At 45.6% G+C, this 133,071-nt stretch overlaps 2 protein-coding genes across 2 annotated transcripts; one reads left to right on the top strand and one right to left on the bottom strand.

Annotated features, from left to right (window-relative positions):
- Window positions 1–14,488: 14,488 nt before the first annotated feature.
- Window positions 14,489–67,486, top strand: ZBTB47 (zinc finger and BTB domain containing 47). Its single transcript, XM_073582184.1, has 6 exons — window positions 14,489–14,744; window positions 25,365–26,765; window positions 53,897–54,044; window positions 57,069–57,184; window positions 58,676–58,820; window positions 65,870–67,486. Exons 1-6 carry the CDS (start codon window positions 14,742–14,744, stop codon window positions 66,274–66,276), a joined length of 2,220 nt encoding a protein of 739 aa, XP_073438285.1. The 5' UTR covers window positions 14,489–14,741; the 3' UTR covers window positions 66,277–67,486.
- Window positions 67,487–82,103: 14,617 nt separating this feature from the next.
- KLHL40 (kelch like family member 40) lies at window positions 82,104–121,658 on the bottom strand. The gene is made up of 6 exons (XM_073582185.1): window positions 120,367–121,658; window positions 101,595–101,755; window positions 91,251–91,358; window positions 90,371–90,556; window positions 88,852–88,998; window positions 82,104–82,676 (listed from the first exon to the last, which is right to left on the bottom strand). The coding sequence occupies exons 1-6, from the start codon at window positions 121,501–121,503 to the stop codon at window positions 82,565–82,567; spliced, it is 1,851 nt and encodes a 616-aa protein (XP_073438286.1). The 5' UTR covers window positions 121,504–121,658; the 3' UTR covers window positions 82,104–82,564.
- Window positions 121,659–133,071: the final 11,413 nt, after the last annotated feature.

The raw sequence follows: 133,071 nt of genomic DNA on the forward strand, positions 1-133,071 counted from the left end.
TGTACTGTCTGTGTGTGGTGTCTGCGTACTGTCTGTGTGCTGTCTGCGTGTGCTGTCCGCGTACTGTGTGTGTGTGCTGCCTGTGTGTGCTGTCTGCGTAGTCTGTGTGTACTGTCTGTGTGTACTGTCTGCGTGCTGTGTGTGCTGTCTGTGTGTACTGTCTGCTTGCTGTGTGTGCTGTCTGCGTATTGTCTGTGTGTACTGTCTGCGTACTGTCTGTGTGCTGTCTGTGTGTGCTGCCTGCGTACTGTCTGTGTGTGCTGTCTGCGTACTGTGTGTGCTGTCTGTGTGTACTGTCTGTGTGCTGTCTGCGTACTGTCTGTGTGTGCTGTCTGTGCATGCTGTCTGTGTGTGCTGTCTGCGTAGTCTGTGTGTACTGTCTGTGTGTGCTGTCTGTGTACTGTCTGTGTGTACTGTCTGTGTGTACTGTCTGCGTACTGTGTGTGCTGTCTGCGTACTGTCTGTGTCTGCTGTCTGTGCATGCTGTCTGCGTAGTCTGTGTGTACTGTCTGTGTGTACTGTCTGTGTGTGCTGTCTGTGTTTACTGTCTGTGTGTACTGTCTGCGTACTGTGTGTGCTATCTGCGTACTGTCTGTGTGCTGTCTGTGTGTACTGTCTGCGTACCTTGTGTGTGTGCTGTCTGCGTACTGTGTGTGCTGTCTGTGCGTGCTGTCTGCGTACTGTGTGTGCTGTCTGCGTACAGTCTGTGTGTGCTGTCTGCGTACTGTGTGTGTGATGTCTGCGTACTGTCTGTGTGCTGTGTGTGCATGCTATCTGCGTACTGTGTGTGTGTGCTGTCTGTGTGTACTGTCTGCGTGCTGTGTGTGCTGTCTGTGTGTGCTGTCTGTGTGTACTGTCTGCGTGCTGTGTGTGCTGTCTGCGTACTGTCTGTGTGTACTGTCTGCGTACTGTCTGTGTGTACTGTCTGCGTACTGTCTGTGTGCTGTCTGTGTGTGCTGCCTGCGTACTGTCTGTGTGTGCTCTCTGCGTACTGTGTGTGCTGTCTGCGTACTGTCTGTGTATGCTGCCTGCGTGCTGTCTGTGTGTGCTGCCTGCGTACTGTCTGTGTGTGCTGTCTGCGTACTGTCTGTGTGTGCTATCTGCGTACTGTGTGTGCTGCCTGCGTGCTGTCTGTGTGTGCTGTCTGTGTGTACTGTCTGCGTACTGTGTGTGTGTGCTGTCTGTGTGTACTGTCTGCGTACTCTGTGTGTGTGTGCTGTCTGCGTACTGTCTGTGTGTGCTGTCTGCGTACTGTCTTTGTGTGCTGTCTGTGCATGCTGTCTGTGTGTGCTGTCTGCGTAGTCTGTGTGTACTGTCTGTGTGTGCTATCTGCTTACTGTCTGTGTGCTGTCTGTGTGTACTGTCTGTGTACTGTGTGTCTGCGTACTGTCTGTGTGTGCTGTCTGCGTACTGTCTGCATACTGTCTGTGTACTGTCTGTGTGTACTGTCTGCGTACCGTGTGTGCTGTCTGTGCTTGCTGTCTGCGTGTGCTGTCTGCGTACTGTGTGTGTGTGCTGTCTGCGTACTGTCTATGTGTGCTGTCTGCGTAATGTGTGTGTGCTGTCTGCGTAGTCTGTGCGTGCTGTCTGTGTGTGCTGTCTGTGTGTACTGTCTGCGTGCTGTGTGTACTGTCTGTGTGTGGTGTCTGCGTACTGTCTGTGTGCTGTCTGTGCATGCTGTCTGCGTGTGCTGTCTGCGTACTGTGTGTGTGCGCTGCCTGTGTGTGCTGTCTGCGTAGTCTGTGTGTACTATCTGTGTGTGCTGTCTGTGTGTACTGTCTGCGTGCTGTATGTGCTGTCTGTGTGTACTGTCTGCTTGCTGTGTGTGCTGTCTGCGTACTGTCTGTGTGTACTGTCTGCGTACTGTCTGTGTGCTGTCTGCGTATTGTCTGTGTGTACTGTCTGCGTACTGTCTGTGTGTGCTGCCTGCGTACTGTCTGTGTGTGCTGTCTGCGTACTGTCTGTGTGTGCTGTCTGTGTGTACTGTCTGTGTACTGTCTGTGTGTACTGTCTGCGTACTGTGTGTGTGGTGTCTGCGTACTGTCTGTGTGTGCTGTCTGCGTACTGTCTGTGTGTGCTGTCTGCATAGTCTGTGTGTACTGTCTGTGTGTGCTGTCTGTGTACTGTCTGTGCTGTCTGTGTGTACTGTCTGCGTACTGCGTGTGTGCTATCTGCGTACTGTCTGTGTGCTGTCTGTGTGTACTGTCTGCGTACCTTGTGTGTGTGCTGTCTGCGTACTGTGTGTGTGTGCTGTCTGTGTGTACTGTCTGCGTACTCTGTGTGTGTGTGCTGTCTGCGTACTGTCTGTGTGTGCTGTCTGCGTACTGTCTTTGTGTGCTGTCTGTGCATGCTGTCTGTGTGTGCTGTCTGCGTAGTCTGTGTGTACTGTCTGTGTGTGCTATCTGCGTACTGTCTGTGTGCTGTCTGTGTGTACTGTCTGTGTACTGTGTGTGTGCTGTCTGCGTACTGTCTGTGTGCTGTCTGTGTGTACTGTCTGCGTACCGTGTGTGCTGTCTGTGCTTGCTGTCTGCGTGTGCTGTCTGCGTACTGTGTGTGTGTGCTGTCTGCGTACTGTCTATGTGTGCTGTCTGCGTAATGTGCGTGTGCTGTCTGCGTAGTCTGTGCTGTGTGTACTGTCTGTGTGTGGTGTCTGCGTACTGTCTGTGTGCTGTCTGTGCATGCTGTCTGCGTGTGCTGTCTGTGTACTGTGTGTGTGTGCTGCCTGTGTGTGCTGTCTGCGTGCTGTCTGTGTGTACTGTCTGCTTGCTGTGTGTGCTGTCTGCGTACTGTGTGTACTGTCTGCGTACTGTCTGTGTGCTGTCTGCGCATTGTCTGTGTGTACTGTCTGCGTACTGTCTGTGTGCTGTCTGTGTGTGCTGCCTGCGTACTGTCTGTGTGTGCTGTCTGCGTACTGTGTGTGTGTGTGCTGTCTGTGTGTACTGTCTGTGTGTACTGTCTGCGTACTGTGTGTGTGGTGTCTGCGTACTGTCTGTGTGTGCTGTCTGCGTACTGTCTGTGTGTGCTGTCTGCGTAGTCTGTGTGTACTGTCTGTGTGTGCTGTCTGTGTACTGTCTGTGTACTGTCTGTGTGTACTGTCTGCGTACTGCGTGTGTGCTATCTGCGTACTGTCTGTGTGCTGTCTGTGTGTACTGTCTGCGTACCTTGTGTGTGTGCTGTCTGCGTACTGTCTGTGTACCTTGTGTGTGTGCTGTCTGCATACTGTCTGTGTGTACTGTCTGCGTACTGTGTGTGTGCTGTCTGCGTACTGTGTGTGCTGTCTGCGTACTGTGTGTGTGCTGTCTGCGTACTGTCTGCGTGCTGTCTGTGTGTACTGTGTGCGTACCGTGTGTGCTGTCTGTGCTTGCTGTCTGCGTGTGCTGTCTGCGTACTCTGTGTGTGTGCTGTCTGCATACTGTCTATGTGTGCTGTCTGCGTAATGTGTGTGTGCTGTCTGCGTAGTCTGTGCGTGCTGTCTGTGTGTACTGTCTGCGTGCTGTGTGTACTGTCTGTGTGTGCTGTCTGCGTAGTCTGTGTGTACTGTCTGTGTGTGCTGTCTGTGTACTGTCTGTGTGTACTGTCTGTGTGTACTGTCTGCGTACTGTGTGTGCTGTCTGCGTGTGCTGTCTGTGCATGCTGTCTGTGTGTGCTGTCTGCGTAGTCTGTGTGTACTGTCTGTGTGCTGTCTGTGTTTACTGTCTGTGTGTACTGTCTGCGTACTGTGTGTGCTATCTGCGTACTGTCTGTGTGTACTGTCTGCGTACCTTGTGTGTGTGCTGTCTGCGTACTGTGTGTACTGTCTGTGCGTGCTGTCTGCGTACTGTGTGTGCAGTCTGCGTACAGTCTGTGTGTGCTGTCTGCGTACTGTGTGTGTGATGTCTGCGTACTGTCTGTGTGCTGTGTGTGCATGCTATCTGCGTACTGTGTGTGTGCTCTCTGCATGTGCTGTCTGTGTGTACTGTCTGCGTGCTGTGTGTGCTGCCTGCGTACTGTCTGTGTGTGCTGTCTGCGTACTGTGAGTGCTGTCTGTGTACTGTCTGTGTATGCTGCCTGCGTGCTGTCTGTGTGTGCTGCCTGCGTACTGTCTGTGTGTGCTGTCTGCGTACTGTCTGTGTGTGCTATCTGCGTGCTGTGTGTGCTGCCTGCGTGCTGTCTGTGTGTGCTGTCTGTGTGTACTGTCTGCGTACTGTGTGTGTGTGCTGTCTGTGTGTACTGTCTGTGTGTACTGTCTGCGTACTCTGTGTGTGTGTGCTGTCTGCGTACTGTCTGTGTGTGCTGTCTGCGTACTGTCTTTGTGTGCTGTCTGTGCATGCTGTCTGTGTGTGCTGTCTGCGTAGTCTGTGTGTACTGTCTGTGTGTGCTATCTGCGTACTGTCTGTGTGCTGTCTGTGTGTACTGTCTGTGTACTGTGTGTGTGCTGTCTGCGTACTGTCTGTGTGCTGTCTGCGTACTGTCTGTGTGCTGTCTGTGTGTACTGTCTGCGTACTGTGTGTGCTGTCTGCGTACTGTGTGTGCTGTCTGTGCATGCTGTCTGCGTGTGCTGTCTGCGTACTGTGTGTGAGCTGTCTGCGTACTGTCTGTGTGTGCTGTCTGCGTACTGTCTGTGTGTGCTGTCTGAGTACTGTCTGTGTGTGCTGTCTGCGTACTGTCTGTGTGTACTGTCTGCGTACCGTGTGTGTGCTGTCTGCGTACTGTCTGTGTGTGCTGTCAGCATGTGCTGTCTGAGTACTGTGTGTGTGCTGTCTGTGTGTGCTGTCTGCGTACTGTGTGTGTGTGCTGTCTGTGCATGCTGTCTGCGTGTGCTGTCTGCGTACTGTGTGTGTGTGCTGTCTGCGTACTGTGCGTGTGCTGTCTGCGTAATGTGTGTGTGCTGTCTGCGTAGTCTGTGTGTGCTGTCTGTGTGTACTGTCTGCGTGCTGTGTGTACTGTCTGTGTGTGCTGTCTGCGTACTGTCTGTGTGCTGTCTGTGCATGCTGTCTGCATGCTGTTTGTGCTGTGTGCCGTCTGCGTACTGTCTGCGTACTGTCTGTGTGTGCTGTCTGCGTACTGTCTGTGTGCTGTCTGTGTGTACTGTCTGCGTACCGTGTTTGCATGCTGTCTGCGTGTGCTGTCTGCGTACTGTGTGTGTGCTGTCTGCCTACTGTCTGTGTGTGCTGTCTGCGTGCTGTGTGTACTGTCTGTGTGTGCTGTCTGCGTACTGTCTGTGTGCTGTCTGTGCATGCTGTCTGCATGCTGTTTGTGCTGTCTGTGTGTGCCGCCTGCGTACTGTCTGTGTGTACTGTCTGCGTACTGTCTGTGTGTACTGTCTGCGTACTGTCTGTGTGCACTGTCTGCGTACCGTGTGTGCATGCTGTCTGCGTGTGCTGTCTGCGTACTGTGTGTGTGCTGTCTGCGTACTGTCTGTGTGTGCTGTCTGAGTAATGTGTGTGTGCTGTCTGCGTAGTCTGTGTGTGCTGTCTGTGTGTGTTGTCTGCGTGCTGTATGTACTGTCTGTGTGTGCTGTCTGCGTACTGTCTGTGTGCTGTCTGTGCATGCTGTCTGCGTACTGTGTGTGTGTGCGTGCTGCCTGTGTGTGCTGTCTGCGTAGTCTGTGTGTACTGTCTGCATGCTGTGTGTGCTGTCTGGGTGTACGGTCTGCTTGCTGTGTGTGCTGTCTGCGTACTGTCTGTGTGTACTATCTGCGTACTTTCTGTGTGCAGTCTGCGTACTGTCTGTGTGTACTTTCTGCGTATGCTGCCTGCGTACTGTCTGTGTGTGCTGTCTGCGTACTGTGTGTGTGTACTGTCTGCATACTGTGTGTGTGCTGTCTGCGTACTGTCTGTGTGTGCTGTCTGCGTACTTTCTGTGTGTGTGCTGTCTGCGTACTGTCTGTGTGTGCTGTCTGCGTACTGTGTGTGTGCTGTCTGCGTAGTCTGTGCGTGCTGTCTGTGTGTACTGTCTGCGTGCTGTCTGCATACTGTCTGTGTGTGCTGTCTGCGTACTGTCTGTGTGTGCTGTCTGTGTACTGTCTGCATGCTGTCTGTGTGTGCTGTCTGCGTACTGTGTGTGTGTTGTCTGCATACTGTCTGTGTGTGCTGTCTGCGTACTGTCTGTGTGTGCTGTCTGAGTACTGTCTGTGTGTGCTCTCTGCTTACTGTCTGTGTGTACTGTCTGCGTACCGTGTGTGTGCTGTCTGCGTACTGTCTGTGTGTGCTGTCAGCATGTGCTGTCTGCGTACTGTGTGTGTGCTGTCTGTGTGTGCTGTCTGTGCATGCTGTCTGCGTGTGCTGTCTGCGTACTGTGTGTGTGCTGTGTGCATACTGTCTGTGTTTGCTGTCTGCGTAATGTGTGTGTGCTGTCTGCGTAGTCTGTGTGTGCTGTCTGTGTGTACTGTCAGCGTGTGCTGTCAGCGTACTGTCTGTGTGCTGTTTGTGCTGTCTGTGTGTGCCGTCTGCGTACTGTCTGTGTGTACTGTCTGCGTACTGTCTGTGTGTGCTGTCTGTGTGTACTGTCTGCGTACTGTCTGTGTGTACTGTCTGCGTACTGTCTGTGTGCTGTCTATGTGTACTGTCTGCGTACCGTGTGTGCATGCTGTCTGCGTGTGCTGTCTGCGTACTGTGTGTGTGTGTGCTGTCTGCGTAGTCTGTGTGTGCTGTCTGCGTGCTGTATGTACTGTCTGTGTGTGCTGTCTGCGTACTGTCTGTGTGCTGTCTGTGCATGCTGTCTGCGTGTGCTGTCTGCATACTGTGTGTGTGTGCTGTCTGCGTAGTCTGTGTGTACTGTCTGCGTGCTGTGTGTGCTGTCTGTGTGTACTGTCTGCTTGCTGTGTGTGCTGTCTGCGTGTACTGTCTGCATACTGTCTGTGTGTACTGTCTGCGTACTGTCTGTGTGTGCTGCCTGCGTACTGTCTGTGTGTGCTGTCTGCGTACTGTGTGTGTGTACTGTCTGCATACTGTGTGTGTGCTGTCTGCGTACTGTCTGTGTGTGCTGTCTGCGTACTGTCTGTGTGTGTGTGCTGTCTTTGCATGCTGTCTGTGTGTGCTGTCTGCGTGTGCTGTCTGCGTAGTCTGTGTGTACTGTCTGTGTGTACTGTCTGTGTACTGTCTGTGTGTACTGTGTGTACTGTGTGTGTGCTGTCTGCGTACTGTCTGTGTGTGCTGTCTGTGCATGCTGTCTGCGTGTGCTGTCTGCGTACTGTGTGTGCTGTCTGCGTACAGTCTGTGTGTGCTGTCTGCGTACTGTGTGTGTGATGTCTGCGTACTGTCTGTGTGCTGTGTGTGCATGCTGTCTGCGTACTGTGTGTGTGTGCTGCATGTGTGTGCTGTCTGCGTACTGTGTGTGTGCTGTCTGCGTGTGCTGTGTGTACTGTCTGCGTGCTGTGTGTGCTGTCTGTGTGTGTTGTCTGTGTGTACTGTCTGCGCTGTCTGCGTACTGTCTGTGTGTACTGTCTGCGTACTGTCTGTGTGTGCTGCCTGCGTATTGTCTGCGTACTGTCTGCGTACTGTCTGTGTGTGCTGTCTGTGTGTGCTGTCTGTGTGTGCTGTCTGCGTACTGTCTGTGTGTACTGTCTGCGTACTGTGTGTGCTGTCTGTGTGTGCTGTCTGTGTGTGCTGTCTGTGTGTGCTGTCTGCGTACTGTGTGTGCTGCCTGCGTATTGTCTGCGTACTGTCTGTGTGTGCTGTCTGCGTACTGTCTGTGTGTGCTGCCTGCGTATTGTCTGCGTACTGTCTGTGTGTGCTGTCTGTGTGTACTGTCTGCGTACTGTGTGTGCTGTCTGCGTACTGTCTGTGTGTGCTGTCTGCGTACTGTCTGTGTGTGCTGCCTGCGTGCTGTCTGTGTGTGCTGTCTGCGTACTGTGTGTGCTGTCTGTGTGTGCTGCCTACGTACTGTCTGTGCGTACTGTCTGCGTGTACTGTGTGTGCTGTCTTTGTGTGCTGCCTGCGTGCTGTCTGCGCGTACTGTCTGTGTGCTGTCCGTGTTGTCTCCATATTCTGTCCAGACAGCACATGGACCAAAAATACGCTCGTGTAAACATGGCGCAAGACTGAACGGGCCAGGATCCATAAGATGCTTCTTTGTCTTGCAGAAGTGAGCAGGAAACAGAACTGACCGCCTCCACCTATAGTGATAGGAGGAGAGTGACAGGTGGAGGCGGTCAGTTCTTTCTTCTTTCTGTCCTCCTGTCAGTCTCCTCAGTCTTCCCCTTCTCTCCTTGTGTCAGTCTCCAGTCCTCCCTTCTCTCCACCTGTCACTCTCCTGTCAGTCTCCTCAGTCCTCCGCTCCTCCTGTCAGTCTCCTCAGTCCTCCTCTCCTCCTGTCAGTCTCCTCAGTCCTCCCCTCCTCCTGTCAGTCTCCTTAGTCCTCTCCTCCTCCTATCAGTAGCCTCAGTCCTCCCCTCCTTCTCTCCTCCTGTCAGTCTCCTCCGTCTTTCCCTCCTCTCCTCCTGTCAGTCTCCTCCGTCCTCCTCTCCTCCTGTCAGTCTCCTCAGTCCTCTCCTCCTCCTGTCAGTCTCCTCAGTCCTCTCCTCCTCCTGTCAGTCTCCTCAGTCCTCTCCTCCTCCTATCAGTCGCCTCAGTCCTCCCCTCCTTCTGTCAGTCTCCTCCGTCCTTCCCTCCTCTCCTCCTGTCAGTCTCCTCCGTCCTCCTCTCCTCCTGTCAGTCTCCTCAGTCCTCCGCTCCTCCTGTCAGTCTCCTCAGTCCTCCTCTCCTCCTGTCAGTCTCCTCAGTCCTCCCCTCCTCCTGTCAGTCTCCTTAGTCCTCTCCTCCTCCTATCAGTAGCCTCAGTCCTCCCCTCCTTCTCTCCTCCTGTCAGTCTCCTCCGTCCTTCCCTCCTCTCCTCCTGTCAGTCTCCTCCGTCCTCCTCTCCTCCTGTCAGTCTCCTCAGTCCTCTCCTCCTCCTGTCAGTCTCCTCAGTCCTCTCCTCCTCCTATCAGTCGCCTCAGTCCTCCCCTCCTTCTCTCCTCCTGTCAGTCTCCTCCGTCCTTCCCTCCTCTCCTCCTGTCAGTCTCCTCCGTCCTCCTCTCCTCCTGTCAGTCTCCTCAGTCCTCCGCTCCTCCTGTCAGTCTCCTCAGTCCTCCTCTCCTCCTGTCAGTCTCCTCAGTCCTCTCCTCCTCCTGTCAGTCTCCTCAGTGCTCTCCTCCTCCTGTCAGTCTCCTCAGTCCTCTCCTCCTCCTATCAGTCGCCTCAGTCCTCCCCTCCTTCTCTCCTCCTGTCAGTCTCCTCCGTCCTTCCCTCCTCTCCTCCTGTCAGTATCCTCCGTCCTCCTCTCCTCCTGTCAGTCTCCTCAGTCCTCGCCTCCTCTCTTCCTGTCAGTCTTCTCAGTCCTCCCCTCCTCCTGTCAGTCTCCTCAGTCCTCCCCTCCTCCTGTCAGTCTCCTCAGTCCTCGCCTCCTCTCTTCCTGTCAGTCTTCTCAGTCCTCCCCTCCTCCTGTCAGTCTCCTCAGTCCTCGCCTCCTCTCTTCCTGTCAGTCTTCTCAGTCCTCCCCTCCTCCTGTCAGTCTCCTCAGTCCTCCCCTCCTCCTGTCAGTCTCCTCAGTCCTCACCTCCTCTCTTCCTGTCAGTCTTCTCAGTCCTCCGCTCCTCCTGTCAGTCTCCTCAGTCCTCCCCTCCTCCTGTCAGTCTCCTCTGTCCTCCCTTCCTCCTGTCAGTCTCCTCAGTCCTCCCCTCCTCCTGTCAGTCTCCTCAGTCCTCCCCTCCTCCTGTCAGTCTCCTCAGTCCTCGCCTCCTCTCTTCCTGTCAGTCTTCTCAGTCCTCCCCTCCTCCTGTCAGTCTCCTCAGTCCTCCTCTCCTCCTGTCAGTCTCCTCAGTCCTCGCCTCCTCTCTTCCTGTCAGTCTTCTCAGTCCTCCCCTCCTCCTGTCAGTCTCCTCAGTCCTCGCCTCCTCTCTTCCTGTCAGTCTTCTCAGTCCTCCGCTCCTCCTGTCAGTCTCCTCAGTCCTCCCCTCCTCCTGTCAGTCTCCTCAGTCCTCCCCTCCTCCTGTCAGTCTCCTCAGTCCTCGCCTCCTCTCTTCCTGTCAGTCTTCTCAGTCCTCCCCTCCTCCTGTCAGTCTCCTCAGTCCTCGCCTCCTCTCTTCCTGTCAGTCTTCTCAGTCCTCCGCTCCTCCTGTCAGTCTCCTCAGTCCTCCCCTCCTCCTGTCAGTCTCCTCAGTCCTCCCCTCCTCCTGTCAGTCTCCTCAGTCCTCGCCTCCTCTCTTCCTGTCAGTCTTCTCAGTCCTCCCCTCCTCCTGTCAGTCTCCTCAGTCCTCCTCGCCTCCTGTCAGTCTCCTCAGTCCTCCTCGCCTCCTGTCAGGCTCCTCAGTCCTCCCCTCCTCCTGTCAGTCTCCTCTCCTCCTGTCACTCTCCTGTCAGTCTCTTCTGTCCTCCCCTCCTCCTGTCAGTCTCCTCAGTCCTCCCCTCCTCCTGTCAGTCTCCTCTCCTCCTGTCACTCTCCTGTCAGTCTCTTCTGTCCTCCTCTCCTCCTGTCAGTCTCCTCAGTCCTCCTCTCCTCCTGTCAGTCTCCTCAGTCCTCCCCTCCTCCTGTCAGTCTCCTCAGTCCTCCTCTCCTCCTGTCAGTCTCCTCAGTCCTCCCCTCCTCCTGTCAGTCTCCTCAGTCCTCCTCACCTCCTGTCAGGCTCCTCAGTCCTCCCCTCCTCCTGTCAGTCTCCTCTCCTCCTGTCACTCTCCTGTCAGTCTCTTCTGTCCTCCTCTCCTCCTGTCAGTCTCCTCAGTCCTCCTCTCCTCCTGTCAGTCTCCTCAGTCCTCCTCGCCTCCTGTCAGTCTCCTCAGTCCTCCTCGCCTCCTGTCAGTCTCCTCAGTCCTCCCCTCCTCCTGTCAGTCTCCTCAGTCCTCCTCGCCTCCTGTCAGTCTCCTCAGTCCTCCTCTCCTCCTGTCAGTCTCCTCAGTCCTCCTCTCCTCCTGTCAGTCTCCTCAGTCCTCCTCGCCTCCTGTCAGTCTCCTCTGTCCTCCCCTCCTCCTGTCAGTCTCCTCAGTCCTCCTCTCCTCCTGTCAGGCTCCTCAGTCCTCCTCGCCTCCTGTCAGTCTCCTCAGTCCTCCCCTCCTCCTGTCAGTCTCCTCTCCTCCTGTCACTCTCCTGTCAGTCTCTTCTGTCCTCCCCTCCTCCTGTCAGTCTCTTCTGTCCTCCCCTCCTCCTGTCAGTCTCTTCTGTCCTCCCCTCCTCCTGTCAGTCTCCTCAGTCCTCCCCTCCTCCTGTCAGTCTCCTCTCCTCCTGTCACTCTCCTGTCAGTCTCTTCTGTCCTCCCCTCCTCCTGTCAGTCTCCTCAGTCCTCCCCTCCTCCTGTCAGTCTCCTCTCCTCCTGTCACTCTCCTGTCAGTCTCCTCAGTCCTCCCCTCCTCCTGTCAGTCTCCTCAGTCCTCCCCTCCTCCTGTCAGTCTCCTCAGTCCTCCCCTCCTCCTGTCAGTCTCCTCAGTCCTCCTCGCCTCCTGTCAGTCTCCTCAGTCCTCCTCGCCTCCTGTCAGTCTCCTCAGTCCTCCCCTCCTCCTGTCAGTCTCCTCAGTCCTCCTCGCCTCCTGTCAGTCTCCTCAGTCCTCCTCGCCTCCTGTCAGTCTCCTCAGTCCTCCCCTCCTCCTGTCAGTCTCCTCAGTCCTCCTCGCCTCCTGTCAGTCTCCTCAGTCCTCCTCGCCTCCTGTCAGTCTCCTCAGTCCTCCTCTCCTCCTGTCAGTCTCCTCAGTCCTCCTCGTCTCCTGTCAGTCTCCTCAGTCCTCCCCTCCTCCTGTCAGTCTCCTCAGTCCTCCTCTCCTCCTGTCAGTCTCCTCAGTCCTCCTCGCCTCCTGTCAGTCTCCTCAGTCCTCCTCGCCTCCTGTCAGTCTCCTCAGTCCTCCCCTCCTCCTGTCAGTCTCCTCAGTCCTCCTCGCCTCCTGTCAGTCTCCTCAGTCCTCCTCGCCTCCTGTCAGTCTCCTCAGTCCTCCTCGCCTCCTGTCAGTCTCCTCAGACCTCCCCTCCTCCTGTCAGTCTCCTCAGTCCTCCTCTCCTCCTGTCAGTCTCCTCAGTCTTCCTCGCCTCCTGTCAGTCTCCTCTGTCCTCCCCTCCTCCTGTCAGTCTCCTCAGTCCTCCTCTCCTCCTGTCAGGCTCCTCAGTCCTCCTCGCCTCCTGTCAGTCTCCTCAGTCCTCCCCTCCTCCTGTCAGTCTCCTCTCCTCCTGTCACTCTCCTGTCAGTCTCTTCTGTCCTCCCCTCCTCCTGTCAGTCTCTTCTGTCCTCCCCTCCTCCTGTCAGTCTCTTCTGTCCTCCCCTCCTCCTGTCAGTCTCCTCTCCTCCTGTCACTCTCCTGTCAGTCTCTTCTGTCCTCCCCTCCTCCTGTCAGTCTCCTCAGTCCTCCCCTCCTCCTGTCAGTCTCCTCAGTCCTCCCCTCCTCCTGTCAGTCTCCTCAGTCCTCCTCGCCTCCTGTCAGTCTCCTCAGTCCTCCTCGCCTCCTGTCAGTCTCCTCAGTCCTCCCCTCCTCCTGTCAGTCTCCTCAGTCCTCCTCACCTCCTGTCAGTCTCCTCAGTCCTCCTTGCCTCCTGTCAGTCTCCTCAGTCCTCCCCTCCTCCTGTCAGTCTCCTCAGTCCTCCTCGCCTCCTGTCAGTCTCCTCAGTCCTCCTCGCCTCCTGTCAGTCTCCTCAGTCCTCCTCTCCTCCTGTCAGTCTCCTCAGTCCTCCTCGTCTCCTGTCAGTCTCCTCAGTCCTCCCCTCCTCCTGTCAGTCTCCTCAGTCCTCCTCTCCTCCTGTCAGTCTCCTCAGTCCTCCTCGCCTCCTGTCAGTCTCCTCAGTCCTCCTCGCCTCCTGTCAGTCTCCTCAGTCCTCCCCTCCTCCTGTCAGTCTCCTCAGTCCTCCTCGCCTCCTGTCAGTCTCCTCAGTCCTCCTCGCCTCCTGTCAGTCTCCTCAGTCCTCCTCGCCTCCTGTCAGTCTCCTCAGTCCTCCCCTCCTCCTGTCAGTCTCCTCAGTCCTCCTCTCCTCTTGTCATTCTCCTCAGTCCTCCTCGCCTCCTGTCAGTCTCCTCTGTCCTCCCCTCCTCCTGTCAGTCTCCTCAGTCCTCCTCTCCTCCTGTCAGGCTCCTCAGTCCTCCTCGCCTCCTGTCAGTCTCCTCAGTCCTCCCCTCCTCCTGTCAGTCTCCTCTCCTCCTGTCACTCTCCTGTCAGTCTCTTCTGTCCTCCCCTCCTCCGGTCAGTCTCTTCTGTCCTCCCCTCCTCCTGTCAGTCTCTTCTGTCCTCCCCTCCTCCTGTCAGTCTCCTCTCCTCCTGTCACTCTCCTGTCAGTCTCTTCTGTCCTCCCCTCCTCCTGTCAGTCTCCTCAGTCCTCCCCTCCTCCTGTCAGTCTCCTCTCCTCCTGTCACTCTCCTGTCAGTCTCCTCAGTCCTCCCCTCCTCCTGTCAGTCTCCTCAGTCCTCCCCTCCTCCTGTCAGTCTCCTCAGTCCTCCCCTCCTCCTGTCAGTCTCCTCAGTCCTCCCCTCCTCCTGTCAGTCTCCTCAGTCCTCCTCGCCTCCTGTCAGTCTCCTCAGTCCTCCCCTCCTCCTGTCAGTCTCCTCAGTCCTCCTCGCCTCCTGTCAGTCTCCTCAGTCCTCCTCGCCTCCTGTCAGTCTCCTCAGTCCTCCTCGCCTCCTGTCAGTCTCCTCAGTCCTCCCCTCCTCCTGTCAGTCTCCTCAGTCCTCCTCTCCTCTTGTCATTCTCCTCAGTCCTCCTCGCCTCCTGTCAGTCTCCTCTGTCCTCCCCTCCTCCTGTCAGTCTCCTCTGTCCTCCCCTCCTCCTGTCAGTCTCCTCAGTCCTCCTCTCCTCCTGTCAGGCTCCTCAGTCCTCCTCGCCTCCTGTCAGTCTCCTCAGTCCTCCCCTCCTCCTGTCAGTCTCCTCTCCTCCTGTCACTCTCCTGTCAGTCTCTTCTGTCCTCCCCTCCTCCGGTCAGTCTCTTCTGTCCTCCCCTCCTCCTGTCAGTCTCCTCAGTCCTCCCCTCCTCCTGTCAGTCTCCTCAGTCCTCCCCTCCTCCTGTCAGTCTCTTCTGTCCTCCCCTCCTCCTGTCAGTCTCCTCTCCTCCTGTCACTCTCCTGTCAGTCTCCTCAGTCCTCCCCTCCTCCTGTCAGTCTCCTCAGTCCTCCCCTCCTCCTGTCAGTCTCCTCAGTCCTCCCCTCCTCCTGTCAGTCTCCTCAGTCCTCCCCTCCTCCTGTCAGTCTCCTCAGTCCTCCTCGCCTCCTGTCAGTCTCCTCAGTCCTCCCCTCCTCCTGTCAGTCTCCTCAGTCCTCCTCGCCTCCTGTCAGTCTCCTCAGTCCTCCTCGCCTCCTGTCAGTCTCCTCAGTCCTCCTCGCCTCCTGTCAGTCTCCTCAGTCCTCCCCTCCTCCTGTCAGTCTCCTCAGTCCTCCTCGCCTCCTGTCAGTCTCCTCAGTCCTGAGTCCTCCTCGCCTCCTGTCAGTCTCCTCAGTCCTTAGTCCTCCTCGCCTCCTGTCAGTCTCCTCAGTCCTCCCCTCCTTCTCTCCTCCTGTCACTCCTCAGTCTCCGCTCTTCGCCCCTCCCCCTTACATTGTCTCTTTAATGCACAGGGGAGGGGGCTGGCCAGTGCTCCTTGTCACGTGATGCACATTGGCCAATGGCGTGTGAACTCCGAGCAGCCCCCACCTCCACAGCAGAGCCGGAATGTAACATGGCGCAGGCGGAGGATGCGAAGCGGCGGCAGCAGCAGCAGCAGCAGCAGAAGCAGCAGAAGCAGAGCATGTAGGACAATAAGAGGCCGGAGCAGCAGAGCAGGGGGGCGGCAGACGGAGCCCCCCGAGCAGCGGCGACATTCCCAAACTCCGTGCGCTACTACACTGCAAAATGGTAGGTGAGCCCTGCAGCCTGCCCTGTGTGCGGCCTGCGCCGGAGAGAGCACCTCCTCCTGTGTCGGCGGCAGCGGCGGCAGGACTGACCCTGAGCACCGCACAACCGGGAGGAGGAGGAGAGGGGTGCAGGGTGAGGATGACTATGATGAAGGGTGCAGGGTGATGATGATGATAATGATAATGAAGGGTGCAGGTGATAAGGAGGATGAAGGGCGATGGGGAGAATGATGAAGGGTGCAGGGTGAGGATGATGAAGGGTGATGATGGTGAGGATGATGAAGGGTGAGGATGATGAAGGGTGATGATGGTGAGGATGATGATGGTGAGAATGATGATGGTGAGGATGATAATGAAGGGTGCAGGTGGTGAGGGTGATGAAGGGTGCAGGGTGATGATGGTGAGGATGATAATGAAGGGTGCAGGTGATAAGGAGGATGAAGGGCGATGGGGAGAATGATGAAGGGTGCAGGGTGATGATGGTGAGGATGATGGTGAGGATGATGATGGTGAGGATGGTGAGGATGATGATGGTGAGGATGATAATGAAGGGTGCAGGGTGATGATGGTGAGGATGATAATGAAGGGTGCAGGTGATAAGGAGGATGAAGGGTGCAGGGTGATGATAGTGAGGATGATGATGGGTGCAGGGTGATGATGGTGAGGGTGATGAAGGGTGCAGGGTGATGAAGGGTGCAGGGTGATGATGGTGAGGGTGATGATGGGTGCAGGGTGATGATGGTGAGGATGATAATGAAGGGTGCAGGTGATAAGGAGGATGAAGGGTGCAGGGTGATAGTGAGGATGATGAAGGGTGATGATGGTGAGGATGCTGATGGGTGCAGGGTGATGATGGTGAGGATGATGATGGGTGCAGGGTGATGATGGTGAGGATGATGATGGGTGCAGGGTGATGATGGTGAGGATGATGATGGGTGCAGGGTGATGATGGTGAGGATGATAATGAAGGGTGCAGGTGATAAGGAGGATGAAGGGTGCAGGGTGATGATGGTGAGGGTGATGATGGGTGCAGGGTGATGATGGTGAGGGTGATGAAGGGTGCAGGGTGATGATGGTGAGGGTGATGATGGGTGCAGGGTGATGATGGTGAGGATGATAATGAAGGGTGCAGGTGATAAGGAGGATGAAGGGTGCAGGGTGATAGTGAGGATGATGAAGGGTGATGATGGTGAGGATGCTGATGGGTGCAGGGTGATGATGGTGAGGATGATGATGGGTGCAGGGTGATGATGGTGAGGATGATGATGGGTGCAGGGTGATGATGGTGAGGATGATGATGGGTGCAGGGTGATGATGGTGAGGATGATGATGGGTGCAGGGTGATGATGGTGAGGATGATGATGGGTGCAGGGTGATGATGGTGAGGATGATGATGGGTGCAGGGTGATGATGGTGAGGATGATGATGGGTGCAGGGTGATGATGGTGAGGATGATGATGGGTGCAGGGTGATGATGGTGAGGATGATGATGGGTGCAGGGTGAGGATGATGATGGGTGCAGGGTGATGATGGTGAGGATGATGATGGGTGCAGGGTGATGATGGTGAGGATGATGATGGGTGCAGGGTGATGATGGTGAGGATGATAATGGGTGCAGGGTGATGATGGTGAGGATGATGATGGGTGCAGGGTGATGATGGTGAGGATGATGATGGGTGCAGGGTGATGATGGTGAGGATGATGATGGGTGCAGGGTGATGATGGTGAGGATGATGATGGGTGCAGGGTGATGATGGTGAGGATGATGATGGGTGCAGGGTGATGATGGTGAGGATGATGAAGGGTGAGGGTGATGATGGTGAGGATGATGAAGGGTGAGGGTGATGATGGTGAGGATGATGATGGGTGCAGGTTAATGATGGTGAGGATGATGATGGGTGCAGGGTAATGATGGTGAGGATGATGATGGGTGCAGGGTGATGATGGTGAGGGTGATGATGGGTGCAGGGTGATGATGGTGAGGATGATGAAGGGTGCAGGGTGATGATGGTGAGGATGATGATGAAGGGTGCAGGTGATAAGGAGGATGAAGGGTGCAGGGTGAGGGTGATGATGGTGAGGGTGATGATGGTGAGGGTGATGATGGTGAGGGTGATGATGGTGAGGGTGATGATGGTGAGGGTGATGATGGTGAGGGTGATGATGGTGAGGGTGATGATGGTGAGGGTGATGATGGGTGCAGGGTGATGATGGGTGCAGGATGATGATGGTGAGGATGATGGGTGCAGGGTGATGATGGTGAGGGTGATGATGGGTGCAGGTTGATGATGGGTGCAGGTTGATGATGGGTGCAGGGTGATGATGGTGAGGATGATGATGGGTGCAGGGTGATGATGGTGAGGGTGATGATGGTGAGGGTGATGATGGTGAGGGTGATGATGGTGAGGGTGATGATGGTGAGGGTGATGATGGTGAGGGTGATGATGGTGAGGGTGATGATGGTGAGGGTGATGATGGGTGCAGGGTGATGATGGGGAGGGTGATGATGGGTGCAGGATGATGGTGAGGATGATGGGTGCAGGGTGATGATGGTGAGGGTGATGATGGTGAGGGTGATGATGGGTGCAGGTTGATGATGGGTGCAGGTTGATGATGGGTGCAGGTTGATGATGGGTGCAGGATGATGATGGTGAGGATGATGGGTGCAGGGTGATGATGGTGAGGGTGATGATGGGTGCAGGTTGATGATGGGTGCAGGTTGATGATGGGTGCAGGTTGATGATGGGTGCAGGTTGATGATGGGTGCAGGTTGATGATGGGTGCAGGGTGATGATGGTGAGGATGATGATGGGTGCAGGGTGATGATGGTGAGGATGATGATGGGTGCAGGGTGATGATGGGTGCAAGGTGATAAGGAGGATGAAAGGTGCAGGGTGATGATGAGGAAGAAGACAAGTGCAGGGAGGATGATGAGGGTCTCCTAGTGTGTAGGGTACTACTGGGAATATCAGCATTGCACTAAACATTGGGGGCTTTGGATCAGGGGAGCAGCGCTGTGAAGCCGCACGGCCGGTGGGATATGAGGGGCTGCTGGATAATATGCAGGATCCTGGGGGCTCAGTGTAATTGAGCAGGATATGGGGGAGCAAGAATAATCTCCACAATACAAGGGGATTATGTGGAGTCTAGAACAATGCGGGGGAGCAGCGGATGAACGTGCTCAGTGTGGGGGTCCACGTGGCAGTTTGCAGGGGTCATGAGCACGGTATTGGGGGTCTCCGGGTGACGGTGGGGGTTTCGCTGTGTTACACGCTGGACGTGTTGGAGCGACAGAGCCGTGCACGATGTGGGGGACACAAGTCTCCTGTTGGTGGGCCGCCGCTGTGGGGGGCTTGTTGTCCTGCTTGTAACGGTTCTACGGATAAAGGATGAGACAGTGGATGTTCGTGGGGGTCGGGGGGCTTCACTTAAAAATGTCATTTTGCCGGCCGGGAAGCGGCTGTTCTAGTAACGTTTCTTGTGTCTAGTTTTTGGCAACTGTTCACCAATATGGCAGCATTCAGCCCTCCCTCATATTTTAGGTCGCCCTCGTTCATTAATACAGAAGCCGGCAGGAAATGGAGCTGTTACCCCTAGCAACTGCTCTGAGAAGACCCTCCGCTAAAGCCCGCCAAACTGAAAGCAGCAAGCTGATTGGTTGCTATGGGCAACACTACCTGAGGCCCGGTGACCACGACTTATGCGGGGATCGCCTTCTCAGGGGCTGCGGGCTGGGGCCCGGGCCCCTCTCATGGCACACCATTATTTATATAAAGAAAAGTTCCAGTGCGGTAAATGGACCCAAAATTTGACACGTATTTTTGACACCAGAAAACTGGTGGAGAGGGAACAGGAATCCCGCAGTAAGGCCTCGATTATTTATAGTCCCCAAGTCAAAAATGTCTTTGTTGCCTTTAGTAACCAATCAGAGCACGGCTTTCATCTGTAAAACTGCCCTGGGATGATAAAAGCTGCGCTGTGATTGGTTGCTATGGGCAACAACTCTTTTTTTTTTTTTTTTTTTTGTATTGGAAGGTGTAGATAAATCAGGTTTTTTTTTATTTCACTGTAGACTTCAAGGTAAATAAATATAAAAGTTTTTGGTTTTTTTGCAGCTTTTTCTCTCCTTGTTTTTCCGCTTGGCAGTAGAGGTATGACGTCTTTCCTGTAGAGATCCGATGTGAGGGATCTAGCATTAAAGCCGTATGCAAATCAGGCTGGAGGTGCATTGGGGGCATGGCTGTCATTTGTGTTTTTTTAATTGAAAGTGTTGCCTGGTCTAGAAAACCAGTATATAAAATAGCCTAGCGGCGTCCTGCAGGTGTAAAGAGGGGGTCTCCTGTACATGGCGGTGAGGGAGGGTGTGGTACGGTCGGATGTTGGGCTCAGTGGGATTTGTGTAATGCTTGGTTTCTCCTGCGGGGGCGCTGCAGAGGAGCTGAGCACTTACAGTTGTTGTCCCATGCAGTCACATCCAGAGCTGTAGTAAATCCTGTTGGCCTCCTCTTTGTGAGTGAGCGGTGCCTTGATGCAGCTCTATGTGTGAGTGGAGAGTAAAATACCATTACGTTTACATCATAATCTTTAGATTTTTGAAGACGCCCTGTTATAGGAGGAAGGGATTTGTTCTGACCCGGTCGTGCTGTCTATGAAGTGCAGAAGCCATGATACTAGTGTGAACTGATCACCGTCCCTTCTTTTTACGGAGTCTCCCCAAATCCACCCCATAGAGGGTCCATTGTTTATTAACCCCCTGAGGATGGCGTCTGGGTCTGGCAACGCTACTTCTGCCAATGTTTCTTGATTTTGGGGTATTTTATTTGATTCTGCATGATACATCCGCTGTTATATTATATTGTGAGTTTTATTTATTTATTTGCTCTAAAGTTTTTCTCTTTTTTTTTTTTTTTTTTTTCCCATTTTGTTGCTGCGTTTAATTCCTTTTACTTTTTTTATTGTTTTGGTCCGTTAAGCCATAGGGCGGCTTATTAATTTGCAGCAGGAGCTGTCGTTTTAATTGGTTTATTTTAGGTGCACATCCACTTTTTTATCTCCTCGTTAAGGGATGTTGTTGTTGTTGTTGTTTTTTTTTTTTTTGGCATGCAGGAAGAGCAGAGGAATTTTAGGATTATTTCTTTATTATTTGTAGGACATACTATTGTGGGCTCTCTTTCTGGTCATTGCTGCAACCCATCAGCACCAGATGATCGTCTCATGGATGCACCGATGGGACTGAACAGGAGTTTATTATAATAACCCCGTAGGTGCTGCAGGCAGCATTCACTGTGACATCTAAGGAGGTTAAATGGCCAAGATCAGAGTGAGCGGGGTTATTACTAATGCCCAGGATAGGTGATCACTCTTAGATTTGTGAGGGGCTGAAAGTGATCGGGTGCACTAGTAAGGAGCAGTAGTATGCCTGCGCTCCATTCATTCCCCATGGCGCTGCCAAGCATTGTGCATGGCTTTTCCGGCAGCCCCATGGATGATGAATGGAGCAGCCGTCGAGCCCGTGCACTTGGCTCTATTCTTACAAGAATAAAAGTTCCCCGTTATGATGATCGGTACCGGCCCCTGAGGTCGGACCCCCACTGATCTATGAGTTATCTTCTCTCCTGCATACAGTCCAAAATAAGAAAACAGGGGCAGCCCCGCACTAGCCTCAATATCATGGACTTTTCACTTTTTTATCAGATTCTTGGAGCTCTACTTCACTACTAAGCCCCAGTCACACGCTTGGTTTTCACAGAATGAAAACGTAACATGTCCCATTTTTTTTTTTTTTTTTTTCTTCAAGCAGAATGGGTCCGTCAAAAAAGGATAACGCTCAGGAGTCCCCTGTGAGCCGTCTGAGCGCCTGTTGGAATATTTTATTTTTTGCTTATGAGAAAAACTGATCCAAACGGAAAAAAGATGGGTGAAAATCTGACCAAACACAGATGTAAAATGACCCATTTTTCTTTTCTCATGTGAATGAGATGCAAGGTTGGTGCCCAGCCAAGGCCTCATTAAAACGACTTTTTATTTTTTATGTACTTGAAAAGGAACGATATTTGTCAGATTTTCGTCGCTGCTTTTGGATCAGATTTTCGTCGCTGCTTTTGGATCAGATTTTCGTCGTTGCTTTTGGATCAGATTTTCGGCGCTGCTTTTGGATCAGATTTTCCTCGGTGCTTTTGGATCAGATTTTCCTCGGTGCTTTTGGAGCAGATTTTCCTCGGTGCTTTTGGAGCAGATTTTCGTCATTACTTTTGCATCAGATTTTCGTCGCCGCTTTTGCATCAGATTTTCGTCGCCGCTTTTGCATCAGATTTTCGTCGCCGCTTTTGCATCAGATTTTCGTCGCCGCTTTTGCATCAGATTTTCGTCGCCGCTTTTGCATCAGATTTCGTTTGCGCTTTTGGATCAGATTTTCGTCGCCGCTTTTGCATCAGATTTTCGTCTGCGCTTTTGAATCAGATTTTCGTCATTACTTTTGGAGCAGATTTTCCTCGGTGCTTTTGGAGCAGATTTTCCTCGGTGCTTTTGGAGCAGATTTTCGTCATTACTTTTGGAGCAGATTTTGCTCGGTGTTTTTGGAGCAGATTTTTGTCAGTGTTTGCTCTGTTTTTATCGTCAATGATTTTCTTGTATGGAAAAATAAAGCAGAAAACTTGCAACACCCATTAGCATTAAAAAAGTGGACAGTACAAGGATGCTCTCTGTGATTTTCACGGACTCATAGACTTGTACTGGTGATTTAAAAAAAAAAAAAGTACATACAGGTGCACCGCACTGTATACTGTAAAGGGTAGGTGTTTTATCCCTGAAAAATAGATGTGTGAATGAGGCCTAATGAGGAGTCACTAATCAAAGCCATACCCTACTGGAGCCGAGCTGCAGTGTAAAGCATGGCAGCGAGATAATGAAGCCAGACCTGAGGTTGGTGATACAATCCCCGGCTCATTCTTGTACAATACAGAAGATGGTTATTTTCCGGCACCTTGTCCCGTTTTCTCTTTAGCCCTCCGGTCCTGCATGTTATATAACGCCGGAGCAGTAATGCGAAATGACCCTGTGGTTAGCAAGGAATGTTTCTGATTGATTAAACACCCCTACAAATTAAAAAAGGGGGCATATAACTGGACTGCTGTCCTCTCTGCTGATATCGCAATGCAGAGCTGCACATTTGGGTTTAGGGCAACCTTTGGGGTCTTCATTCAGTCATTGTCGGGGGTTCAGTACAGTCTCGGACCCTAAAATTTCTTCTCTTTCTTTACTTTCCCAGGCACCCATATCTGCCTCCTGGTGCCGACATTTACTTGATTCTGTGATTTTTGGGTTGTTTTCTGTGTGGCAGAATTATTGTGCTGTTCCTGCGGAGCTGTCGCTCCCTCCCTGCTCTTCTCCATGAACCGCCGCCTTCCTCCAGTGTAACTTCTGATGAATGCTCTCCTCTACACTGGTGACCTGATGACCGAGGCGTCTAATTAGAGCAGTGCAGGGAGATGAAGTGTTGGAGGACAGAGGGGAGAAGCTTTGTTCTCTGCAGCAATAAAAGCAAATGGCTTGTTTAATAGCAAAATGAAATCCATGAACTGTGATGAGCGCAACTTACATCAGACGCTGAATAAACCTCCAGAGCGGAATGTAAAGTGGAGACAAAACAAATACAAGATGTAACCCGGGATCAGTACAAATAATGCATGTACACAGTGAGTGCAGCTTTGGAGTATAATACAGGATCAGTAATGTATGTACACAGTGTCTGCACCAGCAGAATAGTGAGTGCAGCTCTGGAGTATAATACAGGAGGTAACTCAGGATCAGTAATGTAATGTATGTACACAGTGAGTGCACCAGCTGAATAGTGAGTGCAGGTCTGGGGTATAATACAGGATGTAACTCAGTATCAGTAATGTAATGTATGTACACAGTGAGTGCAGCTCTGGAGTATAATACAGGATGTATCTCAGGATCAGTAATGTAATGTATGTACACAGTGACTGCACCAGCAGAATAGTGAGTGCAGCTCTGGAGTATAATACAGGATGTAACTCAGGATCAGTAATGTAATGTATGTACACAGTGACTGCATCAGCAGAATAGTGAGTGCAGCTCTGGAGTATAATACAGGATGTAACTCAGGATCAGTAATGTAATGTATGTACACAGTGACTGCATCAGCAGAATAGTGAGTGCAGCTCTGGGGTATAATACAGGATGTAACTCAGGATCAGTAATGTAATGTATGTACACAGTGACTGCATCAGCAGAATAGTGAGTGCGGCTCTGCACTATACTTCTGGCTCAGTACAGGATTTGTCGGGTATGATATCCACACATGCAGAATATTTTGACTTCTGCTATAATCCTGTAATAACATCCCTGTGTTATAAACATATAAGTCTTCAAACAGAGGCTGGACAGACATCTGACTGGGATAATTTAGCGAATCCTGCTTTGAGCAGGGGGTTGGACCAGATGGCCCAGGAGGTCCCTTCCAACTCTACGATTCTATGATTCTATGATATGCATTTTGTGCTACTGATTACACAATGTACATTGGATGGGTGAAATCTGCTGTGAACGTGTGCAGCACAGACTCGTTTTTGCACATGTTGGCAGTGAATCGGTCACATTTTTCATCCTCCGGTCGCTGTGTACACCGCTATAATGTGATGTTCGCAGTGCTGGGGTTTAGCTCAGAGCCTATTGGAAACCATAGAAGGGCAGCAGTTTTAGATATCACGTCATCTGCAGAAAGTAACGACAACCGGCCAAACCTCCCTACGAGTGTCGGCTTTTATCTTATGTGTATGATGCCCCCATATACAGTCATCTCCTCTGCCCTGGCTCAGCAGGACCTCTACCTTCTAGCCAGTGGCTGGGCTGGATGATGGGGGTACGGTTCTACACGGAGGTCATTCTCTGGTTATGACAACACTTCTCTGTGGGTGTCGGGGTCGGATTCGCTTATGTTTGTTTTCGTACCTCAGGGACCAAGCATCTGCAGATGTGTGCCGAAACCCAATGAGCTGCTGGATTCCTTCTCGGTTTCCAGAGGGTAAAATCTTAGGGTGTTTCATTTAATTATTTTTTTGCAATAGGCGGGCAGACGAGGCACTCAATCTTTTTTGCTATTTTTATTTTCAGTGATATTTTAAAAAAATGAAAATTTCCACCAGAATTTGGTGATTGATGAGTACACTGAGGTTCTGTTTATTGTGTGGATTGCGTGGTATGGCGTCTCCTCTCTGCCCGCCACCATCACTGAACATGAGAAGTGTTATAGGAGGATGAGAAATATTAGTAAATCCCTTACCTAAACTTTTAGGTTTTAGAGGATCTGCTTTTTAACCAGAGATGTGTCCACCCTTGTCTCCATGTTGTCCTGGATAGAGATGACCATGCCGGTCGTTGTCTTGGTGGTTTATGTGTAGATCTCGTACAGTCTTGGTATCACCAAAGAGTCCGACTTGCTCTGGGTTATTTCTTCCGACAAATGAGGGTCATAAATAATACATGACATAATGGTCCAGCATTGACTCCCATATTCCACTTGCTGGTGGGTACGTACTTGAACACTATCAGTAAAGCACCTCTGGAGGCCTAGTTGTTAGGCTTGGTTGCTTTTGCCACCCCTTAGTATGTACATCGTGATGTGGTGACTTAGAGACTTGCCCTTGATCATCACTGGATGACCACTTGTCTTCAGGTGTCAAAAACCCATACCTCCTTCCACTATAACGGGGTAAACTGTTAGAATTTTTGACCTCAAGGTGCCGTCACTACTTCCGTCTTCAAAGTGTTCTTCAGTAACCGCCCTTTGATTTGTTTAAGGTATATTTTTTTTAGGCTCATTAGGTCTGAGTCCTGAAGGTGGAGACCCTGCCAAGTTAGGTTACACTGTCTATGCATTATTTCCACCCTGGGTACAGGGAACGTTCTCACAAGTTCTGTCCTTTGAAGTGTCCATCAAAACTTTTTTGGCGGAAATAACATAAGGACTGCTTAAGGTGACTGCAGCATTTCCACCACCTTGACTAGCATATGTCTCAAGCTCCATCTTTAGCTAAATGACACATTAGTTGGGGCCACTTAGGAGATGATACAAGAAATGGTGACACCTCGGGGGCAGTGAAATTCTGACTAGTTATCCGGTGGGACGCGGTTAACACTCTACTAAGGCAATGAGTCGGAAGTAGTGATGAGCTCAAGTGCTCGTTACTCGAGTTTGCTTGGATATGCACCGAGTGTCTTCAGCGTGCTCAAATGAGATGTTCGAGTCCTCGCGGCCTCAAGTTTCGCATCTGTTAAACAGCCACAAAACATGCAGGGATTGCCTGACAAACACAAGCGATCCCTTCATGTTTTGTAGCTGTATCCGCGAAACATGCCGACACAGGGACTTGAACATGTCACTCGAGCACCCGCGATACTTGGTGCATACCCTAGCACCCTTGACGACCTTGAGTAACGAGCACTTGCGCTCATCACTACTTCTGACTGACTGCCTTAGTAGAGAATTAACCACGTCCAGTAAGGTCCCACCGGATAAGATGAGTCCATCAGGGACCGATTATTGCATAATTGTCTTTCCTTTTCCTTCATTCATTGCCCTTCTCTTGTGTTTCCGCAGTTGATAGTGGAGAAGACAACGGACTACCCCTCCACGGAGTATTCTCTAGTGGAAGATGTGGCTCTTCACTTCACCTGTTTAATGGACAGACTCAACGAACAACGTCTGTTCCAGCCCGACCTGTGCGATGTGGACATCGTACTGGTCCAACAGAAGAGCACCTTCCCCGCTCACAAAGGCGTTCTTGCTGCATACAGCCAATTCTTCCATTCGCTCTTCACCCAGAACAAGCAACTCCAGCGGGTGGAACTTTCCCTGGAAGCCTTGACGTCCCGAGGTTTTCAGCAGATCCTCAACTTCATATACACATCTAAGCTATTAGTCAACGGCTGCAACGTACAGGACGTATTGAACGCAGCCGCCGTCTTGCAGATGAATGAGATTGTCACATCGTGCCAGGAGCTCATTCACAGCAGGTCGTTGAACCTGTCCTTGGCTAATGATGTTTTGGACACGGAAGACAATAGGAGTGAACCCAGCGCCGTCATGCAGCCCCAGTTCTATAGGGAGATCAAACAGGAGGTGGACGCACCTCCAACAAAAATTTACGCCCGGGAAGGAAACGATCCCTACTCTGTTCGAGTAGAGGACAGTGTAAGTAAAGGACATTTACCCAATGACGCCACATCACCAAAACAGTATTTCAAGGATGAGGAAAGGAGTGGGACTCGGATCTGTAAAATCGAAGGGGCCGACTCAGAAGAGGACATGGAAAGACAAGAGTCCTACAACCGAGAGCAGATCATCGTAGAGGTCAACCTAAATAACCAGACACTAAATGTTTCTAAAGGGACAGAGGGGAAGGGTGGTCCGACCGACACGGTAACTGTGCTAGACCGATCTGACGGGGACGATCGGGGATCAGAAGAAGACGGAGATGATGAGAATGACGAAGAAGAAGGTGTCCTAGATGAGGAGGAGGACTTCCTTGACATGCTGGAGGACGAGGATGACGACATCTTGCCGAGTGAAGAAGACGACCTGGAAGAGCCCCATGAGGAGGAGGAAGAGGAAGAAGAGGAAGAGGAGGAGGAAAAGGACAATGATGACTCAGTAGAGACAGCCAAAGATGAAAACTCCCCAGAAGACGGGAGCAAATCGCCAAGCGAAAACGAGTCCACCATGTTGAGGAAAGATGGAAAAGGGTCACGTAACCGAGGAAGCGGTGAGAGGCGGAAGAAGAAAGGGCAAGATGCTTTGGGACAAAAGGCCAAATTTGATGAGAAGCAGCACTTTCCCTGTAAGAAGTGCCCTAGGGTTTTTAATAATAGGTGGTATCTGGAAAAGCACATGAACGTCACCCACAGCCGCATGAGGATTTGCGATAAATGTGGCAAGAGGTTCCTTCTGGAGAGCGAGTTGATGCTGCACCACCAGACAGACTGTGAAAAGAACATACAAGTAAGTCTGCCGCTTCGCGGGTGGCCATGTGTCATGGTCTAATGCGAGCGCGCATTTACCCATTGCTGATCTATCGGAAGGTAAGACGGCAGTGTTCTGCCTGGAATCGCACAAGAAGTGTCCAACCTGTGCATAAGACCGAGCATAGATTATGTTCTGCACTCTAGTCACATCCAAAGCTGCATTCATAGTATTTTATTACTCTCTGGTTGATTAAAAAAAGGCTGTTTCTCGGCCGAGATGTCGGTGGATACTGTCAGTATCCGAGGTGCTGTTAGTTTTTATCAGCACCAGTGTTTTCCACGCAGCTTTGGATATAACTGGAGTATAAGCCGTGACCTAACGTCATACTAAGTCCCACTCGCTGCTGTATTTAGATGGATGGTTTTTATGCTTCCATCGTGTTAATAATTACAGGGAAAAGCTAATTTGTAGGTTTTGCATTTTTTTATGTACAGTCATGTCTGAAAGTGTTGGCACCCTTGAAATTGTTCCAGAAAATGTATTTCTCCCTGAAAAAAATTGCAATTACCGTATATACTCGAATATAAGCCGAGATTTTCAGCCCGTTTTTTTTGGGCTGAAAGTCCCCCTCTCGGCTTATATTCGAGTCATATACACCGGGGGTCAGAGGGGGAGGGGGGCGGGGGTGTCAGGTCATACTTACCCGTCCTGACGCTGTGTCTTGAGCCCCCAGCTTCTCCCCGTGCTCTCTCTTCCTGCCTTCAGCGGTCACGTGGTGCCGCTCATTAAAACTCATGAATATGCGCATATTCATGAGTTTTAATGAGCGGCACCACGTGACCGCTGAAGGCAGGAAGAGAGAGCGCGGAGAAGCTGGGGGCTCAAGACACAGCGTCAGGACGGGTAAGTATAGCGATACTCACCTGTCCTGCGTCCATGGCTGCTTGCTGCTGTCTGTGTCTGTCATCGGTCAGTGACTTCAGACAGCAGAGGGCGCGGTGACGTGATTAGTGCGTGCCGCGCCCCCTGCAGTCTGAACGTCACTGACTGATGACGTGCCAGATAGCGGTGAGCAGCCATGGACGCAGGACAGGTGAGTATCTGACACCCAGCGACGGAGAGGTGAGTATGTCATTTTTTTTATTTTTACATGCAGCAGCAGCACATGGGGGCATAATCTAAGGAGCTTCTTATGGGGGCAGCATATGGGGGAATAATATGGAGCTTCTAATGGGGGCAGTATATGGGGGAACAATATGGAGCTTCTAATGGGGGCAGTATATGGAGCTTCTAATGGGGGCAGTATATGGGGGAACAATATGGAGCTTCTAATGGGGGCAGTATATGGGGGCACAATATGGAGCTTCTAATGGGGGCAGCATATGGGGGAACAATATGGAGCTTCTAATGGGGGCAGTATATGGAGCTTCTAATGGGGGCAGTATCTGGGGGAACAATATGGAGCTTCTAATGGGGGCAGCATATGGGGGAACAATCTATGAAGCTTCTTATGGGGGCAGTATATGGGGGAATAATCTATGGAGCTTCTTATGAGGGCAGCATATGGGGGAATAATCTATGGAGCATTTCCCACCCTAGGCTTATACTCGAGTCAATAAGTTTTCCCAGTTTTTTGTGGCAAAATTAGGGGGGTCGGCTTATACTCGGGTCGGCTTATACTCGAGTATATACGGTACGCTAAATTTGTTATGTACATGTTTAATTCCTTTTGTGTGTATTGGAACAACACAAACAAAACGGAGGAAAAAAAGACAAATTGGACATTATTACACACACAACCCTCAAAATGGGCAGTACAAAATTGTTGACACCTTTCCAAAATTTTTGGCACCCTCAACTTAATATTTGGTTGCACACCCTTTAGAATAAATAACGGCAATTAATCATTTCCTATAACCATCCACAAGCTTCTTACTCCTCTCAGCTGGAACTTTGGACTCTTCTTTTGTAAACTGCTCCAGGTCTCTCATAGGTGAAGTCGTCTTCTCCCAACAGCGATTGTAAGATCTCTCCACAGGTGATCAATGGGATTTAGATCCGGACTCATTGCTGCCACTTCAGAACTCTCCAGCGCTTTGTTTCCATCCATTTCTGGAGGCTTCTTGAAGTATGTTTGGGGTCTTCGTCCTGCTGGAAGACCCATGACCTAGACCACAAACCCAGCTTTCTGACACTGGGCACTGCATTGCCATACACAATCCTTTGGTAATCTTTAGTGATAAGCGAAAGTGCTCGGATATGGCGTTATCCGAGCATGCCCGGGTACTAGCGAAGTGACTTTTGTGTGCTAGAAAAAAATGTTAGTCCCCGTAGCTTCATGTCTCGCAGCTGTTCAACAGCAGCAACACATGCAGGGACTGTCTGTTTGTTAGGCAATCCCTGCATGTGTTGCAGCTGTTGAACAAGTGCAAGACAAGCATGCACGGGGACCATAGGCAGGAAAACAGCCCCAAAACACCTTTGAACCTCCACCATATTTGATTGTAGGTACTGTGTTCTTTTCTTTGTAGGCCTCATTCTGTTTTCGGTAAAAACCAGAATGATGTGCTTCACCACAAAGCTCTATCTTGGTCTCTTCTGTCCACAAGACACTTTCCTAGAAGGATTTTGGCTTGTGTACATTTTGGCAAACTGCGGTCAAGGCTTTTTTTTTTATGTCTCTGTGTCAGCAGTGGGGTACTATTGGGTCTCCTGTCATAGCGTTTCATTTCATTCACATGTGGATGGATAGTTTGCGCTGACACTGATGCACCCTCAGCCTGCAGGATAGCTTGTGTTTCTTTGTGCCTTGATTGGGACTTATCCACCATTAAGACTATCCTACATTGCAACCTTTCATCAATTTTTCACTGCCATCCAGGGAGATTAGCTAAATTGCCATGGGTTGTAAACTTCATTATTTATGTTGCGCACCGTGGACAAAGGAGCATCAAGATCTCTGGAGATGGACTTGTGACCTTGATATTGTTCAACAATTTTGGTTCTCAAGTCCTCACACAGTTCTCTTCTTCTCTCTCTGTTCTCCATGCTTAGGGTGTCACACACAGACACACAATGCAAAAACTGAGTCAACTTCTCCCTTTACTATCAGGTTTCAGGTGTGATTTTCATATTGCCCACACCTGTTACTTGCCACAGGGGAATGTGAACGAGCATCACATGCTTGAAACAAAGTTGTTTACCCACATGTTTGGAAAGGTGCCAACAAATGTCCTGCCCATTTGTTTTTTTTTTTTTATGAAACTCTGTCCAATTTGCCTTTTTTTTTTTTTTTTGTCTTTGTTTTTTTTTTTTTTTTTTTTTTTTGTTGCGTTGTTCCAATACACAGAGAAGAAAGAAACATGTTAGAAATGGAGTAGAAAGTGGAAATAAATCAGACTCTTTCTGGACCTGACACTTTTCCTTCAGAAATATTTACTCGTTCGGTTTTGACTCTTCTCTCCTCTATCCGTGGCTAATTCATAAGGGGCAATAATTTTACACAGGAGCTCACACTCCACGATCTGTATGTAAGGACGGGCAACGGGGGCAGTACGAGCTCTTCCTGGCCAAAAAGAGTTAGATTTAGGCTACGACATAGAGGGGAAATGAAAAATAGATTGACTGTTACTCTTAGGGTGCGTGTATATGTGCATATAGAAGATTTTTTTTTGTCGTTTTTTTTTTTCTTAAGTGATCAAAAAATTTTGTCAACATTTTGCAAAAAAACATTTTATTTTCTTTTCAGTGGCGTTTGCAGTCTCCTGATTGGTCAGTGCCTGGTTTGTGGAGTTTTCCATCAGGCTCTGTTTCATAGAATACTTTTTTTTTTTTTTTTTTTACATTTTTTCTGTGTGTTTTATCAAAACCTGAAGCAGTAGAAATGCTCAAAACACCGAGCATCAATGATAGAAATTAATTAGAAGAGTTTTGCAAGTGATTTTTTTTTTTTTTTCTTCATATGATCATAGTTTTTTGGGGGATTTTTTTTTTTCCCTTAAATGAGGGGTCTTTTTAAGTTTTGTTTGTTTTAGCTGCTAGCCTCTTTGTGACATATGTCGTAATAGTCCGTCCCTGTGCCCTGGGACTATTTGACCAGGGACGTGTTATTACATCATCGTGATCACCCGTGCACATGGGGGGGGGGTGCACGGGTGATCACAGTTGACACCCAGCACTAAGATCCAGGAGTGGTCACGCACCGCTCCCGGCAACCCCCGAAATGCTGCGATCGCTTTCGGGAGCCTGCAGAGGGATGAAAGCCCCTCCGCCTTTGGATCGGCATGATGCGGGGTCCTGATCGTTGCCATGGTGACCCAATGTCGTCATAATGACATCCGGGTCACCAGAGCTAGGAAAGTTGCTTGATCATGCGCAGTGCATAATCAGCAACTTTCTTTGTCAGTGCAGAGCTGAATCCCCATGCTGTAGAAGCGATCAGCCTGCAAAAAATGATAGTCCCATAGTGGGAAAAAGAAAAAAAAAAAAAAAAAGTGAAGAAAATTATTTTTTTAAATAATTGTAATATATATATATATATATATATATATATATATATATATATATATATATATATATATATATATATAAAAAATCAAAAGATATTGTATCTATAAATAAATTTGTTTAAAAAATCTAAACCATAAAAGTACACATATTTGGTATGGCCGTGTCCACAGCGACCCAACCTATAGAACTGACCCACTAGTTAACACCATAAAAAAGGGCAAAAAGCAATGCTTTATCATCATACCAATGAACAAAAAGTGGAATAAAACTTGATCAAAAAGATGAATATAAGTAAACATGGTACCGCTGAAAATGTGATCGTGTCCTGCAAAAAAACAAGCTGCCATACAGCGCCATCTGCAAAAAAAGTTATAGCTCTCAGAATAAAGCGATGCAAAAATAATTATTTTTTCTATAAAATGGTATTTATTGTGTAAAAGCACCAAAACATAAACGATATAAATGAGGTATCGCTGTAGTTGTACTGACCCAAAGAATAAAGCTGTCTTATCAGTTTTACTACACACGGAACAGCATTAACCCCTCCCACCCAAAAAAAAATTCCCGAGTTGCTGGTTTTTGTTTATTCTGCCTCACAAAAATCGGAATAGATAGCAATCAAAAAATGTCATGTGCCCGAAAATGGTACCAATAAAAACGTCAGCTCGTCTTGCAAAAAATGAGACATCACATGACATTGTGGGCCGAAATATGGAAAAATTCTTTACCTGCTGTTGTAAGGCTTGGAGCACATTTATCCTGCGCTCTGCGCTGAGCGCTTGCGTCGGGGTTTCCTTGTAAGTCTCTAAAATTTGTGATTCAGACAGAAGATTCCCTATAATGAGGCAGATGGAGGCACTGTGGACGCCATATGACCTGTGATCCTCCGGTGTCCGTCTTTTTAGGATTGCATAAAATGCCGTCAGCCACAGTTTTGTGCACTTCTAAAAAGGACACCACTAAACAGAGGACAGACAGAGTCCAGAGTAGCTCTGCTGCCTCATTATAGTGAATGGTCACGTAACTTGGAGATTTAGATGGAAATCCCAAAGTAAATGCTCAACGTAGAGCGCCGGAAAAATGTGATCCAAACCGTTATGTAAAATGTTCCCAATCAAAGCTTCAACTCAATCCACTAAAAAAGCAAGTCCCCACTCAGATCTGTCATCTGTTAACGGAAATAGAGGGGGCTTCCATATTACTGATAGCACAAAGGGTCTGGAAAAGCTAAATGGCAAAGCAAATTCTCCGCTCACAAATCCAAATGCCCCCCTCCCTTCTGAGCCCCAGTGTGCCTAAACCACATATAGCATCCATGTTTGGCATTTCTGTAGTGATGAGAGCCCGCCTAACTTACGGGATCATGTCTCCGGAAGCACAGGCTGGGGATAATGTGCTGGTCACTACAACGTACTGGTCACTACAACGGCAGTTTGCAATTTTCACTTGGCAACATTCATTACTGCTTGTTTATAGAAAATGCCCATGGAGTCAAAATCATCCCTACACCTTGAGATAAATTTCTCAAGGGGTATAGTTTCCAAAATGCGGTCACTTGAGGGGGATTCTGCTCTTCTAGCAATTAGGGGCTCTGTATATGGAGTCTGCGAACTGTTGTAGGCGGTAAATAGCGCTCTGTCCCTCCCGAGTCTCTCCGTATGGCTAAGTAGTACTATACAGCCACATATTGGGTATTTCCACATTCAGTAGAATTTATGGGACACATTTTTGTACCATTTCTACCAACTTCTTGTGTGAAAATGTACAATCTGGGGCTAAAACAAAATTTTGGTGCTAAAAATGTAGTTATTTTTTTCTTCACTGCCCAATGGTATAAAATTCTGTGACACACCCATGGTGTCAATATGATCACTGCACCCCTAGATGAATTCTTTGAGAGGTGTAGTTTTTAAATTGGGGTCACTTATGGGGATTTCTGTTGTTGTAGCACCTCAGGGGCTCTGCAAGTGTGATATGGCCCCCTCAAATCAGTCCGAAAAATCTGAACTCCAATATAGTGACTCTTCCCTTCTGAGCTTTGCACTGTGCCTCAAAAGTAGTATTCCCCCACTTATGGGGTATCGGCGTACTCAGGAGAAATTGCACAACAAATTGTATGTTGCAGTTTCCTCTGGTACCCTTATGAAAGTGCAACATTTGGGGCCAAAATAACATACAGTTAGGTCCATATATATTTGAACAGATACAACATTTTTCTAATTTTGGTTCTCGACATTACCACAATGAATTTTAAACAAAGCAATTCAGATGCAATTGAAGCTCAGACTTTCAGCTTTCATTTGAGGGTATCCACATTAATATTGGATGAAGGGTTTAGGAGTTTCAGCTCCTTAACATGTGCCACCCTGATTTTTAAAGGGACCAAAAGTAATTGGATAGATTAAACAATTGTAAATAAAATGTTCATTTCTAGTACTTGGTTGAAAACCCTTTGTTGGCAATGACTGCCTGAAGTCTTGATCTCATGGACATCACCAGACGCTGTGTTTCCTCCTTTTTGATGCTCTGCCAGGCCTTCACTGCGGTGGTTTTCAGTTGCTGTTGGTTTGTGGGCCTTTCTGTCTGAAGTTTAGTCTTTAACAAGTGAAATGCATGCTCAGTTGGGTTGAGACCAGGTGACTGACTTGGCCATTCAAGAAAATTCCACTTATTTGCATTAATAAACTCCTGGGTTGCTTTGGCTTTATGTTTTGGGTCATTGTCCATCTGTAGTATGAAACGACGACCAATCAGTTTGGCTGCATTTGGCTGGATCTGAGCACACAGTATGGCTCTGAATACCTCAGAATTCATTCGGCTGCTTCTGTCCTGTGTCACATCATCAATAAACACTAGTGACCGAGTGCCACTGGCAGCCATGCATGCCCAAGCCATCACCCTGCCTCCGCCGTGTTTTACAGATGATGTGGTATGCTTTGGATCATGAGCTGTACCACGCCTTCGCCATACTTTTCTCTTTCCATCATTCTGGTAGAGGTTGATCTTGGTTTCATCTGTCCACAGAATGTTCTTCCAGAACTGTGCTGGCTTTTTTAGATGTTTCTTAGCAAAGTCCAGTCTAGCCTTTTGATTCTTGATGCTTATGAGTGGCTTGCACCGTGCAGTGAACCCTCTGTATTTTCTTTCATGCAGTCTTCTCTTTATGGTAGATTTGGATATTGATACGCCTGCCTCCTGGAGAGTGTTGGTCACTTGGTTGGCTGTTGTGAAGGGGATTCTCTTCACCATGGAGATTATTCTGCGATCATCCACCACTGTTGTCTTTCGTGGGCGCCCAGGTCTTTTTGCATTGATGAGTTCACCAGTGCTTTCTTTCTTTCTCAGGATGTACCAAACTGTAGATTTTGCCACTCCTAATGTTGTAGCAATTTCGATGGGTTTTTTCTGTTTTTGCAGCTTAAGGATGGCTTGTTTCACCTGCATGGAGAGTTCCTTTGACCGCATGTTTCCTTCACAGCAAAACCTTCCAAATGCAAGCACCACACCTCCAATCAACTCCAGGCCTTTTATCTGCTTAATTGAGAATGACATAACGAAGGGATTGCCCACACCTGTCCATGAAATGGCCTTGGAGTCAATTGTCCAATTACTTTTGGTCCCTTTAAAAACAGGGTGGTACATATTAAGGAGCTGAAACTCCTAAACCCTTCATCCAATGTTAATGTGGATACCCTCAAATGAAAGCTGAAAGTCTGAACTTCAACTGCATCGGAATTGTTTTGTTTAAAATTCATTGTGGTAATGTCTAGAACCAAAATTAGAAAAATGTTGTCTCTGTCCAAATATATATGGACCTAACTGTATTTTTGTGGGAAAAATGTGATTTTTATTTATTTGTTTACTTTTTTTTTATTTTCATGGCTCAACGTTCCAAGCTTCTGTGAAGCACCTGGGGGTTCAAGGTGCTCACCACACATCTAAATACATTACTTGAGGGGTCTGGTTTCCAAAATGATGTCACTTGTGGGGGGTTTCCACTGTTTAGGCACATCAGGGGCTCTTTAATTGGGACATGATGTCCACTAATGATTCCAGTAAATTTTACGTTCAAAAAGTCAAATTACGCTCCTTCCCTTCCGAGTTCTGCTGTGCTCCTAAACAGTAGTTTCCTCCCTCATATTGGGTATCGGCGTGTTCAGGAGAAATTGTACAACAAATTATATGGTGCAATCTCTCCTGTTACCCTTATGAAAATGCAAAATCTGGGGCTAAAACATATTTGTGGGGAAAATTATCTTTTATTTTTACATCTCAACTTTATAAACTTCTGTGGGTTCTTGAGGGTTCAGTGTGCTCACCACACATCTAGATCAGTTCCCTGAGGGATGTAGTTTCCAAACTGGTGTCAATTGTTGGGGGTTTCCATTGTTTAGGCACATCAGGGGCTCTGCAACTGCGACATGGTATCCGCCAATTGTTCCAGCAAATTGTGCATTCAAAAAGTCAAATGGCGCTCTGCCGTGCTCCCAAACAGTGGTTTTTCTCCCTCATATGGGGTATCGGCATGCTCAGGAGAAAATACACAACAAATTTTGGCATCCATTTTTGTCTGTAACCCTTGTCAAAATAAAAAAATTTTGGATCTGAAGTAAAATTTTTTGTGCAAAAAAAAAAAGTTAAATGTTCATTTTTTTTTTTTCCGCATTCCAAAAATTCCTGTGAAGCACCTGAAGGGTTAATAAACTTCTTGAATGTGGCTGTGAGCACAGTGAGGGGTGCAGTTTTTACAATATTATCACTTTTGGGTATTTTCTATCACATAGATCCCTGAAAGTGACTTCAAATGTGAGGTGGTCCCTAAAGAAAAATGGTTTCGTAAATTTTGTTATGAAAATGAGAAATCGCTGGTCAACTTTTAACCCTTATAACTTCCTAACAAAAAAAAAAAAATTGGTTCCAAAATTGTGCTGATGTAAAGTAGACCTGTGGGAAATGTTTTTTATTAACTATTTTGTGTGACATATCTCTGTGATTTAAAGGCAGGAAAATTCAAAGATGGAAAATTGCCAAATTTCCATTTTTTTTCGCAAATAAATGCAAGTCATACTGAAGAAATTTTAACACTTACATAAAGTACAATATGTCACAAAAAAAAGTTCTCAGAATCAGCGGGATCCGTTGAAGCGTTCCAGAGTTATTACCTCACAAAGTGACAGCGATCAGAATTGTAAAAATTGTCCCGGTCATTAACATGCAAACCACCTTCGGGGTAAAGGGGTTACAGAACTGGGATTTTATTCTTTTTTTCCTCCCCAGACAATTTTAGGAAACTCTCTTTATTTTTAAGGGCAATTTTTACAGAAGTTTTTCCACTACTTTTTGCAGCCTCCTGGTTGGACAGTGCCTATTTTGCAGCGGATTCCATCAGGATCCGATTCAGAGGAGTGATAGGCACTTTATTATTTCCTCTCAGGAGTTTTTTGTTTTGTTTTTTTTTTTACATTTTCAGGGGGAAAAAAATTAGAAACAAACTCTGCAACGTCGATATTCCGTAAAAATAAATCTGAAACATTTAAGTAGTTTTTTGAGAAGGACTGTGGAGCGGATCTGCTCCATAAAAACTCCTACAGATTTATTCCATGTGAACGTTGCCGAGTTGGCCCGTGATAGAAATTTTTTTTAACCCATTAATCTTGCATCGACAACCAGATTTGCCAGGACTGTCCCGATTCTTCGGATTCTTTCAGTAGCTAAGCCGGCACCCTTCTCTGTCTATGCATCAACCGTCATGGAGAAAGGGGGCTGGCTTAGCTATTGAAATGAGCAATCTGCCATCCCTTAAGGCCGGGGTCAGACTTGCGAGAAACTCGCACGTCAATACTCAGCACTTCTGCCGGCACTCGGGACCGGAGCGTGTGGCTACATGTATTTCTATGCAGCTGAGCGCTCCGGTCCGAGTGCCGGCGGCAGTGCCGGGTATTGACGTGCGAGTTTCTCACAAGTGTGACCCCAGCCTAAGGCAGACCACAATGTTGAACGTGTCTCCTGGGACCCCACACAATGTCTTCACCTGAGGCATGATAACAGGAGGGACCACCAGTCCGGCAGATCTGTGAATTTCTGACTTGGTCAGTGGGGTCCTCTTTGTCGGTGCCACATGCATCTGCGAGTGGGGGGCTCTGCCTTGTAAGTACAGAAGGCCGCGTTTGGCCGCAGCGGTGAGAGGGTTACCTATATTAATGTGCGAAGTGTAAGGGAAATGCTGATGTGTTGAAAATTAAAAATGTCAGAAGAGCGGATTTTTTTTGCTGAAGGTGGCAGAGATGAACTTTTCCTCTTACGGCGGCTGTTTTCATTTTCTGTGAAACCTCTTTAGAGAACCAATTATTTTCCCAGCTAAAGGGGTTCTCAACCTGTAGAAAATAAAGCAGAGCCCCAAAGATGGTGGTCCCCACTTGAGTTGTCCTGATTGGGTCATGTTGAGGGTCTGGAGTGATGCAACGGTCCCGCAGGAGCCCCCGACCGATGCGGTTATGTGGTATTGTGTCATTTTTGCGTCACCAAGTTTTGGGCAGGACTTAACTGATCACCGATTTGTCAATAAACTTTGCATAAATTAATCTAGTAATAAACTTTGTAATATATCTTAGTTGAATATGCCTCCTTCTCCACTTATGAGCCCCTTCTCTTCCCCCACTTGAACTTCCCATCAACTCTAAAAAGTTTCAAAAATCCGTCCTACACAAAATAAGACGGACTGCCTGCTCACTGAGGAATCGCGTTACAGCTGCCTACTGAAGTTTATGGAGATGGGAAAGAGGAACAGAGTGGGAGAGAGATCTATGCACAGAGATGATGCAGCTTTTTTTTTATATAGACAGCGTTCACAGCTACACTGCTTAGTATTGTCAGATAAGCCAGAGAGCCCTGTAAAGGGAAAAAAATGCAGAATACAACTTATCAGCATGTTCCCTAAAGTGGACAACCCTTTTAAGACAAATGTTTACCCCAGAAATATTAACTGTCTGTGAGAGCAAGGGATAGCCATGCAACAATCCAATCCAGTCTGCCAGACAAGCAGGAGCGCAGAGCATCCAGTAAGAAGAGAAGGAGGCCGCGAGACTGGAGAGCAGCGTGCTCCTTCAGGAGAAGAGACAACGCCTCTGATATCACGTGTTGCCTGCTCTTGTCCCATGGGATTTGTGAGCGAAAACCCTTCTCATCTCGTCTGATTCAGCAGCTAACTCCTCTGGATCCTTCTTTGGCTTGTTCTTCAGTGGCCGAGGGCGGGAGACTGATGGCTGCTACTAAACATTCACCTCACTAAAGGCTCAACTTGGCCCTAAAGGCTACCTATACCTTTTAAAGCCATTTTTTCATCATTGTATTGTACAAATATAAATTTGCTCTTGGTTTTCATTAGTGGGATTGTCCACCCCTTTTCAACAAGCGAATTCTGCTTGGTTGTGTAACGTACACACTGTTAGGACTCAACACCCACTTTTTCAATCCCCATGATCCTGAAATGACCTGTTGTGGTCACGTTCCTCAAAGAAATGCTGCTGAAGACTGCTGGAACTGGAGCTGAATCCCAATGGTTTGTATGTTACGCACCAATAGCAATTTGAAAGCTGCAGGTCGTGCCAAAATTATTTTCAGGAGTGTAGAACCTCTTTTTAGTAATGATCTGTTGCTTGGCTTGTAGAGCTTGCATGTACCACATTACAGTGCAGGCTGCTCAATCTCGTTGTCTCTTCATTGGATTGGAGCTTTTTATGTTTTCGGTCTGAAGCCATTTTTAAGCTGAAATGAAAGAAATATCTTAAATGTTAATTAAGCCCAACTGGAATTAGATTTACCCCTTGGATATGCAGCCATTTTTCTTTTACTCCTTTCAAGAGCCATAGCTTTTTTTTAAATTTTTCTGTTGAACAGTTAAGGCCCCTTTACATTTAGCGATGCACCAGCGATCCCGACCATGATACGACCCGGTCGCTAGTGAGCTGCCACACAGGCAGATCTCACAGCGATGTAGCGATGCTCGGCGGTCGTACTTGCCTTTCAGAAGAATCGATGACCGCCGTCTTCCGTCCGCGTCCATAGCTCGCTCGTTGGCGCCAGCAGGAAGCCGACGACGAGAAATGGACGTGGACGATCTCGCGCGATCAGCGATAACCAGCGGGGGAGCCGGTCGGAGGTAAGTGTCACATGTAGCGATATCGCTGCTGCGTCACAAAATTGGTGACGCTTTAGCGATATCGCTATGTGTAAAGCCCCCTTAAGAAGCTTTCAAAAATAGAAGCGTTAACAGATTATTATTTTTAACAATTAATAAAATGTACAGTGAATAAACAAGAGAAATGTAAATCCCATCAGTATTTTGTGGCTATCCTTTGCATGGTATGAAATTCCAATTCTACCAAACAGGGTGATAATGATCACTTTCATATGTAGGTTGAAGCATTCATTAACTGAAACAGCTGTGTTTAAGGAGGCTTAAATTGGGTGAAGAACTGACAAACTGCTGAAAGGTGGGGTTGTGAAAGATGGTTACATGTCACAGGCCATACAGCATTGCAAGACTGAGCAAAGCAACAAGATACAAGGTAATTATAGTGCATCAGCAAGGTGTTTCCCTGGCAAAGGTTTTATGATGTACTGCACAAGCTCTTTTGAAGAGTTATCAAGAAATGGGAAACATTGAGGACTGTGGATACATGGGGTCGGCCAAGGAGACTTAGTGCAGCAGATTAATTTCACATCATGTTCCTTTCCTTCAAAATCAGATGTCCAGCCGTGTCATGAACTTAGAACTGTCAGCAACCAGTGTGATCGGCTGCACATATTTGCTGGGCAGAGAAGTCTGGACAGAAATAGACTTCATGGAAAAATTGTATCCAAAAGCCCCAGACCTTCCACATGGAGAAAAGGGCAATACACTCAACTATGCACAAAGACACAGAAGCAGGGTGCAGAAAATTGTCAGCAGGTGTCTGGAATGAGGAGCCGAAATGTGAAGTATTTGGCTGTAACCAACGATGGTTTGTTCCCTGGAGGCTGAAGAGCGGCATAATAATTAGGGTCCGCAGGAGCAGTGACGCACGGTGGAGGGTCCAGCAAGTTTGTGGCTGCATTTCAGCACATGATGTTGGGGATTAGGTCAGGACTCATGGTGTCGTCAGATATTTGCCCATCATGCAATACATTCAGGAGGCATCTGATTGACTCCAGCTTTATTCTGCAGCCGGACAACAACCTCCAACATCCAGTCAATGGCTTTAAAGGGATTGTCTGACCTTGGGCTACACAAGCCTCACCCACAGAAGATCTGGGGTCAGTTCTCCAAGTTATTTGCCACAACCTCGTGCCCAGATGCTCCATAACCTGTGTATGAGTAAAGAAAAGAAGTAATGAGGGCGACGGGCGGTCGCCAGATACTGATGACTGAGGCGACGGGCGGTCACTAGACACTGATGGGATTTACATTTCTCTTTTGTTCATTCATTTTGCATTTTGTTTATTTTTTTATAAATGTTTAGTTATTAACATTTCTGTTTTTTAAAGCGTCTTACATTATAGCATTTATTCCATACCTGTCTAAAATGTTTGCACAGTACAATACAAATATACATATTATGACCATTTGTGTTACCATGTTCTGAAGAGCAGGTGAGGTCTGTGTGTCTCTCCCAGTAATATAGGCTGGATGTGAGGTCTGTGTGGCTCTCCCAGTAATATAGGCTGGATGTGAGGTCTGTGTCTCTCTCAGCAATATAGGTTGGATGTGAGGTCTGTGTCTCTCCCAGTAATATAGGTTGTATGTGAGGTCTGTGTGTCTCTCCCAGTAGTATAGGCTGGATGTGAGGTCTGTGTGGCTCTCCCAGTAATATAGGCTGGATGTGAGGTCTGTGTGTCTCTCCCAGTAATATAGGCTGGATGTGAGGTCTGTGTGTCTCTCCCAGTAATATAGGCTGGATGTGAGGTCTGTGTCTCTCTCAGCAATATAGGTTGGATGTGAGGTCTGTGTCTCTCCCAGTAATATAGGTTGGATGTGAGGTCTGTGTCTCTCCCAGTAATATAGGTTGGATGTGAGGTCTGTGTCTCTCCCAGTAGTATAGGCTGGATGTGAGGTCTGTATGGCTCTCCCAGTAATATAGGTTGGATGTGAGGTCTGTGTGGCTCAACCAGTAATATAGGTTGGATGTGAGGTCTGTGTGGCTCTCCCAGTATTATAGGCTGGATGTGAGGTCTGTGTGTCTCTCCCAGTAATATAGGCTGGATGTGAGGTCTGTGTGTCTCTCCCAGTAATATAGGCTGGATGTGAGGTCTGTGTGTCTCTCCCAGTAATATAGGCTGGATGGTGAGGTCTGTGTGTCTCTCCCAGTATTATAGGCTGGATGTGAGCTGTGTGTCTCTCCCAGTATTATAGGCTGGATGTGAGCTGTGTGTCTCTCCCAGTATTATAGACTGGATGTGAGGTCTGTGTCTATCCCAGTATTATAGGCTGGATGTGAGGTCTGTGTGTCTCTCCCAGTATTATAGGCTGGATGTGAGGTCTGTGTGTCTCTCCCAGTATTATAGGCTGGATGTGAGGTCTGTGTGTCTCTCCCAGTATTATAGGCTGGATGTGAGGTCTGTGTGTCTCTCCCAGTATTATAGGCTGGATGTGAGGTCTGTGTGTCTCTCCCAGTAATATAGGCTGAATGTGAGGTCTGTGTGTCTCTCCCAGAAATAGTGTCTGGATGTGAGGTCTGTGTGTCTCTCCCAGAAATAGTGTCTGGATGTGAGGTCTGTGTGTCTCTCCCAGTAATATAGGCTGAATGTGAGGTCTGTGTGTCTCTCCCAGAAATAGTGTCTGGATGTGAGGTCTACTTCATTTGTATTTAGGACTTAAATGAGCAATTAAAAAAATAAATAAATAAGTGCAAAGGTGTACAAACCCATATGAGGCCTCCTTCACACCTCATGATATTTCCGGTATTGCAAAAACCAGTACCGCTGCTATCCGTGTCCGTGTGTGGCATCCATGTGCCCTCTGTGTGCACCATGCATATGACACATACTTGAATAGAAGGCAGAAGAGAAATTACATGTTTAGGTGTTAAAAATGTGAAACTATAGATAAATGGATATCTGTGAGATATGTAATCAGAGCTTTGTGTTCGAAGTTTACTGTACTTGTACTTAGCTAATAAATTAAGGAAACAACGTGCGGTCCCCCCTATTTTTGATGACCAGCAAAGGTAAAATAGACAGGCGTGGGCTTAAATTATCAGGCAGGGAAAGTCCATGGATATCGGTCCCTTTCCAGCCTAAAAATACCAGCCCACCTCCGCCCCAGAAGTGGCACGTCATATTAGATTCTTCAGTTCTGGAGGTGGGCCCGACTCTTCCCGATTGCTTTAGAGAAGTGGCAGTTGTGGTATTGATAGTTGGGGTTGAAAAGAGCTGGCATCAAGCCCTGGTGTTAGTAATGGAGAGGAGTCTGTCAGACATCCCCATTACTAACCCAGTAATTCAAAAAAACACAGAAAAAAAATACTTTATTTGAATAACCGCAAAGTTCCTGCTACTCACAGGCGCCGGGTAATGATGACAACGCTCATCAGTGTTGCTGGCTCACGCTGTGCTTGACGGCTGAGGGCTTTTATTTTTAGGCTGGGAAGGGACCAATAACCCAGCCTGAGAATACAAGTCCCCAGCTGTCTGCTCTACCTTGGCTGGTTATCAAAAAATAGGGCGGATCACACATCGGCATTTTTCATTTATCTAAAATAGAAGTACAGTAAACTACACACAAAACTAATTATATACCTCACTGATATGTCTCTGCACAACACCTAAACATCTGCCATTTCTAGTCTGCATTTTATTCTGGTACAGGGCACACTTTGTCATCCGTGTGCTGGACTTATTGACGCCCATACTCCAAGAAAAAAACGGACATGTGCGAAGTCCCATAGATTATATTAATACTGTACCCACATGGATACTCTGACGTCTGAAGGGGGCCTTTAACAGCTAACACCTGGGTACACAGGTACAATTCCCAAAGGAGGACTGAAAAAAAAACAAGCAAAAAGTTTATAAAAAAAAATCTAATCCCCTGCCTTTTCCAAAAAACAAAAATAGAAAAAAAAATATTTTATCAATTAAAGTCAAGTCAATCAAAATATGAATTAACCCGTGTGGTAAATGACATGAAGGGAAAATATAGCTCCAAAGCCTCCATTTTTGGTTACCGTAATAAAAATCGATCAAAACGTTGTGTGCGCTGCAAAATGATACCAATAAAAACACCGGCACAGCGGGCAAAATCAACAAGAAAAACAATTTATTTTTTCTTTAAAATTTCAGAATGTTTTAATTCAACTACCGTAAATTGCAAAAACAACTCTACAAGTTTGGTGTCGCTGTAATCTCATTGACCTGGAGAATTATATTACCGGGTCATTTTTACTTCAAAGTGAACGCCGTAAACACAAAAAAATGGTGGAATTAAAAAAAAATATTCCAAATAAATGCAAGAAAATATAATCAAAATCCACAAATAAAATATCTTGCTTTGCAGATTTGTTTGCTCCTTTAGTAGTTTTTTTTTTTTTTTTTGTCTGTCTTCACTTTTTTCCTAACTTTTTTTTTTTTGGGGAGGGGAGTCTTTTTTTTTTTTTTTCTTTTGGTGACACTGCATCCCCATTTTCTAGAAAGCTACACATGCTTTTTTTTTTAATTATTTTTGTTTGGCGTGCATCATAGACTGCAGCAATACTTTACACATTTTATTTTCTGAATATGTAAAATGAGGTCAAATTTGAAATCTGTGTGAGATAAGATAACAACAATAAAGATGCCATGAATTTCTCTTTTACCGTAATGACCGGGCCAATTTATACAATTTTGACCACTGTCACTTTGAGGTTATAGCTCTGGAACGCTTCAATGTATCGTACTGATTCTGAGATTTTTTTTTTTTTTTCGTGACATATTGTACATGATGATAGCGGTAAAATTTATTCAATATAACTTGCAATTATCGAAATTTGGTGAAAATTTTGACCATTTTGCCGTTTTCATACATTCAATTTTTGTGCCTTATAATCAGACATGTCACACAAAATATCTAATAAATATCATCTCCCACATGTCTACTTTACATCAGGATAATGTTGTAAACACAATTTTCTTTGTTAGGACGTTATAAGGGTTATTAGTTGACCAGCGATTTCTCATTTTTCCATCAAAATTTATAAAACCATTTTTTTTTTTTAGGGACCACCTCACATTTGAAGTGACATTGAGGGGGTCTATGTGATAGAAAATACTCAAAAGTAACACAATTCTAAAAACTGCACCCCTCAAGGTGCGCAAAACCACATTCAAGAAGTTTATTAAGTCTTCAGTTGCTTCACGAGAACTGAAGGAAATAATGAGCATTTAACTTTTTTGCAAAAAATTTACTTTAGACCCAAACGTTTTTATTTTCATTAGGGTAACAAGAGAAAACAGGCCATAAAATTTGTTGTGCAATTTCTTCCGAGTATGCCAATACCAAATATGTGGGGGAAAACTACTGTTTGGGCGCACAGCAGGGCTCGGAAGTGAAGGAGCACTGTTTGACCTTTTGAACGCAAAATTGTCTGGAATCGAGAGCGGACGTCATGTCTCGTTTGGAGACCTCTCCTGATGTGCCTAAACAGTGGAAACCCTCCAACAAGTGACCCTATTTTGGAAACCATACCCCTCAAGGATTTTATCCAGTGGTATAGTGAACATTTTGAACCCACAGGTACGACACAGCATTTGATAACATTAAACCAGGGGAAGAGTCTTGAGGAGATCATTTGCATATTCCCAGTGCCTTCTGGGATAAGTGAAGAGTCTCCGCGAGCTCAACGATCACTGGGTTTTGGCCGTTGCAGCTGAAAAGAGGAAATCGGAAAAACTTTTGGCTCATCTTTCATCGTTTTTAAGAAATCTCAAGATGGAAGAGGCCAGGAGCCATTTGGTGAGCTGCATTTCTTGCTACATGTTCACAGACTTACCAGTGGAAAAGCCAAACTTCACATGCCACAAATGCAAGCGTGTGTCCCTGTTGGAGGAAAAGTTGCAAAATCTCGAAGAGAGGTTAGCTACGTTGAAGATCATTAAGGAAGGTGAAGAGTTCTTGGACAGAGCAGAATTATCTCTTCATGTTACAGAAAGAGAAGAAATTCGAAGTGCACCTGAAGAAACAGAGGAATGGAGACATGTGACCCAGAGAAGCAGGAGGATCAGGAGGCAGTCAGCACCCATACTGCTAAGGAACCAGTACCAGGCTCTCACGCAGGAAAACGATGAAGAAATACATCAGGATAAGACTTTGCCAACAAACAGCAACCTTGTACGCCTTCAGAATCCTCCTGGATGGAGAAAGAAAAATGTTGTGAAGAAGAAACGGAGAGTGGTGGTCATGGGGGGGATTCCCTGTTGAGAGGAACAGAGGCCGCTATCTGCAGACCGCATATAACTACAAGAGAAATGTGCTGTCTTCCAGGTGCAAAAATTAAAGATGTGTCTGACAGGATATCAGGACTCTTCAGACCTACAGATGACTACCCATTCCTGCTACTACATGTGGGGACAAATGACACCGCAAGAAACGTCCTGGAAACCATCTGCAGAGACTTTGAAGACTTGGGCAAGAAAGTGAAAGAACTGGGAGCGCAGGTGGTCTTCTCTTCCATCCTCCCAGTGGATGGCCATGGAACAAGGAGGTGGAATAAGATTCTGCAGGTGAACAACTGGCTACGTCGATGGTGCCGTCAGCAACATTTTGGATTTCTGGATCACGGAGTGAACTACTTATACGATGGACTACTTGCCAGAGATGGGGTGCACCTTACGAAGACTGGAAAGCATGTATTTGGAAGTCGCCTTGCTACACTTGTAAGGAGAGCTTTAAACTAGAACAACATGGGAAGGGAAGCAAAAGACCAGAAAAAGCCATACACCTGACAAATGCTATTGAGAACTCTGCTATTAGAAGTGGAAAGGAAGAACAAAGGCAAAAGAATCTAATTAATAAAAATATTGGAGAAAGAGAAACCAATCACAAACTAAAATGCTTCTATACTAATGCACAAAGCATGGGCAACAAACAAGGAGAATTGGAACTACTAACACAGGAAAAGAAATATGATGTCATTGGAATCACTGAAACTTGGTGGGACAATACACATGATTGGAATACAAGACTAGAAGGATACAACTTATTTGCAAGAAACAGACTTGATAAACGAGGAGGGGGTGTCGCATTGTATGTTAGAAACGCGTATATCTGCACAGAGATTGAAGCTTCAGCGACTGGGAGGTCTGTGGAAACTGTTTGGGTAAGAATACAAGGACAGAACAATGGAAAGGACACCATTGTAGGCATTTACTACAGGCCGCCTGTGCAAGCTGAAGATATGGATGAACTCTTTATGCATCAAATGGCCAAGTTCTCCAAAAAATATGACATAGTTGTCATGGGAGATTTCAACTATCCAGACATTTGTTGGGAATCTCTCTCAGGCAAAACTAACAGGTCAAGGAAATTCTTATCCTCTCTTGCTGACAACTTTATCTTCCAAAAGGTAAGGGAGAAAACAAGGGGAACTGCTACCTTGGATCTAATCCTTATAAACAGGGAGGAAATGGTTGAGGAGGTAAAAGTGGCTGGGACCCTAGGAGGTAGCGACCATGCTATTTTAGAGTTTTGGATAACTAGAGGCGGAAGACCTGTGAAGACTCAGACATCAAGGTTAGATTTCAGAAAGGCAGATTTTAAGGGATTCAGAAAGAGAATTGGAGGGATCCAATGGCTGGATATCCTTAAAGACAAAAATGTCCAGGAAGGATGGGATATCTTGAAAAATGAAATTCTCAAAGCACAGTTGTTAACAAATCCGAAAAGAGGGAAGAATAGGAAGCATTTAAGGAAACCAGGATGGATGAACACAGAACTTAAGCACATGCTTAAAAGGAAGAAAAAAATGTTTATAAAATGGAAAGAGGGAGGCATATCTAAAGAAGAATATAATGCTGTCTGCAGAACCTGCAGGGCACAAATCAGATTATCTAAAGCTGAAAATGAATTGAGGCTTGCAAGAGATGTCAAAAGCAATAATAAAGGATTTTGGGGATATGTCAAAAGTAAAAGAAAAGTCAAAGATGCTATAGGATTTTTACAGGATGAAAATGATGAAATGGTAAGACAGGATGTTGAGAAGGCTGAACTTTTAAATTCCTATTTTGCATCTGTTTTCTCTCAGAAAGGAAATGTAACATCAACTGTTATTCACTGTCCTATTAAGGGAATAGAAGAATCCAGGATATCTATAAACAGAAAGATAGTGAGGAAACACTTAGCTAACCTAAATGAATTCAAGTCTCCAGGTCCAGATGAATTACACCCCAGAGTACTGAACGAGATGGCAGAAGAAATTTTTGAACCCCTCTCCATAATCTTTGAAAATTCTTGGAGAACAGGAGAAGTGCCAGAAGACTGGAGAAGAGCAAATGTTGTTCCTATCTTCAAAAAGGGGAAGAAGGTGGACCCAGGCAACTATAGGCCAGTGAGTCTGACTTCTATACCAGGAAAGATCTTTGAACAAATTATTAAACAACATGTATGTCAATACCTGGATAAGAATGAAGTGATTAAACAGTCAGCATGGGTTTGTAACTAATAAGTCATGTCAGACTAACTTAATTTCCTTCTATGACGGTATCACTGATTGGGTGGATCAAGGAAATGCTGTAGATATAGTATATCTTGACTTTAGCAAAGCATTTGACAAAGTCTCTCATACAATCCTTATTGAAAAAATGACTAAGTATGGAATGGACAAGGCAACTGTTAGGTGGATTCATAACTGGCTTAGTGATCGGACCCAAAGAGTGGTCGTAAATGGCTGCACATCCAGTTGGAAGAATGTCTCAAGTGGGGTACCACAGGGCTCTGTCCTGGGCCCTGTATTGTTCAACATCTTTATCAACGATTTAGATGAAGGAATTGAGGGTAAACTGATTAAAGGAGGGATAGCTAATACTAGAGAAGAGAGAGAGAGGATTCAAAAAGATTTAAATAAACTGGAGAAGTGGGCAGCAACTAACAGAATGGTTTTTAACAGGGAGAAATGCAAAGTACTACATCTGGGCAGTAAAAATGAAAAAAGCATATATAGAATGGGAGGAATAGGGCTAAGTGACAGCACATGTGAAAAAGACTTGGGTATACTAATAGATCACAGACTGAATATGAGTCAACAGTGTGATGCAGCAGCAAAAAAGGCAAATGCTATTCTAGGATGTATTAACAGAAGCATACAGTCTAGATCACGTGAAGTCATTATTTCCCTCTACTCCTCTTTGGTCAGACCTCATCTGGAATATTGTGTCCAGTTTTGGTCACCACATTTTAAAAAAGACATCAACAAACTGGAACAAGTTCAGAAAAGAGCGACCAGAATGGTAACCGGTCTGCAAACCCTGTCTTATGAGGAAAGGTTGCCGGATTTGGAAATGTTTAGTTTGCAAAAGAGAAGACTGAGAGGAGACTTAATAGCTGTCTACAAATATCTAAAGGGCTGTCACATTGTAGAAGGATCAACTTTATTCTCATTTGCACAAGGAAAGACTAGAAGCAATGGGATGAAACTGAATGGGAGGAGACACAGATTAGATATTAGAAAAAACTTTTTGACAGTTAGAGTGATCAATGAGTGGAACAGGCTGCCACGAGAAGTGGTGAGTTCTCCTCCAATGGAAGTCTTCAAACAGAGGCTGGACAGACATCTGACTGGGATGATTTAGCGAATCCTGCTTTGAGCAGGGGCTTGGACCAGATGGCCCAGGAGGTCCCTTCCAACTCTACGATTCTATGATTCTATGATTCAATGTTGAGACCAAGTGCTCGCTACTCCAGTTTGCATCGGGTGCTTGGGTACGCACCGAATATTGCGGGGGCTTGAGTGACATGTAGCGGGCACTTGCGCTCAACACTAGCCGTCATACTGTCGTCATTTTTTTTTTTTCAACTTTTGAAAAAAAACGCAACTCTAACCACAACTCTAACTGCAAAGAATGGAAACAATAACAATTTTTTTTATTTTATAATTTTTTTTCTAACTAAGGGGGTGACAAAGGGGGATTTGATCACTGATAGGATCTATTAAATTGACCAAAAGGAACCAATAGGAAAGGTTCCCTATTGTTGCTGAATACCGGCAGATCTCGGTGAACGCACTGCGTATGCACCCTCTTTTTTTCCAGGAAGATGTCACTGAGGGTTTGAGGGTTGGGGGATGGAGCAGGAGGCTCCGGAATGGCAGAGGTATCGGGGGGGGGGGGGGGGGGGGGAGCTTAGGCGACCCAATTTCTCTCTTCTGTGTTAGATCATATCAGAGAAGAGAGAAATTCATTTTAAATTTACTTTTTTTTTTTTTTTTTTTTTTTTTTTATCACCATGATACGGTGAATAACTGCGATCACGTGACAGGGGACCCTAAATCCAGCCTGATCATGTTCTCCAGGGTCTCAGCTATCCCCCGTAGCCGAGACCCCGGAGGTTTTCCGACGCTGGAGGGACCTATACTCTTATTTGTCAGCGCCATTAAAAAGTGGCGCTGAGGAATAAGTACCCTCAAAAGGTGTATCGGCAGTCGTTAAGGGGATAAATCAAATTACACGTGGAGGGAAAAAAAACACATTGCCTACGTGAGACTCCTGAAAAATCTCATTTACTCTGCTGACACTGTATTCCGCCGTGTTTTTTTTGTTTGTTTGGTTTTGGTTTTTTTCAAATCTCAGGACAAAAAAACCCTTAAAGTTTGAACTGACCACATCCGCTAACAGGCTCTCGATTTCTGATTTGGTGCCCTTGGGAGTGTTTAAAATAAATTCCAGTGAGCTCCTCCTCCTGTGATCGGAGGAAGGTTTTCAGTCTGAACAATCACAATTTTAAGACTTTTTGATAAATGTTACTCATGCAAATACTGTGTGAATAAAACCTAGTAAAGATCCCGCAATGATAAAACACTTTGCTTTTTTTGGTGGACAACATTTCAGGCATTAAAGTTGCATTGTGTGGTCGCCGATCACCCCCATGACCTGCAGTTGTGAAATGCTGATGGGTTGCCTTTGCAGCCTGGTTCCTGCTGAAGGCTCGGGCCGCCACCATCCTGGTGCTCCTGATTTTCACTGTATGTATTCATAGCCGTAAGTGTTGGCACCCTAGAAATTGTTCCAGAAAATGAAGTGTTTCTCCCGGCAATTATTGCAATTTCACGTTTTGTTATACACAGGTTTATTTCCTTTGTGTGTATTGGAACAACAAAAAAAAACCCAGCGGAAATAATGCAAATTGAATATAATTTCACACCAAAAATGGGCTGGACAAAATTGTTTGCACCTTTCCAAAATTTTGGGTATACAGCTTTGTTTCCAGCATGTGATGCTCATTCACACTCACCTGTGGAAAGTAACAGGTGTGGGCATATAAAAAAATCAAATAATAATGGGAGAAGTTGGCTCAATCTTTGCGTTGTGTGTCTGTGTGTGCCACTCTAAACATGGAGAAGAGAACTGTCTGAGGACTTCAGAACCCAAATTGTTGAACAATATTAACAATATCAAGGTTACAAGTCCGTTTCCAGAGATCTTGACGTTCCTTTGTCCACAGTGTCTCCCCTTTTTATCTGGCTTCAGGTGTGATTTCCATATTGCCGACACCTGTTACTTGCCACAGGTGAGTGTGAATGAGCATCACATGCTTGAAACAAAGTTGTTTACATGTAATTTTAGAAAGGTATCAACAATTTTGACCTGCCCATTTTTGGGGTTTTGTGTGTAATTATGTCCAGTTTGTCTTTTTTTTTTCTGTTTTTTTTGTTGTTTATGTTGTTCCAATGCATACAAAGGAATTAAATGTGTATAACAAAACGTGTAATTACAAGCATTTTCTGGGAGAAATACTTAATTTTCTGGAACAATTTCAAGGGTGCCAACTCTTTTGGATATGAATGTATTTTAATATTCAAGATCTCAGGTTCATCTCCCCTATGGGGTCAAAAAAATCCTTTACAAACTTTAAAATAAAGAAAAAATTTTTAAAAAATTAAAACATAACAAATAGTAAACATTCTAATCCCTCTTCTGTTATCCATTAAAAAAATAAATATATTTGGTATTTGCCGTGTGTGTAGAATAAAAGCCAAAACCTGATGCATCAGAATCTCCAAATTAATGGATCGTTATAGTAGATACCGTAAAGAAGGGAAAAAAAAAGTGAAACTGGAATTTTCTTTTTTTTTTTTTTGCGCCTCCCTTCCAAAACTGCTGTAAAAAAAAATGACCCAAACCCCCCCCCCCCCAAATGCTTGTGCAGATGCACAGACAGAGAAGTCGCGCCAACCCTGAACCGGTCACCAGGCCTTTTTTACGGCACAATTTTTAGGACTGAGAGTAAATGGTCGTACTCCGTGCTTTGCTCCGTCCTCTGCCAGCCCGTGATTCATCCAAGGACACCTTCGCGGCGGTGGCGACGTACAGATGACTTTCCTCCGCTGTGGGTCACAATCTGCCGTCCAGCTCGCCGCCTCATTGAGCAGAATCATTTTGTGTGGAGGAATCGTTAATGTCCCATGAAACGTCCTCGTGGACCCATCTGTTTCCATATGTCTCCTGGTAATCAAGCCAGACATCACATTTGCTAAATTTAGGATCTTTTTTTTTTTTTATCTGGATGATTCGTTGTAGAAAAGCTATAAAAAAAAAAAACATTAATAAACCAAAGTCATATTCTGCAGTTTGGGATATCGGTGGTTGATACAGCGCCCCATGATGAAAACTATACACACCTCAGGGTTTATTTTTATTGATTTATGTTTTTCTTAAATGCATGTACTTGTAGCTAAAAATCATTTTTGTAATTGGGTTTCATCTAAATTTTGGCAGCAGTTTTGCTTTTACCGTGTTGTGTTTTTTTTTTTTTGGTTGGGGGGGGGGGGCTGTAGAACAAGCTAACTGTAAATCCATCAGTGAGCGCTCATTCTGACTGGGACTTTGTAAGGATTCTTTTTTTGTTTTTTTCTGAACTCCTTCCTCCAGACCACTTTAAAAGCTAAAAGGAATTCCAAGAAATCACTGGATAAAACCGTTACAAACACTTTGGTGAGAAGGAGCTCACTGATTGCTTCTCAGTTTACTCAATCTGGCGCCAGAAATGACAAAGAGCATGTAGAAGCCAAACAGTGAAACATTTTTCATGATGGCAAAAGTGATTTTTTTTTTTTTTTCTGGGTATGTTTTATGTGTGCATTTGTAATTAATTGGGTGGGATACAGAACCCCTATTCTGGCGATCAAAAATGTATCATTCATCCTGAAGATTTGTGATAATTGTCAATTTTGGGGAAGACCACTTTACAACCCATTAATGGAAATTTCCATCATGGGCACAGGGAGTGTTTGAAGCGGGATACTGCCTAGTACGACAGCAAAATGTTCTCCTTGCTGCTGCTTTGTACTAAATGCTTATCGCGCCCCAGAGGTGGATTCACAGTTACACTGCCCAGTACGACTTCAAAATGTTCTCCTTGCTGCTGCTTTGTACTAAATGCTTATCGCGCCCCAGAGGTGGATTCACAGTTACACTGCCCAGTACGACTTCAAAATGTTCTCCTTGCTGCTGCTTTGTACTAAATGCTTATCGCGCCCCAGAGGTGGATTCACAGTTACACTGCCCAGTACGACAGCAAAATGTTCTCCTTGCTGCTGCTTTGTACTAAGTGCTTATCGCGCCCCAGAGGTGGATTCACAGTTACACTGCCCAGTACGACAGCAAAATGTTCTTGCTGCTGCTTTGTACTAAGTGCTTATGTCACCCCAGAGATGGATTCACAGCCACACTTTTCCTGTTACTTGGCTGCCAAAAGTCCACCATGTACAGAGTCGGGACCCTGGAGCTCCATACACTGTGATGGTCATGAGATTGAATCCCTAGCGAATTATGCTAATAATAATCAAAAGTAACCATATGGTCCAGTAGGACAGAAAGTTTCCTAGCATCCAAATAGGACTGTATAAAAAGCTGTTCTATGCTACCACAGAGAGAGCGTACAAGGAGAGGCGTAAGATGAAAACTAAAAGTACAATACTTTATTAGAAATAATTTAAAAAACAAACAATATGTTAAAAAGGCTCCAATATAGTGCAAGGTGATGAGCCAAAGAAAGTGAGTGGCATCGCCAGACGGCAGGCAAGAGCAAGATGTCATGACAATGTAGTCCAAAACTGGAAATACACCAATAAGTACCAGCATAAATGAAACTGGCATCCAGAGGCTGAAAAAAATCATATAGTGTGTTGACTATATTCCCGTAACCCTCAAAATTACGGCTAAAGTGCCTGCAATACACATTGGATAGAATGCTCCTTAAAAACCTCGACTGACCATGTTGATGCCTCTTGCAGCATTCATATCTGTCACTGCGCGCAGATCGAGTTCCTCATCGTTCCAGGGGGAAAGAAAACTTTAATTTGTTGGACTCGTTACTTGTTTTTTTTTTTTATTATTATTTTTTGTTATTTTAAATGTTTTATATTTTTATTTCTTACTTTTGCTGATTTGTGACTTGTCAGAAGCCCCCCGATGATCCGTCGTCCCTTATCTTGCAGTGTTTAACGTGCGGGAAGACCTTTAAGAAGCTTTGGTCCCTTCACGAACACAATAAGATCGTTCACGGATATGCAGAGAAAAAATTCTCTTGTGACATCTGCGAGAAGAAATTCTACACGATGGCTCACGTCCGAAAGCACCTGGTCGGTGAGTAGCGGTAATGTGAACAGTCCCCGAGCTGTCGCTCATTCCAGTGTGGACCGGTCGTCTCGTGACTCCTCACAGCTTTTGGGCAGAGGGGGGGGGGGGGGGATAAAAGTTTTGCAAAACTCAAAAGGTTTTACATAAACGCTCAAAATTGATGTTTGGCTCCTTAGTGCCCAGTGCAATTAGATGCAGAATTCCTGCAGTCTGACACCTGATAATCCGGCACAAGGATTTTCCTAGTTCATCCTGTACTCCAGAATATTTGGTTCTCCTTGATTCCAGAGTAAAGGACTTTTTACTGTATTAGCCGTAAAACTCCGCCTGGTGTGGAATATTTAATATATTTTATATTTTTCTAACTCTTCGTTATTTTTTTTTTTGTTTTCTTTATTTGATTATTGGGGAGATCATCATCTTTCCTGAGCCGCTGCTCTTCTCTGCAGGGCAGAGATTTGCTTTACAGTAGCCACAATGACATTTATGTGAGCGTGTAGTAGGCATGCTCTCTGTCCTGTGCAGAGGTCACTATCCAGGAAGGCTGAGGAGGTGAGCTGTGACATCGCCTATTGTGAATGGTGGATCCTGTGTTATCTCCTCTGTTATAGAGGTGTTATCAGTAGAGCTGGGCGAACCCGACCAGTAAAGTTCAGCGTCCATAACGAACACCTACTGTTCGGACATGGACACCGAACACGGACTTCTCCAGGAAGTCTGTGTTACTGTTTGGGTTAGGCTGCCCAAACACTGGGTGTTAGTCGTGCTGTCATGTCCTTCTGATCGGCGGTGAAATCATCCCCGCCGGTCAGAGAGCCGCGGTTCGCATGCTGTCAAAAGACAGCGAGAGCGCTCATCTGTGATCGGAGGTATAAAGTTTACCTCCGGTCACTGGTGTCAGCTGATGGGACTACTGATCCCATCATCCAACACCTGCTGCTGCTAATAACAGTGAGAGCAGGAGCTGCGGATGGGAATATTCATCTGCCATTCCTGCACTGTAAATAAATAATTTAAAATGGGGTGGGTTCCCCTGTATTTTTAATAACCAGCCAGGCAAAACTCGCAGCTGGGGGTTGCATCCCTCAGCTGTCAGCTTCAACGAGGCTGGTTATCAAGAATAGAGGGGTCCCTATGCTGCTTTTTTAAATTATTTAAATAATGAAAAAAAAACAGCGTTGGTTCCCCCCATTTTTGACAACCAGCCTTGCTAAAGCAGACAGCTGGGTGCTGGTATTCTCAGGCTGGTAAGGGGCCATGGATATTGCTCCCCCAGCCTAAAAATAGCAGCCCGCAGCCACCCAGAAAATGCGCATCTATTAAATGCTCCAATTCTTTGCCCGGCTCTTCCCATTTGCCCTGTAGGGTGGCAAGTCGGGTTCATATTTGTGGGGTTGATGTCACCTTTGTAATGTCAGGTGACATCAAGCCCAAGGATTAGTAATGGAGAGGCTTCTTAAGACACCCATCCATTACTAATCCTATAGTTGTATTGTAAATAAAGACACAGCCAGAATAAAGTCCTTTATTAGAAATAAAGCAAAACACACTTTTTTTACTTTTTTTATTTAAAAATAACAAACACCGTTATGCTCAGCAAACTCCTAATTCCAGCAAAGCCCTTGTTCTCCAGTAATAAAACTAAAATAAAAAAAAAACAATATACCATACCTGTCTGTCGTTCTGTCCCATGCCATAATCCATGTCTGGGGGTTAAGCAGTTTTCGACCTGGACGGTGCCAAAATGCGACCATCCAGGCTGAGAACCACTGGTGACTGAACTGCTGCGAGCGCAGCCTCAACGACCGGTGGTGACGTCATCGAGGTTACCTCCGGTCACTGAGGCTGCATTCCCAGCCTGGCTGAACTGCGGTGACCTCGGTGAACTCTCCGCTGGCAACGTGAGAAAAACTCTCAAGATGAAAGATGTCTTATAGACACCACTCCATTACTAAGCCGTGGGCTTGATGTCACCTGACAATACAAAGGTGACATCAACCCCACAAATATGAACCCCATAGCCCCCAGCTGTGTATTTTGCCTGGCTGATTATCAAAAATACAGGAGGACCCACGCTGTTTTTTTTTTTTTTTTTTATATTATTTATTTACAGGGCAGGAGCAGCTGATGAATACTCCCATCCGCCGCTCCTGCCCTCACTGTTATTAGCGGCAGCAGGTGTTGGATGATGGGATCAGTAGTCCCATCAGCTGACACCAGTGACCGTAGGTAAATTTTATACCTCCGATCACAGCTGAGTGTTCGCTCTGTCTTTTGACAACGTGGGAACCGCTGCTCTCTGACCAGTGATTATGATATCACTGCCGATCAGAAGCGGTGTTTGCCTGCGCTGCTATGTACATAACAGCACGACAAACATTGGATGTTCAGGCCCCCTATTCAAGTGAATGGTGTACAGGTCTGAGTACTGTTCTGGTACCCGAACCCGAACTTTTTGTAACTGTTAGGCCGGGATCACACATGCGAGGAATATGGCCGAGTCTCGCATGTTAATACCCGACTGCCGGCGGCACTCTGATCGAAGCATGCGGCCGCATAGCAATACATAGAGCCACACGCTCTGCTCCTGAGTGCCGGCGGCCGTGCCAGCTATTAACATGCGAGACACGGCCGTATTCCTTGCATGTGTGATCCCGGCCTTAGGCCAGACCCGAACATCCAGGGGTCTACCCATCTCTAGTTATCAGTCATTGTACAGGAGGAGGAGGTGAGCTGTAACATCACTTATTATGAATGGTGGATCCTGTGTTATCTACTGTATATAGAGGAGTTATCAGTCATTGTACAGGAGGGGGAGGAGGTGAGCTGTGACATCAGCTATTGCGATTGGTGGATCCAGTGTTATCTATAAGCCTTCGAAAAAAAAAAAAGTTTTGATGAGGTCTGACAACCTTTTATAACAATTCTTTACTTCACTTTCTTGGTTACCTGTGATGAAAACTTTTTTTATTGAGTCATCGTGAACTTTCCTGCTTCATTTGACGATTGTTTTGCTTTTTGCTTCCACAGCTCACACCAAGGACATGCCTTTCACATGTGAAACCTGTGGTAAATCCTTTAAGCGTAGCATGTCCCTGAAGGTCCACTCTCTGCAGCACTCTGGGGAGAAACCCTTTAAATGTGAGGTGAGTCTCCAAACTATCTGCCACTTTGTGGACGTCACCATTAAGGCCTCTGGTTGTGTAGATTTTTGCAGTATGGTGACCGTTCCACATGTCATGCGCTCTAACAGTAAAGAACACCTTCCGATGGAGGATCCGCAGTGAGATTGTCCTCGCTCTACGCCTCCTCCTGTAGTTATTTTTCAGCATGACAACTTACTGTACAGAAGTAATCCTTTCTTTTGAGCGTTACTGCTCTTACTGTGGAGAATACACTGTTAAAAAATGAACTTTTATGCTACAGAAAATCCTACGGATACCGCAGAGCGTATTTGCTTTTACTATGTAGGACATTATTTTCTGTAGTTAGGAAATGTAAGAGTGATGCTGTTACTGTGAAAATGTCTGCGTTTTCCCACAGCATTGCTGCTCTTACTGTTAAGAACCCCTCCTACACAAATTCTGTCACATAATTGTTCTTCCTATGTAACATTTCTTACGGGGTTTTTGAGCACCAAATACTTTGGGTTTTTACGTAGTAAGCGCCTTTATGCTGTATCCTCTTCATAGGAAGCCTTAAAAGCAAACATACCCGTAAAGAAGAGGTGCTGTTTAGGCTTCTTGGCTGTAAAAAGAAATTCTTTCCAGAGTGGGTTCTCATCAGTAAAGGCATGAGATTCTTTCCAGTAAAAGCCTCTATTCCACAGTCTCTCTATAAGAAGAGTTTAGCAAGCTATGGAATATCTATAGGAGGGTAATTGTTACAGGAGGGATTTTTGTTTTATAAATTATCAGTTCTAAACCTAAAAATGTCTTATTGTTTCTGCCTCTACAGTTCCCGTGCCAGCCTATGTGTCTCCATGGTTACAGACCGTAGGTAGAAGCTCTGCCTCATCTGACCCGGCCTCTCAATCTTTCATCTGTCCCCTTTGCTCATTGCTGCTGTATATTTAGGGTGTGACCGATGATGACAGTATATCCGCAGGGTCAGACTACGCAGAGCTTCTTTGTAGTCTGTTACCATGGAGACGCAAAGGTCTTTGTTGGAGCTGTGTACGCGTAACGATAGCAATTTTTACAATTTTGTAAAATAAAAAAAATTTTTAATAATTTTTCGACACCCTGTAGTAGAAAATTGGAGGGGGGTTACCTAAGTTGCCCTTAACATGCGAAAGTAAAAAAAAAAAAAAAAAAACACCACTCAAGGCTACGTCTGACCATGAGCCTACTATGACCGTGGTGCTTCCACCAAAGTGACTGTAGGTGTGCTGCAGTACCTCACACATACTGTGGGCGAAAGAGGCGCTGTTTTCCGGAAGAAGGAAAAAGTTTTTTTTTTTGTTTTTTTTTCTTACTCCCCAGAACTTTTTAAGACTCTTTTTCCTTATTACTTAGTGATGTCAAACTCTGTGAATGCTACAGGAATGTGATTGTGGCCGGCATAGCCCCCGTGGCAGCTCCTGCCTGTCGTCCAGACTTTTCTATAGTTGTAAATGTCTTTTCTTTTCTCGGCAGAACTGCCACGAGCGATTCCAGTACAAGTACCAGCTGCGGTCGCACATGAGCATTCACATCGGGCACAAGCAGTTCATGTGCCAGTGGTGCGGCAAAGACTTCAACATGAAGCAGTATTTTGATGAACACATGAAGACCCATACCGGTAAGAAACGTCATCCTGCAGCTGATGACTGGGGGCCGCCCCCATCCCCACGACTGGCCAAGCCCCTCTCCTTACTGGGAGTGATGGTCTGATCAGTTGTGTCGATCCCACGTTATATCTACAGTTGTGCTCCAAAGTTTACATACCCCGGCAGAATTTTTTCTTTCTTGGCCTTTTTTCAGAGAATATGAATGATAACACCGAAACTTTTTCCCCACTCATGGTTAGTGGTTGGGTGAAGCCATTTATTGTCAAACTACTGTGTTTTCTCTTTTTAAATCATAATGACAACCCAAAGCATCCAAATGACCCTGATCAAAAGTTCACATACCCTGGTGATTTTGGCCTGATAACATGCACAGAAGTTGACACAAATGGGTTTGATTGGTTACTAAAGGTGACATCCTCACCTGCGACCTGTTTGCTTGTAACCAGTGTGTGTGCATAAAAGCTGAGTGAGTTTCTGGGATCCAGACAGACTCTTGCATCTTTCATCCAGCCACTAACGTTTCTGGATTGTGAGTCATGGGGAAAGCAAAAGAATTGTCAACGAATCTACGGGAAAAGGTAGTTGAACTGTATAAAACAGGAAAGGGATACAAAAAGATATCCATGGAATTGATAATGCCAGTCAGCAGCGTTCTAACTGTGATAAATAAATGGAAAATCAGCGGCTCTGCAAAAACAAAATCATGGTCAGGTAGACCAACAAAAATTTTGCCAACAACTGCCAGGAAAATTGTTCGGGATGCAAAGAAAACCCACAAATAACATCAGCTGAAATACTGGACTCTCTGAAAACTAGCGGTGTGGCTGTTTCAAGATGCACAATAAGGAGGCACTTGAAGAAAAATGGGCTGCATGGTCGAGTCATCAGAAGAAAGCCATTACTGCACAAATGCCGCAAAGTATCTTGCCTACAATACGCAAAACAGCAGAGAGACAAGCCTCAAAAGTTCTGGAGCAAGGTAATTTGGAGTGATGACACCAAATGTGAACTTTTAGGCCACAACCATAAATGTTACATTTGGAGAGAGAGTTCAACAAGGCCAATGATGAAAGGAACACCATTCCTACTGTAAAGCACGGAGGTGGATCACTGATGTTTTGAGGATGTGTGAACTACAAAGGTACAGGAAACTTGGTCAAAGTTGAAGTAAAGATGAATGCAGCATGTTATCAGCAAATACTGCTGTGCATGGGACGTACTTAGATGTTCCAACATGACAAAGATTCAAAACAGAAGGCCAAGTTGACCTGTCATTGGCTACAGCAGAACAAAGTGACTGGAGTGGCCATCTCAGTCTCCTGACCTCAGTATCATTGAGCCACTCTGGGGAGATCCCAAGCGCGCAGTTCATGCTAGACAGCCCAGGAATTTACAGGAACTGGAGGCTTTTTGCCAAGAAGAGTGGATAGCTTTACCGTCTGAGAAAATAAAGAACCTTATTCACAACTACCACAAAAAACTTCAAGCTGTCATTGATGTTAGAGGGGGCAATACACGGTATTAAGAAATGGGGTATGTGAAGTTTTGATCAGGGTCATTTGGATGTTTTGGGTTGTCATTATGATTTTAAAAGGGAAAACACAGTAGTTTGACAATAAATGGCTTCACCCAAACACTCACCATGAGTAGAGAAAAAGTTCTGGAGTTATCATTCACATTCTCTGAAAAAAGGCCAAGAAAGCAAAAATTCTGCCGGGGTATGTAAACTTTTGAGCCCAACTGTATATTCTGCCTGATCCCTACCCTTTTCATATCTTCTGCATGATCCCTATCCTTGTCATATCTTCTAATAGCCTCAAGAGAAAAAGAGCCTAAGTACAAAAATAGATTAATATAAATCTTTATTAAGAATAATTAAAAGAGAAACATTCTAAATAGAAAAAGTGCTAATGCCAAATCAGAGGCTGCAAATACAATAGCAGTCTAGAGAGACCTGAGTTCATCTAAAACTCACATATAAAGTGCTAAACACTAAAAATATATATCTGCTGACCGAAGCATGCAATATAAAATACTGTTTAGATATAAAATGATAAAGTGCTTCTCATCTCTGATATAAAGTGCTGCAGCTAACCATGCACATGAAGTACAAGCATAAATTAGATAAGAAGTGCTTTAGTTTATAAATATATACTGCTTAAAAGCATGCACAGAGATAATGCATAGAATTAAACTCTGTAAAGAGCTTTTTCCAAAATGCAAGGTGCCATAGTTTTACATGTACATAAAAACACACATAATCGAATATAAGGAACTTATATATGTGAGCAGAGTCTAACGCAGGTACTCCTGTCGCCCCAGCGCATGTTTCGTGAGAACCACTTTAGTGTTTAGCACTTTATATGTGAGTTTTAGATGAACTCCGGTCTCCCTAGACTGCTGTTGTATTTGCAGCCTCTGATTTTGCATTAGCACTTTTTCTATTTAGAATGTTTTTCTTTAATATGAATCTTTATTAAGAATAATTAAATCTGTTTTTGAACTTAGGCTCTTTTTCTCTTGAGGTTATTGGTAGTTATTGAGTTTTGTACATTATTTTGTTCGGGTGCAGTGTATATCAGTTGATCCCTATCCTTGTCATATCTTCTGCCTGATCCCTATCCTTGTCATATCTTCTGCCTCATCCCTACCTTTGTCATATCCTCTGCCTGATCCCTATCCTTGTCATATCTTCTGCCTGATCCCTATCCTTGTCATATCTTCTGCCTGATCCCTATCCTTGTCATATCTTCTGCCTCATCCCTACCTTTGTCATATCCTCTGCCTGATCCATATCCTTGTCATATCCTCTGCCTGATCCCTATCCTTGTCATATCCTCTGCCTGATCCCTATCCTTGTCATATCTTCTGCCTGATCCCTATCCTTGTCATATCTTATGCCTGACCCTTATTCCTGTCCTTAGGTTGTATCTACCTCTTGCCTTATTTTCTTCCTTTGCCCGTTTCTAATTCTTGATCCCAGTCCATGGTCATTATTCCAGCTCTTAAAAGAGTGATCCAACTATCGTACGGCCGGATCCCTACCCGCCATCCAGCTGTACATACTGACTGTTTCCAGGTGCTCTGTGAAACCCGGGGACTAAGGATCGATTTCTGATGTTCCTTACCCCAAGTCGTACCCATTGCCTGATCTTTACCCCCAGGTCGTACATGTCTTATGATCTCCACCATTGCCTGGTTGCGCCCCCCCCTCTCACCCAGCAGCTGCTGTCTCATCCCTCCTCTTGCTGCCTTGTTATAGGGTCTGTCAGGGTCTCCCATGATGGATCCTGAGCTTCTGTATTATCCCCCCTCCTCCCCTCTGTCTTGCAGGACGGCTCGGCGCGGCTGTTCTGAGGCTCGGCAGCCAGCGAGCATCTGTCTAATGAGGGCAGGGAGTCGCCTGAGGGTGGGATCCGCGTGACCTTTATATAGAAATCTGATCTGATGGCCCCCGTTCTCCCCGCACACTCACTGCATTGTGCTGTGTGATCTGGGGCAGATCCTGTGCTGCATATGGCACCTGGTGCAGGCGGCAGAGAACACGTACAGGAGCGACGGTCACCTCCCGATGCAGGAATCACACTTGCACCCGGCTCCGGCAGGAGGAGATACAAAAATAAGGAAGCCTTTTTAGATTTGTGCTTTGCAAAAAAAAAAAAAACCTGCAATAAGTAACCTGCAATATGCAACATCTCCCCCCAACCCCGGTCCACCATCCCCCAACCTCAACCCCTACCCCATATCAAAACCATAATAATCTTATTAATTTTACTTGCACTCCTTCATCTCCTTCTTTCAATTGTGTCCTCTGGAATCCACGGTCTTTATGTAACAAGCTTCCTTTCCTACACAACTACTTTCTGAACAACTCTCTTAATCTGTTGGCCCTCACTGAAACCTGGATTCAGGATTCTGACACTGTCTCTCCTGCTGCCATTTCCTATGGTGGCTTACAATTCTCTCACTCCCTGAGACCCACAAACAGACCTGGTGGTGGAGTCCGCATACTCCTGTCCCCACAATGCACTTTCCAGGTCATCCCCCCCCAGTTCCATCACTCTCATTCCCTTCTTTTGAGGTCCACACCATCAGGCTCTTCTGTCCCCTCCCCCTCAGGGTAGCGGTCATATACCGGCCCCCAGGCTCACCCACCCACTTCCTTGACCACTTCTCAGCCTGGCTGCCACACTTCATGTCCTCAGAACTACCAACCCTCATCCTGGGAGACTTCAACATCCCCATTAACAGCCCCAATTCCACATCTGCATCCCAGCTTCTATCACTAACCACCTCTCTAGGCCTCTCACAGCTCTCAACCTCTGAGACACACAAAGACGGTAACACCCTTGACCTGGTCTTTGTCCGGCTCTGCTCAATCTCCTACCTAAATAACTCACCGCTTCCACTCTCTGACCACAACATTCTCTCCTTCACGCTCACAAATCCTCACCCACCCCAGCTCACTCCTACCTACCACACAGTCAGAAATCTTCAAGCCATTAACCCTCAGACACTTTCAGACTCCCTATACTCATCACTGTCCCCAATCTCCTCTTTTTCCTGTCCTGATCTGGCTGTTCATCACTACAACAACACTCTCAGAAGCACCCTTGACCAAGTAGCTCCCCTCACCCTCAGAACCTCCAAGCACAGAGTAAAACAGCCCTGGCTCACATCACAAACTCGACTTCTCCAGCAATGCTCTAGGAGTGCTGAACGCCTATGGAGAAAAACCCGCACACCAGAAGACTTCATCCACTTCAAATTTATGTTAAGAACCTATAACTCTGCCCTTCACCTCGCCAAACAGACCTACTTCACCACCCTGATCAGGAGATCACTAGCCAACAACCCCAAGAAACTTTGACACCTTTCACTCCCTCCTCAGGCCAAAAGCACAAGCCCCTATCACAGACATTTGTGTGGATGACCTGGCCTCCCACTTCACAGAAAAAAATAGATAATATCCGTCAGGAAATCTGCTCCCAACCACCAAGTGCTGTGACTCTCATTCCTTCCTGCATCTCCCCTGGCTCACTTTCCACATTTGATCCCATCACAGAAGAAATCTCCAGACTCCTCTCTTCTTCTCGTCCGACTACATGCACTACCGACCCCATTCCCTCACATCTCCTCCAGTCTTTCTCTCCAGTCGTCACAACTCACCTAACTGCAATCTTTAATCTCTCCCTCTCCTCGGGCATTTTCCCATCCTTCTTCAAACATGCCATCGTTACTAAAGAAACCCGCTCTCGACCTATCCTGCACAAACAACTACAGACCAGTCTCCAATCTCCCCTTCATCTCTAAACTTTTGGTATCGCCTAGCTTACTCCCGCCTTACCCGTTACCTCTCCACTCCCTTCTACACCCTTCACAGTCCGGCTTGTGCCCCCTACATTCGGCTGAAACTGCACTCATCAAAGTGACCAATGAACTTCTGACAGCAAAACGTAATGGTGACCACTCTCTGCTCATTCTTCTCGACCGATCTGCAGCTTTCGACACTGTTGACCACCGTCTCCTACTCTCTAGGCTCCAGTCACTAGGCATTAAGGACACTGCTCTCTCCTGGTTCTCTTCCTATCTTTCTGACCGCTCCTTCAGTGTTTTGTTCTCTGGCTCCACGTCATCTCCTCTTCCTCTCACTGTTGTGGTACCTCAGGGCTCAGTCCTTGGCCCCCTTCTTTCCTCTCTCTACACAGCCCCAACTGGACAGACCATCAGCAGATTTGGCTTTCAGTACCATCTTTATGCTGATGACACACAACTATATCCGTCTTCCCCCGACCTTACCCCCGCTGTACTACATAACGCCAGTGACTGTCTGGAGTCTCCAACATCATGCTCGCTCTCTATCTAAAACTCAACCTCTCAAAAACAGAACTTCTGCTCCCGCCGTCTACTGACCTCCCTAAATCTGACATTTCCCTCTCCGTGAGTGGCACTATAATAACACCCCGGCAGCAGGCGCGCTGTCTGGGTGTTATGTTTGACACCAATCTCTCCTTCACATCCCATATACAATCTCTTGCCACCTACACCTAAAGAACATCTCTAGAATCCACCCTTTTCTCACCATGGAAACAGCAAAAACCCTCACTGTTGCCTTGATCCACTCCTGCCTGGACTACTGCAACGCTCTATTAATTGGCCTCCCCGTCACTCGACTATCCCCTCTCCAGTCCATACTTAATGCAGCAGCCAGGGTCATCTATCTGACTAATCGGTACTCGGATGCGTCTGCTCTTCGTCAGTCCTTACACTGGCTGCCCATTCATTATAGGATCCAATTCAAAGTACTTGATCTCACCCACAAAGCTCTCCACGGTGTGGCACCCCCCCTACATCTCCTCCTTCATTTCTGTCTATCGGCCTAACCCACCGCTGCGCTCTGCAAACGACTTTCGACTTACCTCTGCACTAATCCGTACCTCCCACTCCCGTCTCCAAGACTTCTCCCGCGCTGCGCCAATCCTCTGGAATGCTGTACCCCAAGAAATTAGGACTAACCACAATTTGCATAGTTTTAGGCGCTCCCTCAAAACACATCTGTTCAGAGCGGCCTATCACGTTGACTAATCAAAGTCATTCTATGTGCAAGTGTGCGTGTGTAGCCCATTCACTATCTCTAGATGGCTGGACCACCACTGTAGATACACCCCTATCCTCTGTATCTCCCCCACCTCATTGTAGAGTGTAAGCTCTCACCAGCAGGGTCGTCTTATTTTGCTTTAATTATTGTATTGTTAACGTTATTACTTATGACTTATGTTTGGAACTGTTAAACTGTAAAGCGCTGCGGAATATGTTGGCGCTATATAAATAATTATTATTATATGTCTTACAACTACACACAGGACAGTGACGAGTGGGGGAGGCTTCTGCTGCAGTTGATTGTCTTTCTGCCACATTCAGCTGACCTTATGGAAAAAAAGAGATTTCTTCATTCCAAAGACTGAGATTACGGCAGGAATTGCTGTAGTGTTTTCTTTTGGGTGTATTTCTTGTGTTTTGCTTTGGGGTAAGCCTTGTTACCATTTTGTCTTCTCTTCAGGAGAGAAACCTTTCATCTGTGAGATCTGCGGTAAAAGCTTCACCAGCCGGCCTAACATGAAGCGCCACCGCCGGACCCACACCGGAGAGAAGCCTTACCCCTGCAGCGTGTGCGGGCAGCGCTTCCGATTTTCCAACATGCTCAAAGCTCACAGAGAAAAATGCTTCCAAGGCGGGAACCCCCCAACTCCCGGTAGTCCCGGCACAGCGGCGAGTCTCTCCGCCTCGTCACAAAGTGGAAACTCACCGAGCCAGTCCAGCCCCGGCCTGTCCCCGACCTTGCCTCTTCATCCTCTCTCTCTACCGCTCCTCCACTCCCTCCCGCACAGCATGCCTCCACCATCTCACCATCTGCCTCCTCCGCCCCCGCTCTTCCCCGCCGGCCGGATAAACTCTAACATCAACTAGACCAAGCTAAGACTGGGCCTGACCGCTCTGAAGTGCTCCCTCCGAGGCCGCAATGTGGCATCATGGCCGATTTCTTTTCCTTTTTCGTTCTGTCCGTCTGTGATCAGATGTGACGGGGGGTGGATAGACGTCCCCGCCGCCTATCCGCCGTGACTCCACTCTTCTTGCACATGCTTGCAGCATTAAGATACAAGGGTGAGGACAACGTGCTACAAGCCGACTTCTCGCTACTGTGCTCTTTGTGTTTATAGTACATATTAATGTTATTTTTTTTTCTTTTAACTTTGTATCATGTTCTGTTATGTGAAACTCGGCGGACATATCTCCGCACAGCTGCCCTCGTGGTTTCGGGGCTCTCGCAGTTGTGGGGGGATGTAAGCTCATCATGTAGTGGTCGAAGCTCATGGTCGAAGTTCAAGGAAGACACAAGAAGTCCTGGCGGACGCGGATGGTGCACACGTGTCTTCTGCTGATGAATTCTAGGCCAGCGGGCCCACCCTGGCACTGTGCTGGGAATCTCGCCCCGGGAAGCAGACGCATATATTGAGTAGTAATATAGAAGCTGTTTCACCTTCCCGGCCATATGTTGGTTTAATAAACCAGTGGACCTAGAAAAAAAACAAAACACACGGTTGATGATGGAGTTGGCCGCCACATTAACCGCGTCCGCGACATTTCATCATGTTTTTTTTCCTACAATTGATCGGGACGGAGTCTGTTCTGGTTGCATAAATACGACACTTTTTCCAGTTTTAATGGACTTTTTATTTTATTTTTTTGCTGAAATTTATCTAAAAGTTTCCCCAGTGAGAAGGAACCATAAGGTTTGGTAAATGGGATTGACCGTTTCCCGATTGTGGGGGTCCACGTTGCATTTCCCCCCCAGTGTTCATCTGTCCTTTCGGCATCAGCGGAGCTTTTCTTATTATGGGGTCTTATGACCGCCGTACGCGCCTGCACCGCGACACAGGTCGTGCCGATTGTAGGCTCAGACGTAATGTCCGGATTGCTCCCTACCTGACCTTTTATATGATGACGATCTTAAAGGGGTCCTCCACTTTTTGAGAAGGAAGATTGTCGCGTCATTTCTAGACCATGGCCCGTCGTCCCACAGTCCAGATTTATCATTCGGTAATGTCCCGGAGCTCTGAATGAAAATACTAGTGTTGGTTCTGACAACAAAAAGAGAATAAATCGTACTCTCTGACAACTGGGTGGCATCCATTCAATCAATTAGAACATGAAACAAATTGATGCTTTTACCCACTGATCCAGCCATTTGGCAGACATGCCCCGCTTCTTCTTTACCCCTGACATCTGCTATGAGGATTCCAGATATCACTATATTAGATGGTCGTCCAAATTATCAGGTGTTTATAGAATGTGCACGGCACAAAACGACTGTTCAGACCAAGCTCAGGCGCTCAGTGCAGCCTTGGCAGAGGAGCGTAGTTCAGTGCGCCTACCCACCTACTCGTTATAAATCTTTCTTCGCCTTCCTCTTCCATGATTGACAGCTCTGGTTGTACAAGAGCGAGAGGAGTTCGGAAAGGAGCACTGAACTGGTTCTCCACAGCAGGGAGGCACAGAGCACCTGTGCTTGGTTTGAGCAGTGATTTTCTGCTGACTCACTTCAAAAAAGTGGTCATAAAAGTCTTTATTGGGAATAGTCCTCAAGCGTAGAAGGCCCATGAGTCTTTGCAAAAAATTAACATGATCGCCTTAAAATATGTTTTACCATACTATGTCTATATTATAACCAGACTTATGTTTTTCAGTAAAACAGCTCCAAATTACCCTTTATAGACAAATTGTGCTGTGATAAAATTCTGTCTGTCTGCAGCTACCACTAGAGGGAGCTCACTGCATACAGACTTATACAAGCACCACTAGGGGGAGCTCACTACATACAGATTTATACAGTGACCACTAGAGGGAGTTCACTACATACAGATTTATACAGCCACCACTAGAGGAAGCTCACTACATACAGATTTATACAGTCACCACTAGAGGGAGCTCACTACATACAGATTTATACAGCCACCACTAGGAGGAGCTCACTACATACAGATTTATACAGTCACCACTAGGGGGAGCTCACTACATACAGATTTATACAGCCACAACTAGGGGGAGCTCACTACATACAGATTTATACAGCCACCACTAGGGGGAGCTCACTACATACAGATTTATACAGCCACCACTGGGGGAGCTCACTACATACAGATTTATACAGCCACCACTAGGGGGAGCTCACTACATACAGATTTATACAGCCACCACTAGGGGGAGCTCACTACATACAGATTTATACAGCCACCACTAGGGGGAGCTCACTACATACAGATTTATACAGCCACCACTAGAGGGAGCTCACTACATACAGATTTATACAGCCACCACTAGGAGGAGCTCACTATATACAGATTTATACAGCCACCACTAGAGGGAGCTCACTACATACAAATTTATACAGCCACCACTAGGAGGAACTCACTATATACAGATTTATACAGTCACCTCTAGGGGTAGTTTGCATATTCTGTTATAAGCCTATATACAGTAAGCTGAGCTCCCTCTAGTGGTGGCTGTAAGCCGCCAGAATTCATTATCTACCCATGAATTTTGTAGTCTGATGGGGAAAAATGTATATAAATGGCAGAATGTGGTTTTGTAACCCATATTGCCTCAATTTTTCCATCTAAATATGTTGTATCTGTCACCATCATATAAAAACCTAGACAAAAATTCCAAGTGCAGTGAAATGGTGAACAAAAAATGCAAGTCTAGCATTTCATTTTTTGTAGGTGTTTTTTTTTTTTTTTTGTGGTTAAAATCAAGAACTCTGAAGGAAAAAAAAAAAGGTTTGTCACCATCTTCTGTGACTTGTAATTTATTTTTCAGACGATGGAGTCATATGAGAGGTTGCAGTTTTTATTTCTGCTGTTTTGGGGTACATTGTGATCACTTTTTATTACATTTTTTGGCAGCAAAAAAACCAAACCATTAAATTCACAGCGCTTTACAGACATAATCACTGTCCCCATTGGGGCTCACAATCTAAATTCCCTATTAATTTGTCTTTGGAATCTGGAAGGAAACCGAAATGCCCAAAGGAAACCGGAGAAAACACGGGGAGAACATACAAACTCTGCAGATGTTGTCCTCGGTCGGATTTGTACCCAGAACCCCAGCGCTGCAAACCAACAGAGCTGACCAATTCTGCCGTAGTTTTGATCACCGCACCTTCCCCCAAGAGAAATGTTACTATCATAGATTGAATGGTGTAGTGGCTCCGGCCGCTTCAGCAGTATTCATCAGCTGGGACCTGTTGTGTATGGAACGGTCTCAGCTCCTGAGCCTGACATAAGATGCACCAGAATGGGAAGGGGTTAAAACTTCCGTTGTGTATACAGCTCTTGTGCAGATCTATTTGGCCTCATGGTTACACCCTTTTGTGTAGTCAGATCCTGCCTGATCCTCGTCACCTTTTCTCCTGTCTGGAGAGGAGTGTCAGCACCGTTATGCTACATACATTGGTATGGCATCTGTCTGCGCCGTAGCTGTATACACAAAACGGCAGGGGATTCTTAATCAAAGCTACTTGCAAAGTTGATCCATTTTTTTATGTATGGAGCATGCTGGTTCCAGTAGAATGTGTCACCTGATTTGCCGATAGTACAAATTCTTAGTCCCGCAGTGTTCTATTGGCCAAAGAAGGTTGTTTAGTAGCCACACAAGATGTCCATGAGTGTCCCATGTATCTAGAGCCCCATAAACCTCTATATGTGCTGTCCTATGGCTCCGCACCTTACAGATCTGTAATATGGACGCACCCACGAGGTCTTGTGTTGGAAAAGATCTGGTTTCTGTTAGGCGCACCTTTAAGAGCTGACACTAAGAGGGTCCCTTTAAGACCCAATTTCAATTTTGACTGCCTGCGTGACTCCGGCTTTCTCCTCTTCTGGATTCCCTTTATTCTGATTGGCTCCCATAACTTTTTTATTTTTTTGTCCAAGAGCAAAAAAGTTAATTGTCACAAAAAATAAGAATACCAAAGTTGCCATTGTCACTTTAGTAACATTTATTTTTCCTGGAGGCCATTTGCAATAATAATAATGGGAGTGATGGTGTGTGTGAGTTTAGCGACGAGGTTTCCGGTCACTTTAAGTTGTAAAGTTCAGGTTTACCCTAACATAACTCGACATTTACCTTTGTGCTCTCCCAGCCACATGCCACTAAAGCTGATATCCCTGCACAGTCATCTGAAATAGTTCTTTATAGTGGTCAGACCTCTGTGCTTGTGATACAGAGCACCAAATCCACTGGCATGGGTATCTTCTGCACTTTGAAAGAGGTGAAGAACTCAATGTTCTCACAGTGTGCTCCTCGGGGGCGGGGCTAGCTAACTCTCGCCCTCGGTGTTTGGACAGTTTAGATAATCTACAGATATTAAAGGGGGTTCCAGGATTAGAAAAACATGGCTGCTATCCTTTTTAAACAGTACCCTCACCCTTCCCTTCATATTTTTTGCTCTTTTTCCGCTAACTCGAGCTTGGATACGTGGCAATTTTTTTTCTGTTATTTTTCCAGTTTTTTTCCTCCTTCCAAGAGCCACAGCTCTGATATATTTTAGTATTTCAGTTGATGCATCCACGCGAGGGTTTGTTTTACTGGGGGACAAGTTTACATTTTTGAATGACACTATTCACTTTACCATTTTACTTACTACAAATGGGGGAAAAAAATCCAGGTTTTGGAGAATTTTGGAAAAAAAAAATCATCATTTGTTTGTAGGTTTTGTTTTTATGACGTTCCCTGGTAACTTTATTCTTCATGTAATTATGGCGATATCAAACGTAAATTTTTTTTTTTTTTTTTTTTTTTTTTACTAATTTAAAAAGCAAAAAATTTGCAACGATTTGACTTCATTCGCTAAATTCTAAGAGTCATAACGTCTTTTTTTTATTTTTTTAGTGATTTTTAGGTGTACGGAGCTTCTTTTTTTTTGTAGGGTGAGCTGTTGTTTTTATTGGCACCTTCAAGGGGTCTATATGACTTCGATTTTTTTATTTTATATTTCTTTAAATATATTTTACATTTTTTAATAGTTCTCTTAGGGGTCTGAACCTGCGCTCACTTGACATAAGCTGCAACATAGTATTGCAGTATATGTGAAGCCACGATTGACAACAGGATCTAAGAGGTTAAATTGCTGCAATTTGAGCTAATTCCATTCTAAACAAGTATTCTGGGGCGCCGGCTGTATAACACCGCCATCACTCGATCCTATGAAAACTCCATATAGTGATTGTGCAGACACCATAAATGTACAGAGGATGTTAATGGAGCAGAACTGCATTATGAGACAGATGTGCTGTATCTGGAAGCAAGCAGTCGTGTTTTTCTAAATCTATACAACAGCCCTGTTAGTGAAGACCTGTCACGTGTTCAAAAATAAGAGTTCAATATCTTGTAAAAAATCTGAGCTCCCCTGATTTTGCCACCACACCAAAAAGGTTTACATGAAGTGAATGACGGTAATGTTGTTATGCTTTTTTCCATTTTGCGTTGAGTCTCTCCATTGCAGAGATATTCACATTTTTGCTTTTGTAGCATAGTATGTGAAATCTCTAATTGTAGTGCAACTGGGCGTTTCTTCAGTCTTCTCTGGGGGCGTGCACTTTAATCTCTCCCAGACTAAGCCAATCGCAGATCGGCAAGGTCTGGGAAGGAGGGGTTAAAGCACACGCCTTCCAGAGAAGACTGAAGAAAAGCCTAGATGGACTGCAGGAGGAGATTTCACATACTGCACTCCAACTAAAAAATGTGAATATCTCTGCAACGGAGTGACGCAGCGCAAAATGGAAAAAGGCAGCAGAATCAGTGGCGCTCAGGGATTTTTACAAGCTTTTTAACGCAAATTTTTTTAGCAAGTGACAGGTTGCTTCTCAATTCCTTAATGACATTACCATCATTCACTCCATGTAGACCTTTTTGGTGTGGTCCAAATCTGTCTCCCAACATCTTTACTTGTATCCTGAAGACTTATTGAAAGACAAAGGCTTTTAATAACTTTTAATTTGGGGGGAATAATGGGCAAACTGAACTTTACATAATATAACATTTTTTTTTTAATGTGAAAAGACCTTGTTAGGCTGGTTTCACATTAGCGCATTTTCAGCGTGCGCACAGCCGGGGGTAGCTCCGCCCCCGAGCCGGCTCTCTGCCCGGCGTGCCCGCCCCTTGCTTGTAGCGCCGCCTACTAGCGGACAGCGGCGCCTGCGATCGGCGCACCCTATCTTTAGCATAGGGTGCGCAGATCGTGCGCAGGTCGTGCGCTAGTTGCGCTTTGACCTGCGCTGCGCACTTTTGACGGTGCGCCGTGCGCGCCAAAATCAAACTTTTCGGATTTTGGCGCGCACGGCGCACCGTCAAGGGGAGAGAGCCGGGCAGAGAGCCGGCTCGGGGGCGGAGCTACCCCCGGCCGTGCGCGCGCTGAAAATGCGCTAATGTGAAACCAGCCTAAGCGGCAGTACGAGTGTAGTCATGATTGGTCCAAATGTTGGTTAGAAGGCGGTAAGACCCAAATATATTCGGCCCCAAACCTTGAGATAAATGTTCAGGCCTTTCAGTTTCATATTACTTTCTTTTGCTGTTTTAGTTTTTTTAGTGGGTTTTTTTTTTTGTGTGTCTAGATCCTTTAGAAGGTGGCGGGTCCGGTAAGAGGGACAACGAGTGTCTTTTCCAATGACATTTTTAAGGAATCGCCATGGTGCATTTGTCACTTTAAAGGGCCGGCTTCACGCGTCTGTAATATTCACATTTTAGCCTCCACCCTCGATGATCTGCCAAACGTCCATCCCTGTTCTATAGAGACACATGTTCAGCTCTGTAGAACCGAAGGTTGGGGGCTACATGTGGTGCCTATAATGCAGACAGGTGTGGATCCTGCCATAACCAGAGTTCCCAACTTTCTGCCTGTAGTCGGCTTCTTCATTCATTCAGTCATATCCTGATTTATTTTTTTCCTGTTCATTCATTGTGCGGCGTTCACCTTTTAAATTCTACATTTTTTGCTGAAATTTTGGTCCAAAATGCAGCCCGTAGATTAAGCGCACTACACCACCTACAGGCATTTAGAGGTACTGCGTGTAATTTTTTTTTTTCTTTTTCACGTGGGCTGCTGAGACAGTGACAGGCGTAGATTTGTTAAAATGGGATAAACCCATTCCCGATAAACCTAAGAAATGAACTGCTTCCTTGTGCAATGCAAATTCTTTCTCTGCGCTCCCCTCCTATAACACCAACGCATTCAGTCGCTGCACAGATACCTCGTTACTCACATGGGCCCCATGTTTCCATTGGGGCTCACAATTCCAAATCAGCCTGTGAATACATTGTCCAGGCTGTTAGGGGGAAACATATAAACTCCAGGTAGCTGTTGCCCCTGGTCGGCCGCTAACCCAGGACCCCACTGCTGCAATATGGGGGTTCCCATTCTTTAAGAGGTGAAGGACTTACCCACAGGACCCCCAACCATGCTGAGAGCCTGCAAGCACCTCTATGTAGGAACAGTAGCATCAGCTAGGACAGACACCACTTTATTCTGAGGATCAGTGGGGTCCGACTGTTGCATGGTCTCCAAAATGAATCAGAGGAAACCATTACTTAAAAAAGAAATCTCATTTTTGTCCCCCATGAAGCCGGGTGGGGGGCCGGTAATTCTCGGAGAGCTCTGATGTCTATTGCACTATTGTATTTGGGGGGATCAATAAGTTTTTATTTTTTCTCATTGAGTATTGATGCCGTGTTGGCGAGATTTCCATGTCCGGAAAGCTGTGTCTCGCTTCTGTTACCATGAAGAAGTTACGGCCGTCGTTTTGTTTTTTCACTTTTTATTAATTTTTAATTTTATTTTTTTTTATTCTTTCACGAAAAAAAAAATAATTGTAAAGTTTCTGTATGGAATATAAGCAATTTGAGCAGCCACCGCCATCGTTTTCTTCCTGGACACGGCAGAGATCTGTCCCGTATCCTGTAAGACTAAAGGGCAGTTGCGATAGTATACACGCCCCAGGTCGTCCTATCCGGGTGGGCGCAAAATATTTTCACTGCATCGTGACTTATGGACATGAGGACATCAAGCCAAATTCTCAGCCGCCGTCTGCTGTCCGCACCTTCAGAGCTTTTGGAGCCGGTCCTTGGCGTAAGTTTGGGAGGAGCCCGTTATGGGGTCACGTTTTAGTTTTCAACTTCCAATAAATTCAGCAACACTTAGATCTGGAGGGAAGAGAGACGTTTTGTCGATATTTCCTGCCCATACCGAAGTTTTATTTTTTCTTTAGTTTTGCCCTCACTTTATCGCTCGCTTCACCGTATTATCGGACATTACGGTTTTACGTCTTCTTGTGCGAACAAGTGGCCGGACATTTAGAAGAGGTAGCAGATCCGCGACGTAGCGGTAGAAAGTGTTAGTGATATCGACGATGTCCAGAGCACAAAATTCCACCGGCGACCAGTGTGGGGAATCGGAACCACTTCTTGCCCAGCTGAAAAAGTAAAAATAATCAAATGTTCTCTCCTTTTTAAGTAGCGATAAAAGTTCTTTGACAAAATAATAAAAAAAAAAATACATTTGAAAATTTGTTGCAAGTGACTTTTTTTATTGGCTTTTTTTGTTTTTTATTTCTTTTTGTTTTGTTTTTATCATGACGCTCTTGCACTCTGTTCTCATTGAGGATAAATGACGGTCAAAAGTTCTGCCATTACTAGATACGGACACTTACGGGGCGGCAAATTATTTTTATAGAAATTAATGTAATTTGGATAAAAGCAATTTTTACAGTTCGGTTTAATTAAAAACATTTTCCACCATTTACCCTGGCTATTTGCTGGCTGAAGAATGAGTGAACTGAGGGTCCATTAGTGAGCTGCTTCTGAGATTCAATTGATTTATGACCACATCAAGGTTCAGATTAACTCAACGGCGATCAATCAGATTAGAAGAACTCTGGGGCGGGGGGAACGAGTTTCAAACTCACTAATGGACTCTCGGTTTACTCATTCTACAGCCAATTTTTCACTTTTTTTTTTTTTTTTTTTTTTTTAAAGATCTCATTACTCAAGAAACAAAAAAATAATTTGAAGTGACACAAAAATTCTTTTTCCAATAAAAATCCAAGTTTTATTGATTTTTCATTAAAATATTACCAACTTTTTTTTTTTTTTAACCGGAAAGGGCACTGAAAAAGTAGGAAGTTTTTATAGGTCTTCAGATGACTATATGGACACGGCCATGATCAATAATATAGTGGAATAGCAGAAATATAAAGTGCATAATATATTTATAATTATAAATAGAAAAATAAAAGTGCTAGATTTTGCATCTATTACATAAGAGAGAATTTTTCAAATGTAATACTTTTCTGCTTAGACCACAAGATGGCAGTATCAAACCACAATTAGATTATCAGGTGAGACAAAAAAAATTCCATAGCAGACAGTTCAATGCAAAAGTATGCTTACATACAGTACAGACCAAAAATTTGGACACACCTCATTCAAAGCGTTTTCTTTATTTTCATGACTATGAAAATTGTAGATTCACTCTGAAGGCATTAAAACTATGAATTAACACATGTGGAATTATATAATCAACAAAAAAGTGTGAAACAACTGAAAATATGTCTTATATTCTAGGTTCTTCAAAGTAGCCACCTTTTGCTTTGATTACTGGGGCTAGGAACAGGAGACCAATGTGGCTAAATAAGGATGTAAAAAGGGCAATAAATAACAAGAACAAGGCATTTAAGAAGCTAAAACAAGAAGGCGATGAAGAAGCATTAAAAAGTTATAGAGAAAAAAAATGTGTAAAAAAACATACATTTAGCAAAAGTGGAAACTGAGAGACTCATTGCTAAGGAAAGTAAAACAAACCCCAAACTATTCTATAATTATATAAACAGTAAAAAGATTAAAATTGATGGTGTCGGCCCTTTAAAGAACAATGAGGGTGAAATCATAGAGAGCGATGTGGGAAAAGCAAATGTTTTAAATACTTTTTTCTCAACAGTGTTCACACAGGAAAAGGATTTGCCAGGGGAAATGCAGAGTGATAATGTAAACTCCCCATTAAGTATTACCTGCCTAACCCAGGAAGAAGTGCAGAACCGCCTTAGTAAGATGAAAATGGACAAATCACCAGGCCCTGATGGCATTCACCCTCGGGTATTAAGGGAGATAAGTAATGTGACAGACAGGCCTCTATTCCTTCTATTTAAAGACTCTATAGAAACAGGGTCTGATCCTTTTGATTGGCGGCAAGCAAATGTGGTACCAATATTCAAAAAGGGGTGGAAAAGGGAACCTGGAAACTATAGGCCGGTAAGCTGAACATCTGTTGTGGGTACAATTTTTGAAGGGTTTCTAAGGGATACCATTATGGAATATCTCAATGTTAATAAATGTTTAACTCCATATCAACATGGATTTATGAAGGATCGCTCCTGTCAGACTAACCTGATCAGCTTCTATGAGGATGTAAGCTCTCAAATGGACCAAGGAGAATCATTGGATGTCATTTATCTCGACTTCTCTACAGCATTTGACACTGTCCCACATAAAAGATTGGTAAGTAAGATGAGAAAGCTTGGGCTAGGGGAAAATGTGTGTAGATGGGTAGGTAGCTGGCTTAGTGATAGAAAACAAAGAGTGGTTATTAATGGGGCATCCTCCGATTGGGCCAGGGTTACTAGTGGGGACCACAGGGGTCTGTATTGGGCCCTCTACTATTTAATATATTTATTAATGATCTAGTGGATGGCTTACACAGTAACATCAGTATTTGCAGATGATACAAAACTATGTAAGGTAGTTAACACAAAGGAGGACAGTTTGCAACTACAGACAGATTTGAATAAATTGGAGAATTGGGCTGAAAAATGGCAAATGAGGTTTAACACAGATAAGTGTAAGGTTATGCACATGGGAAGGAGAAACAGATGCTACAATTACTTACTAAATGGGAAACTGCTGGGGAAATCAGACATGGAAAAAGACTTAGGCATCTTAGTCAATAAGAAGCTAAATTGGAGTGCCCATTGTCAGGCAGCTGCCACCAAAGCAAATAGGGTCATGGGATGCATTAGAAGAGGTCTGGGGACACGAGATGAAAACATAATTCTCCCTCTGTACAAATCACTCGTCAGACCACACTTGGAGGATTGTGTGCAATTTTGGACGCCGATGATCAAGAAAGACATTACTGAACTTGAAAGGGTTCAAAGGCGGGCTACTAAAATGATAAATGGAGTTGGTTCACTACAATACCCAGAAAGGTTATCAAAATTAGGTCTATTTACTCTAGAAAAGAGAAGACTTAGGGGAGACCTAATATACACTCACTGGCCACTTTATTAGGTACACCTGTCCAACTGTGTGTTAAGACTTAATTTCTAATCAGCCAATCACATGGCGGCAACTCAGTGCATTTAGGCATGTAGACATGGTCAAGACAATCTCCTGCAGTTCAAACCGAGCATCAGTATGGGGAAGAAAGGTGATTTGAGTGCCTTTGAACGTGGCATGATTGTTGGTGCCAGAAGGGCTGGTCTGAGAATTTCAGAAACTGCTGATCTACTGGGATTTTCACGCACAACCATCTCTAGGGTTTACAGAGAATGGTCCGAAAAAGAAAAAAAATCCAGTGAGCGGCAGTTCTGTGGCCGGAAATGCCATGTTGATGCCAGAGGTCAGAGGAGAATGGGCAGACTGGTTCGAGCTGATAGAAAGGCAACAGTGACTCAAATTGCCACCCGTTACAACCAAGGTAGGCAGAAGAGCATCTCTGAACGCACAGTGCGTCGAACTTTGAGGCAGATGGGCTACAGCAGCAGAAGACCACACTGGGTACCACTCCTCTCAGCTAAGAACAGGAAACTGAGGCTACAATTTGCACAAGCTCATCGAAATTGGACAGTAGAAGATTGGAAAAACGTTGCCTGGTCTGATGAGTCTCGATTTCTGCTGCGACATTCGGATGGTAGGGTCAGAATTTGGCGTAAACAACATGAAAGCATGGATCCATCCTGCCTTGTATCAACGGTTCAGGCTGGTGGTGGTGGTGTCATGGTGTGGGGAATTTTTTCTGGGCACTCTTTGGGCCCCTTGGTACCAATTGAGCATCGTTGCAACGCCACAGCCTACCTGAGTATTGTTGCTGACCATGTCCATCCCTTTATGACCACAATGTACCCAACATCTGATGGCTACTTTCAGCAGGATAATGCGCCATGTCATAAAGCTCGAATCATCTCAGATTGGTTTCTTGAACATGACAATGAGTTTACTGTACTCAAATGGCCTCCTCAGTCACCAGATCTCAATCCAATAGAGCATCTTTGGGATGTGGTGGAACGGGAGATTCGCATCAGGGATGTGCAGCCGACAAATCTGCGCCAACTGTGTGATGCCATCATGTCAATATGGTCCAAAATCTCTGAGGAATGCTTCCAGCACCTTGTTGAATCTCTGCCACGAAGAATTGAGGCAGTTCTGAAGGCAAAAGGGGGTCCAACCCCTTACTAGCATGGTGTACCTAATAAAGTGGCCAGTGAGTGTATATGTACAAGTATATCAGAGGGCAATACAGAGATCTCTCCAATGAACTGTTTGTACCAAGGACTGTGACAAGAACAAGGGGGCATTCTCTTTGTTTGGAGGAAAGACAATTTCTGCACCAGCATAGAAGAGGGTTCTTCACGGTAAGAGCAGTGAGGCCCTGGAATTCTCTTCCTGAGGAAGTGGTGATGGCCAACTCACTGAATGAATGTAAGAAAGGAATGGAGGCTTTTCTTGTAACCGTATAGAAGGTTACAAATAACAGAATATTATAGGTAGATGATTGACCCAGCTTAGGGGAAGGAACTTTTTTTCCCTATGGAGAAAATTGACTTCTACTCTGTGGGTTTTTTGCCTTCCCCAGGATCAACAATGCAGAACAGCTGCACTAAAAATAGGCTGAACTAGATGGACATAAGGTCTTCCTTCAGCCTTCAAAACTATGTTACGGCTTTGCACACTCTTGGCATTCTCTTGATGAGCTTCAAGAGGTAGTCACTGGAAATGGTTTTCACTTCACAGGTGTGCCCTGTCAGGTTTAATAAGTGGGATTTCTTGCCTTATAAATGGGGTTGGGACCATCAGTTGTGTTGTGCAGAAGTCTGGTGGATACACAGCTGATAGTCCTACTGAAGAGACTGTATTATTATGTATTATTTGTATTATGGCAAGAAAAAAGCAGCTAAGTAAAGAAAAACGAGTGGCCATCATTACTTTAAGAAATGAAGGTCAGTCAGTCTGAAAAATTGGGAAAACTTTGAAAGTGTCCCCAAGTGCATTGGCAAAAACCATCAAGCGCTACAAAGAAACTGTCTCACATGAGGACCGCCCCAGGAAAGGAAGACCAAGAGTCACCTCTGCTGCGGAGGATAAGTTCATCCGAGTCACCAGCCTCAGAAATCGCAGGTTAACAGCAGCTCAGATTAGAGACCAGGTCAATGCCACACAGAGTTGTAGCAGCAGACACATCTCTACAACAACTGTTAAGAGGAGACTTTGTGCAGCAGGCCTTCATGGTAAAATAGCTGCTAGGAAACCACTGCTAAGGACAGGCAACAAGCAGAAGAGACTTGTTGGGCTAAAGAACACAAGGAATGGACATTAGACCAGTGGAAATCTGTGCTTTGGTCTGATGAGTCCAAATTTGAGATCTTTGGTTCCAACCACCGTGTCTTTCTGCGACGCAGAAAAGGTGAACGGATGAACTCCACATGCCTGGTTCCCACCGTGAAGCATGGAGGAGGAGGTGTGATGGTGTGGGGGGGCTTTGCTGGTGTCACTGTTGGGGATTTATTCAAAATTGAAGGCATACTGAACCAGCATGGCTACCACAGCATCTTGCAGCAGCATGCTATTCCATCCGGTTTGTGTTTAGTTGGACCATCATTTATTTTTCAACAGGACAATGACCCCAAACACCTCCAGGCTGTGTAAGGGCTATTTGACCGAGAAGGAGAGTCATGGGGTGCTACGCCAGATGACCTGGCCTCCACAGTCACCAGACCTGAACCCAATCGAGATGGTTTGGGGTGAGCTGGACCGCAGAGTGAGGGGAAAAGGACTAACAAGCGCTAAGCATCTCTGGGAACTCCTTCAAGACTGTTGGAAGACTATTTCCAGTGATTACCTCTTGAAGCTCATCAAGAGAATGCCAAGAGTGTGCAAAGCAGTAATCAAAGCAAAAGGTGGCTACTTTGAAGAACCTAGAATATAAAACATATTTTCAGTTGTTTCACACTTTTTTGTTAATTATATAATTCCACATGTGCTAATTCATAGTTTTGATGCCTTCAGAGTGAATCTACAATTATCATAGTCATGAAAATAAAGAAAACTCTTTGAATGAGAAGGTGTGTCCAAACTTTTGGTCTGTACTGTATCACCTAGTATGATTTTGCAAATATAATAAAGGAATTTTAATCATTCAATATAGTGGAATATTCTCTTTAAAACCATCTATCTCAGAAAGCGCAAAATGTGCTGAAATTACTAACTGAAAAAAACTCAATATAATAAAGTGCTAAGTGCAACTTTTTATCATATAAGAAAGAAAATATTTCCAAAATAATTAAGCTTTCAGAACTTTTCCTATCAGATCACAAAAACGCAGTATTATTATACTGCAACTAAATAGAGCTTATCATCCAAGACATAAAGTCCTTCAAAAGCCATCTCAAAAAATATCATTATAAGTACCAATCACCACTATATTTATTCCTTTAGTTGTTGAGCTCAGCATACTGAAACCAAAGGGAATTGCTGACATGTCGTATAAGGAATTTTTTTTTACCTTATTATCAAAGTTACTAAAAGTGTGATGCCGCCGTCAGGAGACCTGCTTGTTTCCTCGCCCCGACGCGCGTGTTTCGCCCAGCTTCTTCTGGGGGTGTGGTTTTAGTATGTTGAGCGCAACAACTAAAGTCTGTCTGTCTGCTATGGAATTTTTTTTCTCTTACCTGATAATCTAATTATGTTTTCCTACTGCCATCTTGTGGTCTAACAGAAAAGTATTACATTTGAAAAATTCTTTTTATATAATAGATGCAAAATCTAGCACTTTTATTCTGAGATATTTTTCTATTTATAATTATAAATATATTATGCACTTTATATTTCTGCTATTCCACTATATTATTGATCATGGCCGTGTCCATATACTCATCTGAAGACCTATGAAAACTTATTACTTTTTCAGTGCCCTTTCCTGTAAAAAAATAAAAAAGAAAAAAAATAGTTGGTAATATTTTCATGAAAAATTAATAAAACTTGGATTTTTATTAGAAAAAGAATTTTTGTGTCACTTCAAATTATTGTTTTGATTCTTGAGTAATGAGATCTTTACAAAAAAAAAAAAAATAGGTGAATAATTGTTATGTAAAGTAAGTGCAGCCGCCTGTCATTTATGGGCATTTATAACAAATGACCTTGTGTGTAAAACTCATTCTACAGCCGAACAAAGGAGCAAACGGTGCAACATATCTAAGAAAACCAACATACAAAAATAACTATTTTGTCCAAAATACATATATTTAAAGGATTTATCTCCGTCAGCGGTAAAGAGTCGTCCTCTGATTCAACCTTCAGCCTGAGCCTTCTAAATGTGTCTGGCCGTGAAGTAGTTAATCATCGTGCATTTATCACTGCACCAAGAGGACCGGAAATTAAAGATTCTCGTTCAGATTATGACAACAGTAAAAATATAAATATTAGAATTTTTATTACAATCTTTTTTACGAAGTAAAACGTTCAGATTATAAATTAAAATTTATCAAAATTTTCCCCGATAAAACAGCAGGTGTCAGAAAACCGCACACGGATTTTAGTAGCAATGTTTCTCATGATTAGTATAAAGCGAGGAGGTCACGTTCCGTCTTCAGATTCCGTCTTCACGTTCCGTCTGGATGATCCCGAAAGTTCCGCACTCAGGATCTCTATATTTTCAGGCAGTGACTGGCGCAGGAGGGAGACGCCGTCTTTCTGCAGATTATTGAGCACATTCTGGCAATAGGCAAACTGTAGAATAAGGAAGGAAATGGATATTTCTGTCCCTGTAAATGTCCCAGCTCCTGGTCACTTTCTTTGCTTCACTAACTCCTCCATCACTTCTGTGCACAACACGTCATACAGGACATTATGTCTCAGCTTCTGGCCCCGCGCGGAGTCACATCTTTGTCAGACGAAGTGTATTGAGACGAACGGGCAGGAATGTCGCTCCGGAGGCATAACGGATCTCCCTGAGGATTCCTTCCCACTTCTTCTCATCCTCATTGTATCTAAAAAAAATCAGAAGAGGCCCAGGTTATACCAGCTGTACATATATAATTATATACAGGAGATGCCCAGGCTATACCAGCTGTACATATATAATTATATACAGGAGATGCTCAGGTTATACCAGCTGTACATCTATAATTATATACAGGAGATGCCCAGGTTATACCGGCTGTACATATATAATTATATACAGGAGATGCCCAGGTTATACCAGCTGTACATATATAATTATATACCAGAGATGCTCAGGTTATACCAGCTGTACATATATGATTATATACAGGAGATGCCCAGGTTATACCGGCTGTACATATATAATTATATACAGGAGATGCCCAGGTTATACCAGCTGTACATATATAATTATATACCAGAGATGCTCAGGTTATACCAGCTGTACATATATGATTATATACAGGAGATGCCCAGGTTATACCGGCTGTACATATATAATTATATACAGGAGATGTCCAGGTTATACCGGCTGTACATATATAATTATATACAGGAGATGCTCAGGTTATACCAGCTGTACATCTATAATTATATACAGGAGATGCACAGGTTATACCGGCTGTACATATATAATTATATACAGGAGATGCTCAGGTTATACCAGCTGTACATATATAATTATATACAGAAGATGCCCAGGTTATACCAGCTGTACATATATAATTATATACAGGAGATGCCCAGGTTATACCAGCTGTACATATATAATTATATACAGGAGATGCCCAGGTTATACCAGCTGTACATATATAATTATATACAGGAGATGCCCAGGTTATACCAGCTGTACATATATACACTCATATGTTAAAGTTTGGGCACCCCTATTAATGTTAACCTTTTTTCTTTATAACAATTTTGGTTTTTGCAACAGCTGTTTCTGTTTCATATATCTAATAACTGATGGACTCAGTTATATCTCTCGATTCAAATGAGGTTTATTGTACTAACAGAAAATGTGCAATCTGCATTTTAACAAAATTTGGCCGGTGCAAAAGTATGGGCACCTCAACATAAAAGTGACATTAATATTTCGTAGATCCTCCTTTTGCAAAAATAACAGCTTCTAGTCGCTTCCTGTAGCTATTAATGAGTTCCTGGATCCTGGATGAAGGTATTTGTGACCATTCCTGTTTACAAAACAATTCCAGTTCAGTTAAGTTTGATGGTCGCCGAGCATGGACAGCCCGCTTCAAATCATCCCACAGATGTTCAATGATATTCAGGTCTGGGGACTGGGATGGCCATTCCAGAACATTGTAATTGTTCCTCTGCATGAATGCCTGAGTAGATTTGGAGCGGTGTTTTGGATCATTGTCTTGCTGAAATATCCATCCCCTGCGTAACTTCAACTTCGTCACTGATTCTTGCACATTATTGTCAAGAATCTGCTGATACTGAGTTGAATCCATGCGACCCTCAACTTTAACAAGATTCCCGATGCCGACATTGGCCACACAGCCCCAAAGCATGATGGAACCTCCACCAAATTTTACTGTGGGTAGCAAGTGTTTTTCTTGGAATGCTGTGTTTTTTAGCCTCCATGCATAACGCCTTTTTGTATGACCAAACAACTCAATCTTTGTTTCATCAGTCCACAGGACCTTCTTCCAAAATGTAACTGGCTTGTCCAAATGTGCTTTTGCATACCTCAGGCGACTCTGTTTGTGGCGTGCTTGCAGAAACTGCTTCTTTCGCATCACTCTCCCATACAGCTTCTCCTTGTGCAAAGTGCGCTGTATTGTTGACTGATGCACAGTGACACCATCTGCAGCAAGATGATGCTGCAGGTCTTTGGAGGTGGTCTGTGGATTGTCCTTGACTGTTCTCACCATTCTTCTTCTCTGCCTTTCTGATAGTTTTCTTGGCCTGCCACTTCTGGGCTTAACAAGAACTGTACCTGTGTTCTTCCATTTCCTTACTATGTTCCGCACAGTGGAAACTGACAGGTTAAATCTCTGAGACAACTTTTTGTATCCTTCCCCTGAAAAGTTATGTTGAATAATCTTTGTTTTCAGATCATTTGAGAGTTGTTTTGAGGAGCCCATGATGCCACTCTTCATAGGAGAATCAAATAGGAGAACTACTTGCAAGTGGCCACTTGAAATACCTTTTCTCATGATTTGATACACCTGGCTATGAAGTTCAAAGCTCAATGAGGTTACAAAACCAATTTAGCGCTTCAGGAAGTCAGTAAAAAGTAGTTATGAGTGTTCAAATCAAGAAAATGATAAGGGTGCTCATACTTTTGCACCGGTCAAATTTTGTTTAAATGCAGATTGCACATTTTCTGTTAGTACAATAAACCTCATTTGAATCCAGAAATATAACTGAGTCCATCAGTTATTAGATATATGAAACTGAAATAGCTGTTGCAAAAACCAAAACTGTTATAAAGAAAAAAGGTTAACATTAATAGGGGTGCCCAAACTTTAACATATGACTGTAATTATATACAGGAGATGCCCAGGTTATACCGGCTGTACATATATAATTATATACAAGAGATGCTCAGGTTATACCAGCTGTACATATATAATTATATACAGGAGATGCCCAGGTTATACCAGCTGTACATATATAATTATATACAAGAGATGCTCAGGTTATACCAGCTGTACATATATAATTATATCGAGGAGATGCCCAGGTTATACCAGCTGTACATATATAATTATATACAAGAGATACCCAGGTTATACCAGCTGTACATATATAATTATATACAGGAGATACCCAGGTTATACCAGCTGTACATATATAATTATATACAAGAGATGCTCAGGTTATACCAGCTGTACATATATAATTATATAGAGGAGATGCCCAGGTTATACCAGCTGTACATATATAATTATATACAGGAGATTCTCAGGTTACACCAGCTGTACGTATATAATTATATACAGGAGATGCTCAGGTTACACCACCTGTACATATATAATTATATACAAGAGATGCCCAGGTTATACCAGCTGTACATATATAATTATATACAGGAGATGCTCAGGTTATACCAGCTGTACGTATATAATTATATACAGGAGATGCACAGGTTATACTAGCTGTACGTATAGAATTATATACAGGAGATGCCCAGGTTATACCAGCTGTACATATATAATTATATACAGGAGATGCCCAGGTTATACCAGCTGTACACATATAATTATATACAGGAGATGCCCAGGTTATACCAGCTGTACATATATAATTATATACAGGAGATGCCCAGGTTATACCAGCTGTACATATATTATTATATACAGGAGATGCCCAGGTTATACCAACTGTACATATATACAGTCATATGTAAAAGTTTGGGCACCCCTATTAATGTTAACCTTTTTTTCTTAATAGCAATTTTGGTTTTTGCAACAGGTATTTCAGTTTCATATATCTAATAACTGATGGACTCAGTTATATTTCTGGATTCAAATGAGGTTTATTGTACTAACAGAAAATGTGCAATCTGCATTTAAACAAAATTTGACCGGTGCAAAAGTATGGGCACCCTTATCATTTTCTTGATTTGAACACTCCTAACTACTTTTTACTGACTTCCTGAAGCACTAAATTGGTTTTGTAACCTCATTGAGCTTTGAACTTCATAGTCAGGTGTATCAAATCATGAGAAAAGGTATTTAAAGTGGCCACTTGCAAGTAGTTCTCCTATTTGATTCTCCTATGAAGAGTGGCATCATGGGCTCCTCAAAACAACTCTCAAATGATCTGAAAACAAAGATTATTCAACATAGCTTTTCAGGGGAAGGATGCAAAAAGTTGTCTCAGAGATTTAACCTGTCAGTTTCCACTTTGAGGAACATAGTAAGGAAATGGAAGAACACAGGTACAGTTCTTGTTAAGGCCAGAAGTGGCAGGCCAAGAAAACTATCAGAAAGGCAGAGAAGAAGAATGGTGAGAACAGTCAAGGACAATCCACAGACCACCTCCAAAGACCTGCAGCATCATCTTGCTGCAGATGGTGTCACTGTGCATCGGTCAACAATACAGCGCACTTTGCACAAGGAGAAGCTGTATGGGAGAGTGATGCGAAAGAAGCCGTTTCTGCAAGCACGCCACAAACAGAGTCGCCTGAGGTATGCAAAAGCACATTTGGACAAGCCAGTTACATTTTGGAAGAAGGTCCTGTGGACTGATGAAACAAAGATTGAGTTGTTTGGTCATACAAAAAGGCGTTATGCATGCGCTGTATTGTTGACCGATGCACAGTGACACCATCTGCAGCAAGATGATGCTGCAGGTCTTTGGAGGTGGTCTGTGGATTGTCCTTGACTGTTCTCACCATTCTTCTTCTCTGCCTTTCTGATATTTTTCTTGGCCTGCCACTTCTGGGCTTAACAAGAACTGTACCTGTGTTCTTCCATTTCCTTACTATGTTCCTCACAGTGGAAACTGACTGGTTAAATCTCTGAGACAACTTTTTGTATCCTTCCCCTGAAAAGCTATGTTGAATAATCTTTGTTTTCAGATCATTTGAGAGTTGTTTTGAGGAGCCCATGATGCCACTCTTCATAGGAGAATCAAATAGGAGAACTACTTGCAAGTGGCCACTTTAAATACCTTTTCTCATGATTTGATACACCTGGCTATGAAGTTCAAAGCTCAATGAGGTTACAAAACCAATTTAGTGCTTCAGGAAGTCAGTAAAAAGTAGTTAGGAGTGTTCAAATCAAGAAAATGATAAGGGTGCCCATACTTTTGCACCGGTCAAATTTTGTTTAAATGCAGATTGCACATTTTCTGTTAGTACAATAAACCTCATTTGAATCCAGAAATATAACTGAGTCCATCAGTTATTAGATATATGAAACTGAAATAGCTGTTGCAAAAACCAAAATTGTTATAAAGAAAAAAGGTTAACATTAATAGGGGTGCCCAAACTTTTACATATGACTGTAATTATATACAGGAGATGCCCAGGTTATACCAGCTGTACATATATAACTATACATAGGAGATACCCAGGTTATACCAGCTGTACATATATAATTATATACAGGAGATGCCCAGGTTATACCAGCTGTACATATATAACTATATACAGGAGATGCCCAGGTTATACCGGCCGTACATATATAATTATATACAGGAGATGCCCAGATTATACCAGCTGTACATATATAATTATATACATGAGATGCCCAGGTTATACCAGCTGTACATATATAATTATATACATGAGATGCCCAGGTTATACCGGCCGTACATATATGATGATATACAGGAGATGCCCAGGTTATACCGGCCGTACATATATAATTATATACCGGAGATGCCCAGGTTATACCAGCTGTACATATATAATTATATACAGGAGATGCCCAGGTTATACCAGCTGTACATATATAATTAAATACAGGAGATGCCCAGGTTATACCAGCTGTATATATATATAATTATATAACCTGGGCATCTCCTGTATATAATTATATATGTACAGCTGGTATAACCTGGGCATCTTCTGTATATAATTGTATGTGTACAGCTGGTATAACCTGGGCATCTCCTGTATATAATTATATATATACAGCTGGTATAACCTGGGCATCTCCTGTATATAATTATATATGTACAGCTGGTATAACCTGGGCATCTCCTGTATATAATTATATGTGTACAGCTGGTATAACCTGGGCATCTCCTGTATACCAGCTGTACACATATAATTATATACAGGAGATGCCCAGGTTATACCAGCTGTACATATATAATTATATACAGGAGATGCCCAGGTTATACCAGCTGTACATATATAATTATATACAGGAGATGCCCAGGTTATACCAGCTGTACATATATAATTATATACAGGAGATGCCCAGGTTATACCAGCTGTACATATATAATTATATACAGGAGATGCCCAGGTTATACTGGCCGTACATATATAATTATATACAGGAGATGGCCAGGATATACCAGCTGTACATATATAATTATATACAGGAGGTGCCCAGGTTATACCAGCTGTACATATATAATTATATAAAGGAGATACCCAGGTTATACCAGCTGTACATATATAATTATATACAGGAGGTGCCCAGGTTATACCAGCTGTACATATATAATTATATACAGGAGATACCCAGGTTATACCGGCTGTAAGAGTCAGGTCATTTTCCACGGTCTCACCTCCAGATATCGTTCAGTTCTGTCGGGACGAGTTCTGCACTTTCATTCTCCACAGTTGCGAATCCTCCTATGGCGAACAGTGTCCCGTCCATGCTGACCAGGCTGAGCGAGCTGCGCTCCTGCGGGAACTCAGTGAAATCTTCCCACCTGGAACATAAGAAATTATTTAATTTACCTGAAAAAAATCATAATAATTTACAGGGAAACTTAGTGGCAGATAAGTGTGAGAGCCCCGAACACGGTGATCATTCTCCCACCAAGACCGCAACTCACACGCCTGGGTTCATTCAGCCCGGAGCCACCATGGGAAGCTGGTGTCCAACCTGACTGCCGAAAACCGACACAGGACCTCAACTCTCAATGTCGTAGACCCAAGGGACGCTGAAGATATTATATTACCTGACTGCCTAAGACCAGAGGGGATGCTGGTCCGAACACGTTACATTACAAATATAAGATATGCTGAGCCTAATGCCTCATTGCCCCTAGGCCAACAGGGATGTGTACATTTATCTTAGTCCCCTAGACCACCAGGGATGTGTACATTTATACCTTAGTCCCCTAAACCACCAGGGATGTGTACATTTATATCCTAGTACCCTAGACTACCAGGGATGTGTACATTTATTCCCTAGTCCCCTAGACCACCAGGGATGTGTACATTTATACTTTAGTCCCATAGACCACCAGGGATGTGTACATTTATACCTTAGTCCCCTAGACCACCAGGGATGTGTACATTTATACCCTAGTCCCCTAGACCACCAGGGAGGTGTACATTTATACCATATCCCCCTAGACCACCAGGGATGTGTACATTTATAGCCTAGTCCCCTAGACCACCAGGGATGCTGGCCCGAACATGTTACATTCCAAATATAAGAGATGCTGAGCCTAATGCCTCATTGCCCCTAGGCCAACAGGGATGTGTACATTTATAACTTAGTCCCCTAGACCACCAGGGATGTGTACATTTATACCTTAGTCCCCTAGACCACCAGGGATGTGTACATTTATATCCTAGTCCCCTAGACTACCAGGGATGTGTACATTTATACCTTAGTCCCCTAGACCACCAGGGATGTGTACATTTATATCCTAGTCCCCTAGACTACCAGGGATGTGTACATTTATTCCCTAGTCCCCTAGACCACCAGGGATGTGTACATGTATACCTTAGTCCCCTAGACCACCAGGGATGTGTACATTTATACCTTAGTCCCCTAGACCACCAGGGATGTGTACATTTATACCCTAATCTCCTAGACTATCAGGGATGTGTACATTTATACCCTAGTCCCCTAGACCACCAGAGATGTGTACATTTATACCCTAGTCCCCTAGACCACCAGGGATATCTGAGTTTATACATAAGTCCTCTAAACAACCAGTGATGCTTACATTCATACATTAGTCCCCTGGACCACTGGGGATGCTTCAGTTAACCTATTCAGTGCCCTTTCCTCCAGAGATGCTGGAATTATTCCCTTTCCTGAATACTTCCTCCACATTGACTCACTTATTGGTTCTGATATCATAGACTTCCATGGTGTTTGTCAGGCCTGTGTCAGTGACGCCTGCAGCAATGTAGATTTTTCCGTTATGAAGCGTAGCCCCAAACAGTGACCGCGCCGTCTTCATCGGGGCCAGATCCTTCCACTCAAACTTCTTGGGGTTGTAAACACACAATCGGTTCAGGCATTTTCTACATAGAGAAATGGAAAAAAAATGTAACAAAACATGAAAGACAATTCTAATATATTAAGAAAAATAAAAAATGCATGCATCATTTGGGTTTTCTGTCCTCTGTGACTCTTTCATTTCCCTATGACAACTCTTCCAGCTCCTGTGCTCTGACAGCCGGCTCATTTCTTCTAGTTCACTTAAAACAAGATAGAAAATAAGTCGATTGTTCGGGATCATTTCAGGTTGGGCAATGAACCATTGACAGGAAGTGTTGTCATGGGGAGAAGCTTGTCTCAGGAAGAGTTTGTAACTAAATTAGATACATCATAACAAAAAGGCAATCCTTCTCCTACACAAATGTCTGTAAGCGGCAGATTGTGGGTCTGTTCACAGCCGGCGGGGTGGGAGGGCTGCGCTGTGTCCAGATCTCTCCCGTGGCTTCGCCCTCTCCCCTCTCGCAGCAGACAGGCTCAGCGCAGTCAGAGGGAGAGAACCTGCAGCTGCATCCCCCCACTGCTCTATTATTTTCTGCATTTCCCCAGATCAGGGGACACCGACTTTTCTCATTTCTGCGCTACGATATCATGTCCCTCCGAAGCGCCAGACTCCAATGAGTCGTCTCTCCCGAATCATTTTATGGCAAAGCAGAAGTCGGGGTTCCACTAATGGGGGCTTCAATACTGATACAAATGTGGACAATATGTCATACTCACTTGTCAGCGTCCTTTCCCCCAATTACATAGACAAGATTTTCATGTGAAACCACAGCGTGGCCGTACACCTGATAAGGTAAAGGGTCGGACTCGCCCCATTTAAAGGACCTGAAAATGAGGAAAGCGAAAAGGTCAGCACGCTACAGACATCATCACACCGCTACCGGGGCCACAAAGGCAGAGGAGACACCTGGCACTGGTAAGCGCTCCATGGAGGAGACGTCCGGCACTGGTAAGCGCTCCATGGAGGAGACGTCCGGCACTGGTAAGCGCTCCATGGAGGAGACGTCCGGCACTGGTAAGCGCTCCATGGAGGAGACGTCCGGCACTGGTAAGCGCTCCATGGAGGAGACGTCCGGCACTGGTAAGCGCTCCATGGAGGAGACGTCCGGCACTGGTAAGCGCTCCATGGAGGAGACGTCCGGCACTGGTAAGCGCTCCATGGAGGAGACGTCCGGCACTGGTAAGCGCTCCATGGAGGAGAGGTCCGGCACTGGTAAGCGCTCCATGGAGGAGAGGTCCGGCACTGGTAAGCGCTCCATGGAGGAGAGGTCCGGCACTGGTATGCGCTCCATGGAGGTGGTGAAGAAGAAATGTCATGGTATTTTAGATAAGGGGTCGGGGTGAGAAGGGTTGTGTTACTACAAGGGCACATAATGTCACAATTTTGGACCTTATGGAGGCAATTAGAGGGGATTGTGAAAGGGGGAAAGTTTAGCAAGGGACTGTGGGATAGAGGCACTTGGAAAGAGGCAGTTTGGGGGGAGATATGGAAAGGTACAGTGTTTGGGGGACATTATGGAGAGGGATTGTGTGGGTGATATTATGTGGGTGAAATATTACATAGAGGGGTAGTGTGGAGGGATATCTGTGAGAAGTTCAGTGTGACAGTGGTTCTGGCGCTGCATTCATGTACTGATGGTGGTTCTTGTGCTGCATTCATATAATGATTGTGATTATGGCGCTGCCTTCATGTACTGATGGTGGTTCTTGTGCTGCATTCATGCGATGTGATGGTGGTTTTGGTGATGTAATCATGCAGCTACCACTTTAAAACAAATATCCAGCTCTTCTTGTTGGTTCAGTATGGCATTGTGGCCCCCTGGTATAGAAACTAAACCACTGAATAAAAACAAATGAGTACACCCCACATAAAATACCACTACTGTTCTGTTATGTATTTCCGGTCAAGGATCATATCTCCAGGCTTGTTTATTACATGAGACTTGTGATACATTCCTCCATTACCCCTCCGTCAGGCGCAATATAGATTCTCCTCAGTTCATGCGCAATGTGCCTGACAAGCACAGGTCAGAAAACCACCTATAGTAGCTACATATTTCAATTTCAGGACTATAGAAGTAGTCAGTGACCTTCATAGGAATGTATTAAAAGAGATTACACCAAATCAGATGCAAAAAAAAACATTTATTAACCATAAACTTATTAAAACTAAAAGTACCACTTTTCGGTAGTACCGCCAAATAGGCTCCAGTTATCTTTACTTAACTATTGCTTAAATATAAAATTATGGAAAAAAACTTAAAGGATATTGCACTTAGATGTTACTTAATTATTTTCTACTCATCTTCAGTGGTTTCAATTGCAGCAGAAGCAGCACAGGTACACTTAGAAAAGCAAGGCTGGCAGACGAAAGTTGCATGGGAAAGGCAGATTGATTCTTTACATATTTTGCAGTCATATTTAGAAAGCCTTCTGAAACCAGATACAAATGAGCAGGTAGTACAACTGCGTCTTTTAGAAGGTGGTAGAGTCGGTGTTTGTTCTGGAACGTCCTTGGGACGTCCTTTGTATTTTTATCTTTGCCCAAATAATATGCTAGATCTGTGTCTGTTTCCTCTGTATCAGTGTCATCACCATCCTGCTCTGTTCCAGAATCAGTGTTACATTCTGCTACCTCATCTTCAGATGAAATGTCACTAGATTCCTCTAAATCCTCAGTTACTGCTGGTTCTTCCTCATCATCTTCTAACAAAAAAAATCTTCATTTCTTCTAAATGAAGGGGTTTAGATGAATCATACTGTTTTCTGGCCATTGCAGCAGAAAATCTGAAGCAAGAGAGAAAGAGTATGTGTTAGGGCGCAATGTGCCTTAGAAGCCACCCTCCTTTTGTCTAAGAAAACAGTACTTATGTACACTAACTTAGCATTAATCCTTCATAAAACAAGCTAAATACACAATCGTGATGAATAAAAAAAGAAAATACTAACCTTTCAATTTGTGTTGAAATCAGGCGCAATGTGCCTGAGAAGCCAAAGTGTTGATATCTGCTCACTAGAAGGTCTGCTGAGTCACAGTGATATCAGGTTTCACAGAGCCTGTAGAGTCAGGAGATAACTAGGAGGGGTGGGGTTTTCTGATAAGTGGGCAAGGAGAGAGAAGTGAAACTAATTACTGTGTGCCTGTCAGATCTATTGCGCCTGACGGAGGGTTACAAGATGTCTGCTAACAACAACTGACCAACAAGTTCTTACACTCTATATTACACACATCAAAGTAGTGAGACCCCTAGAGGCCACATCAACATATAACATATTGCTACATCCTTTCTGTTTTAACTGAAAGAACAATAAAATTAATAAACAATGTATACCATGACCAAGTTAGAGCTATAACATAATAAGTCCAGTTAGATATAATCCTTGAGGTGCGCCGGCTCTCTGATAATTCTGCCAGCTCTAGTAACATAAGTTGTGTCACTGCCTACATCTGGTAACTGATCCTGGTAATATGTCTTCTGATATTGTCTGTCTCTGGCCAGAATCCTCACCCCTCAGCTGTCACTGTTGGTACTTGACTTGTACTTGCTGCCTCGTTGTCTTGGGTGTCAGGATACTGCTCAAAAGGCCATGAAAATGAATTATCTCTTTCTTGTGATTTCCTCAGGTGTCTCAGATTTCTCCTTAGTCTTCTTCCTTCCTCTGTTAGAATTTCGAAGGACCAAGGTCCGAGTTTCTGGACAACTTTTGCCTTTTGCCAGTGTTTGTCAAACGAGCTGCTTGGCTGCAGCCGGATGTTGTCATTTCTCTGGAGCTCCGGCAGATCCTTTGCAGATTTATTGTAAGGCTGAGTTCACACGTGGCGTTTTTTTCGCGTTTCCGCAGCGGTTTTAACCGCGCGATTTTGCCACGAAAACGCGAAAAATAAGCATCCCATGCATTCCTATGGGATTCCGCAATGCTGTGCTAATGCTGCGGTTTTTCCCGCGGCGGAATCGCTTCTCAGTAAAAAATGCAGCATGCTCATTAATTTGCGGAATTGCGGCGATCCCGCACCCATAGGAATGCATTGTTCCACTTACTTCCCGCATGTGGCTGTGCACACATGCGGAAAGTAAGCAGAACAATTGAGGATGGTACCGACGGTCCGGAGGAGAGGAGACTGTCCTCCGGGCTCTGGGTACCATATCCCTGTAAAAAATAGAATTTAAAATAAAAAATATTGTTATTCTCACCCTCCGGCGTCCCGCGCAGTCTTCCCGCTTCTCTCCACGCTCCCGGTCCCAGTAAGCCTTTGCGAAAATGCCCGCGATGGCGTCCGTTCTCGCGGTCATTCGCGCGACATCATCGCGAATGACCGCGAGACATCGCGATCCCACGAGAACGGACGTCATCGCGGGCATTTTTGCAAAGGATTACTGGGAACGGATGCGCAGGACGTCGGAAGGTGAGAATAACACTATTTTTAATTTTTTTTTTACATTCTATCTTTTACTACTGATGCCGCATAGGCAGCCTCAGTAGTAAAAAGTTGGTCACACTCGTCAAACACTATGTTTGATGAGTGTGACCAACCTGTCAATCAGTTTGCAAGCTAATTACGCTTGCAAAATGCTAGTTTTTCCGCGGGAAAATCGCGGGAATTTAAAATGCGATTTTCCCGCGGAATGGAATTCCAGAATTCTCGCGGTAATTTCCGCGAGAGTTCCGGTACGTGTGCACTTAGCCTAATAGTAAGCTTGCCTATCTTGATTCTTCTGTAATTTAGCTTTGATGTTTCCCAGCAACTTTGTCTTTAACAGGTGACTAGCAGTTGGTTAGAGTGTCTTTGTACGTCTACTCATGAGCCTCTGTGCCGCTGTCTAGGCCTTGAGTGGGTGTGTTTCTATGATCCAGTATAGACAGATATACATCAGTACCTGCTTGTTTTGCTTTCTGCATGAGTCTTTTGGCTGTTTTTACTGCTGACTCTGCTTTCCCATTACTCTGAGGATATCTGGGAGAAGACGTCTGGTGTTCAAATTCCCATTTCTTGCTGAAGGTTTTGAACTCTTCCGAAGTAAACTGCGCCGCATTGTCCGAGAAAAAGACATCTGGAATGCCATACCTGGCAAAATGGGCCTTGAGTGTTTTAATCACTGTTCCCGCCCTTGTGTCCTGCAACAAATCAACCTCCCAGAAGTTAGAGAAATAGTCCACAGTAATCAGGTATTCTTTGTCATTCCATGTGAACAAGTCCATTCCTATTTTTGACCATGGCCTATGTGGAATTTCATGTGGTTGCAATGTCTCCTTTGGTTGCTTATCACTGCAGGATGCACATAGTTCACATTGTGCTATATCATTTTTAATGTGGTCATTCATACCTGGCCAATAAACAGATTCTCGCGCTCGACATAGGCATCCTTCCATGCCTAAGTGAGAGGAGTGCAATGTTCTCAGTGTGTCTCTTCTGAGAACTTCTGGTATCACTGCCCTGTCTCCTGTAAAGATGATTCCTTGCTGCACTGACAATTCATCTCTTATGTGGAAAAATGGTGCATGTTGCTTGTATTTTGGCCAGCCCTGCAAGATGACAGTCTTTAAACTCTGCAGACTTTTATCCTTCTCTGTGAAAGTCTGGATTTTCTTCAACTTTTCTTTTGACACTGCAAGATAGTTACACATATTGATGGTTTCAATGTCTTTCTCTCCTCATCATTTGTGATAGGAAGGTAAGCTCTGCTTGGCGTATTTGCAATCAGTAAGTCTTTTCCTGGACAGTACCCGATGTCAAAATCATATTTCTGAAGTCGTAACAGTAGGTCGCCCTCGCACACCCAGGGCAGTGGGGTACTCAGTACCAGGCCGGTGTCAAGGTGGGAATGTGTCAGAGCAGCGGTGACCCGGTCCGTGGCCCTGGGCGCCCAATATCAATGGCGGTGATGTTAATGGTGTTAAACTTTATTAGAATAGTTCGTGACGCCACCCGTGGTGTTTGGCAAGTAAGATGTTGAGTCAACGCTGCATGCAGATCCGCTGGGACTGATGGTGTGGTGCAGCAAAGATGGTGTAGCTCCCCACAGGTGGAGCTGTAGTCCCAGGGCAGTGTAGGTGCAATGGATGTGGAGAGGCACAGAATGGTATGGAGGCTGGTGCCCAGGTGTAGCGGTGCTGGAATAACTGGAGGACACCAGGGCATGCGGTTCCAAGGCTTTACTCACTATTTGCAGTTCACACAACTGCCTGCCTCCGCACTGTGTTCTTCAGGTCAGGGCCCCAGCCAACCTCCTGGCAGGATAGTATTCTCCCCTCCACACTCCGCCAACATGTACCTTTCTGAACGACTCCTCCAATGCGCCTTTAGGTGCGAAGCACTCCAGTACTTGGTTACCCTGGAATGCCTCTCTCTAGGTGTTCCTAGTCTTTACTTGTATGACAGACAGCTGTAGCCTGCTTCGGGGACTCCTCACTGCATCCCGGCTCTCTATTCAGTTGCTGTTGTGTCCCAAGTCTATGATGGGAGCAAGGCGTTAGCTGCTCAATACTCCTCCGGTGTCTGTTGCCGGACATAAAGATCCAATCAACCTCGGGGACCGGGCCCCGGCCTTTGTGCTCTGGACTGGAAGGGTTCTCTCTCTTTCTCAACCTGCTTCCCACCGTCCTTCTATTCCCCTTCGTTCCGATCTGCTCTCTCTCTCTTATGGAAGGTTAGGTTATCAATCTTATCAGTCTCTTTCTCTGGTCTTTCTCGTGCCAGCAGCCCAGATCACTGGGACCTGCTGCAGCACATCCCTCAGACACCCACCTTCACTCTCTTCTCTCTCCAACTAACCAACTAAGGCCGGGGTCACACTAACCGACGCAAAATACGGTCAGTATTTTACATGCGTAATACGGATGAATGGCCCCTAAACAGTGCTCCGTATGTCATCCGTAATCAAGGTGTGGTCGCGTATTTTGCGCATGTAAGCATCCGTTTGTAATCCGTATGGCGAGATTTTCTTGCAGGCTTGCAAAATGGACATATAATGGAGCCCAATGACAGGTTTTATAACAGAAACCAAAGAATAGATATAGACACATAGAATACACACATATATATATATATGCATTCTATGTGTATATATCTATTCTTTCGTTTCTTTATTAAACCTGTCAGTGTGAGTTTACTGTATCGCGCAATGAATTGCCGGCTTTGCTAAAAGACACCGGGTGCGTATTTCTCGCAAGTCACATGTGTGGTCCGTGTGTAATCCGTATTTTTTGCGCACCCATTGACTTGCATTGGCGTACTACGGCCGTAGTACGCTGACAGTCCCAGCATGCTGTGATTGGCACGGACCGTAGAATACGGATGAGAAATATACGCCTGGTGCGAGTGACCCCATAGAGAATCATTGGTCCGTGTCCAATGCGTGCTTTTAGCGCCTCTCACTCGGCCGTATTCCTCGCCAGTGTGACCCCGGCCTTACTCTCACTCTTCCCACTCTTTTGTATCATCTCACTCCACCCGCCTCCCAGCACATCTCGTGTTACGAAGCAGGATTCCATGAGGGGTGCTCTGCTGACCCCCAGCCTGAAGCTGTTAGGTGGCCCCACTGAACTATCCTGTGTGTGGGATGCAGGTGTGGAGCGTGGTCAGGAGTTCCCACCTTACCTGGATGGTGGGGCACCACACCTTAGGAGAAGGTGCAGTACCTCTGTGGCGACTGAGCCTCAGGGGCGCCACATAAGCATGCACTGTAGTCTCTTTGGGGCAGTCAGTAGTGGTTTCTTTGTAATGCTCTCCAAAGGTTTGTGATCCAACCGAACTCTTACCCGTCGACCATAGGTGTATTGGTGAAACTTCTCCAACCCAAATACCACAGTTCCTTCTCAATCTGAGCCTATCCCTGCTCTGTTGTTGTAAGGGCTCTGCTTGCAGATGTGAGTGGCTGTTTGTTCTGCATTAATGTAGCTCCAAGGCCTTTTTCTGAAGCATCACATTGTACCACTACTTCTTGATCTGGATTGAAATATTTTAGGGTTGCTGCATCTGCAATAGCTTTCTTTACTGATTGGAAAGCAGTCTCCTGGAATTCCATCCATTCCCAGAGCACATCTTTGTGGGTTAGGTGTCTCAGTGGCTCACACATGTCTGACAGATGACTGCAAAATTTGGAGAGATAATTTACTGTGCCCAAAAATCCTTGTACTCCACAAACATCAGTAGGGGTAGGCAAGTCTTGTATTGCTCTCACCTTTTCAGAATCCACTTTTACACCGTTTGAAGTCAGACGATGTCCAATATCAGCCACTTCTGTCATTTTCAGCTTGAATTTGTCCAAGTTCAGCTTTATGTGTTTTGCTCTGCATCTGTCCAAAAATTGTATCATCTTCTGATCGTGATCCTTGATTGCAGATTCCATCTCTTCACCTTCTCCCACTATTAGTATATCATCTGCTATTGTCTTCACTCCAGGAACTCCTTCCAAAGCCTGCATTAACGTCTGCTGGACACCTCTGGAGCAGGTCTTAGTCCCATGGGGATTCTCAGCCATTTAAAATGTCCAAATGGTGAAGAAAATGTCAATAAACTGGATTCTTCAGTCAGTGCCACATGCAAAAATCCATTTTTCACATCACATACAGAAAATATTTTAGCTTTTGATAGATCTGGTAGAACATCATCTCATGTCGGCATGGGGTAATGATTTCTTTTCAGCGCCTTGTTGAGTGGCTTAGGATCAATGCATATTCTTAACTTGCCCCATGGTTTCTGCACTATGACCAACCTGCTGATCCAGTCTGGGCTCTTATGGACTGGTGCTATCACGCTTCTTCTCTGTAAATCTTGCAGTTCTACTTTCAGCGGTTGCATTAAAGCTACAGGCACTCTCCTTGTAGGTAATCTGGTAGGCTGCACGGTGTTGTCAATTTCTAGCCTAGATTTACCTTCAAAGCACCCATCACCTTCACATAAATCAGCATACTTCATTTTTATTTTCTGAATATCCAAGTTGTGCTCTGCCTTTAGTTTGGGATTTGGTAAATCCTGGGAAACGTAAACAGACGAGATATTCTGAGTACTTTTATTAAGTCCATTGCCTGAACAGCTTTTACTCCCAATAATGGTACATGGTTACCACCACGCAACACGGTAAATTCAACTCTATAACCCTTTCTGTTACATGGGTTCCGCATCATGAGCTTACATGTCCCCATCGGTTTCAGAACACTTTTCTTGTACATCACCAGGACCTTGTCAGTTGGCTCAATAGAAACCTGTTTGTTCAGCAGAGCAGATGGAATTACATTGCAGCTTGCTCCACAATCCAGCTGAAATCTAATGGGCTTCTCATCCAACCAGAATGTTGCAAAAAGCTGCTTGGCATCCTTACCTACTGACTGCCGGACTACACTGACTTTCTCTGCTGCAGGCTGCAGTTGTAGCCATGTAATGTCCTCTGCCCTGTCAGTGTCTGGTGTCACAGTGTGGAGCTGTCTGTACTGTTTGCCTGTTCCTTGCCTGCAGACAGCTGAGAAATGATTCTTCTTGCCACATGATCTGCAGGTTTCCCCATAAGCTGAACACTTGGTTTTGCCTCTCATGTCTTTTCCCACAATACTTGCAGTGGACAGTGCTTATAGGGGAGCTTGGTCTTGTCTTTCCTTTCATAGATACTGCATGTACCTTATCATCATCATTATCACTGGTGCCTGCCATCATCTTCAGGCTGTGTTTTGTCAGTTCAGCAGCCCTGCAGATTTGCATGCATTTCTCTAGAGTCATGTCTTCCTCTCTCAGTAATCTTTCTTTGAGATGACTGTCTCTTATGCCACACACCATTCTGTGTTTGATTAGACTGTCCCTGATCTCTCCAAAACCACATGTTGTTGCTTCCAGCCTCCTCAGCTCTGTCAGATATCTGTCCACATTTTCACCATCCTCCTGATGTCTTGTGAAAAAGTTATATCTTTCCACTGTCTCATTCTTCTTTGGGTCACAGTGTTTATCAAATGCCTGCACAGTATCTGCTAGAAGGAGGTTGTCTGGGAGTAAGGTGTGGGCTAATTCTCTGCCATTTTCCCCAATAAGGTAATAAAACAGCTTCACTTTCTGTTTGTCGTCACTGGAGGCCACTGCGAGATCCACATACAGTGTAAACTCTTCCTTCCAATGTCTCCAAGTCTGGGACATATTACATGAAGTCACATCCAGTCCCTGAGGGGCTTCAGACCAGTCTCCATTTTGCAGTAATGTCAGGGAGTCTGTACTAACAGGTGCTGTGATCCTCTGTACAGTCCCAGCCTCACACAAGCTCTGAGGACTTGAAGGTTCTGTGCCCAGCTGCCACCATGTTCTGTTATGTACTTCTGGTCAAGGATCACACTCCTTGGATATCTCCAGGCTTGTTTATTACATGAGACTTGTGATACATTCCTCCATTACAAGATGTCTGCTAACAACAACTGACCAACAAGTTCTTACACTCTATAGTACACACATCAAAGTAGTGAGACCCCTAGAGGCCCCATCAACATATAACATATTGCTACAACTACATCCAGTATTGTGTATAACCCCCATGGTTTGTGAGGATGGCACCAAGTCTTCGAGGCACAAAATGAACACGTTGGCGTCATATTGCAACACCGATCTTTACTTCAAGCACATCTGTGATGGACTTCTGTAGAGACAAGTGGTCACCGCTCTCCATCCAGCATCCAGGGCCGAGAGGATCTCGTTCTTGAAGAATGGAGAAAAATCAATGTTACAATGTCTCCAACTTGTTCATTCCAGGCTGAGAAATCCCGCTGCCGTCCTTACACATCTTGGAGGTCACACAATGCTACATGTAGTAGTTTTTGATGTGGGGTGCACTCATTTTTGCATCAACTCATGTAAGTAACTGAACATTTTGTAATAAAAGTTATATTATTTACCTTACTGTCATATTTTGGGTTACAAAAATGTCGTATGAAACTCAGTCTGGTCAAAATTTTGGAAACTGTTCTAGTGTTCAGTGAGATATTGATTAAAACCTTCCTTTTACAGTGGCTGTAATCATTTAGGCCGATCACTATATATAAAAGTACAAGGAGTACACAAAGTTATTATAGGCGAATATTACAACTCACGGTCGGTCGTAACACAACACAGAGTCCAGAGTCTGTTCTCCTTCCTTCAGCTCTTTCCCACCAATCAGGTAGATAGAATTTTCAGATTCTCCCAGGCCAAAGAGACACCTCGCAGATGGGACCGGAGGCATACCCAGCCAATCAGAGTCCAGATGATCAAACTAAAAAAAGACATAAAAATAAAAAACAATACATTATATCAGCTAACGGAAAACTCCAATCACAACAAATGTACGAGCAAATTACTATAATACTGCCCCCTAAGTAGAAGAATATAACTACTATAATACTGCCCCTATGTATAAGAATATAACTACTATAATACTGCCCCTATGTACAAGAATATAGCTACTATAATACTACTTCTATATACAAGAATATAACTACTATAATACTGCTCCTATGTACAAGAATATAACTACTATAGTACTGCCCCCTATGTATAAGAATATAACTACTATAATACTGCCCCGATGTACAAGAATATAATTACAATAATACTGCTCCTATGTACAAGAATATAATTACTATAATACTGCTCCCTATGTACAAGAATATAACTACTATAATACTGCCCCTATGTACAAGAATATAACTACTATAATACTGCTCCTATGTACAAGAATATAATTACTATAATACTGCTCCCTATGTACAAGAATATAACTACCATAATACTGCCCCTATGTACAAGAATATAACTACTATAATACTGCTCCTATGTACAAGAATATAACTACTATAATACTGCCCCCTATGTACAAGAATATAACTACTATAATACTGCTCCTACGTACAAGAATAGGACTACTATAGTACTGCCCCCTATGTATAAGAATATAACTACTATAATACTGCCCCGATGTACAAGAATATAATTACTATAATACTGCCCCATGTATAAGAATATAACTACTATAATACTGCCCCTATGTACAAGAATATAACTACTATAATACTGCTCCTATGTACAAGAATATAACTACTATAATACTGCTCCTATGTACAGGAATATAACTACTATAATACTGCCCCTATGTACAAGAATATAACTACTATAATACTGCCCCCTATGTACAAGAATATAACTACTATAATACTGCTCCTATGTACAGGAATATAGCTACTATAATACTGCCCCTATGTACAAGAATATAACTACTATAATACTGCCCCTATGTACAAGAATATAACTACTATAATACTGCCCCTATGTACAGGAATATAACTGCTATAATACTGCCCCCTATATACAAGAATATAACTACTATAATACTGCTCCTATGTACAGGAATATAACTACTATAATACTGCCCCTATGTACAAGAATATAACTACTATAATACTGCCCCTATGTACAAGAATATAACTACTATAATACTGCCCCTATGTACAAGAATATAACTACTATAATACTGCCCCTATGTACAAGAATATAACTACTATAATACTGCTCCTATGTACAAGAATATAACTACTATAATACTGCCCCTATGTACAAGAATATAACTACTATAATACTGCCCCTATGTACAAGAATATAACTACTATAATACTGCCCCTATGTACAGGAATATAACTGCTATAATACTGCCCCCTATATACAAGAATATAACTACTATAATACTGCCCCTATGTACAAGAATATAACTACTATAATACTGCTCCTATGTATAAGAATATAACTACTATAATACTGCCCCTATGTACAAGAATATAACTACTATAATACTGCTCCTATGTACAAGAATATAACTACTATAATACTGCCCCTATGTACAAGAATATAACTACTATAATACTGCTCCTATGTACAAGAATATAACTACTATAATACTGCCCCTATGTACAAGAATATAACTACTATAATACTGCCCCTATGTACAAGAATATAACTACTATAATACTGCCCCTATGTACAAGAATATAACTGCTATAATACTGCCCCCTATATACAAGAATATAACTACTATAATACTGCTCCTATGTACAGGAATATAACTAATATAATACTGCTCCTATGTACAGGAATATAACTAATATAATACTGCTCCTATGTACAGGAATATAGCTACTATAATACTGCCCCTATGTACAAGAATATAACTACTATAATACTGCCCCCTATGTACAAGAATATAACTACTATAATACTGCTCCTATGTACAGGAATATAACTACTATAATACTGCTCCTATGTACAGGAATATAGCTACTATAATACTGCCCCTATGTACAAGAATATAACTACTATAATACTGCACCTATGTACAAGAATATTACTACTATAATACTGCCCCTATGTACAAGAATATAACTACTGTAATACTGCTCCTATGTACAAGAATATAACTACTATAATACTGCCCCTATGTACAAGAATATAACTACTATAATACTGCCCCTATGTACAAGAATATAACTACTATAGTACTGCTCCTATGTACAAGAATATAACTATGATAATACTGCACCCCTATGGACAAGAATATAACTGCTATAATACTGCCCCTATGTACAAGAATATAACTACTATAATACTGCTCCTATGGACAAGAATATAACTACTATAATACTGCTCCTATGTACAAGAATATAACTACTATAGTACTGCTCCTATGTACAAGAATATAACTATGATAATACTGCACCCCTATGGACAAGAATATAACTGCTATAATACTGCCCCTATATACAAGAATATAACTACTATAGTACTGCTCCTATGTACAAGAATATAACTATGATAATACTGCACCCCTATGGACAAGAATATAACTACTATAATACTGCCCCTATGTACAAGAATATAACTACTATAGTACTGCTCCTATGTACAAGAATATAACTATGATAATACTGCACCCCTATGGACAAGAATATAACTGCTATAATACTGCCCCTATATACAAGAATATAACTGCTATAATACTGCCCCTATGGACAAGAATATAACTACTATAATACTGCTCCTATGTACAAGAATATAACTACTATAATACTGCCCCCTATGCAGTGGTGGGATTCAAATTTTTAACAACAGGTTCTGTGTTTGTGTGTAGGAAAACCACCCCCATTTTAAGCCACACCCATTTTAAGCCACACCGATTTACACGCACCTTTTCCTCAAACATATACAAGTAGGGGTGCAGTCAAACAGTTGAAAAAAATAAATTGGAATGAGATCAGAACAGTGCACATTCTGGCCAGCGGCTCTCCTGACCCGAGGGTGACAGCTGCATATATTTCTATGCAGCTGTCTCACTTGACTGTCTGGCTGGCCAGGCTGTGCACTACATGTCTGCGTCCTAATGGAAATTAAAAGTACAAATCACCATACCCTTCCTGCAAACTGGTGTTACTCAAGTCCCATCTATGTCAAACAATGATGATTTTAATTGCAGGGTTAAATTGGCATATTTCCACAACTAGAACACCACAAAAAGATGGTTCATGAAAACATCACAACCACAAGTATAATCGACAGAGTAATAATAATTTATTAATGTATAGTACTTATAAAATCACATCTGAACTCCAAAGTGCCAAATCCCCAATAGGCAGCACAGGTCTCCAAAAGGCAGCATTGTTCCCTATAGGCAGCATTGTTCCCTATAGGCAGGCACAGGTCCCCAATATGCAGCACAGTGCTGCACAGGTCCCCATTAGGCAGGCACAGGTTCCTAGTAGGCAGCACAGCACAGGTCCCCAATAGGCAGGCACACAGGTCCCTAATAGGCAGCACTGCACAGTACAGGTCCCCAATAAGCAGCAGCACTGCACATATACAACTGACCTGGAGTTGGCCTGTGTGTACCACAGGATGAAGTTGAACTGAAGACTGAAGTAAATAATCCCACGGTGAGGCAGGCGGGCCACGGTCACCACACACAGACTAGTGTCCTCCTGTCCAGGCTCAGGCGCTCAGCTCACTGGGCAGCCGCAGCGGCGGGTAACTCCTGAGTCCAGTCCAGCAAGCTCCAGAGTCTAGTTACCCGCCAATTATAGCCGCACTGCGCCGCAGGAATCAGTGCACGGGCAGCGGGGGCCACCGGGGTGTGATGTGCTGCTCTGTCTAGTAGTCAGCAGACAGAGAGCAGCACGTCAATTATCAATGCGCTCGCGGTATCCGGCAGGAAGCAGAGCAAGAGTCCTCCTCTGCTCCTTGCCTGCAGGCAGCGCTGCCAGCAACATCAGAGGACCGGATCGCGGCTCTGGATCTCCCCGGTTCGGGGAACCGGCTGATTTTTTAACAACCGGTTCCACCGAATCGGGGAGAACCCGCTGAATCCCACCCCTGCCCCTATGTACAAGAATATAACTGCTATAATACTGCCCCCTATGCACAAGAATATAACTACTATAATACTGCCTCCTATCTACAAGAATATAACTACTATAATACTGCTCCTACGTACAAGAATATAACTACTATAATACTGCTCCTACGTACAAGAATATAACTACTATAATACTTCCCCCTATGTACAAGAATATAACTACTATAATACTGCCTCCTATGTACAAGAATATAACTACTATAATACTGCCCCCTATGTACAAGAATATAACTACTATAATACTGCCCCTATGTACAAGAATAAAACTACTATAATATCGCTCCCTATGTACAAGAATATAACTACTATAATACTGCTCCAATGTACTAGAATATAACTACTATAGTACTGCTCCAATGTACTAGAATATAACTACTATATGTGACGTCTGCCTGCGGTCTGGACTGCAGCCAGACAGCACCCCGAGAAACACTGAGACCCTTTACCCCTATACAGGGATCTGGATTTATAGCAGAGCCCAGGAGGCGCTGTCTGAATAGGAGCAATGACCAGAGCAGGACGGTCGCCAGAAAGGTGTTCCAATACAGGACACAGAGGCAATGATATCCGAGACTAAACCAGTCAGGCAGAAATGGTATAAAAACAGTAGACAGTAGCAGAGTCAGATTCCAGGTCGAAGCCAGAGTCATAAACCGGGAGGGCAGCAGAGGTACAGAATCGTTAGGCAAAAGCAGAGTCAGAATCCAGGCCAAAGTAAGAGTCATAAACCAGGAGGGCAGCAGAGGTACAAAGTCGTTAGGCAGAAGCAGAGTCAGAATCCAGGCCGAAGTCAGTGTCATAAACCAGGAGAGTCGCAGAGGTACAGAATCGTTAGGCAGAAGCAAAGTCAGAAGTCCAGGCAAAAGTCAGAGTCAGTCAAACAGCAATTCACACAGTAACACGCAGGGGAACCAAGAATATATCCGGCGGCCTGCAAGAGCAGTCCCAAGGTATTTGAGGGATCAGGTCATCCCTTACAGGCCCGTGGCCCGATGATGTCATCCGGACTGCCCCCAGGACCAGGCTGGATGGTAATGCACCAGCCCCTTCATGACTGACCGAGGAGCGAAGCCTGCGTCCAGCGGACGCCTGCGCAGGAGCCTCATGACTATCGCCGCCACCACTCGGGGTTGAAGCACAACGCCTCCCAGAGACCAAGGCCGAGACTGCAGGCCACGGGTCAGACGGTGATAGGACAGTCCGGCGCCTCCTAGTGGTCGAGGCCGGAACAGCAGGCCCTGAGTCTGACGGTGATGTGATAGTCCGGCGCCTCCTACTGGCCGAGGCCGGGACAGCAGGCCCTGAGTCTGGCGGTGCCGTGACAGTACCCCCCCCTCTAAGAGGGGCCTCCGGACCCTCAAAACCCGGTTTGTCAGGGTGGAGGAGGTGAAACCTGCTAATCAACCGCTTTGCACGAATGTCACTAGCGGGGACCCAGGACCTCTCCTCTGGGCCATAGCCCTTCCAATGCACCAAGTATTGTACCGAGTTTCTCACTAGACGGGAATCAAATATGCCTTGGACCTCGTACTCTAAGGCGCCCTTGACCAAAACTGGAGGAGGAGGGGACCGGACGGGACGAATTGGGGAGCGGTATACCTTGAGGAGGGACTTATGAAAAACGTTAGGAATTTTAAAAGACTGCGGGAGTTTTAACCGAAACGCTACTGGGTTAATTACCTCTAATATTTCATATGGTCCGATGAACCTGGGACCCAGTTTGGCTGACGGTACCTTAAGTTTGATGTTTCTTGTAGAGAGCCAAACCTTGTCACCAACTCCCAGGTGCGGCCCCTGGGATCGTCGTCTATTGGCTGCCGAAGTCTGTCTAATTTGAGCCCCTTTTAAATTAGAGTTTACTTCGGACCAAATAGTCTTTAGACGATGTATACTTTGCTCAACCCCTGGGATTTCCGACATCTTGGCCGAAAATGATCCAAAGCGCGGATGTAGACCGAGGTTACAGAAGAAGGGGGTGGTTTTGATGGAGTCTTGGTATCTATTATTGAGAGCGAACTCTGCCAATGGCAAATGTTCCACCCAATCTGACTGATGTGCTGAGACATAGCAGCGGAGGTATTGCTCCAGCGTTTGGTTGGCACGCTCAGTTTGACCATTCGTCTCGGGATGGTATGCCGAGGAAAAAGACAACTCAACACCAATACGTCTACAGAACGCCCTCCAGAACTTCGAGACGAACTGGGTACCCCTGTCGGATACGATATTTGCCGGAACGCCGTGCAGACGTACAACGTGAAGAACAAACAACTTGCTTAAGGTTTCAGAGTTGGGTAAGCCGGACAGGGGAACAAAGTGAGACTGTTTACTGAACCTGTCCACCACCACCCAAATACAAGTTTTCCCCTCGGAAGGTGGCAGGTCTGTAATGAAGTCCATGGAGATGTGGGTCCATGGACTTTCAGGGGTGGGCAAGGGCTGAAGCCAGCCGGCAGGACGGTTATGGGGGGGACTTGGCGCGGGCACAGACTTCACACGCTGAGACGTACTCCTTGCAGTCCTTGGCCACCAAAAGTTCCTGGTTACCAGCCTAGTGGTATTATTAAGACCAGGGTGGCCTGCCAGGACGGAGTCGTGAGATTCTTTTAACACTCGTAAGCGAAAAGTAGCTAGGACGAATAATTTTTTGGGGGGCGTAGAGTCAGGAACTTGTTCTGATGACCTACGGATCTCCTCCAGAAGGTCCAGAGATACTGCCGACACAACAATGCCATTTGCCAATATGGGAGCTGGTTCATAGTCCTCGGTGTGTGTGTGACAAAAGCTGCGGGAGAGGGCATCTGCCCTCACATTTTTGGTTCCGGGGCGAAAGGTGATTAAAAAAATCGAACCTGGAGAAAAACAAGGCCCACCTGGCCTGCCTAGGGTTTAGTCTTTTAGCCGACTCTAGGTAGGTTAGGTTTTTGTGATCGGTAATAACAGTAATTTTGTGTTTGGCGCCTTCGAGGAAGTGGCGCCATTCCTCGAAGGCCCACTTAATTGCCAATAATTCTCGGTTGCCGATGTCATAGTTTCTCTCCGTGGCAGAGAATTTGCGGGAGAAAAAGGCACATGGACGAAGCTGAGTGAGGGATGCAGAGCCTTGTGAGAGCACTGCTCCCACTCCGACTTCGGAGGCATCCACCTCCACAATAAACGGGGTGGTCCAAGTTTGGTTGAATCAACACCGGGTTGGCCACGAAGCACCCTTTTAGTGTGGAAAAAGCCCTGGTTGCCTCAGGATTCCAATTAGTCACGTCCGCCCCTTTCCGGGTAAGGTCCGTGAGTGGCTTGGCAATCTCTGAGAATCCCCTGATGAATTTGCGATAATAATTCGCAAATCCCAAAAATCGCTGGAGTGCTTTCAGCGATTTGGGTTGCACCCAATCCTTAATGGGTTGAATCTTGGCAGGGTCCATGCGGAACCCCTTGCCTGAGACCATGTATCCTAAGAACTGCACCTCTTCGGCAAAAAAAACACATTTTTCAAATTTCGCGAACAAAGAGTTTTCGCGCAGTCTTTGCAGTACTGAACGGACGTGTTGAGCATGAGTCACAGGATCAGCAGAATAAATCAAAATGTCGTCCAGATATACGACGACATACACCCCACAAATATCTCTAAAAATATCATTGACGAAGTGCTGGAAGACTGCAGGAGCGTTACTGAGTCCGAAGGGCATTACCAGGTACTCAAAATGGCCAAGGGGTGTATTAAAGGCCGTTTTCCATTCGTCCCCATCTCTTATGCGGACCAGGTTATATGCCCCCCGGAGGTCAAGCTTAGTAAACCAGCGAGCTCCCAGTAACTGGTTAAACAGATCAGGAATGAGTGGCAGCGGGTATTGATTCTTTACCGTTATGGCGTTCAGCTCACGGTAGTCAATGCATGGTCTGAGTCCACCATCTTTTTTCTCTACAAAGAAAAACCCAGCTCCTACAGGTGAGGTGGAAGGTCTAATGAAGCCTTTTCGAAGGCTGTCTGCAATGTATTCCTTCATGGCTACACGCTCAGGACCAGAGAGGTTGAATATTCTCCCCTTAGGGAGACGGGCACCAGGGACCAATTCGATAGGACAATCGTATTCTCTGTGAGGAGGTAGTTTCTCCGACTCCACTATAGAGAAAACATCTTCATAATCCCTAAACGCATAGGGAATAGAAGGTGTTTTAATTTTAATCTGGTTTACTGAAAAAGACATACAGTTACTCTGACACCGTGGACTCCAGCGTACAACGTCACCTATGCGCCAGTCAATAATCGGATTATGTTGGTGCAACCATGGCATGCCTAACACCACTGGATCTGACAAATTGTATATAACAAAAAATGACATTTGTTCGTTATGTAACGTCCCCACTGACATAGAAATTTCGGCAGTAACGAATTCCACGCCTCCTTGGAATATAGATGTACCATTAATAGCAGTAGTCTGAATAGGCGCTTTAAGCCTTGACAGAGGTACACCAAGGCTCTTAGCAAATAAAAAATCCATAAGGTTGACGGCAGCACCACAATCCACATAAGCCTTCACACACAGACGTTTCTTAGCAAAAGAAAGGGAAACTGGTAACAACAGTTTGGCCGCATTTGCGGGCAATACCTGACCCCCAACGCTGTCCAGGGGGTGATGGTCCAGGAATGTGGATTTCCAACAGCCAGCATTTTCCTTGAAGCTTCCAGGCTGCAGCATGTTTGAGCCTGAGAGTGACTTCCCAGGCTGAGCAATGTAACAGGTGTTTGGGCCAAGAATCAGCTCAGTCAAGAGGAAGGAAAAAAAAAGGTGAGGAAAACTGCTTTTATCTGTGTTAAGTATAGACACAAAAAGCCGTTTTATTTTTATGGCCGGATATAATGTGACGTCTGCCTGCGGTCTGGACTGCAGCCAGACAACACCCCGAGAAACACTGATACCCTTTACCCCTATACAGGGATCTGGATTTATAGCAGAGCCCAGGAGGCGCTGTCTGAATAGGAGCAATGACCAGAGCAGGACGGTCGCCAGAAAGGTGTTCCAATACAGGACACAGAGGCAATGATATCCGAGACTAAACCAGTCAGGCAGAAATGGTATAAAAACAGTAGACAGTAGCAGAGTCAGATTCCAGGTCGAAGCCAGAGTCATAAACCGGGAGGGCAGCAGAGGTACAGAATCGTTAGGCAAAAGCAGAGTCAGAATCCAGGCCAAAGTAAGAGTCATAAACCAGGAGGGCAGCAGAGGTACAAAGTCGTTAGGCAGAAGCAGAGTCAGAATCCAGGCCGAAGTCAGTGTCATAAACCAGGAGAGTCGCAGAGGTACAGAATCGTTAGGCAGAAGCAAAGTCAGAAGTCCAGGCAAAAGTCAGAGTCAGTCAAACAGCAATTCACACAGTAACACGCAGGGGAACCAAGAATATATCCGGCGGCCTGCAAGAGCAGTCCCAAGGTATTTGAGGGATCAGGTCATCCCTTACAGGCCCGTGGCCCGATGATGTCATCCGGACTGCCCCCAGGACCAGGCTGGATGGTAATGCACCAGCCCCTTCATGACTGACCGAGGAGCGAAGCCTGCGTCCAGCGGACGCCTGCGCAGGAGCCTCATGACTATCGCCGCCACCACTCGGGGTTGAAGCACAACGCCTCCCAGAGACCAAGGCCGAGACTGCAGGCCACGGGTCAGACGGTGATAGGACAGTCCGGCGCCTCCTAGTGGTCGAGGCCGGAACAGCAGGCCCTGAGTCTGACGGTGATGTGATAGTCCGGCGCCTCCTACTGGCCGAGGCCGGGACAGCAGGCCCTGAGTCTGGCGGTGCCGTGACACTATAATACTGCCCCTATGTACAAGAATATAACTACTATAATACTACCCCCTATATACAAGAATATAACTACTATAGTACTGCTCCAATGTACTAGAATATAACTACTATAATACTGCCCCTATGTACAAGAATATAACTACTATAATACTGCCTCCTATGTACAAGAATATAACTACTATAATACTGCCCCTATGTACAAGAATATAACTGCTATAATACTGCTTCTATGTACAAGAATATAACTACTATAATACTGACCCCCTATGTCCAAGAATATAACTACTATAATACTGCCCCCTATGTCCAAGAATATAACTACTATAATAATGCTCCCTATATACAAGAATATAACTGCTATAATACTGCTCCTATGTACAAGAATATAACTACTATAATACTGCCGCTATGTACAAGAATCTAACTACTATAATTCTGCTCCTATGTACAAGAATATAACTACTATAATACTGCCCCCTATGTACAAGAATATAACTACTATAATACTGCTCCTATATACAAGAATATAACTACTATAATACTGCTCCCTATGTACAAGAATATAACTACTATAATACTGCCCCTATGTACAGGAATATAACTACTATAATACTGCCCCTATGTACAAGAATATAACTACTATAATACTGCTCCTATGTACAGGAATATAACTACTATAATACTGCCCCTATATACAAGAATATAACTACTATAATACTGCTCCCTATGTACAAGAATATAACTACTATAATACTGCCCCTATGTACAGGAATATAACTACTATAATACTGCCCCTATATACAAGAATATAACTACTATAATACTGCCCCTATGTACAAGAATATTACTACTATAATACTGCTCCTTTTAGTACAGCTCTGTGATTTAGCAGCTACCCATGTGCTGTGTGAGGTCCCCATAACTGGCCCACATTTTTGCTGTTGCAGGAGGTCACACCATGTCATGTTACACCCTCACCCTCCCCGCAGAAAAGCTGAATGGGTTCTTTAAAAGTTATGAGGAGGCGTCCCAAGTCAGGGAGCCCGGCTGTTCTGTGACTATGCTGAGTAACATTTACTAACAGCCACCAACTATCACACAAGCTGGAAATGATTACCACATCCAACCCTAACATTCCACTATATACAGTAGATACCTAGGTTATACCAGCTGTATATAATCCTGTTTATTTTATGTAATTGTATATGCTGCATTGTTTTGCTCCCTTTGTAAAACCTTTTGTATATCTTTATACGAGTAATAACTTTATAACCACTGCCAATCATTACTGATTAAATATAAAATATAATAGTTCTGTTCCTTTTGTTCTGTAAACCACTCTCCTGAAAGCCATACGCCGCCTACCAGGCCTCCAGTCAGCCTGTATAAATGATTTGTGGTGGTAGCGAGTAGTTCTTGGGTTATTGTGAAATTAGCAGTGACAGTGCCAGGGGTATATACACATATGCCATGCGTTGGAATCGGAGGTGTATATATCATACACTTAGTAATAACCGGCCTTAGTGAAAACATTCGCAGCCTCTTCTGTTAATCGTCAGCCAATCGTGTAATTATCTAGATGAAAGGGGGCAGCTGAGAGCTGTTCGTGACAAAAAGATAACAGTGAATGGATCTACGCTACCCCCCCAGGCCATGATCTTTGACAATAATTATATACATGAGATGCCCAGATTATATCAGCTCTACATATATAATTATATACAGGAGATACCCAGGTTATACCAGCTGTACATCTATAATTATATACAGGAGATGTCCAGGTTATACCAGCTGTACATATATAATTATATACAGGAGATGCCCAGGTTATACCAGCTGTACATATATAATTATATACAGGAGATGCTCAGGTTATACCAGCTGTACATATATAATTATATACAGGAGATACCCAAGTTATACCGGCTGTACATATATTATTATATACAGGAGATGCCCAGGTTATACCAGCTGTACATATATAATTATATACAGGAGATGCCCAGGTTATACCGGCTGTACATATATAATTATATACAGGAGATGCCCAGGTTATACCAGCTGTACATCTATAATTATATACAGGAGATACCCAGGTTATATCAGCTGTACATATATAATTATATACAGGAGATGCCCAGGTTATACCAGCTGTACATATATTATTATATACAGGAGATGCCCAGGTTATACCAGCTGTACATATATAATTATATACAGGAGATGCCCAGGTTACACCAGCTGTACATATATAATTATATACAGGAGATGCCCAGGTTATACCAGCTGTACATATATAATTATATACAGGAGATGCCCAGGTTATACCGGCTGTACATATATAATTATATACAGGAGATGCCCAGGTTATACCAGCTGTGCATATTGTGATGCAGTAACCTGTTACAGCTAGGGGGCGCTGTGTATGCGCTTCGGGATGCGCTTGGAGGTATAGTTATGATGGTGAATTAGGGAATGGCATTATTGTAAATGGCCGGTATGTGTCGCAGAGGTTCTCTGCGCTGTAAGCCAAAATGATATGGTTATGCTGGGATTTATAGTTCCACAAGAATTTGTGTATTACTTATAAGGGTGGCTTATAGGGTTAGTCTGAGAGCTGGGTGGGAATTGACTAACCACACATGTACCCGCCCATCCATGGGGGTGGTTACAAACATATAATGTGACTGAGGTCTGGTCACATGGGGACAGTGTGTGCACTGTACATGAGTGGTTTAGGGTGCAAGGTCCTGGAAGGTCTGTGTTGGAAGATCCTGGGAGTAGGATTGGATTCCTGGAGCACATGGTGAGACCTTGGACCTGGTGGCCTGGGTGTTGGACGAATGTCCAGAATAGCACCCGGAGAGGCCACATGTGTGTGCGGAGCCTGGGACGGCCCCACACTGAGAAAGACGCTGTCCTGTTGAGGACCTTGGACTGACGAGGAGTCAGCCTGTGGAGCAGGAGCTCCTGAGAGGTAACCCCAGGTATGGGGAAAGAACTATGTGCATTGACAATGGTCAGGTACTGAACTGTGCGGTCACCCAGTGACTGGAGAGAGTCTGCCGTGACTAGTAAATGCTGTATAAAGCCATACATGATGAAATAATGGACTATGTGTAAGCCGGTGATGTGCAACCTGGCTTACGGTGCGGTTTATGGTGCCGTATGGACTGTTTTGTGTGCAGGGGTGAACCTAGCTTCTCTGCTGCCTGAGGCGAGCAGCAAAATGAGCCCCCCCCCCGGACATAATATAAATAATATAAATTTTTATATCTATATTGTAAAACAGTACAATAGTGGACATTTTGATTTAGATAAATAGAAAAAAATGTGTCCAAACACAAGGATGTCAGCGCCATCACACGCACATAGAAGAACATCACAGAAGTATCCAGAACAAGGGTCATGGCAATGGTAGGCCTGGCACAGGGTCGGACTGGGACAAAAATGCAGCTCTGCCACAAAAATCCCACAGCCCACAAACTATAACACTCCTCACCCCGATCAGTGAATTTTTGCTATACTTTGTTGTCCCCTCATCACTCTCTTAAAGGAGATATTTGAAGAGCAACATGTGAATGGCACCACAGTGCGTATGATCGACCACAGCTCCATTTACATGGTGCTCTTCAAAGCTATGTTTCCCAGGATCATTGGGGTCCCAGCGGTCAGATCCACAACAAACAGAAAGTCATCCCCTATCCCCACATAATGCTCCATACAGTATTATGGGCCCTATATATTACTGCATACAGTATAATGGGCCCCATATAATGCTCCATACAGCATAATGGGCCCCATATATTACTTCATACAGTATAATGGGCCCCATATATTACTTCATACAGCATAATGGGCCCCATATATTACTTCATACAGCATAATGGGCCCCATATATTACTGCATACAGTATATTAGGCCCCATATATTACTTCATACAGCATAATGGGCACCATATATTACTGCATACAGTATAATGGGCCCCATATAACGCTCCATACAGTATAATGGGCCCCATATATTACTTCATACAGTATATTGGGCCCCATATATTACTTCATACAGCATAATGGGCACCATATATTACTGCATACAGTATAATGGGCCCCATATAATGCTCGATACAGCATAATGGGCCCCATATATTACTTCATACAGTATAATGGGCCCCATATATTACTTCATACAGCATAATGGGCCCCATATATTACTTCATACAGTATATTAGGCCCCATATATTACTTCATACAGCATAATGGGCACCATATATTACTGCATACATTATAATGGGCCCCATATAATGCTCCATACAGTATAATGGGCCCCATATATTACTTCATACAGTATATTAGGCGCCATATATTACTTCATACAGCATAATGGGCACCATATATTACTTCATACAGTATATTGGGCCCCATATATTACTTCATACAGCATAATGGCCCCCATATATTACTTCATACAGCATAATGGGCCCCATATATTACTGCATACAGTATAATGGGCCCCATATATTTCTTCATACAGCATAATGGGCCACATATATTACTTCATACAGCATAATGGGCCCCATATATTACTTCATACAGTATAATGAGCACCATATATTACTGCATACAGCATAATGGGCCCCATATAATTCTCCCCATACCCCGCTGCTCTGGTCTCCTCATTATATTCTGATCTTCCGCGCTGCTTGGCACAGGGACATCATTAACTTTATGTATGTAATTGTCCACTTGGACTAATAGTAATAGTGATTTGCTTGTAGCCTGTTGTCTGGGGCTGGCCCACTTTATGGGGGGTGCTCAGGGCATATGATTATACACCAGTAATAGTATAAGAGGCTCAATGTGACCAGTGCCACCTAGTTTCCTACCCCTCTTATTCTACTGGTACTGTGGGCACACTGACTGGTACTGAGGAAAAGAAAGAAAGAACAGAGAGAAAGAAAGAACAGAGAGAGAAAGAAAGAGGAGAAAGAAAGAAGAGAGAGAAAGAGAAAGAGGGGAAAGAAGAAAGAAACAGAGAGAGAAAGAAAGAGGGGACAAAAAAAGAACAGAGAGAGAAAAAGAAAGAGGGGAAAGAAAGAAAGAACAGAGAGGGAGAGAGAAAGAAAGAGGGAAAAGAAAGAAAGAACAGAAAGAGAAAGAGGGGAAAGAAAGAACAGAGAGAGAAATAAAGAGAAAGAGGGGAAAGAAAGAACAGAGAAAGAAAGAAAGGGGAAAGAAAAAACAGAGAGAAAGAAAGAGAAAGATAGAGAAAGAAACAACAGAGAGAGAAAGAAAAGAAAAAGGAAGGAAAGAACAGAGAGAGAGAGAAAGAAAGAGGGTGCAGAAAAAAAGAACTGAGAGAGAGAAAAAAAGAAAGAGGGGAAAGAAAAAACAGAGAAAGAAAGAACAGAGAGAGAAAGAAAGAGAATAGAAAGAAAGAAAGAGGGGAACGAAAGAGAGCAGAGAGAGAAAGGAAGAGCAAAGAGAGAGAAAGAAAGAACAGAGAGAGAAAGAAAGATTACAGAGAGAAAGAAAGAGGGGAAAGAAAGAGAAAAAAAGAAAGAAAGAACAGAGCAAAAAGAACAGAGAGAAAGCGAAAGGGGAAAGAAAGAACAGAGAGAAAGAAAAAAAAGAGTGGACAGAAAAAAGAACAGAGAGAGAAAAAAAGAAAGGAGAAAGAAAGAACAGAGAGAGAAAGAGAAGAAAGATAGAACAGAGAGAGAAAGAAAGATGAGAAAGAAAGAACAGAGAGAAAAAGAATAGAGAAAGAGAGGAAAGAAAGAAAGAACAGAGAGAGAGAAAGAATAGAGAGAAAGAATGAGGGGAAAGAAAGAGAACAGAGAGAGAAAGAACGAACAGAGAGAAAGGAAGAACAGAGAGAGAAAGAAAGAAAGAACAGAGAGAGAAAGAAAAAACAGAGAGAAAAAGAAAGATTAGAGAGAGAAAAAAGAGGGGAAAGAAAGAACAGAGTGAAAGAAAGAAGAGAGAGAAAGAGAGGAAAGAAAGAGCAAAGAGAGAGAAAGAGAGAACAGAGAAAGAAAGAAACAGAGAGAAAGAAAGAAAGATTCTATAAAGATACTATAGCAGCCTGGCTCCCATTGTAGTGCCCACTTGAGCCTCCCAATGCAGGATATATCATGATCCGCTCACATGGCCGGCATCCCCGAGTCCAAGGCGAACCCGCTGTCCGCGCTGTCGGCGGAGGACACGGTGATGGATCTGAAGCATTCCCTGAAGTGCCTCCATGGTTCCGTCACAATCTCCTCCCGAAATTACCTCATTTCCGGTCAGCTTCTAGCACGTCACTTCTGGTGGAACGTCATGTGCGAATTTTAAACTGCTCTTCGGGGTTCCGCCGTGTACTCCTGTGTCCGTGGGAAAAATAAGCTCCCGGCCGGGGCAGACTCTCAAAATCGGGACTGTCCCGCTGGGAGGTATGGATGTATGGATGCTCCCCACCATACACCTTGTACACGTATGGCTCCGCACACCTCATACACACACGGTTCCGCTTTTTATGCCTCGTACACACACGGCTCCGCTCTGTACACCACACACGCACACGTCTCCACTCAGTACACACACGGCTCCACTCTGTAAACCTTGTACACATGCAGCTCTGCTCCGTACACCTTTTACACACGTGGCCACGCTCTGTACACCTTGTACACACATGGCTCCACTCCGTAAACCTTGTACACATGCGGCTTTGCTCCATACACCTCGTACACACGCGGTTCCACTCCATACACAAGTGGCTCCATTCAGTACACACATGGCTCTGCTACGCTCCATACACACACGGCTCTGCTCCGTACACTTCGTACACACAGGGCTCCGTTTTGTACGCCCCATACACACACAGCTCCACTCCGTACAACCCTTACACACGCTGCTCCGCTCCGTACACCCGGTACACACGTAGCTGTGCTCAGTACACCCTATACACATGCGGCTCTGCTCTGTACACCTTTTACACATGTGGCCACACTCTGTACTCCTTGTACACACACAGCTCTGCTCCGTAAACCTCGTACACATGCGACTTTGCTCCGTACACCTCGTACACACACGGCCACGCTCTGTACTCCTTGTACACACACGGCTCAGCTCCGTAAACCTCATACACATGCGACTTTGCTCCGTACACCTTGCACACACAGCTCCACTCAGTACACACATGGCTCCACTCCGTAAACCTCATACACATGAGGCTCTGCTCTGTATACCTTTTACACACGTGGCCACGCTCTGTACTCCTTGTACACTCACGACTCGGCTCCGTAAACCTCGTACACATGCGACTTTGCTCCGTACACCTCGTACACACACGGCTCCACTCCGTACACTTCGTACATACGCAGCTCTGCTCCATACACCTCGCACACACGTGGCTCTGCTCCGTATACCTCATGCAAACATGGCTCCGCTCTGTACACCTCGTACACACGCGGCTCCACTCTGTACACCTCGTACACATGCGGCTCCACTCCGAACACCTCGCACATACACGGCTCTGCTCCGTACACCTTGTACACACACAGTTCTGCTCTGTACACCTAGTACATACACGGCTCTGCTCCGTACCCCTTGTACACACATGGCTCTGCTACATCCACCCTGTAAACTCCTCCTGACCCCACACAGAAACTTCCCTTCATTCAGCACCATGACAACCAGCACAGCAGACTCCTGCAACAAACACTGAGGCCCCTGATCATGTGACCTCGACTCCTCCCCTCCTGTGACCTCATCACAGGTCCTGTGCAGAGAATAGATTAATAGAGAACATAGCGGCAGAGCAGGGAGATGATCGATTCTCCCTGCTCTGCCGCAGCCTCCCAGTGGGCCCCCTCAGAGCACGGGCCCGGGCCACCACCCCCTCCACCCCCCCCCCGGTAGCTACGCTACTGCATGGCACGTTATCTGACTGCAGGGGGCGGTGCCGCGCTGCCGCCCCCTCTCTTCAGGGACTTGATGCCGCCTGAGCCACATTATAGATGTGGCCCTGTTTGTGTGAAAAACCGTGCCTGACTATGTTAAAACGCTGCCAAGCTAGTGTTCCCCAACACACACAGTAGGAGCTATGCCACAATATATAGTTATATACAGAAGATATCCAGGTTATACCCTCTGTACATATAATTATATACAGGACGTGACTAGGTTATACCAGCTGTACATACAGCTCTGGCAAAAAGAGACCACTGCAAAATGTTCAGTTTGTCTGACTTTTCTCTTTATATTTTTGAGTAAAATGTAAATTGCTCTTTTATTCTATACACTACTGACAACATGTCTCCGTATTTCCAAGCACTAAATTTTGTATTTATTTTCAGAAAATGAGAAATGGTCAAAAGAACAAAAAAATGCAGACCACAAATAATGCTAAGAAAACAAGTTCAGAAACAACAATACTAATGTTTTAACTCAGGAAGAGTTCAGAAATCAATATTTTGTGCAATCCCCATGATTGTTAATCCCAGCTTTCATGCGTCTTGGCTGCTTTCCTCCAGTCTTTCACACTGCTTTTGGGTGACCTTATGCTACTCCTGGAATATTTTTGACAACCATAGATACAAGAATAACAATTTTTTTTTACCTAGAGAACATTGAAAACTGTCTTGAAGGGCTTACCTGTAAGAAGTATGAACTGAGTGGTTCGTCTTTGCTCTCCTCATTATAGTAAAGTCCACCAGCCACAAAGATCTGGTTTTCCTTTGTTACCAAACTGACGTGATTTTTCGGGATCTGAGCTGATAGTGAAGCAAAGAAGCACTCATTTGCAATTGGATCATATCCGACAGCCCCCGTGTCACTAATCATGAAGACCAGGTCCTTTAAAAACATTCCAAATCTCAATGTATCATTTAGAATTCCAGGAAGGGCTTCTTCATCTTCTTGACCATCCTCAACATCTCCGTTGACTACCTTGTCCCCATCTTTGTCCTGTTCTGATTTTCCAGACTTCTTCTTAACCACTGGTAGCTTTCCTCCTTGGGTCTCCTTGACCATCTGAAGCTTCTTCAAGACTTCTGGACTAGATTTAACCAACTCGTGTTTCTCTACTTTGTTTTTGATATAATCCTGAGGCATGAGTCGGAAGCGGATACTTTCGAAGATGACGGGCAGGTCTTTAACTCGGCTTTCTTTCTCCTTGGCAGCCCACTTCATGACAACTTCGAAGACTTCCTCTTCCTTCTCAATGTTGAGGTTGTCGCTGGATATGACAGCAATGAGTTCATCAGCGGACAGTTGGTAGAACTCATTGTCCCTGGTGATTAGGTTGAAACGATCACATAGGAAGTCTCTGGCGGAGACGGCCAGACGAGGACAGTCCAACATGAGACCCAAGCGAAAGATGGCCAGACAGTTACTAAGACACAACTTTTTCTGGAGAAAGGAGACACAGACTGTGAATATGGAAGGTATCTGGAACATATTGGCCACAGAGAAGATATCCTGAACGTTTTTCTCCGTAATCTCGATCTCAGAAGTGTAGATGTAATGAAGAATCTTCCCCATGACGTCGGGATCCACATCTTCAAGATCAATTTCTTTTTTCTTGCTCTCCTCTAAGTCTGAGAGGAACATGGCTCGGAAGTAAGGGCTGCAAGCTGCCAGGACCAGCCGGTGGCATGGAAATTCCTTTCCCTTTATCTTCAAGATGCAATCTATGAACTTGTCATTGTCCAACATATCCTTGAGACCATCTTGAAGCAATGTTTGCTGGTAGAGTCTCTGCTCTTCACTCTGTTGTATGGGAAGTGTCATTTTGGATCACCGATCTTCTACTTTGGCCACCAAACCTGCTCAGAAGTGACTTTCTTCTATTATGAATAAGTCTCGGAAGAAAGACTTCTTCCTTTGCCACCTAACACACCGCCACCACCCAGTATTTGAAAGCCTTGCTATTCCAGCTGACTTAGCTCATCAGCTGCTCCCTATATATAGCAACTACATTACAAAGCGGTGGGATCCCGAATGTAACGTGATCATCACATGGACATGACACATTGGACGAGTGGAGGGACAGCTGTCTGCGGGAGGGCACCAGCCATGAATGGTCCAAGCACAAAGCGTGACTCATCACCCGGAGACTGCAAAAACTGCAAGAGCTTCTAGTCCAAGGAAAACCGTCATCATTCTAATTGGTGAAATGAATCATACGGATTCCATCCACTATCAGGAATCTAAATCCAAAACGACTCTTCACACTCACCCTTGTGACAAATACTCTCATAAAGTCATGTTTTCTAATGAAATCACAATATATATATATATACTGCTCAAAAAAATAAAGGGAACACTTAAACAACACAATGTACCTGGATGTGTTCCCTTTATTTTTTTGAGCTGTATATAAACTATATACACATATTTATACATATATACACAGTACTGTGCAAAGGATTTAGGCAGGTGTGGAAACATGTTGCCCAGAAAGAATGGTTTAAAAAAAATAGAAAAGTTTATTTTTATCAGTTAACAAAATGCAAAGTGAATGAACAAAAGAGAAATAGAAATCCTATCATTATCTGGTGACCGCTCTCTGTTTTGATCAGCTCTTCCAGGTACTTGCATAAAGTCTGGTAATTTGTAGGCTTCTAATCAGGCGTCTGAGTAACCAGTTATACCCAAACAGTTGATAATGATCAGCATTTTAATATGTAGGTTTAAACAAAAATAATTAAAAGAAACAGCTGTGTAGGAGGCTTTCAATTGGGGGAGGAAAAGCCAAACTCTTCTATAAGGGTGAGGTTGTGGATGACAGCTCCCTGTTACAGGTCATACACCATAGTAAGACTGAGTGTAGAAACAAGACACATTGTAGTTATAGTGCATCAGCAAGGTGTCTCCCAGGCAGAGAATTCAGAGAATTCACAGCAGACTGCAGATACTGATGATGGAGGTGACAGGCGCTCACCAGAGATGGGTGGTCAACAGATACTGATGATGGAGGTGACAGCCGGTCACCAGATACTGATGTTGGAGGAGATGGGCGGTTACCACATACTGATGATGGAGGTGATGGGCAGTGACCAGATACTGATGATGGAGGTAACGGGCGGTCACTAGATACTGATGATGGAGGTATTGGGTGGTCACCAGATACTGATGATGGAGGTAATGGGCGGTCACCAGATACTGATGATGGAGGTAACGGGCGGTCACTAGATACTGATGATGGAGGTAGTGGGTGGTCACCAGATACTGATGATGGAGGAAACGGGCAGTTACCAGATACTGATGATGGAGGTAATGGGCAGTCACTAGATACTGATGATGGAGGTAACGGGTGGTCACCAGATACTGATGATGGAGGTGACAGGCGGTCATTAGATACTGATGACGGAGGTGACGAATGGTCACTAGATACTGAAGACGGAGGTAACAGGGGGGGTCACCAGTTACTGATGATGGGGGTGACGGACGGTCACTAGATACTGAAGACGGAGGTAACGGGCGGTCACTAGATACCGATGATGGAAGTGACAGGCGGTCATTAGATACTGATGACGGAGGTGACGAACGGTCAATAGATACTGAAGACGGAGGTAACGGGGGGGTCGCCAGATACTGATGATGGAGGCGACTGGTGGTCACCAGATACTGATGATGGAGGCGACTGGTGGTCACCAGATACTGATGATGGAGGTAACGGGCGGTCACCAGATACTGATGATGGAGGTAACGGACGGTCACTAGATACTGATGATGGAGGTAGCGGGTGGTCACCAGATACTGATGATGGAGGCGACTGGTGGTCACCAGATACTGATGATGGAGGTAACGGACGGTCACCAGATACTGATGATGGAGGTAGCGGGTGGTCACCAGATACTGATGATGGAGGCGACTGGTGGTCACCAGATACTGATGATGGAGGTAACGGACGGTCACTAGATACTGTTGATGGAGGTAGCGGGTGGTCACCAGATACTGATGATGGAGGCGACTGGTGGTCACCAGATACTGATGATGGAGGTAACGGACGGTCACCAGATACTGATGACGGAGGTAACGGGCAGTCACCAGATACTGATGATGGAGGTAACGGGCAGTCACTAGATACTGATGATGGAGGTAACGGGCGGTCACCAGATACTGATGATGGAGGTAACGGGCGATCATTAGATACTGATGACGGAGGTGACGAATGGTTACTAGATACTGAAGACGGAGGTAACGGGGGGGTCGCCAAATACTGATGACAGGGGTGACGGACGGTCAATAGATACTGAAGACGGCGGTAACGGATGGTCACCAGATACTGATGATGGAGGCAACGGACGGTCACCAGAAACTGATGATGGAGGTAACGAGCGGTCACCAGACACTGATGATGGAGGTAACGGATGGTCACCAGATACTGATGACGGAGGTAACGGACGGTCACCAGATACTGATGATGGAGGTAACGGATGGTCACCAGATACTGATGACGGAGGTAACGGACGGTCACCAGAAACTGATGATGGAGGTAACGAGCGGTCACCAGACACTGATGATGGAGGTAACGGATGGTCACCAGAAACTGATGATGGAGGTAACGAGCGGTCACCAGACACTGATGATGGAGGTAACGGATGGTCACCAGATACTGATGACGGAGGTAACGGACGGTCACCAGATACTGATGATGGAGGTAACGGACGGTCACCAGATACTGATGACGGAGGTAACGGATGGTCACCAGATACTGATGATGGAGGAGACGGGCGGTCACCAGATACTGACGATGGAGGAGACGGGCGGTCACCAGATACTGATGATGGAGGTAACGGATGGTCACCAGATACTGATGACGGAGGTAACGGATGGTCACCAGATACTGATGATGGAGGAGATGGGCGGTCACCAGATACTGATGATGGAGGAGACGGGCGGTGACCAGATACTGATGACGGAGGTAACGGATGGTCACCAGATACTGATGATGGAGGTGACGGGCGGTCCTCAGATACTGATGATGGAGGTAATGGATGGTCACCAGATACTGATGATGGAGGTGACGGGCGGTCACCAGACACTTATGATGGAGGTGACAGGCGGTCACCAGATACTGATGATGGAGGTAACGGAGGGTCACCAGATACTGATGACGGAGGTAACGGATGGTCACCAGATACTGATGATGGAGGTAACGGACGGTCACCAGATACTGATGATGGAGGTAACGGACTGTCACCAGATACTGATGACGGAGGTAACGGATGGTCACCAGATACTGATGATGGAGGTAACGGACGGTCACCAGATACTGATGATGGAGGTAACGGGTGGTCACCAGATACTGATGATGGAGGTGACAGGCGGTCATTAGATACTGATGACGGAGGTAACGGACGGTCACTAGATATTGAAGACGGAGGTAACGGGCGGTCACCAGATACTGATGATGGAGGTAACGGACGGTCACCAGATACTGATGATGGAGGTAATGGATGGTCACCAGATACTGATGACGGAGGTAACGGACGGTCACCAGAAACTGATGATGGAGGTAACGGACGGTCACTAGATATTGAAGACGGAGGTAACGGACGGTCACCAGAGACTGATGACGGAGGTAACGGATGGTCACCAGATACTGATGATGGAGGTGACGGGCGGTCACCAGATACTGATGATGGAGGGGACGGGCAGTCACTAGATACTGATGATGAAGGTGATGGACGGTCACCAGATACTGATGATGGAGGTAACGGACGGTCACCAGATACTGATGATGGAGGTAACAGGCGGTCACCAGACACTGATGATGGAGGTGACAGGCGGTCACCAGATACTGATAATGGAGGTAACGGACGGTCACCAGATACTGATGACGGAGGTAACGGATGATCACCAGATACTGATGATGGAGGTGACGGGCGGTCACCAGGTACTGATGATGGAGGTAACGGACGGTCACCAGATACTGATGATGGCGGTAACGGGCGGTCACCAGACACTGATGATGGAGGTGACAGGCGGTCACCAGATAGTGATAATGGAGGTAACGAAAGGTCACCAGATACTGATGATGGAGGGAACAGGTGGTCACCAGGTACTGATGATGGAGGTAATGGAAGGTCACCAGATACTGATGATGGAGGTAACGGGCGGTCACCAGTCACTGATGATGGCGGTGACAGGCGGTCACCAGATACTGATAATGGAGGTAACGAAAGGTCACTAGATACTGATGATGGAGGGAACAGGTGGTCATCAGATACTGATGATGGAGGTAATGGGCGGTCACCAGATACTGATGACGGAGGTAACGGACGGTCACCAGATACTGATGACGGAGGTAACGAGAGGTCACCAGATACTGATGATGGAGGCGACGGGCGGTCACCAGATACTGATCAAGGAGGGGACGGGCAGTCACCAGATACTGATGATGGAGGGGACAGGCGGTCACCAGATACTGATGACGGAGGTAACTGACGGTCACCAGATACTGATGATGGAGGTGACGGGCGGTTGTAGGGTCGGACAGGTTCGCAGGATGCAGTGACGAGACACTAGACGAATGGTGGTTTTCGAAATCACTTTTATATAACTCTAGCCGATGGGCTAGGCTGAACAAAACAAGGATAAAGAAAACAACACCAACAGTCCACGCAGGGACTCAACAAACTTAACCAAATATAGTTTCACTTAGCCTTTCAGGGACTGCGGGGTTCAGTAGCGTGGCCGCGTTGAGGTCGCTGAGGCGGCTGTCCTGAGGAAAGTGATGTCGATGGGGCAACAGGCCCTGAAGAAAATAATACCATTGGGGCGCAACAAGCCCTGAAGAAAACGAGGACGTTGGGGCGCAACAGGCCCTGAAGGAAACGGGGACGTTGGGGCGCAACAGGCCCTGAAGGTAACGCTGCCGCTGGGGCGCAACAGGCCCTGAAGGAAACACTGCAGCTGGGGCGCAACAGGCCCTGAAGGAAACGGGGACGTTGGGGCGCAACAGGCCCTGAAGGTAACGCTGCCGCTGGGGCGCAACAGGCCCTGAAGGAAACGCTGCCGCTGGGGCGCAACAGGCCCTGAAGAAAACGCTGCTGCTGGGGCGCAACAGGCCCTGAAGAAAACGCTGCCGCTGGGGCGCAACAGGCCCTGAAGAAAGCAGTGCCGTTGGGGCTCAACGGGCCCTGAATTAAATGATGGAGGTGGCGCGCGGTGATGACGCAGTTCCCAGAAAGGCCTGTAGCCGTCCTTTACCAAGGAGTCTCGTCCTAAGCCAGGGTAGCGAGCCTTTTATCCCACCTGTGACAATGTGGTGTATCTTGAGGCCGATGATGGCCGGGTCGGCGTGATGGGGGAAGGCTGGGGGGAAGGGCCCAGGTCTCTGAGGCCTGGTTACCAGTACTCACGGCCACAACCGGAGGTATAATTCCTCTCCCTTCAAGGCGGGGGTTAGCGGGGATAATTCTCTCAGAACGGGAGCGGGGAGCAGTCTCTGGGCACAGTCTCTCACGTCTCTTTTGTCGGTCAATCGGTTGCTTTCTCCTTGCAGGCTCCTCTCGGTGCCCCTGCAAGTCACCCTGCGTCTTGCCTTCACTCCCTCTCTTCCCCAACTGCCACTTCAGCGCGTCCCCTGCTCCTTTTACCCTAGCCCCTCCCCCTGTTGCCCTGACAACCTCAGTCGCATGTCTCCCTTTGTAATTCCCCTGTTGTGCTTCCTTCAATAACTCTGATGGCGGTCCCCTTGGTTCCGGCCCAAACACAATATGGGGGTCGTCCTCCCCACATTCCTCCACCCTGTAAGCTCGCCAGTCCTCGGGCGAGGGAGTTAGTCTATTAAAATTGGCCTGTAAAGGTGTTAATATTCGTTGCCATACGAACTGATCTTGTTCATACCGTTTGGGGGGTTTGCCGGCTGTTGACCGCTCGGAGCGTCTAAGTTCGACTGGGGTGGAATCTTCTGGGGTGGTGGACGTCAGTGGGCTGCATGGTGCTGGTGGGTTAATTGTGTCAACTGGCTCATTATTGGGTGGAGGGCCCTTGGGAACTGGAGGGAAATCCTCGTCTTCCGAGTCCCAGCATATGGACTCCGGTTCGGATGTCTTCGGGACAGGTTCCAGTTGCTTCGGGTCGGTGGAAATACACGGGCGCAACATATTACGATGCACAATGCGGGTGGGCAGTGTTTCATCCTGCTCGGGCCGTATTTCGTACACAGGTCCTTCTGGATGGATACGGCGTAGTACCCGATAAGGACTCTCTTCCCAACGTGACTCCAGTTTATTCTGGGGGCGTTGATCTAGTACAAGCACACGGTCCCCGCTTTGGAGATGGGGAGGGGAGGTTGTATTCTTCCCTGGGTGTTCCCAGTCTTGAAGTTTGGTATGTACAATTCGGTGAAGAGTTTGCAGCCTGTGGCGATGATTTCTGACCCAAGATGACACTCCGGTCCAGGGCCGAGGCTCTTCGGGGTCCAACTCTACCTCCGTGATCCCTTTACCCTCTCGTTCGAACAGCAGGAAATAAGGAGTATAGCCCGTAACTCGATGTACCCGATTATTATAAACCCATACTAATTCAGAAACATATTCAGGCCAACGAGCTTTCTTGTCACTCTCCAGAGTGCGTAGCATTTGAATCAATGTCCGATTAAATCGCTCACAAGCCCCATTCCCTTGCGGGTGATATGGTGTGGTCCGGGATTTATCAATCCCATAAAGATGATGTAGTTCCTCCATAACTTTCCCCAAAAAACATGCTCCCTGGTCGGAATGTATACGTTGAGGACAGCTGTACACTTGTATAAAGTTTCTGCAAATTGCGGAGGCGGCTGACTCCGGGGTCTGGTCTCGAGTAGGGGTGACCACAGCGAACTTGGTGAAATGATCCACCATGACAAGGCAGTGTTCGTATCCCTGGAATGCGGGACCAATGTGCAGATAATCCACCGTCAGGAGCTCAAAGGGTGCTGAAGTCACAATCGTCTGTGTTGCGGCCCTCTGAGCAGGCGGTTTGGCCAATTCACATAAGCGGCAGGTACGGCAAACTTCTTCCACAACAGCCGACAAGCGTGGGTGATAAACTTTCTGTTGTAACCATTGCAAAGTCTTTTTGACTCCAAAGTGGGCCCCTTTTTCGTGAGCCTCTTGAGCCAGCTCGTGTAGTTGAGCTCCGGGTGTAACCACCTGCCAAACAGTCGTTGAGGTTGTTTGCGAAGTGATTTTACGGTACAGTAGTCCCTTTCGGATAATCAGTCTCTCCCATTGTCGCAGCATCAGCGACAGGTCTTGGGTCAAAGTTTGTCATTGAGTATCAGTGGGTAATTGACCAGCGGCGACCCATGTCCGGAGAAGTCCAACCTCTTCATCTTCTTGTTGCTGTTGTATCCACTTATCCCGAGATTGCTCCAGGATGCCCCTGTGGGCCTCTGGGGAAGATACTTTTGCATCAGCATTGGTGAGCACGGCAGCGGTAAGAGCGAACGGTATTTCTTCTCCTAATTCTTCATCTCGATTCCGTCCGGGAGTTGTATGTCGAATCCTGGAGAAAGCATCTGCATGAACATTCTCGGCCCCTCTTTTGTAAATAATCTTGTAATTGTACTTCGCCATTCGGGCCACCCATCGCTGCTCCAAAGCCCCCAACTTGGCGTTTTCCAAATGAGCCAGTGGGTTGTTGTCAGTTCGCACTACCACCTCGGAGCCCGCTAGTTACTCTGCGAATCTTTCCGTCATAGCCCACACCACTGCGAGGAGCTCGAGCTTAAAAGAGCTGTAATTGTCAGGGTTACGCTCGGAGTCATGGAGTGAACGGCTTCCATAAGCGATCACCCTCTCCCGGCCATCCTGAACCTGTGACAACACAGCCCCTAGCCCGTGAAGACTCCCGTCAGTGTGCAGGATGAACGGCTGAGAGAAATCCGCATAAGCCAACACTGGGGCATCCGAGAGTGCAGCCTTAAGATCTCGGAAGGCCTCTTCCTGAGGGTGTTGCCACTGGATTTTTCGCCCATTGGCCCCAGCGGGAGCCCCCTTCAGCAGGTCATGCAGGGCTCGAGCTCGACATCCAAAATTCTTTACGAAACGACGGTAATATCCAGCTAACCCCAGAAAAGCCCGCACGTCTTTCACCGTCTCGGGGGTAGGCCATTCCTGGATAGCAGCAACCTTCTCCCGGGACGGCCTCACACCCTCTGCCGAAACGACATGACCCAGATACTCAATCTGAGAGCGAAATAGGTGGCATTTCTGAGGCTTCACCATCAACCCGTACTTTTGCAGCCGGCTGAGTACCTGTCCCAACCGCTTCAGGTGGTCCTCGAAGGAGGCGGCATAGACAATGATGTCGTCCAGGTAGATCAACGTGGCCTCAAAATTGAGATCTCCTAAACATCGCTCCATCAATCGCTGAAAGGTCCCGGGGCGTTGGCCAGCCCGAATGGCATACGATTAAACTCAAACAGTCCCATGGGCATTATGAACGCCGTCTTAGCTCTGTCCTCTTCTGACATGGGCACCTGCCAGTACCCACTGGCCAAGTCCAGGGTCGAAAAATATGTTTCTTTGCCCAATGCAGACAGAGATTCTTCTAAGCGGGGCAGTGGGTATGAGTCTTTAATAGTGCAAGCATTCAACTTACGATAATCCACACAGAATCGTAGTGTACCATCTTTCTTCCGGACCAACACGATGGGGGCCGCCCAAGGGCTTTGACTTTCCCGTATCACCCCTTTTTGCAGCATCTGAGCCAGCAAAGTTTTCACCTCTTGATAGAGTTGTGGCGGGATCTGTCGATATCGTTCTCGGATAGGGGACGCTCCTGCTGTGGGGATCTCATGAGTGATGGCGGTGGTACACCCAAAGTCATCCTCATGGCTAGCAAATACTTCGTGGTACTGTCCCAGCAATGCTTTTACTTGTGAAAGTTGGGCCGCAGTTAGTCCAGAAAGCTCGGCCCGCATCTGCTCCAAAATATTTCGGCCCTTCTCTTGTGTCGAGACTTCGTGGGCCTGTAAGGTTCGTATTGTTACCTCCCAAGGATCCTCGGGGTGTACTCGTAATTGAACCGCAGGAGCGGGCAGCACTTCTTCTAAAGGCTTTACTAGTTTGGCCAGCACAGTCCGGGCTTTCAGAATGGTATCTCGGTCTTCAAGGTTAACGCAGCGGACCAGGACGGTTCCTTTTCGCACCGTAGCGAGGGAACGAGCCACCAGTATGCCAGGAGGTAAGTGCTCTGAGTGACACGGCTCCACCTGCACCTCTACGCCCTCCAAAGGTATCGGGGCCCGAATTGGCAGGGCCACCACTGTCTGTCCAGGAGGCAGCATAAGCAGGGGTGCCGCTGACGCGATGACCTTACCCAGAGCCTCACCCTCCTGGCAGTCCCGATGCACCCACGCACCTCGCACCAGCTGCTGGAATACCTGTCCCTGAGCTGTGCGAGAACCCCACTGCTGGGGCGCAACAGGCCCTGAAGAAAACGCTGCCGCTGGGGCGCAACAGGCCCTGAAGAAAATGCTGCCACTGGGGCGCAACAGGCCCTGAAGAAAGCAGCGCCGTTGGGGCTCAACGGGCCCTGAAGTAAATGATGGAGGTGGCGCGCGGTGATGACGCAGTTGCCCAGAAAGGCCTGTAGCCGTCCTTTACCAAGGAGTCTCGTCCTAAGCCAGAGTAGCGAGCCTTTTATCCCGCCTGTGACAATGTGGCGTATCTTGAGGCCGATGATGGCCGGGTCGGCGTGATGGGGGAAGGCTGAGGGGAAGGGCCCAGGTCTCTGAGGCCTGGTTACCAGTACTCACGGCCACAACCGGAGGTATAGTTCCTCTCCCTTCAAGGCGGGGGTTAGCGGGGATAATTCTCTCAGAACGGGAGCGGGGAGCAGTCTCTGGGCACAGTCTCTCACGTCTCTCTTGTCGGTCAATCGGTTGCTTTCTCCTTGCAGGCTCCTCTCGGTGCCCATGCAAGTCACCCTGCGTCTTGCCTTCACTCCCTCTCTTCCCCAACTGCCACTTCAGCGCGTCCCCTGCTCCTTTTACCCTAGCCCCTCCCCCTGTTGCCCTGACAACCTCAGTCGCATGTCTCCCTTTGTAATTCCCCTGTTGTGCTTCCTTCAATAACTCTGATGGCGGTCCCCTTGGTTCCGGCCCAAACACTATATGGGGGTCCTCCTCCCCACAAGGTCACCAGATACTGATCAAGGAGGGGACGGGCAGTCACCAGATACTGATGATGGAGGGGACAGGCGGTCACCAGATACTGATGACGGAGGTAACTGACGGTAACCAGATACTGATGATGGAGGTGACAGGCGATCACAGATAATAATAATAATAATAAATTTTATTTCTATAGCGCCGACATATTCCGCAGCACTTTACATTTTGGAGGGGATTTGTACAGACAATAGACATTACAGCATAACAATAATCACATAGATTATAACAGATACCAAGCGGAATGAGGGCCCTGCTCGCAAGCTTACAGTCTATGAGGAAAGAGGTAGACACGAAAGGTGGGTGGTAACAGTTGCCCTGATTGTATGGACCAGCCATAATGTTAAGTGTGTAACAGTACAGACACAGAGGGCTAATGGATGCATAAAGCATGTGGGAACATGATGCGGGGAACCTGGTTATGGTAAAACTTTTGGCTCTGCCACACAGGGATAGATTAGGTTAATGTGTTGAGGCGATAGGCCAGTCTGAATAAATGTTTTTCAGGGCACGCTTAAAATTGTGGGGATTGGGGACTAATCGTATTGACCTGGGAAGTGCATTCCAAATAATTGGCGCAGCACGTGTAAAGTCTTGGAGACGGGAGTGGGAGGTTCTGATTATTGAGGATGAGGAGGCTAACCTCAGGTCATCAGCAGAACGGAGGGCGCGGGTAGGGTGGTATACTGAAACAAGTGAGGAGATGTAGGGTGGTGCTGAGCCATGGAGGGCTTTGTGGGTGAGGGTAATAAGTTTATACTGAATTCTGGAGTGGATGGGTAGCCAGTGTAATGACTGGCACAAGGTAGAGGCATCGGTGTAACGATTGGTGAGGAATATGATCCTGGCTGCAGCATTCAAGACAGATTGGAGAGGGGAGAGTTTGGTAAGAGGGAGACCGATTAGAAGAGTTACACAATAGTCGAGACAAGAATGAATAAGAGAAACAGTAAGAGTTTTTGCAGAATCAAAAGTAAGAAAAGGTCGAATTCTAGAAATTTTTTTGAGGTGCAGATGACAAGAGCGAGCCAGTGATCGGATGTGGGGGATACTGATACTGATGATGGAGGTAACGGGCGGTCACCAGATACTGATGATGGAGGTAACGGGCGGTCACCAGATACTGATGACGGAGGTAACGGGCGGTCACCAGATACTGATGATGGAGGTAACGGGCTTTCACC

The sequence above is a fragment of the Dendrobates tinctorius genome, unplaced genomic scaffold (genome assembly GCF_039654945.1).
Source record: "Dendrobates tinctorius isolate UK_male_01 unplaced genomic scaffold, ASM3965494v1 ptg000070l, whole genome shotgun sequence".
Lineage (NCBI taxonomy): Eukaryota > Metazoa > Chordata > Amphibia > Anura > Dendrobatidae > Dendrobates > Dendrobates tinctorius.

Excerpts from the sequence above, each read along its gene's own strand:
- KLHL40 (XM_073582185.1), bottom strand. The coding sequence starts at position 121,503 with ATGACACTTCCCATACAACAGAGTGAAGAGCAGAGACTCTACCAGCAA. Across the intron at positions 101,756-120,366 it reads TCAGTTCATACTTCTTACAG|TTTGATCATCTGGACTCTGA; the intron begins GTAAGCCCTTCA and ends GTCTTTTTTTAG. Across the intron at positions 90,557-91,250 it reads GGGGGAAAGGACGCTGACAA|AAAATGCCTGAACCGATTGT; the intron begins GTGAGTATGACA and ends TTCTCTATGTAG.
- ZBTB47 (XM_073582184.1), top strand. Across the intron at positions 57,185-58,675 it reads AGAAACCCTTTAAATGTGAG|AACTGCCACGAGCGATTCCA; the intron begins GTGAGTCTCCAA and ends TTTTCTCGGCAG. Across the intron at positions 58,821-65,869 it reads ACACATGAAGACCCATACCG|GAGAGAAACCTTTCATCTGT; the intron begins GTAAGAAACGTC and ends TCTTCTCTTCAG.